Below are 114683 nucleotides of genomic sequence, written 5' to 3' on the forward strand. Positions count from 1 at the left end.
AAATTTTAAAAATTGTAAAATTCATAAAAATGACTTAACCCTTTGCTTTTCAACGTTTTTTTGGAAGTTAACTGCTCAAGGGGGGGCCGTTTTTGGATAAAATTCAATCAGCTGTTACGTGTTATCCGCTGGTGCTATTTCAACAGAAGTTGCACTGGTGTGAAAAAAAATCATTTGTCTATAAGTTTGAAAAGTCATTATTTTAAAATTTTAAATGTTAAACTTGATATTTCAATTTTTGCAAAGGTACCCAAAAACGACAATTTTGATTTATCTTGCCGCTATTTAATTACCGTGCTAATCCGATTTCATGCAAAGTTCTGAATAACAAAGAGCTCGATCGAACGCACAAAGTGTGTGTGCGGTGTGCCGAATCATTGCATTGATAAAGATTTACTTACGACTTGCGAGCAAATCTTATTGTAAGCTACTCACTGATTCTAAAATAGTTACAATCAGAGTAATATTGTTACACGAGTTTGAAAAAAAAAAAACTGCGTTTGTTGTCTTACATTTTTGTCCTAAACTAATGCATTCCCAAACTCATGGCCAGCTTCTAGTTTTATGGAACCAAACTTCTCATAAGTAACAGCTTAGCCTGCTTGAATAGCTGTTTACATCTTCGTTTGTGTATTTTAGGTCTACAATTGAGTTTGTAGTATGAATATTTTTAGTAGAGAGAAGACAATTGAACAAGTTGTTGAATTTATCTGAAATTTCTAAGTTCAAATTAGGTGCTTTTGAAATTGTGGATTTGTGTCAAGTCGCATCACAAATATCATGCAGGTTACATCATAACTCATTTCGCTTACGAGTGTTTATAAACATGACTCATAAATTACATCCACAAACAATACAGCATTTACATCAACAAAGCTAAGTTCGAAGCTAAACTTTTTATTGAAGATTGTGTCAATCAATTTGAAAATACATTTTTAGTCCGCCAGCGTCGAAACAATGCAACAGCGAATTGATCAACATGCGTAAACAAAGGAAATGTGAAATACCCACAGTCAGCAAAGCTACATAAATTTAACGTTTACAAATGTTGAATCAATGTAAAAGGACTGGATTGCTGACTGGGTCGTCATTGTTTGAAACACAAAAAATACGCGTAAAAGCGACAACATCAGCAAGGCAGCGATTATGTTTCTGGCCAAAAAAAAATTAACTTTTGACTTCAAAGATAAAAATGATTATAACGAAGCTTCAAAGTTTGTCGTAAAAAATATTGCAGAGATACAATAAACATAATCATTTTGTGCCAGATTGTGAGAAGACTTCCTAGATTCTTTCCAAACATTTGCAGGATTGCAAATTATTTTCTATAACTTTGTATTGCCAAAAAACGGCTTCTTTGTTGAAACAACGTGGCTACAATTCTATAAAAAATTCTTAGGCCTACTACATTGAAGTAATAAAAAATTTTTTTGTAATTTTGCTGATGACGTTTTACAATATCCGAGAAGTAAAAAATAATAATGATGAATTATTTTACAAAACCGTGGTTTGCAAGCGCTTCACAAAAAATTGTTGGGGGAAAATTTACCATTAGACGTAAAACGTTTGTAAAAGAAAATTGTCGGTTTACGTATTTATAATGTTTATTGCGTTGTTCGAATTATAAACTGCCTGTATTGTCTACCTTTGTGGTTGCCGGCCAGCTTAGAGCAGCATGCAAACTACGCGTTTATGGTATTTGCATCGTGTTATGATTCTCGAAAATTTCCCACAAGGTCTTTATTTTTATCGTGATATTTTTGTGCCTTTTCTGTCCGAAACTTGAAGTCATTGTGCAGCACAATCCACATCGGTTTTTAGACTCAGTCTTCATTGAAAATAATTTGTGTGGTGCATCATTTCAAGTAGTGTCTTCCCCTAAGCTGTTACACAAACGGCCCAGAACCAGGTTGATTATTATGTATCTTACAGCCGTTGAGTGCCCGTTATTGTATGTGTGGAATTATTACTGTAGATGTCTGACCACATTCATGCTAAAGTCGAGCAAATTCTGCTTTCGGGTCCTTGCCGTTATTTACTGTATTTTTGTTGATAAGTTTAGGCAGCATTTTTCCAAGATAAATGAAGACATCGGTATTGTTCGTCACCTAGATTTAGTTTTCTCAGCATTGTTTATTCATTCTTTGATCCACTAGTTTGTCCCACTTTTGGTATAATCGGATCGTTTATAAATGGCGGGTCTTCACAATAGCCGACCTCTTATACATTGGCGCAACGTATTCAGATGTTGAATCAATGATGAAAAAAGCTGATTTGTTGTTTGTCTGATGTGACGCCTAGCTTTATGCCTCTTCTACATTACAAAATATTTAGTAATGTAGATGAGGCATTATCATCTTTATTTTGCGCTCTTTGGAACAACACACAGTGCGCTGTGAAACAAAAATGCAACACATAACAACAAGTAAGCAACATAAAGCAGGGAAGGGACATGTAGCCATCGAGTTAGCTGCTACGTGTAAATGGAGCCTATCTCATAATTTTGAGTGTATCTCACAATTACTGTTTGCAAAAACGCCATTTCTTCGGCCTCTCCCAAAAGCATTTGCGGTGATACATTACTCAATTGCAAGTTTTGTCAATGAGAGCATTTCCATAGAACGTTTATTTCGAAACCAGGTTTTCGTGCATTTACCCAAGAGAAGATTTCTTATTGTAACGTTTTTTATTCGTCAATGAATATTATCTGCTTGAAACAACTGTTTTGAATAGTTTGTGGCCTACATAGCCTACTATTTTGATCGTGGATTGCTATTCTTCTTTGTAGAGCTGATAACGCAAAAAACGTTTGCTATTATTGTTTCTATTTAACAGCTTTGTGATCACTGGCTTTTCTTTTGTGGCATAAGAAATAACGCGCTTTGTATTATTGAGGTCAAACCAAACAAAGGAAAACAAGAGGATGTTTCTCTCTGCTCGCGCATATCGATGCACGAAGCAATTATGAGCTTATGGCTTGTTATCGCAATGTAATCCATTTCACGCTTTGCTGGAAGTGAGCTAGAAATAGCAAAAATTCACCAAAATCTTGAATTTACAAGAAAACTACACAACTTTTAGCATCAAATTTAATATCATCAGATCCGCCTGGCAATTTTAGGAAAAGTCAAGAAAAACCAAGTGCATGGCGTTACTGTGCTTCAAATAATCAAAGGAAATATGAGGGGGGGGCCAAATCTGGCCTCCCCTTGAGGAGCAAAGTGTTAAGCTCTGCAAGAAGCTTTCCCAGTCCGAGGATAAAGATTCAATCAATCAATCAATCAGTTTCAAGCAAAATCAGTTCTGACTGCACCATCTCAGAGGACCGTGTTTACCCGGTCACGCTTGACTGATATCAGCTCGGAAAAGGTCTATTGTAGTTAATCTACTCATCTAAGGATTTAATGCGCTTAAAACAGTAAGTTTCATGTTTTGACGAGAGAGATTTTATTTTTTTACGACAATTGCTAAAAACTAACACTTCCAACGAAAAAATAAAACACAAGAATAAAATAGTTGATTGTGAGGTGGCGCGAAAGACCATGTTTCCGATGTAAAAGCGGCCTTGTATTGCGACACTTTCACAAACCACTTGCCAATTTCTTTCGCTTCGCTTCAAAGGAATCTGTACCGCCTGTGCGCTTACATTTTAATTGTAAATTTCACTCGCGATTGCCGATTGCAGCAAAACAACAAGAGACTTGTTGCATGCATTTCATTGCATTGCAATTTGCAAATCTAAAGATTATTGCGTTGTCTGAGCCGTCGCTGCAGGAGGGCATGCGGGCGTGCCCCTTCCCCTCACAACGACCTGCGCACACACACTTCAGGCACTGAAGAAAAATTGGTTTTAATTTTAGTTTCATTAACTTAGTGGCAAGTCAAAATATTACTTTTCATGGTCTTTCCACTTGTGTGTTGATCCGAAATAAATTTATCGGCGATTAATTATCGGCGATAATCAAATATTGCCTTTGGCGATAACGATTAACGATAACTGAAAAAATAATTGAGCGATAACGATAAGCGATAAAAATTTATCGCCGATAATGCCCATCACTGTCAATAGGTAACTATGACTATGAGGGAACAATTTCGGTTTGTGACGACACAAACGTGCGTTGATATTTTGCTTTTGTTGCTAGCACAGAGTACACTTTCGAATTTGGTTGTAAATTAGCTGCAACTCATTTATTTAGTCAAGGGAAAAGTTTACTAAAAGCATGAGTGTCAAAAGAAAAGTGTCAGAGGAAAACAGAGAGTTCAATCCTACTTGGGAGGAAAGGTATTTTTTGCCAATAGCAATGGTAAACGACAGTGTCTGGTTTGCTTGCAAGTTATTTCAGTGCCTAAAGAGTTTAATTTAAAGCGACATTACAGCACCATGCATGAGAAAAAATAAAATAGAATAACGTGTTATGTATCGTATCTTTTTTACTAGCTGAAAATCACTTTTTGAGTCGCAAGCAGAGATTAAAAAGTGAGTTAGGCGAGCAGCAAAACATTAGGTCGATGAGAACAGCAAACTCAGTCCTTTCATTGCAACTGCATTTTGTCAGCGACAAGATTTGTTAATGTTCATAGCCTGCGAACAGTAAGATTGTAGCTAAAACAGATCGAAATTTACAGAAAAAAGTTCAAAATCGCAACCTATTTAAGTTTTTATTTAACAACGTTTCTACTTTCAGCAACGCGTTATTATTTCTCACCATACGGCCCGTGAAGTTCTTCTCAGACCCTAATGTGGCCCTTCATGTTCGCAGTCTTGGACCACCCTGGCCTAGGTCTATCTACATATTTGACATATCTGCATACTTCATGAGGCACCTGCAATTATCAGATTGCCTTAATTTCACATAAAAATAAACATACCGGTGTAAAGTTGTATTAATTTCATCTTAAAGGCATTCAATTTGGGGGAAAATACATAGGCTTGTCACCTAGGCTAAGTTATGTGTTTTCATGCGTGTTTCAGCCGCATCATATATTCTTATAAAAAAAAATGGAAACCTTAATTCATTTATTTTATTTAAATAAAAAAATCTGTTGTTTAACCGATGCAGTCAGTTCAATACATTTGACAATATATTTGTTCAAATAAACAACAGTAATTTACTAAGAAAGACAGCGAATAAAATCAATTCTCTAGATATTTGTGAAAGAATAAGTTTGTTTGTTAAGTGTCAGATTGGTCCATCATACCTCCGCCACGACCTGGTGTAAATCTACCACCATTTGGGTACATGGGATCGTATCTTGACCTTGGAAGTGGGTTTCTAGAGCCAGGAAATATGGGTCTGTTTTGACTGAAAGGATGAGGGGGAATTAAGCCATGCCCAATGCCTCCAAATGGACCGTAAGAAAAATGCGGTTCAAGATCATAGTTTCCCCCCAATATTTCAATAGGTTGTCCAGGAAATTGAACAGAAATACTTTGCTGGCCAGGCTGGGCTACTGTGACAGAGGGATAAGGGTTAAATGGAGAATAAGCAAATTCTAGTTCTCTTTTAGCTTTTTCTTTTTCCTCTTTTTTCTTTTGGATATACTTTCGCTTATATGTTTCCTTCCACGCCATGATGTTAGTTACTGCTGTGGGTCCGAATTCTCTGACGTAAAGCGCTTTCCACAAGAGGTCGTCATCAGCAATTTCCAGCAGTCTATGACAAGTTTGCGAAACAGCACACAAACTTGATGCATCAAGGCTTGTAAAAATGTTAATTAAAATCTCAGGAAATAATGACAATAGTCCATGTAATGGCAAAAGGTGTAATTCTTCTCGCATGATGTCCACTGCTTTGTACGCAATGTTTTCTTTGAAGAGTCGGGATAATTTCCAAAGGTTTTCGTACACAGTTTTTTCGTTTGAAGGTTTTCGTGTTGAGTCGAATTTTTTTACAAATTCTTCTGCTTTTACATGCAATGATATAACTTGTTCATTAGCGTTTTCGCAATGATGCACCAGTCCGTTAACAAGCACATACGAGCCAAGAACAGTACAATTAAGACAAAAAACCAACGCCTCCGCTGCAGGATGATTGTATTCCAAAATGACTGCAAATGAAGACAGAGCCTTGCTTATATCAAATGGATGTTGCATGCTTGAAGTCAATTGAAGGTTAAATCCACTTTCCAGCATCAGGTTATGAATTACTGCACAAAGGGCATGAAAATAATCTTTCACTGCTGTGAGGTTGTATAATGTGTGAAGTGTTGATGGAAGAGGTTGACCGTCCAAGTAGTCTTGAAGAAGCTGTGGGCGTCGATGCACGTTATGATAAGAGCTTGCGCTAGCTTGTTCAGCATCATCTGTTGTATTTATTCTTGAGCTTTTCTCTGCTTTAATGTCGGTGATAAAATCATCAACAACAGATAATTCCTTTACATGTTGTTGGGTTTGTGCAACGGATAAAACGCTGTCGAAAAACTGATCTTCTTCATTACATAAAACCACATTATTTATCTTGATTAAATCTCCATGCACTACGCCGACATTACTCAATGTCAGGAAATCACTTCCGAGATTTGAGCAACCGTCTAATGTTACATCAAAGTTATCTTCTGGCTGGAGGTTAAAATCTGTTGAAAATTCTTCCCTTATTCGAGCTTTGACATAGCCAAGCAAATGGTCTGGATTATCCTGTAAAGTTATTATCTTTGTCACTAAGCCAAAACGTACTCTTAACTTCATAACTTACCAGTTTTAAAATCTTTGTGACTGAATTGAAACAACTAAACTTCATGAATTAGGCTATTACTAAAATACTGTAGAAGCCATTGAAATAAGACTTCTTACTTAAAAATATTATTCTCCTTATGAAAAAAATTACAGTAGGCTACCGAAGATTACTCAATAACTCAAACTTTTAGAAAACAACAATAACAACTTTTTATTTTGATAAAAGGCTGTATCAAACTGAATTTCGATGGTTGGTTGTTTCAAGCCCATTTTTCAGTTGCTATTGTTTTATCATAATTAAAAAAGCATTGTGATTAAAGAATGAAGCAATCATCAAATTGAATTTAGTTTATGATTTTTAATGTATGGCTTTGTAAAATAAATTACGTAAGCTACAGTGCTGTATCACCCATGAAATATCCCTGATGGATTTCAATTGCCTCATTTCAAAGAAGAGCACATTACAGCATGTAGTCAATTTATAATAAAACATAAAATGGCTCCATAATTTAGGCTACATTCACATTCATCATTTATCCAACATCAAGTTTCACATTAAATTGCATTCTTCTGTTGCGGCCCTTTACAAAATTTAGGTTTTGACTTTGGCCCCGGTGTTGAAAAAGGTTGAGGATCACTAGTCTAGGCTATTGGTGAATCTGCAGTCTAATCATCTGATAGCCTACTTGTTAGCTTATGGATAAAAAAAAATAGAGAGTAGGCTACAACACTAAATTAGCAAATTCAAGTTCTTTAAATTCAAATTTGATAAATTTGAATTTATCAATTTAGTGTGGTACTTTACTTTTTTTTTATCACACTGCTCATACTTTTGGATCATTGATGAAGTCAAAAGAAGATTTTAATGAAAAGTTTAGTGACTAAGTTTCATTTTGGTAGCTTATTAATGTCTTGATTGTTTCAATGTTATATACGGCGTTAGAAAGTTCATAACGGAATTGGGTTGGAATGAAGGAAGACTGTCTTCCATCCCATCTGTAGCGCACCCAGCATGGGGCTAAGGGGGCTCAACCGCCCCCCCCCAAACCCGCCACTAAAAATGAAGTTTTTGTATGCTCCTCATTTATACATTTTGCTTACAGGTTAGGCATGAATAAGACACAACAATACAACAGGGCTGAGCATTATAACAATATATTTTACATATTTAACTAACAAATAGTTTTAACAGTTGAACGTTTTCAGTTTAACTTAAGCAATCATCAGGAATCTGAAAATATTTATAGAAATGCAATAAATTTTAACTTCTTGAAGGTAAAATTACATTAGAAAAAGGCAACTACATAAATAACTACGAACAGGGAAGGTGATACATCAAGTAAATGTTGAAGAGAATGGACTTGCCTCCAGCAAATAATTGTTTGTTCAAATTTGGGTTGTAGCGTTTGATTAACAGTGCCTCCTATCATAACAATGAATTTTGGTGTCAAATTGGGATTTGCTTTTGCGTAAAATTTTAAATGAGTCAGCAGAGAATTTTTGATCAGAGCAAAAAGAACACTCCATGATATGGTCTTTAATGGCACTTTTCTTTAACTCAATAAAGTTCAGATGCTCCTGTACACTCGTGGTCAAATGTCTGTTGGACATACCGATGTACCGTACGTCAATGCCGAATCACACGGACATGTAAAACTGTATAGCCTACGACGTTTGAGCAGAGAGACGAAGGCGTCTGGGACTTTAGTTGAAAATACAAACTAATTTTGAGTGTTTTGTAAGTAGAAAAAACGTCCACATCAAATTTATTGTTTACAAAATTAGTGTTTTGTTTCAAACTGTTTTCGTTCTAGTTCTTGTTTTCGCACTTATTTGTGTTGGCAAACGGAAAGCTAATTCTATCTAGTCATAGGCCTACATGACGAATACGTCGAGATCTATAGAAGATTGCAAGAGTGGACGTAGGGATGAGGATCGAAGCTGATGATGCTATATAGTAGCATTGGGTTCACTAGGCCAACTTCTAGTCTGATTGAAAGAACGAATCCTGATGTATCGGCAACCGGTGGGTTGTGGGCTGTGAGCAGTGGCGTAGCGAGGGGGGGGGGTTGACGGTTTCAACACCACCCCCCCCCCCCCCCCGCCTTGGCACGCGTGTTACGTCACGATATTGAGAATGATGCTTTCACTTTCTTAAAAAGAAAACATAGAGACTTTAACTTTATTTCGGAAAAATGCCGAAGAAAACATGATCATATCCTTTTGCTATGCCACCAGACAGCACCATTTTACAGGAATATTCATACTCACATTTTTTGTTGAAAATGCTCTCAGAATGCACCAATTCGAAGTAATTTTTCAAAATTTTCTGGGGGAGGCCCCCCCAGACCCACCGCCGCTTTGTGTCGTCTTAGGCGAACACGCCGTCGGGCCCCCTCCCTTTCAAAATTCCTGGCTACGCCACTGGCTGTGAGTGCCTTTAAATATTAATCAAAAAGAGATGGGCATTGGCCTATTGTCACTGTCACTATTGTCTCAAATCACTCGGCCGACATTTCTGAATTAGCCCCCCCCCAAACTTTTTTTCTGGGTGCGCTACTGCATCCCATCATCCAAATTTCCAACCTCTTTCCATCCTTAACATTTTCCATTTTCTATCCAAACATCTGCCTTCTATTCCATCACATGTTATTCCCTGTGGTTCGAAACACATGTGCAAACAGTGTTGTTTGGCATGTGAAGTCAAGAAACACGATTACATTTGAATGTTGAGCACATAGGCTACAGTACAAAATCGAAATCACCGTAGGCGAAAATCTACTGTATATTCAGCATACTTCCTCTAGGGCTAGAGTATCTGTCTGCTTCAACATTAGTCAGTTCCTTATGACCAACCAAGAGTGTTCGATACAAAACATTTAAAAAGCCTTTAAATTGCAAAATATTTTGTTTCGACAGAGAATACCCTTTCTCCTTTCATTTTATATATGTTTTTCACACTATTGCTTTTAATCGTTGCGTCTTTCTTGGTGCTTATAGTTATAGTTATTTAGTTAGTTAGTTACAGTAGTTGCTTCCAAGAAGTTGAAACTTATTGTATTTTATAAATATTTGCAGATTCCTGATGAGGGCTTAAGTTAAGCTGAAAACGTTTGAATGTTAAACTATTTGTAACTATGTAAAAAATATACTGTGTAATGCTCAACCCTGTGGTATTGTTGTGTCTTGCCTGTCTTTGGTATAAAAAAAGCAAACTCTCTCTCGAAACTACATTTTATACCTTTTTGAGATCGAAGCAATTTTTTAAACAGACCAGGTTCCGGAAACAGACCTAAAAGTTCGAAATAAAGGTAAAGCACGTCTAACTATAAGTCTCTGAAGTTAAAAAGCGGCGAAGAATAAAATGTGCACGGCTTTACGTTAATGTTCTTATTTCGGTTTTAGACTTTACAATTGTTCAATTCTATAAACTTTAACTGTAACTATTTTAAAAATTTTCAAGTCGGTCTCAAGAAATCAGCCTGTGTCTAATTAAATAATATAATTAATTTAAAACAAGACATATTATTTTTATTGACTCTAGAATTGCTTAAGTTATATGTATCAGCAACTGCATATTTGTATTTTTTTATGATATTTATGATGTAAACACAAATCTAATCCATCCCTTTTCATAACTTAGCAACAGCAAGAGCGTAATCGCTCCAAACCATTTCATCTCCTGTTGCAACCTTACTTGGAATTGAAGTAAGGCCCAGGCCCAGCAGAGGCATTAGCAGGAATTAGAGATAGTTGACCATTGAGCTAGTAATCAGTTTGAAATATAGACTGTAGCCTAAGTTTCATGCAAAGCTGTTCTAAACGAAATCATATTGGTTGAAACAAATCCAAACAAAATGCTACGTTATCAGAAGTGGCTGGAAATGAAATGAAGTTGCACACAAACATAGGAACAAAAGTTACTTTCTTTTTAAAATTTGTTTCAACTTTTTGTTTATATATAGACTACGGCCTTCAAAACAACGAAACAAAATATGCAGAATATCACAGAAAAGAGAGATTGGCTTGCGTAGATGTCTCTGAGTCCTTTTGTTGGTCATCGCATCCAAAGTAACTGATATGAACAGTATTATGATATGCCAATGAATCAAAATAGTTTTAAAATAACAAAAATAAATGTGCAACATAAAGTGATTTTTGAATTGCTTTCAACTAAGCAAAAATAAACATGACTTTCTATGTCAGCTACGTTATCATAAAATCGCTTTTTACTGATTTAAAATTTAATTTACAATTTTACAGTAGCATCGGAATAGCTATTCGTTAAACTAATTTTATGATGGGAGTGGCATTGAGCCTTTTGCCTCTTATTGTTCTTTTAAGGGCCATCCTGCTAGTAGCCAATTTGACTTTGAAAGTTACATGGAATGTTAAATTACCAAGATCAAGCGATTTCATAAGTTATGTATACTACAACTAAGAAAAAAATGTTTTTGCTTGTGTTTAATTGTTTTGAAAATAAAATTGAGAAAATTATAAAAAAAAAAACAGGAGAAGAGCTTTCCAAATTGTCAGAAATTTTGAAGCTTTGGTTCACCATATCTTATAAAGGACATTTCGCATTGGCAAAAAATATATTCAGCAGACACAGCACGTAATTTTCAGTCAAACTATGTAACAAAACAAAAAAAGTCCGGCTGACATTGGGTCCCTCTGTTTTTTTTTTCACAAATGGCCAAATACCTGCAAAGCGAATCATTTTTTTTATGTTTATCTCGGTCTAAGAATGCAAATCAAACAAAAATCCTAAAAAACACGAAAGTAAACTGCATCACCTAACGCCTTCTGTTACATCAGACTTGTAATTCAGTCTTAACGTTGAATTTTGAAACAAAATTAAACAGTTTTTTTTGGGAAGAAACTTATTTTCAAATGATACAAATTGTAATAGAAAAAAAAATTCTTTTAAAGTTTTAAACAGTTTTGTACCAAACAGCCCTAATGGTAAGTCGTTTTATTTTAAATTTTGCTTTCTTCACAGGACTGAAATTTCCACAGAGATTTGTTGAATTTTTGGAAATATAGGTTTGCTTTACTGGAGAGACCAAGTTGTAAGCTTTTGGGGCTACCGCAATGCACTTTTGCCACTGTAATGGCTCTGTTGTTTTCCACTTGCGGTAGGAGCAACCACATGACTGAACATCTACGTACGTTACTCATTTGAAAAAAAAGAAACTCAAATTATGGTCTCACTTATAAGTTAGTGCGCACACGAGATGTTATTCACATGACAACTAACGAAATGGACTGCAGGAGTCACGCGCTGTAGCCTACATACAGATGAGAATACAGTATCACCAGCAGGCCACGGTGTAAGATCTCACACAGAGCTTAGTCAGAACTAAGTGAAATTAGCAGTGCTGGTTGAAAGACATTCAGTAACTGCTTATTATTACCTTTCACCAGTAATCTGTGGTTTACGCATAGGCCTACAATTATTTCAAAACACAAAAGAGCAGAATTACAGTAAACTATATCCCAGTGGATGTCTTAATAATAATAATATCAATAATAATCATGCTTTAATAATCATGCTTTGCAATAATAGTCTTGCAATCACAACAGCTTAGGCTACATGCTGTGATAAGAAATGGTCACCAGCTGAACCAGGTAGGCTACAGTTTTAACAAAGGAAGAAGAATCTTTGTGCTTAGCATAGTGATTTTTGAAGGTGTTGCGACAGTATCAATTTTCTTTTAACATAATAACTTATTTCAGTCTCAAGCACGATGAACGTTTGCATTTTGTCGCTTCTACCTTTTTCTACACCTTTGCCATTGTTGGCGTGTATTGTTTTCGCTGTGATGGTCAGAAATAAAACCAATTGAACTGAACAGATCGCAGATAGCAAAATTCGTCATCTTTACATTGATTCGATGTCTGCAGACGAAAACTAACTGGTTTTGCTATCTGAGAAGTTGCTCAGTGGCAGTAGCCTAGCCTTAGGTGATGCAACTTCAACAACACGAGCTACAAACAACCAAAAAGATTATTTAGTAAACGGTAGACTTTTCAATTAATCATTGTTTCGTTTATTCTAACTTCAGATACAATATTATAGTATTATTGAAACGAGCCATCAACTTTAACAACTATTCAAATTTTATTTACTTTTTTGCTGACTGTAATTTTTTAGATGTCAAAACAATTTTAAAGCTGGAGAAGTTTTGTATATTTTTACTGAAACAAAATGAAACCATGACAATAAAATCTTGCGAAAATAGGCTAATTTTGCTTTAAATAACCCTAATTACCTGCATTGTTTGTCCGAGTGGAGATACCATCTCACAGAGTTGAGCATCATTGTGAATCAGTAAACGGAAATGTATTATTTTACGTCATAGAGTTGTGGTCATGCAAGGCAACACATAGCCTACTCAAGATCGTGACGCCAGCGTTTTTTCATGTTAATTTGCACGATTTATTTCGTAATATTTCTGGAATATTTTATACAGCAACGTTAGTGGGCCAAATAATAGAAAGGGGGCATTCTTCCTGACAGTCAGCGCAAGGTAAAGTAAGCTCTTTAACACGATAGGTTTGCTGATTAAAATAACTTTAAAAAAAACGAAATAAGCTTTCAGCAGGCTAACAGCTACTACAGCTAATGGGGGTTGTAACAGAAGTAGGCCTGTATAGATAATTAATTAATAGATCATCATTTTGTTTGCACGCTGAAAAACAGAGCTTTTTGATACAAATCAAACTTTTTTGATAAGTAATGTAAGCTCAATAATTTGAGTTGTGATGAAGTTAAGTGAGTGAATTTGACAAAATAAAAAGTACTTTATATTTCCACAGACTAGTGCATTAAATACACATAATGAACAAACAGATATTGTGGATATTACCGTATATTTTATTTGACCATGTTCTTTGTCAAAACATTCAGCCAAGGCTGTTTTCAACAAGAGTGGATGAATTAGTAGAATATTCACTGAAGCGTCGTGAAATGCAGGTAGGCTACAGAAGCAAATCGTCTGTTTTTTGCTTTCGGTTATTCGCCCTATAGTTCTGTTACTTCTGTAGTTAGGTAATTTAAAAAAAATTTGAATTTTCTCTGCGCAATAAAACTTGTCAACATTTTCACCTGGATTGTTTGAATTTGAAACTAAGTTTGGCAGAATGCTTTGTAACCCTTGGTAACCCAAGCGTGTTAAAACGTTTGAAAACAACCACTAACTGTTCGTGTAGTTGTCATCGAACTGGATACGTCACGTGATCAAAGGGGATTTATCACAAAGTAGGAATTGAAAAATTAACATAATTTTCCACGAAAGTTACAGGGAACTGTCAAGCTCAATAAATCAAGGGTTTGCGTCACAACTCAGTTCTTCAACATACTGCACATGAAAATTTTTCATGATAGCAGTATAGGTTTAGGTTTAGGTTTAAAAAAAGTATAGGTTTAAAAAAGGCTCAAAATCTAGAGAGTAGGGCTACTACTCGAAATTGACTAACTAAATAAATAGAAGAGATGTTTTCTTATTTGTTTTTCCAGCACAACAAATAAGTTGCATAATCACACAAATACAGCACATACACTGTATAATCCAGAAAGGACCGGCAGCACCGAATAACCTTGCGGATTTTTAGTCTAAGGACTGCCTGTCACCCAGTGACGGACGACCGTCAATGAAGTACCATCGAGTAACGTCATTAAAGTAATTGATTACTTTAATCTTAGAAAATTCAACAGTTAGCGACATCGTGTGGTTTGGAGTAAACCGCATCTTCCTGGCCATACACACTACACGGCCTATTCCTTTCTCTGATGAAGGGGCGAAACAATGTTACACACACATTTTATTCTGTTTGGAAACAATAGGAAACGATATTCATAAGAGTTCAGTCAAAAAAAATTTGTAGTGTTGTTTAAAAGAGTTCATATGCAAGTTCTTTATTGTTTGGTTAATTTCAGTCCAAACTTTGGTCTCTCGTAAAGACAGCTGGTTTTGTGAAAAGGCTTTATTTACTTGTGGAAGAAAAAACAGAGCTTTATCTAACTGTTTGGTGTTATGAGTGTGTACACTCTGAATTTTGAGAAAGTGCTCTTGAAAAACGCTTGGAAGATTGATGTTGATGAGATGATGTATGAATTTGGCAAGTTCCAGTTTGTACATATCTTCCCGTTTTAAGAATTGTAATGACTTGTATAGATTACTGAGACGGCAAAATTTAGAATGTCTTGTTATCATGTCACATGTGAGCCCCGGTTGCCCAATTGGTTTGCGTGTGATTTCGTGAACGAAGAAGCTTCAAGATCAAGCGGCGCAGGGTCAAATTCTTACGTGATGATTCATTGATTTTCTCAATTCTACTAATTCCGACATTATCGATTACTATTCTTCGTGGCGTTTATTTAAGAAACTTTGGACCATTTACAAACACGTTTATATTGCCGATGTGACGCTGCTGTGTTACAAGTTAGAAATTTTTGATTTTGAAGCTTTTCCACATTTAAGTAGCCTACCGCACCACATATTTTACTACATTTATTACAAAGAATTTATTACTTGGTTTTCCTTCTTTTTAAGTTGTAACTTTTTTGTACTTTTCCCAACAAAGGGCTCTACTGCTGGTTACGCTTTTAAAAAATATCCTCGTGCGTAAAATTTGAAGATTAAAAAGATGCAAAACAGCCTTCGGCGAAAATAAATCTTTTCTTACTTCCTCTAAATGCCTGGTTCAGCAGTAGTGAATTCATGATGACACACCAGATCTTTTCGAAACAAATATAATTGGAAAGACCTTAGAGTTTTGAACTTATCGAAATATTTTGTATCGACAAATTTTTTCGGTTTTTTATTCGTTTTGACTTCAAGTCAAGATTTTTTTAATAAGTTACATGTTAAATTTTATCCTACAATAAACATAGGGGCAGATATTTCATGCTTAGAAAAACTCAATTATGCGCTTTCGCTCGAAAAAAATACATCACAAAACCGTCTTTGGTGAAAACCTCTACAAAGTAAATGCATAGGCCTACTTGGCAAAATGAGTTGTGACAAGTTGGGGGGTGCACCTCGACCGCGATACCAAGTCGACCGCGAGGGTGCAAAAAAGCACAATATTTTTTCTGCAGTGACCTCTATTACTTTACCTACAATTTTGCAACATTTCAAAGTGTATCGTAACCAGGGCCGTTCAGAGGATAATTTGGGTCTGGTAGCAATGACATCCTTGGACTTCAAATTAAAACATTTTTAAGAAATGAAAAATGTAGCCTATATTATATCCAAAGAATAAGCGATAATTTCATCGAATTTCCGGGCCTCTTGAAAAGGTTACGGGCCCCTAAAATCATCACGGGCCCGAGCGCAAAATTACCCACTGGACTTCTCTGTCAACGCTACTGATCGTAACAACAACCTTGTATTGTTTTTGTTCCCACAGGAGCACTTGGACAGTTTGTCTTTTCGTCATCAGCCACTTAACGGGCAAACTCTCGCGAGCACGGTGAGTAATATTATTAATTGGATGAGTTATAAGTAGGGCAAGTTTTTATTGACCTAAAACTCTAAAAAAAGTGAGTTTAAAACTCAAAAAATTGACTTTATTGATTTAACAAAAATAAAAACATTTAAATCAGCAACAATATAGGCTACAGGGTGGGCGAAAAGTAGGCTTACAGTTATAAAAAGTAGGGTTTGGATCTAAAAGTAAATTTATTGTTTTCATGTGGGTAATTTTAAATTTCTAGAATGCTCGTTATATCTTACACAGAAACTGTTTAATCTCATGAAGTGTACCGCATGTCAATTTACAGCATACAAAAAAAAAAATTAATACCTGTAAGCTTACTTTTGGCCCAGCACGCTGTATATTAGGCACAACTGAATGCTGTATAAGCAGGCAACTGATTCAGTAAAGTGAAGTATGCTAAAATAGTCTTGTAAGCGGATGTACATTTATAGAAAGTAAATAATGTTTTTATACATTTTTATATTTATTGATACGAAGAATGTTTTGCTATAAATTTAGTTGGCATCGACATTTGCAACAAAGTTTGACGAAAGAGTTTCCGTTGTGAAGAATCTACAAACAGTCGTTGAAACTGCTTATGGAGGATCTTCGTCATCGTTTGAATGCTGCAGGTTTCCAACGAGCCAGACAGAATTTGATTCTCGATTTAAGAACAAGGTGAGTAGCTGGATTTGATGATTCTTAACTTTTATCATATCAAATTAGCGGGCTAGATTCTTGTGATTTTTATGTTAAACAAAAACAAAAATGGAAAGTTAGTTCTTGTAAAATGTTCCATCCTATTCTGTACCAAAGCATGATATAAACTAGTATAGGCTACATAGTGGAGTATAAAAAATGCTTTCAAAGATTAGTGTATTTGCATGACGAGACCATATGAATTAGGAAAGTGCTGTAGGTTCCTTCCATTCAACGCATAAAGCCACTTATTAAATCCTTTAGTTCATTGTAAATTTTCTTTCTACTTTAAAAAATATGTTATGGTCGTTAATGAAGTAGCCTACTTGCATATTATTACACGTTATTTATCAATAATATGAGTAGTTTTTAATGCCTGATAATGAGTAGTTTTAATGCTTGACGAAAAGGCATGTTTTGCAATTTTTGAAAAGTGTATTCTAAGGCAGTGCTCTTCAACATATTTTCTCGTGATATATTTTCTATAGTTTTTTAAAAACTTTGTAGACCCAATGCTTCACAAATGGAAATGTGCAATTCTCAGTTGTATAACCTATTTGTGATCTGGAATAGCCTACTGTACAATTAAGGATACAGTAGGCTATATCCGTTTGAAGAGCACTGGTCAAAAGCTTCTACAAGTATGCGAAACTATCAGGAATAATCTATCAAGGCTTTGTCAGTCTGAAGATAAAGATTCCAAACCAAAACAAACCAATCGCCAATGCAAAAACGTGCATGATTAACCAAAATTGATAGTAAATTAAACCAAGTTGAAAGAATACAGTATAACTGGTTGAAATTACGCCCGTGTTGTTTTCCGCTAACTTTACTACGTTTTCCAGGTTGCAGCAAACAGAGTTTGTGAACAAATTTCATCGAGCGCTTCCCAATCACCACTGAAATTATCTTCTGCGTTTCAAGATACTTGCATACAAAATCTGCAAACTTTGCCGTCAATGAAATGGCAATACTTCGGCAGTGAACACGGGGTAACGACCCAGTTTCCAGCTTTGCCTTCGACGTCTAATAGTTGTGGTTCTTTTGACAACAGATTTCGGTTAGTACAAAAGTTGATACAAACAAAAATTAAAAAAAACACATCAGATTTCAAGAAATTAATAATGGTCATATCGCAGTGGAGACAAATCAAGTTTTGAAATCAGGGCTTACACTATATTTTTACAAAATGATTACCACTTAGTGTTCTTCTTCTTTCGTATGAGAGGTAGGTTTTTGGTCTAGTACGCTTCATTGGGGTCCAATGTCCGGGCATTCTTCGAGCAGCCACTTGATTGTAGAGTCCTCCAGCGTTGACAGGCCAACTGCCCTTATAGGAGTAAACGTCGGGCAGATGTAAAAGATGTGGTCTGCTGTCTGTTCCTCTGCTCTGTTAACCGGTTATGCAAATCAAAACATCTTGATACATCAACTTTAGTTTGGATAGCAAAACCTATTAAAATCTAAACAAATTCAAGATGACTCAATCTGTTGCAGACCTTGGTATGTTCAAGCAAATGTACCAAGACCTAAGCACGTTGTAGTGGTGATTGACAAAAGTGGATCTATGTCCGACAGACACAACGGTGTTTCTTTGATGGAACTGGCCAGGGAGGCTGCCAAAACTGTTGTATCTACATTAAATCCTTTTGACGATGTAAGCATTTTGATGGATTTTAGGTTGAGTATTTTATAAAATAATGTCATATCTCCTATAAAAAAAAAATACTAAACATAGCTACAATAATCAAGAAAAATGGAAAAATTCAATACAGCTCTCATAGAAATGTTGAGAAGCTATAACATCATGAAACTGATGAAAACAGAAGATGTTCTCAAAACACAACATGAAGAAAATATCAGTTTATTGGTGTAGCTAACCTATTAAGCAAGTACAGTAGGCTACTAAGATTAGGCTACTTTTTGTCAATGTGCACTGTCTGCTAATAACCTACCATGACCGTACTTAAATTTTGTCATTTTTATTTAAATAGATCACATCACATGATAGTATCTTTATCGAACATTTTATTTTATTTCAGTTTGCCGTTGTCGCTTTTTCAAGCTCCGTTGAGACTTTTGCGGGTGACACGACGAACGACGCGTGCTTTTCCTACCAGCTTGCTCAAGCCACACCTCAGAACAAAAAGAAAATTTCAGATTTTATTGACACAATACAGGCTGGGGGTAACGAATCTTGTTTTACAAATTGGTAAAACAGTTTTTCTAACTGTATGGACTTAAAAACACTTTTTTCAGACTAAATACCACACATTATTAAAGATTTTCAAGAAAATGCCAACCGGTAAAGTTTTCAAAGTCTTTGGTTGGTATCGTATGCCTTTACTTGCAATGAATCTAAGACCTACCAAAATCAGATAAAAACATTGTTTTTAAACTATCCTTGCATAGGAATCTTTCCTTGATTGATTGTTCATACTCAAATGCTGTTTAAATACAAGGGAGCACACAATGGAGTGTATTGTTATATCGGCTACGGAATTATACACGATTAATCTGAATAACCTTTTTTTTTCAGGTGGTACAAATTACGGAAACGCTCTTGATGTCTCCTTCGATTATTTGTTGAGAAATCATAAATCTGATATAGGTGGGAACTAAGAATATACATATTTAGATTTGTGGAATAAATCTACAGTACGTTTGAAATCGTTTCTAAACTTAGCATTAGTTGGCTAGTAATTTTTAACCATGTTCATCAAATGAAGTCCCAGCTTTTTTAGAAAAGCAAGGTGATTAGGCTTGCCTCATACAAATCACGGAAAAAAAACGAAAGCCTATATCGGCCTGCTTACTTTCGGCAGTTGTGCTACCTTTTTATGTTTCCTGCTTTCCTTGTTTCATTAAGCATGCGTAGGCTATTCAATTTTAATATTTTTGTAATACAAGGTCGTGTCGCAGATCGAGTGATACTTTTTTTGTCTGATGGGAGTCCTTCCGATTCGGAAAGTACCATTTTGAGGACTCTGCAGACAAGAAATCAAGAGCTTAACAACACAGCAGTTATCATGACCTTTGGTCTCGGCACTCTTAGTGAGTCATGTTTATATCTGTCTTTTATTTGCATTTTATTTTTTATATAAAATACTATTAACTTAGTTTGGTTGAGCTTTGACGGAGAGCTCACTTTTTGTGCCACAGACATATAAAAGTTACTATTACTAACGTTATTGGGTTTATTTAACACATGTTTTGTTTTATTTTTTATTTACAGTATGCAAAAAAAATATGTAAGGACATTATCATCTAAATATACATGTAAAAAACTTTCAAACGGTTTTGACTTGTTGCAATTGAAAAAGGTGTTTAGATTAAAATGGAGGCATTTTGCTTGATCTCTGTACCTAGGTTAAATTGCAAAACGAAATTAATGTTCTTATTGTAGTCCTACTTTACTTTTGTGCAGATTTTCGGGTTTTACGAAATATGGCAGATCAGAGCGGAGGAATAACGAATGGAGAAGATGTTACAGTAAGATTTATTTGCACAAATTACTTTTAACTACCATCCCTACTTTTGATCTACTTTTATTTACATTTTTCTTCACCTTTGGAAACTTTTTATTTGTGATGGTAGGCTGTACCTATACGGTGTTTCGTTGCTATGTCACCTTGCGTGGTTTCAGAGCTTAAATTTAGGAACGTTAAGCGTTTGTAGTTTGTACTTTATGACAGCCATGTAAAGTACAAATGTAAGGTCGTAAAGTAGTTACTGATGAAATTTATGCAGCTTGTTTGTGTTGCTATTACTTTATGTAACTCCCCTTTGAATTCAAATATGTCTACGCCTTCTTAAAGAAAGAGAAAGACATGTCAGTTTTCTAAATTTCAAAATACTAGCTCATTGTGTTTAGCATATCTTTACGTTTACGAGATCCCCCTTTTTCTACTGACAAATATAATTCATCAAGGACCAAATCTTAGCGAAAACTACCAACAAGGTTTTCAGTTATTTGAATAACTGTAGTATTCAAGCGCTCTTTTTTGTTGTATCATTACATTGTGAATTGCGTGAATCATTTTGTGTACCCAGTAGCGTATTTCCTTTGTACATAAAAACTGTGTTTCATCTTCATTAGCTAAGCATACGTGCATGCTGTCAGGCAGAATGTCATAATGACCACATTAATATCACTACTCTGTAAGACAGTGTAAGTTATTTGAAATTAAGAGCAAGATTACTCGAATTACACGCCCTGAAATCCTTATTGTATCAAATAACATAACAACACGACTAGACCAATATATTGAAATTCAGTTGTTGAAGCAAGTTGCATAAAAACTGAATGTGCTACAACTAGTGTACAACGGGTTAGGCTACCATGTTTCATAGTCGAGAGTCCAAACATTTATATACAGTACTATCATCTGCAGTGTTGTACGTTGACGACGTCAACTTTTTGTTGACGCTGAGGCTAGCGCCGTCAGTTTACTTTTTAGTTGACGGAAGTGATAGCGCCGTCAACTATATTGCCGATTTTAAGCGTCAAGCGCTATGCGTCATTTTTTGTTTTCATGGAAAATCTCGTTTCACAATGAGAGTTTCACAATGTATTCTGGCCAGCTCTACTCATGCGAATTAGCCGCTTTCGCGTTGGTTGGAATGGCTCCCTAGATTACAAGCTGAAGAAGTTCGCCAAATGGTGATCACTCATATTGTGAGCAGTATCGAGAACAAGGGATCAGAGAGAGAAAGCGAAAAATCAATGAATGTCATCGCGGAGGTTAAAAAACCTTTCATTAAGAGCTCTATGCCCCTGAAAAGAGCAATGTTGGTGCAGTGGACCTCGTTAAAATAAGATTTATATATGCTAATCCATCACAACGCGCTTGAAACAGTGATAGGCTACGTTTCGAGTAAACGTTTTCAAGACTTGTTTTTGAAATACAACACACCAACTTACCATTCAGCGCTGCTGTGGCACGCATGTTTTCGCTTGGAAAGGACATTATGCGTCCCAAATGCAGCAGATTGTCAGACAAACGTTTTGAAATGCTTGTGTTTCTACAAAAAAATAACTAATAAGCTAAAGCAGCTCTTTTTTTATACCTATTGTTAGCCTACACTTGGTTGAAATACTTCCGTTTTGTGAGACCCTGGCTAAAATAGCGCTGACGCCGTCAATTTCTTTGAGAGCTGACGCAGTACTTTACGCCGTAAAGTTTTTAGGCAATTTGCGCTGACGCCTTCAATTTATTTCATTGACGCGTACAACACTGATCATCTGAAAAGGCAAACCTTGTCATCATATATCCTATCGTTATAATACGTATTATATAGTAATAAGTTCCACTAATGGAAAAACGTCACACGGAGGTATATATCTCCGTGGCCATACCCAGTTACCTAGGGGAAGGCGGGGCAAGTTGAGCAGGTTTTTTTTTAAATCTATTTTTTTATTTCACTAATTTTTTCGAAGACTCAAGTATTGCATTTCAAAAACATGCTAATAAGCCAAGTTTTTAGACAAAAACTGGTTGGTTTTATTCATTATTTTGCACTGTATTCAAGTTTAAGTAACGATTGCACAAGTTGCCCCATTTATTTTTCCGGGGCAAGTTGTGCAGCACCATGGGGCAAGCTGTGTAGCACCATGGGGTAAGTTGAGTAATAACAATCGTTCGTTTTGACTAGGGGCAAGTTGAGCAATTTATTACTCCCAACAAAACTACAGACAATATAACAAATCATCTATTTTTACATTTATTCACAAGTCATTTTTTACATTCATTCACGTGGAAGACTTTGAAACTATGTAAAAATGGTTAATAGGCTAGAACATTTGTAAATTAACAAAGGCGGTTAACAGGAACAGTTGCACAACGTGCCCCGTCATCAATTGCACAACTTTCCCCATTTACACATATTTTAAAGAACAAAAAATTTCAAGAAAACTAGCAAATGTACGAAAAAATTTTACCTGCGAAAATACAACTACATCATATGTCTACTGACCCCTACTGCTAAAGTTTGACTAGTTCTACTGTGCATCCATAAAGCAAAATTTCGTTTGCATCCGAATTTAGATCCTAAGACCTAAACACCTTATATCGTTGATCAAGCCTAACCTACCCAAAAAACTGATAACTGCGATTCACGTGCTTCAAAGGCATTATAGGTAAAATATAATAATGACGTTAAAGATTCATTACGCTATTTATTTCCTTTCAAACGGGGACTTGCACAACTTGCCCGGTTGCACAACTTGCCCCGCCTTCCCCTACTATGTGCACTGTCTGCAGTTATGGACGCTCTTGGCTTATGCCGATGGAGCACTTTACTGGAGGCACCTTGCTGTGCATTGAGCAAAGCTCACTGCTTGCAGTTTCATCACTTTGGCAAGGTTGAAAGTATAGTACCATATTTGGAGCCTAGGTTCCCCAATTGGGAAAACGTCCTACGGAGGTATGTATCTCCATGGCCATACCAGTGTACCTACTGCACTGTGGAGGCTGGAAGGACGAAACGGTGTGCACTGTCTGCAGTAATAATACTAACATTTATTTTTGTTCGGCTTTTAAATCCATATGCAACGATAAACTTTATTTATTACAGAGAGGAATATTTGTTGCAATTTCGGACCCAAGCATGTTACGTAATCAAATGGCGTCATACTACCAATTCTACTCCACTAAAAATCGTCGAGTTTCGGAGCCAATTTGGACAGTGCCATATTTGGACAGTTGGGGCCTAGGTGATGCAACTTTTACATTGGATTCATACACATTGTAATTTTTTAAGTCAAAAGACCATACTGTATTGTAGATATATTAAAAATGTTGACTTAACATAAATTGTTATTTGGTTACCTTTTAAACTTTTGCCATTTTCCGTTTTCAAAAGAAAGCCATCTAACATGTTTGGTGATTGCGTGGTCACAGTGATGCAAAAACAGATTTTTAAAGAATCTCTACATTAAGTGTTAGAATACAATTACAGTAGGATTAACAAACTCACTATCAGAGTGGCTTTCAAAATGTTCCACATAGCGGACCCATTATGCTTACTTGAAATAATGGCGGACCCGATTATTTTAAAAGCGACCAAGATCAAAAGAATGATGATGCAAACTAATCTCCTACTGCATAAAGTTACCGAAGTAGCTGTGGGCTTGACATTTAAAACAATGTGGGTTAGACATCATATCAAAAGAAAGATTTTGGTTTTAAATTAATACAAGAATTAAAATAATTTTAAATATTAATAATATAATAGGCCTATATAAATTAAAATTTATTCCTGTATTTGATGTAATTCGCTCTGCTTGGCTTTTTTGCTTAGCATTGATCACTTTTTTGTAATATTTACAATATTTACTGCTGTTTTATTAACATCTTGTATATTAATTATGTAGAAAAATTAATATAAAACTCCAATTTCTTTTACTATATAGTTATAACCAGCGAATGATGATTTATGTCTTTGCTGCATCATTGCAACAGATAAACAATTATGATTGTACTGCATACATTGTAGGCCTACAGCAGTTATACGTTTAATCTAAAAAAAACATTGGATCAGGCTGCAGGGTAAAACTCTCGGAAATGTTTAAGTTTTTATTGTTAGTTTAGCCCAAACTTTTTGCCCTATAGTTCGAAAGCCTGTGCAAGTTAATTTTTTGAAGATTTGTTCTATATAGTAGCCCGTTTGTTCTTAGTGTAGTTTAGAATTTAATATAGTTGTATAAAATATAAGCTACTGTAGGTCTATTGTAGAAATTTCTGACAAGCGTCTTACATCATTTACATTGAAGGAGACTATAATTTTAATCTGAAAAGTTAAGCAGCTCTTTAGTATGATTGATAGTTTACACTTTACATTCTATATTTACCTTCAACTTTTCTGCTTCCAGTTAAGCTTTCTTACTGTAATCGATGCATTGAATTCGTGAATTCGTCATCACTAAAACATTTGGCTCTATTTTATTTTATATCTCTTTCTTCTATTTTCAGGTCAAATGATAACAGCAAGTCTACCAGTATATGTAAACTCCAATTTGGTGGGTGTCGCAGCCGTGGATGTGACTTTGGAAGAATTGTTGGCTGAATCTACATACTTTCGACCAAACGAATTATCTTACTCGTTTGTTATAAATGAAGCAGGTAACAGCTTTTTTCTCGTGTAGCGAAATTGATTGCGCATCTAGTTTTTCATTTGCGGTGTCTGTTTACGTTGAAGCCACTAAAGGTTACTGCTGAAACAAAATTACTACATACTGCACTTGACCAACGTTATTTTAACGAGTCAAAAACATTTTTTTGCAGTAACCCTACGATAGCAGTCTATGTTTTAGACGTCATTTATCCTTTTACGTGTTTTGCCTTCAAAATGAAACACTTTGATGTCACTCTAAACGTCTAGAACACCAACAGAAAAACGAATATAATATGCACATTAATTTGAAGTCTACTGCACCAGCTACAACGGTCTGAAATTTGTTTCTCTGTAGCGTAAAGTCTAAACTTTTTCTCTAAAATAGAGTTCAGACCAGTGATTCTCAACCTTTTTCGTCTTACGACACCCTGCAAACAACCAAATAATTTGGCCGCACCTACATACAAATCAAAAAGTTTCTGCATTAAATAAAAATAATTTTGAAAAAAGTTTTTGCAAAAATAAAACTAACTACAGCTCTGTATCATATCATGTAGGCTACAATTTAATGAAGGTCGTTTCAAACAAAGTCAGTGCGAAATTTGTGCTGAGTTTTAACACAAATCCTTTCAATGTCTGGGCGCATAGTTCATACCTCATAAACATTGGCTCGTTAAAACACGAGAAATATACGTGTATTACACAAGTTTCCTCAGAATTTCACGTGTTTTTCACGACCAATGTTTATGGGGTAACGCTACTCTAATAACTTGCGGCACCCTTGCAAAACGTAGATGGCACCCTTGGGTGCCGCAGCACCCCAGTTGAGAACCACTGGTCTAGACTTTAGACAAATGGTTGGTTTAGGCTCGAGACAATGGCGGAAGGATAGAGCGGTTGTCTGGCAGCCATTGTGTTGTCTCATCAACCAAATTGCGCAATCTGCAATGCCTTGTTTGAGGCCAGGCAGATTGTGTCGTTTTAATAAGGTTCACGGTTTGGTTCTCCATAACACACCGATCGTACAAGTTGTGATATTCCTTATCTGTGCAGTTGAACGGAACAACTCGACGCCGGGGCGTAGTGATTTCACACCGATCGTACAAGTTGTGATATTCCTTATCTGTGCAGTTGAACGGAACAACTCGACGCCGGGGCGTAGTGATTTCATTGTGCAAGAAGTTTTTCTTTGCTAATGTACTAAACGCAAATTGGCACTTAACTGTTTTGAAAAGTTCGGGTAAAAACAATCACTTTTTCGCGATCCCTCCAGCAAGTATCACAGAAATCTGAAACGATTTCTGTTAAAAGACTCGAAACATCAAGGCTGAAATGTTTTTTACTGTAGGTCTAATCGAGAAAAGTGAAATTTTGGTTTAATACTTATAGAGATAGATTTTTAAAACATAACAGATGCTTTTTTTGTTTGCTGATTAGGTCTCGTAATAAATCATCCGTTATTTCCATATCAAGACAACAGTGATTCTCTCTTTGTTTCTGTGACTGCACTCGAACAAGAACCAGAATTTGAAAGCGTGTTTCAATCCATGATAAGGTGAGACCATTTGGTGATACAACTGCATAGCTTAAACAGTTTGTTTAAATTGAAGTAGGTCTACATTACAAAGAACAATCACAACAGAAAAATAATAGATTTCCCTAAATTAGGCTTTTTTAATATGACTTTTTGCGTTACGTTAGCGGTGGAACTGGAAGCAAAACTTTCTTGGCTTCTCGAGTACTTGCTCAAGGTGATAGCAGAAGATATGGAGTTAAGAAAATAGAGGTTATGTCAACATATTATTGGACTCAGGTAAAAATCAACATGATTGATGATTTTATTATCTTTCTATATATTTTTTTAAAAATTGCATGTGTTGTAAAAATATAAGTTAGGCTAAGTTTAGCGCATAAACCTTTTTATGTTTACTTTTATTAGTAATAATAATTTAATAAATGGCTTAGACCTACATACTAGCCTACATTTCCTGTCGGAAAAGTAACCATGAAATCTGCGACGAAAACGCTGCCAAGAAAAAAACTTTTTTAAAAAAATTTTATTGCTTAGAAGTAATGTAGTATACCTAATTTGAAGTCTGATCGCTTTTTTATCTGTGTTAGAACAGAAAAGTATATTGTTATACATATGTGAGACAAGGAGGGGTATTAAGCCCTCACTTTTTTACATTGTACATGAATGATTTATCCTCCAAATTAAACGATCTTTCTGTTGGCTTCTGCATAGGCAATTCCTGTCTTAATCATTTAATGTATGCTGATGACTTGTGTTGTTTTGCACCAAGTGTCAAGGGTCTCCAGAAACTCATTAATGTATGTCAAAAATATGCCATTTCTCACGACATTATATTTAATTGCAACAAAACTGTTGGTGTTTTATTTAAATCCAAGATGTTGAAACTTGACTTTAACCCGATCGTATATTTAAATGAAAAACGTATCTGCTTTGAGACCTCTGTGAAATATTTAGGAGTAATAATTAACGACTTACTATCCGATGATGAAGATATGAAACGACAATTACGGTCGTTGTATTGTGCTGGAAACATGTTAAAAGCAAGGTTTTCCAAATGTTCGATTGCTGTTAAAAATGTGTTGTTTCGTTCCTATTGTATGCCTTTATATGCCTGTCAACTATGGTGCAACTATCTTTCATCCAGTAGTAATCGCTTACGTGTTGGATACAATAACTGTTACAGAATGTTGTTTAATCTGCAGAGACTATGCAGCATCACCTCTGCATTCGTTGATAACAATACCACAACCTTTCAAGCTCTCATTCGCAAAAGATTATATCAGTTTATAACCCGATGTAACTTGTCTTCCAATCAATAGATTTATGAACTAATGCGAACAGACTGTTATTATGAATCTTTGTATTTGGTTCATTACGACTCAGCTCTTCGGAGTTGAGTATCTGCTTTGTTTCTACTTTCTAGGCTATGTATGATTGTGTAATATGGACCATCTTGAGTCTGATGCAAATAAATAAATAAAAAAAAAAAAAAAAAATATCTAAATAGGCAAAGAAATTTATTTTAACACAAGTGATATAGCTAATTCTTTTCGTCATTATACCTTTTGTCATTTTAACCAATATTTTTCGTATTGTTGATGTGTTTCTGGTTAGGCTTATGGTGGTACAATTCTATATCATACTCTTCCGTGCCATTTTCCTTTTATTTCGCCTTTGATTGTTAGTTTTTCCGTCAATTTTTTGTCGTAGCTAATGTAAAACGTTTTTCATTCCTTCGCACTTTCATCATTTGATTTTTTTGCTGTTTGCTTTCGGCTTAACAGAAGATGATTTAGCTTCTAGTTGATCGAAATCGATTTTTAGCTATATATGATTGAACTGACTCGTGTGAAAATAAATTTCTTTGCATTACAAGACATGTAACCGAGTCGTTCATATCAAGCCTTGTTGTGGGTTTGACACCTGTCAGAAGATACTTTATTTTCTTGATTATCTAAATTATAGGCTATTAAAGAAAGCTTTATCGATAAATTATACAAGTTCCTAAACCTGCCTGATTTTATTTACTGTACTTGTTGTGTTTAATCGTTTGGTTGCATTCTACATGAAGGATCCTTGTATAATTTTCCGTCCTTAATAGCTTCAAGGAACCGGAATATAAGTAGAGAAACATCATCGCCTACTTCATTACTTACTCTTTAATTGTTGTTAGATTTTTGTTCAATGTTATCAAGGATGTACCTGCGGTGTTCACAAAAACAAGGAACATGACTCCGATTACCATGTACTGTACTGTAACTTATATAATATATATAGTGCAATTTAAGCAAAAAATCAAGTACACTTTTAAAATTCAGATTCCTCGAACAAAGTTTTCAGTCTGTCTGGTCCTTCCAGTGCAAGACACCCAATCCATTCTTGCTTCACAAGGTTCCTTACCACAACAAGAATCATTTTTGTATCACCGTCTTGATTTAGTTCCCCCAACTAACCCGTGTGCTCATTTGGGAAACTACGCTTCCAAGGGTATGACCTGATCAATTTTGTACTATTTTTAATAAACTTATAAAAGAAAATTTATTCCATTACTCTTCTACAAACTCACACTGTTTAGTAAACTCATACAAGGTTTTTGTTTAATAGTCTAATGGTTATTTACAAATTGGTATAGAAATTAATTTTTTCCTAGATCAATCCTCGGTGCATTTGGCTTCTCGCTCGTTTTCGGATCCCGAATACTATTTGTCCAAAACGTTTACTAGTAATGACGTCACCCGAATTGGAAATTTCATGGAAGGTTTAGGACCCAATACAGAGCGAATAAAGGTATTTCTTTTTTTTGAGGTGCCATTTTTAGGATTTAAAAAAAGCCATTTATAGAAAAAGGCTTTTATATGAAAAAAGTTTGATGAAGACAAAACAAAGTAAAACATTCTTCTGGAAAAGGGCAATACAAAATATATACATCCAAAACAAGCATAACTATAGTACTCTGCTTGTCCTATAAGTTACAATATACATATGGTTATTTTCTGTTCTATTGTTTGTTTAAACAGATGCAAGTGAAAGACGAAGTAGTGGCAACTCAGCTAGCTGAAAATCTGTGGACAGACCAAAATGAAAATACTGATCTGCAAAGTCAAGTTATCTGGCGATATATTGGAACAAAGAATGGACTTTATCGAATATTTCCCGGAACTCAATTACCTGATGACTATGACCCTGTGCTAAGACCATGGTAAGTAAAATATACTTCCAAATTTGTAGCTATGTCAAATCAATCTAACTTACTTATGTGTTGTTTTTCGCATGGTTTCTTGTAAACTTTTTACATCGAAGTTGAAGTTGACGAGATTGGAGAATCATAAGATCATTAATTTTTTCATTTATCACTCTAGTCCAGCCTGAAAGATGTTTAACCAGCGACGACCGGATACCAAAGACCTTTTAAAAATGGTACTACACTTCATTCTGATTGGCACTCAGCAGGGAAGTGGTTCTCATACATCGCTCGCAACCGCTGTGCAGTGTGCACTCTGCTCTCGGTGTCGTGGGATAAGCTAGTTACTCTACGGGCTGAGCAAACTGCGTTCTGACAACAAAGAGGACTCCTTCCGAAACCAGGCAGTTGATTGCAAATTCAAGAGCTCTTAACGTTAGAGCCTGGGGAGAAGCCCAAATTGCTAAACAAACAAACCAGCGACGACAGCAGAAGAAAATTTAGTTTAGGCAATATTTTATCACAACCATATCAAAACGGTTTTATACGGCAAAAATGTGAAAAATATTGTGTTTACTAATGAAATAAAAACAGGTATTTTTTGCACAGTGTCAGATAGTAATGAGGGGCTGTAATATTGGCCGGTGTCTTCGTATAGGCTAAGGTAGCCGGCTATTGGATAATAAAGCCTTACACATATCAGGCTTATGGCAATATAAAGTTAAATATTTTAATTAAAACGATTATAATCTACAATGCCATCATGCAAGTGTAGTAACAGCACAGATTTTAAATATCTTTTTAGAGTGTTATATGATATGCAAGAAATATCGCTAAACAGTTTATTTAATAACAACTGAAAAATTCTCGTTAACCAAACAGTTTTGTTAGGTTTTGTTACCAAATGATTTGTGCTAGGGTCAACTACTAAGCTATATTTATACTAAAACTTTCAAAACAATTAGATTTAAGCTGATTACTTTAACTTATTAATGAGTACCATAGTCATGATTGATAACAACTTAATAGGACTGAATTGCATAATTCAAAAAAAACAATGCATAAAACTAACAAAATATTAAATCTGAATGTTTTCTGCAGACTTCAAGAAATAACTTAATTTATCTAAAGAAAACAAAAAATCAAATATTTGTAAAATGATAATAATGGAATAATTCCCCGACAACAACACTTCAACAATCGGAAAAACTTCACTGTGCCAATCGCGGTAACCGGCCCTGCGTCAAGTGCCTCTACAAGTATGCGAAACTACTAGGAATAACCTATCAAGGCTTTGTCAGTCCGAGGATAAAGATTCTAAAACCAAACCAAACCAACCAAACTGAAGAACAGACACAAAAGGTGAAACTGATAACATTCTGTTATCACAATGGCAGCAATGGCCGAGTGGTTAGCGCGTTGGGCTCGCAGTCGAGAGCCTGCATGTTCGACTCCAGCCACCCGTATACTTGCTGTTGTTTCTCTGGGCAAGAAACTTTACGATAATTGCCTCTACCTAGTGATCGATTTCGAGTAATGGGTAGTACCAAATTTAAGTCATAAATAGAGTAGACAACCGGAAACAGACATTGCCGTCGCCCCGTCGGCTGCAGCGTGGGTCAGGTGTACGTCGGAAGGCGTACACCGATGCATAGCACTCAAGTCCGCTTTCCCGCAATGCAGGATAAAGATAAACAAACAGCAAACAAACACAAGACAAGACAACGAGCAGTAAAAACATTAAGAAAATCAAGGAAAGCCACTATACAATATGAAATAAACGTAGTTTTGTAGATATAAAATAATATCTTTTTAGTTTTATGCATTGTTTTTAGGATTATGCAATTCAATCATATCAAGTTGTTATCAATCATATGCCTAACTCTATGATACTCAAGAATTATCTTTCTACCACAGTTTAACTTGTGTAATTTAACCAATTATCTAGTCTTGTAGTAAATGCGTTATACTGTCCAATACCCAGGCTGGCAAAAATTTAAAATATTTATTCTTTGAAAAAATGTTTACTGTCCATGATTTTACAGTAATACAAAAAAATACATTTTTGAGTAGTAAAAGAATCAATTTTTTGTTAAAGTAAGGTAATTAACTGATTTAGCAAGAGTAGCCTAATGCTGTATTTACTGCTTCCGTCTATTAATTCAAGTGATGCAGCCTCAGCAGTAGCTTACTTTCTGCTATAGAAGCTATTTAAGAAGATTCAGCAGTAAACATATAACCACGGTGCAACACAGTATCACGTTCAGCTTTCAGCTCTATGAATACAACCTGAGCCTCCACCAGCTTCAATATAGGTAGTTTATGTCATTTTTTTTAATGTCTGTGAAATAACATATTTAGTAACTTGTTTAATATTTTTGATTTGGTTAGGTATGAACACGCTGTTGCAAATCGACAGCATAGGGCTATCACTCCTCCTTACAGAGACGCCGCAAGTGGAGCCGTTATTGTCACACTGAGTGGAGTTTTGTTTGAAGGAAGGTTTGTATTTTGCTAATAAAAAATCCATTAATTTTTATATACAATAGATATACATCAGCATTTTTTTTTCAGAAATTTTGAGGAATTCAAACACTTTCAACTTTTTAAATGCAAATCATTTTATTATAACGTTAAAAACAAATAATTAATGATTTAAGTGTGAATAGATGACGAAATACAACACTACGCTCCTTCAATTAATAACAATCACAAAAAATTGAATTTCAGAGCAACCTCCGTTCATGATCCTATCGCAGATGAAGTAGTGGCTGTCATGGGAGTTGATATATTGCTTCCTTACTTCTATAACATTTTATTACAATTGTATCCAGTGTGTGACAGTACATCTAAGTAAGTAGTATTGGAGTAAGCATAAACGAGAGATGAATAATTTTTTTATCCCTTATAAGTTATACGGTTATGTGAATAGTGCTTGCATACCAGATTTACAACCCAATGTTCTGACATGAATTAAAACCACAGCGTCAGTTTCACCATTCACCCTCTCCGACTTATACTTTGCTACATTGGAATAACTATTTTGTTTGCTCAACTGTTTGTGGACAGTGTATTTTTAGAATTAACAATACATTCATAAAATACCGTATTAAAAATAGTAAACATTTTACATTTTTGCTTTATCTTCTGACAAACACAGTACCAGTACTATCGGTAAAATTTAACTAAAAATATAAAATATGTGATTGCACATTCGAGAAAGTCTTGAAAAAAATTTAAATTGAGTTTATTTTGATAAATGTGAAACCATAAAACTGCGCCAAGCCTGTGACTGAGTATAGGCTAAACCACCTATCTTAAAATAATACACATTCTATGTCACAATTTTGTCACATCGTCGTTTTTTGTGGTTAGGTATATGTTGGAAAGTATACTTAAAAGTATAAACTGTGATTACTATTATGTGTTCAGGTGTCTTTTGATTGACAAGGCAGGGTATGTGATAGTCGCTGAAGAGTACGTGACATCAAGTCAAGTTCGCACAGACCAACATGTCACAGAGTTGGAGCCTGAAATAGCTTTTCATTTAGTGTACGATGAAGTTTTGATTGGTTCTAGTTGTGCAAATGTTGAAAATGGATTGCTTCAAAGAACATATACGGTGTGTAGTCCTACAAAATGTCATTATACAACAGCGTTAAACAGTAGCCTACTATAACGTTTGAAGTCATCATCCGTTCCATCAATTTGGAATCTGTGTTCGGTCAGTTAGACTCATATTAGTACACACAGCAGTGTTCAGCAAGACACGTCATGCCATGTCTGACGATTGACACGAATCTTAGCCTCTTAACTTTTTGTTAATTATTGATTCTATTTTTTGTTAAGGCTCTCACTCCTAAAGAGGTTTTCAATCGAATGCTCAAAGTTTATTCTGATTCAGCATATTTTCATATATATTTTTATTATCTAGGGTGAGACTATTTACATCCAAAAAGTCAATTCCAGATAGGTAAAAACTACAGATGGAAATATGCTGAATCAGACTGGACTTTAAGCATTCGATTGAAAACCTCCTTAGGAGTGAGAGCCTTAACAAAAAATAGAATCAATAATTAACAATATGTTTTTATATTGGTAATTATTGATTCTATTTGAATAAGGTCTCATAAGGTAGAAATGTTGTTATCGAACTAGTCTGTAGTTTTTAGTTTACCTATCTGGAATTGACTTATTTGGATGTAAATAGTCTCACCCTGGATAATAAAAATATATATGAAAATATGCTGAATCAGAATGAACTTTGAGCATTCGGTTGAAAACCCCCTTCGGAGTGAGAGCCTTAACAAAAAATAAAATCAATAATTAACACTTTTAATTCCATTAAGTTTAAATCTTCATATGCATACATAAGCTCCTACGTTACAAAATAGCGTTTCGTTAGTTAGATTGTACATTCAGAAATTAAGTTGGCTGCAGGGTTGTAATGTAACGAAGTCTTGGTTGGCCTGTAGCCAGATCTGTTGTTGCAAAACTGGATGTAATTATTTTGGTTTAAGTGAAAGGTGCTCGACACAGCTATTAGCTCATGAATAATAATTGAACCCCGTGAGAAAACTTTTGCTGCGTATTCATAAAAAGGTTTGCCACTTCTTGGTGAAGCTATAATTTTCTTTCAGTTGATGGTTATTTTCTATTTATAATTTAACACTGCGTAAACACTCTGTGTTGATCTTGTTTGTTTTTTTCAAAACTAATTAAAAAGCACTTCTATTTCAGATTCCTGATAGCCAGGATCGATTGTCAGGCACAACATACAGTTCAAGTGGTTGTTACAACTATCAGCTCATTCCGGTGGAAAATACCAATACTTACTTGGTCATCAGAGATAGAGAAAAATCGTATTCTGGCTGTGGTGCATTCCGAGGAAGATGCACTTGTAACAGAATCGTGAGTACAATAATTATCAACAACTTTTGTCTTTTAAAAGTTCTGATGTCCAAACTCTTAAAAGTTTCTCTTGCTCGCCCAATATTCACTCGACAAAGATTTCAGTTTTGTAGAAATTGTAAATATTTACGTAAGATGTAATATTGATTAAATGATTACACATATTGTGGAAACAGTAGCCTACTTTGACTGCGTTGCGTATCAGTACTGTAGTCTTAACCGTTTATGGTATTGAAAATAGTATCATTGTCCAACACAAAGGTGTGTACGCAGGATTTCTTCAGGGGTACCATTTTAATTTATTTTTTTTAAGAAAAATGTTTATGTATTAACATTAGACAGCACAAGATTGCCATACCCATCCTACATTGACGATACCAATTTTCAAATTTGAAACTGCAGAATTTTGTACAATGTAGAGCTAAGACGTTGCCATTTTCATTGCACATGGATGTTGGCTGACGTTTTCATGTAGATACATTGCAGGATATATCATTTGAGATCTTAAGTTGACTTGTTACAAACTCTTCCTCGTCGTACGTCATTTAAATGGTTGTTCAAATGAATTCTAAAGTGTCTTGTAAAAATCCAAAATAAAATGTAAAATTATGTTATCTGGGTTGAGATAAAAACATTCCATAGTTTATTGAAACGCGTTCTGATTGACATCACTCATCAGCACAAACTTGCTCGGAAAAAATATGCTTGCTATGAATTGCAGCCCCGTTAGCTTAGTGGTTACGCGCCTGGCTCAAGATTACGCGGCGCTGGTTCGGCTCTCGGGATGTGCGCTTGAGCAACGCATTTCAGGACTGCTCTCCATTCAGCGGCATCTAGTGAATGGAATAATTTCCCTGCACAACACTTCAACAATCGGCAAACTTCACTCTGTCAATCTCGGTAACCGGCCCTACGTCAAGAGCCTCTACAAGTATGCGAAACTACCAGGAATAACCTAACCTATCAAGGCTTTGTCAGTCCGAGGATAAAGATTCAAAACCAAACCAAACCAACTATTAAAAGCGAAATAAAAGGTGTTAGCCTACTAGATTTGTTTATAATTTCAGCAAAAAAATGACTACCGTATGCTTATTGCTTATTTTAAAAGTCATGTTCATTTTAAAATGTCAATGTCATGTTCATTTTAAAAGCACAGCTTGGTGGGTTGTAGCTAAAAACTGTGAAATAGCGGCCGGTCGAAAAGCTTTGAAAATAAAAAGTAATGCTATATTTCAGACAAATGAATGTACATATGGTTGGACTCGGAACTCAGACTGTGAATGTCCTTGCACCAGCATCAACGATAACTACCAACCTTGTTCAAACGAATACCTCACAAACATCAGGTTCAATTAAATATCATATAAAATATTCGAATAAATTCGTGTCGATTGTTCTATAGGCCTACTAGGCTATAGTGTACATGAACATGCGTCTAATACATTTATGTTTGTGAAAACATTATAGTAAGTGTAAGTTGACTGGAATGGATACTTGCTGTAAATATCATCTCTACGATTCTTTTAGTTATCTTAGACTTAGAGATATAAAAAACTATCCTAAGTTCTTTAAGCAGTAGCTTATATAAACAATTGTACCAATGCAGTTAAAAGTTTTGCCTAACTATCTTGCTTATTATTGAAACATTTCATGTACGGTACAAAGCAATTTTAATTTTACAGATCAAACGTACCGTCTTGTACCCCTGAAAACGCTGAGCTGTTGTCGATTACCCAAAATAACGTAGACGTCACATCCTTGCCTCAGTGTTACAAAGTCGACTTTGACTACGAAAGGACATCTGGTGGTGGTAATGGTAGTAATACTGATAGTGGTGTTCATTTTATATCTCATTAGCCATTTTATATATCTCATTATCTCATTAGCTCATTTTATATCTCATCTCACAGTTTTAAGTTGATATACTAATGCATGCTTGGCGCATATTAAACATACATTAGTATATTTAACATACAGTTTAATGCAGTCAAATTGAACTTCCACTTGTTGCTTTCTTTGTTATAGACTACATATATTACAGATGTAAGTTAGGCTATATTCCTGATGAAGACACAATGATGTGTTGAAAACGTTTAAAAGTTTATTTATGTTATGCTAAGTGCTGAAACTGATGTTACTTTTGTAGTACAATATTGAAAACACGCGAGTTAAAAAAAATTCTGTTCCCTAAACTATCTTTTAACATGCAGGTGGATCTAATACTGGTGCGATAGTTGGTGGAATTGTTGGTGCAATCGTTGGTGTATGTGTGATGATCTTTATCGTAATACGTCATCTCAAGAAAAAAAGATGTCAGCAATCAGCTTCCCAGGTACGGTGACATGTTTCTTCTTACTATCAACTACCGCACTAAAGATAATAACTTAGCAAGACTTTTATCATTTTATTTGAGGAAAATTTCGGTTTATATCTGAAGGTCACGAAAATCATTTTTGTTCACAAAACGACCGGCAACTCTTGTATTTAACGCACCATACTCTGAAGCCATGAGAAGGTATTTTCGCACTCTGTACTTCTAGAAATTCCTGGTAGCAACAAAGTTGATTTTGTTGAGGAATGTTGTACACAATGTAAACACTGTTTTGTGTAAAACTGTTATAAGAAAAAACAGCATGGCTATCAACTAAACCATTTTAATCAAGCAAACATTTTAACATCAAGCCTACCCAAAAATGAGCACTTTGCACTTTTGCAGTTTGAGTTAAAGTCCATGCAGTGCCAGTCTTAGGGTATTTCGGGCCCTGTGCGGAATATGCTTTGCGAACCCCAATGACAATGATCCAATTCAGTAGCGTAGCTAGGTAGTTTGAAAGGGGAGGGAGGTTTTGACGGCGGCGGGCGAAGCCTGACGGAGTGTTCGCCGAAGGTAACATCCAGAGGCGGAGATCTGGGGGGCTTCTCCCAGAAATTTTGAAAAAATTACTTTGAATTTGAGGCATTCTGAGAGCATGTTCAACAAAAATTTGGGTATGAATATTACTGTAAAATGGTGCTGTCCGGTGGCATAGCAAAAGAATAAGATCATGTTGTCTTTGGCATTTTTCGGAAATAAAGCTGAGTCTTTTGTATTGAAAGTAACATGTATTCTATTTAAATGCAATTGCCACAAAGCGAAATTCTGTTGTCACAGTGCAATGTTAACTATTTGGTACATGCTGAAATGTCGTGGGTGGCTTAAAAGCATGTAAGCTTGTAAAGGTGGCCCGACGCGACAATCTCAGCACTTGCCTCACCCTAAAGCCGCAACTGACTTTGAGGATACCGGTACTTGCTTGTGAATCGAATTGAATTTTTTCCATTGAAAATGACAAAAATTACTGCATTTTCTGAGTAAATTGCGGGCCCTAGCTGTGCGATCGCATGGTTTGCACACCACAAAGACAGGCACTGATCCATGCTACATATTTTTGAATCAAGTAGAGTCATCAATAATTAGTTTGTTTTTAAATGTCTGAGTAAAAAATAAAATAAAAAAAACTGAGTAAATGGCTTTCAAAAGCTTGACTGCAGCATTGCTACAGTGCTCTTTGTAGCTTTGCTTACAGAACTTGTTTGAGCAGCAAGTTTATTATCAGTGTCACAGTCAAAAATTAAAAAAAGTGCAAAATACAAATTTGGTTTTACGTTTTGCCGCGTTGCATACGGCCAGGGCTGTAGAAGTACTATCTTTGACCCTCCTCCCAAATCCACTAGTGGGCCTCTATATTTAATGACAGCGCGTAAAAATAGGACAAAAAACCATTAGGTTAGGGCCGCAAACTCTTTCAATGTAGGGAAAACATTCGCATTCATCATTATAGCAAAGAGTAAACTACTCTCAGATTTTTTACAAAAAAAAAAAAACATTTTATAAGCTAAGCCGACATTCCAGCCGCTGATTTATGAAAGGATCAGAGTTTTAAAGCTTATAAAATAAATAGACAATGTGAAACTTATTGTATGAAAAGGTAACATCATAAGGAGGTACGGGGGTTGCCCTCGGAAATTTTTTACACTTTTTGGGCATTTTTAAGAGCAAAAATGTTTTTGTTATCAAGATGCACATTTTTTTATGGTCATAGCTGCAACCATAGGTCCCTATGTAGGTCCCTATGTAGAGTCCCTATGTAGTCTATGTAACCAAATTCATAAAATAAAATAGCATTTGGATAGATGGATGGGTTTAAATTTAAGTTAGCCTACCATTTTAAAAGATGTTCATTTACGATCACAGAAAGATTTCAGCAATTTATTTCTTAAAAATTTGTATAGCCTCTTGTCGTGTAGCCTTTCAGCAGGTCAGAACTTCGAAAAATCATCTTAGGTATAGAGTACCCCCACCGTTACCTATAGCTTAGTAGGCCTATATTCACGAAAATTTTGCAAAAAAACAAACAAAAAAAACAACATATTAAACGTAAAATTGCAAGCCCAAAAACGCACGAACCAAATATGCATGAGTCCTTAGACGTAAGTGGGCCCCAAGCCGGGGTTTGAAAAGCAGTAAATACGGCGTGGCATGTATTAAGCCAGGGGTGTGCAACGTGCGGCCCGCGGGCCAAATGCGGCCGCGAAGAAAAATTGTGCGGCCCGCAAGGATGTGCCAATTTTGAATTGTGTGCGGCCCGCGAAACGTGTTTATAATTTAGTTTAGTCTGGTACGTGTGAACAATTCATTGTGGAGTGGATTATTATAGATTTCGCACCTTCTGTTAATCATTTTAGAAATCTCCCAGCGGCCACCGCTAATCCATTGTGTTTAATTATCTGAAACATAAAAATGTATGGTCACATAAAAGGCTTTATGAACTAATTACGACTTTGGAAAGCTCACATACAGATAGGAAATCTTTTCCACTTTCCAACTTGAGAGACTACGGAATGCATTCTGAGAAGAAAGCTAAATTTAAAAAAATGTTGTTTGAATTTTTGGTTCTTCAAGGACTTCAAATCTCATGAATATTTGTTTGGTATGTTCTCTTCGCCATTCGCCACAGACATTGACAAAGTACCAGCAGATATCTAGCTTGAACTGATTGACCTTCAAGAGAAAACGGATTTGAAAGCAAAGTATTTAGAAATGAATCTTGGCGATTTTTACTGAAAACATCTCAACCAAGATGACTTTCCACATTTGAAAAAATCATGGACTTCTAAATGGAAAAAATCCATTACTTCAAAAATGGCCCTTTTTGGCTCAACGTATTTGTGTGAACAATTTTTTTTCTAAAATGGGCGTCATGAAATCTCCCTATCGATCGGTTCTGACAGACGAACACTTGGAAAATGGACTTCGAATTACCAGCACTTCCATTAAAGTAAATTTGGAAAAAGCCGTCGGGAAAAGAAGCCAGCTGCAAACTTCTCACTGAACTCGTTTAAGATGGTGTGATAATAAATTGGAATAACAGTTTTCTTCAGAAATTTATGCGTATTAACTTATTATTTCTGCAAGGAGATAACCACTAATAATGCCGAAAGAATAACATGAATAACAAAAAAACTACTTTTTTGTGCCTGCAGCTACTAGAAATCATATGTTAAATAAACGTGCGGCCCGCGGTTTCACCCAGCTAGGCTATTTATATCTGGCCCTACTGTAATAAAGGTTGCACACCCCTGTATTAAGCTATTGATCATCGAGATTTTGTAGCAGTTTTTCTTTTTCATATATAGCTAAAAAACGTTAAACAGACTAAAATGAGTGGCTTCCTAAACAGACGTGCCCCTCGGCCGGGGGGTACGGGGAATGGCGAGCACGGTCCTGGTTACAGATGGCAGACAAAAGAACTTGAACAAAATAACACAATAATTTTCAAGCATTCACATAGTTTCAAAATATTCATGGCTACCTGGAGATGTGGCCTGAGTGGTCACATTTGCAGATTTTGATTACCGATTACTGTAGTGTACAGTACTAGTACGTCTGACTACAATTTTCTAAGATTTTTTTACGTTTTGGTGACTCGTAATGAGATACTGTAAAAGCTTTATGTTGCCATGGGAAAGCAGTAGAGAAAGAGAAAAGTAAGTTTAAAAACGTCTAATCTATCTGTCAACGAGTAATTAACAGTCTGACCGAAATTTTACAAATCAAATTGTCTTTGTTTTTCAAGGCCTGATGATGTTAAAACCCAATTTGTCACCTGGAGTAGACTGTAAAGAAAACGTTAGAATTTTTAGAAAATTTCTTTTACAAAATTTCATTCAGGCAGTTACAAAAACTTAGCAATATCTGGAAAAATTTGCAGAATGTGATAAATCAGGCCGTATATCTAGGTAACCATGGTATATTTAATATCGTTCACTTCATGTGTTTTCAAAGTATCTAAAATAATGCATCGAACTTTGTTTCACAATATTTCCATGTTGCAGCTTTACTTAGGCTATTAATGATTCTTTAGTAAAATTAGTAGCCTATCTGGTTTGGTTTCGAATCGTTATTCTCGAGCGGAAAAAGTCTTTGATATAATATTCCTGGCTATTTCACATAGCCTACTTGTAGCCTAGAAGCTTTTGACACATGCACCGCGCAGTTTCCCATTGTTGTTGAATCAATGTTCTGTTGTTGTTGTCTGTAAATTAATCCATCCACTACGTCCCGCTAAATGGAGAGCAATTCTGAAATGTATTGCTCAAGTGCTACCCGGGCCCGAGAGCCCCGCATACCCACTTGATCTTGAGTCCGGAGCTTAATCACTGAACTAACAAGCCGGACTAATTAAGCGATTTAAAGATTGTGTGTTTAAAAATCGTATCATTGAACTGGGTCTTTTTAAATAACTAACAAAGCAATTATATTTCAGGCATCAAGAGCAACCAATATAACTTCGAGTCAGCCACAAGCTGGAGTGGAAACCCATTCAAGAAATGTACCTCTTCCAGATAATTCCCGTCCATCGTTTGCTGCTTCAGCTCCACCGTATAACCCCGCCTACAAAAACCAAGCTTTTGCTCATCAGTCTCAGAGTGCCGACTGGGCAGATCCAATCGGCACTCAATTGCCGCCTTCTTACAACACTGTTGTGAACGAAACCAAACAACTTCCCTAACACAATTAAATTGTTTGGCTTGCTCTGGTTGTTTTTATCAACAATACATGATTAACCTATAAGAAATATAATTGTAAGTAGCCTAACCATTCTCAAAGTATTTACTATGAACAGTTGAGAGAATATTTTGGGCCCGGTACCAATGGGATCTTCGGGCCCCTAATTAAGACACTTTTAAGAAAAAAAGCGTTACACCCAAAGAATACGCGGGGGTTTCTCAAGTTTCCGGACCCCTAAAATCATCCCGGGACCGGGTCCAAAAGTACCCTCTGGACCCCTCCTGTCAACGCTACTTAGCCTACTATGAATGTAAATAACAAATGTTTCAAATTTCTTATGCAAGTATTCATTTTTTACGCATAATTTTACTCATGTGCTTATTGTTTATTGTACAATGTATATAAGGCGTTGGCTTTCCAATCATGCGATCCTGATTCGACTCCCGACTTAAGCTGGCTGTTGGAAAACGCCGCTCACCTCTTCCCAGGGTTTGATAAATGGAGTTGGCGTGATTGCTGAAGGAAAGGCGGCCGAGAGAAAGGAACTGGCCACCCTACTCTCGTTAGTTTCGAAGGCTTAGTACAATGAGAACGTATATCTTCTCATCCCCCGATGCTTGGATCAAGTATGAGATTTACCTTTACAGTAGGCTATATGTCTTGAAATGGACGCTTGGCTTCGGTACATAAACGGCGATGGTATCTTCTCGTTGCAATTTATTATTAATTTCTCAATTATTTTGTACTATGAGTACATGATTGATTTCTTGATTTTTCTCAAAAGTAGCAATCTCAGCTTCCAAAACCTCAGTCAAGTCTATCGTAGCTATGCTCATTTAAGCCGCTGATATCACCAGCCGAAAGAAATCACACCAGACCAAACATGTTTTTGCACTGCCTAGGCCCAAAACGACCAGACGTGTTGACTTGCGGCAGAAAAATTCGAAATAGAAGAATATGTTTTAGCTACAGTAAAATAGTATTAACTTTTTGACTTAAGTAAAGATCAATGGATCATCAAGGGAAGCACACATAACCTTAAATTTAGTAAATACTACTCGTCCATAACTCATCTTACCATACGCAGTTGGGGCCATTAAAGATGTGATGCAATTTGAAAGTAGCACATTCTCAAAAATAAGTGGATGACCAATGGTTTTATTATTCACTATTATAAAATCGGATTGGCAAATAAAATTGTTTTTCTCTCTCTCTTGTTCTTAATCTGTGGCTGTGAATATCATGTAATTTATTATATTCAGACTAAAAGTCAAACATTTGAAACGCAAGCTATCCGATTAGAATTGTAATTTGTGAACATTGAGTGAACAACATTAGAAATCGAAAACAAGTACAAAAACATAGCCTAAATTGTATTGTTACAGTTTTAGCTCGTAGGAACAGTCGAAGATTGATGAAATAAATTGCGCACCCCCTCATATATATTTTTTTTTCTTGCTTGGCTGTGGATAGTTTGTTATTTGGTATAATTTTGTAAATGTGAACAGGCATGTTTTTGCAGATAAACAATTTTACACAATATCAGAGACTGTTTTTGTACTTGGCCAATCTGAAGCCGTTGTTTCAGTAGTTAGGCTACCAATTGGATATGTGGTGTGCAACCAGGTAATCGCAAGAGAAGCTAAAAAGGTATTCCTTTGTGTAACCGTACGTCAAGAGCAGGGGTGGCCAACACGTCGATTGCCAAGTTTTAACTGGTCAATCGCGTCGAATTTTGTGTTAACAAGATTACTAAAAAGCGCGTTTTAATCAATATTCCTAAAGGAAAATTTGTCAATCAACTCAGATAATTTACTTGGTTGGATAAATTCATTTTGGGCTTTTATAGTAGGCTTACGTAAAAAGCGAAATATTTGTCATACACGCAGGGCTGTTGAAAGGACAGTCTGGACCCGGTACCAATAAGATCCCTAGGCTTCAAATCAAGATTATTCTAAGAAAAACGCCCTACATCCAAAGAGTTGGCTGTGGAGTCTTTAAGTTTCCGGACCTCTTGGAAAGTTTCGGACTACTAAAATTCTCCCGGATCCAAAAGTATCCTCTAAACCTCCTTGTCAACATTACTGCATACACTCCTATTGAAGCAGATTGTGATGTAAAAGGTACGAACATCCTAGTGTAACAATTGCTGAGTGACTTGACTTTGCTGACTGATTCCACTGGGAGATTAAGTGCCATTTGCAGTTATAAGGAAAGAGCAAACCGGTCAAAGAGTCGATCAAGTCTGTCGGTGATTTTAAGATGCAAAAAACGCACTTATTTCTGATCTTAAGGAATAATGAAGTATTTTTTTTTACATATTAAAAACCATTCGTAAAATCATCGAGATAGTAAGTTATTTGGACCCTGAAAAATATGTTATATTTAATCGCGATTTCCGCTTGAAGCAGATTGCGCATCAACATGGGTTACGGTATCTGTATCCATGAGTCACGGTTTTTAGCTAGCTCGCCAATAGTGTCTTCAAATTGAGTTCGTTCCATGTCTGGAGGTTGTCATATCATCGCCTTGGTGATTTTCCTCTTTTTTTCTTTCCATTAACTTTACTTTCCATGTAGATTTTGCTGACTCCGTATTTTGATCTTTTTGTATGGGCGAACAATTTTAGAATTTGTAATATTATTGTTGCTGCAATTAGGTGTAGCTCGTTATAGTCATTTAGTCAATAAGGGTTCTGTTTTCATGTAGCCAAGTAACATTTTGTTGGTCATGCTTCTCATGATGTGATTTTGGAAAGTGGTGATATTTTTCATGGTTATGATTAATTTACGCATTCTAGACTGCATGGCACGACTGGTAAAACGTAGGTGTTGAAAACTTTTGATTGTAGTTTGATTGGAGTGTATTGGAGGTTAAATCTTTTTATTCTTTCTCAGCCTAGACAGATTCGATATTGTGCTGCAGTTTCTCAATCGTTGGTCGAGGAGAGTTGTTGTACGATAGTTAGTTGTTGTACAAAAAACATGTTGCTGAAATAAAAATGGTTTCTGGTGATTTTAAAGTTCGATTTATTGATTTTCAAAACCTGGAAGAAATAGTTGAATACGTCTCCTACTCGTTTAAGTCTAATGTAAATGTGTCCACTATTTCTCACAAAATTAGTGAAGTATTTTTTGTTAGAAAGAGATGTTTTATATAAAAATACGAAAGTAGATGATCCACGTAACGCTTTCTGCCATATCACATTCACACCACTGATGCAGTCACGCCAGTAATAGCAATCGAAGCGGGCCATTGTCGAGTAGGCATAAGATACAATTTGTTCTTACTATTGAATTTTAAAACAAAATCAAACAAATTTCTTCGCAAATTAAATGACAAAAAAAAAATCGAAAATAAGCAAATTATTTCTTCAGATTTTAAAACAAATTTGTACCAAACAGCCCTATAGCCGTAAGTCACTTCATCTATACCCTCTTCACATGACTAAAAAGTCCATGGGGATATGGTGAATTTTAAAGAATATGCTTTTGGACCAGTTCTTCTTTTCTTTAGAGAGTTATTTATAAGGTTTTGGTGCCGCCACAATACACTTCAGCAGCTGCGCTAGCGCACACTAGATAGGCTACAACTGTTCTCATCACAACTAGCGAAAAGCAAAAAAACTGCAAAAATCACACGCTTCAGCAATTAGCCCACATATAGATAAAAAGGTTACCTGCCGGTCACGGATTATTATTTCACACTGAGCCTTAGAAGTAAATGGAATTGGCAGTGCTGTTAGAAGCACGTTCAGTAATTGCTTATTATCTTTCACTAGTAATCTGTGATTTACCCTAACGTTTATTGGAAAATGTAGAAGTGCAGAAATAAACTACTATCGCTGTGGGTGTCTTGCAATCACAATAGCTTACATGCTCTGATACGAAATAGTCACCGGCTGAACCAGTTGCAGTTTTAGGAAAAAAACAAGAATTGAAGAAAGACTAAATAATCTTGTTGATTGTTTGTCGCTTGTGTTGTTGAAGTTCATTACCTACATCGCCATTTTGCAACATGCCATGAATAAATTTAGTAAACGGTAGAATGGTCAATCAGAAGATTTTTTTAATCATTGTTTTGTTTATTCTAACTTCAGATAGGCTAACTGTACAGTATTTTTGAAACGAGCTATTAATTTTAACAACTATTCAAAATTTATTTCTTTTTTCCGACTGCAATTCATTTGATCTCAAAAAAAGTTTAAAGCTGGAAAAGTTTTGTATAATATTTTTACTGAAACAAAATAAAACCAAGACAAAGAAATGTTGCGAAAAAACACAAGTACATTTTGTTGAGATTACAAATACTTTTGTTTTGAATAATCCTAATAGCTAACGTAATTACCTGTATTGTTTTTCTTTGTAGAGTAGCCTCGGTATCTGACAGACTTCAGTATCATTTTGAATCATTAAACGGAAATACGTACAACATTACGTCATAGAGTTGATTGATTGATTGCTTTGAATCTTTATCCTTGTAGTACTGAGAACGCCTCTGATAAGTTATTCTTGTCAGTTTCGCATAATTGGAGAGGCATTGAACCACTAACGCGGGAGCGGTTTTAGATATGCTGTATTGCCATCATAGTCAGATTGTGACAAAGCTAGAGTATTTAACGTTTAATTTGCGCGATCTATTTGCAAGATTTCTTGGATGTTTTTTAACAGCAACATTAGCATATAGAAGAAAGAGATATGACCGCATTGGCTGACCGCATTGGCTTTGTGCTACTCCACAGCAGAATACGCATGCCCTGTTTGGAACAGGTCCTGTAATTCATCGAAGCTTAACTTGGTACTCAATCATTCTTGTCGTCTTATTAGTGGGTGTCTGAAGCCCACAAATACCAACAAACTTTATTTGCTTGCTGGTATTACACCACCACACATAAGAAGAGACGTTAATAGTCAAGCTGAAAGGTTAAAACAAACATGTGATGAAAAACATCCTCTATATGGAAAAGCTGCTGCACAAACCCGGTTGAAATCAAGAAAAAGCTTCCTAACACACGTTCAGCCACTAACCTCAACAAAAGAAGAAACAAGACTTAAGCAATGGAAACAACAATTTGAAAATGACCCATCACACACTGAAATGAAGGTCCCACCATCAGAGTCCCTCCCCCCAGGAGCAAACGCTCCTTGGGCAAAGTGAAAAACATTAAATCGACTCCGAACCGGTGTTGGACGCACTAAGTCTGCAATGGTGGAGTGGGGCTACGACACGAGCCCAGTTGCATGTATCTGTGGCACCGAGCCCCAAACAGCGGACCGCCTTCTTGTTTGCCCTCGGCTTGCCACCCGGTGCAGTAGGTGGGACCTCTGTCAGTGTATAACTCCGTTGCGGAAGAATGTGTCAATCTGTGGTGTATCAACGAACTTTAGAAGACTCGATAGAAGAAGAGGAAATAGAAAGAGAGTGTTCTTCCAGGCTGTCAGCGCAAAGCTGAGCAGGCCTACGAAAACAACAAATCTAGCCTACTTGCTAAAACAACTTTAGTAAAAACAAAGTAAGCTTTCAGCAGGCTAACAGCTAGGCCTACTGCAGTTAATGAGGCTGTAACAAAAATGGGCTATGCACAGATGGTAGAAAAGCATTTATGTTTACATGTTGAAGAATGAAGATTAAAGTTTTTTTTAATACAAACCAGTGGCGACCCTGGGGTTCGAGCTACTCAGGCTTAGCTCGAGTAGTAAAAAAATTGACAAGTAAAAACTACATTAAATTATAAGTTACTAGACTAGCACATTACAAGGAGCCTGATTGTAATTTATATTATTTTAAATATAAAATAACTTACCGGTATGTAACCGTCTTAATAGGAGAAAGAGGGAGTTAATTGTAATTTCAACTTTCCCCCTGTTTTTACGATGCAACAGTATATTCCAAGACTTCTGATATAATATCACGCTTTTGCGCATGCGCGTAGTCATGCGCACAAATAGAAATGACCAATTTCCAGTGATTTGCGATGAAACCTCAGACCAGAAAAACTGTTTGCAGCTGTCTTGCAACATTGTAAACGTGTTTTAGTACAGTAGCAAATAACATTTGAACTTTAAATGCCATAAACAAAAAGTGAGCTGAATACTATATGAGGCAATTTTACGCAAAAAGTACAGTAATTTTCAGAGCAACGTGGGTTGAGGGGGAAGGTTGGACGAAAATTCCAAAATACTTTAACCAAAGCTCTTAGAATGCATAGGCGTAGAATCCAGGGGTGCAGGGGGTGCAACCGCACTCCTAAACGCTTCAATTAGTGGAAAATTTAGGCAAATTTGATAACAATTTGGGCAAAAACTTTCAGCATGTTTCAAAAATTTCATTAACATTGAACTTATTTTTGATTTTTTGCTCAAATAATGGTTTTGCAAATGTCAAATAACGTGCAACCGCAACCCTATACTATTCAATTAGGCTAGTTGAAAATTTAGCAAATTTGATGAAGATTTGGGCAAGAACTTTCAGCATGTTTCAAAAATTTCATTAAGATAGAACATATTATATATTGATGTCAATGACTGATAAAAGCAGCGGTTGAGAACCATGTGGCACGAATTAGTGGTGCAATGCTGATGAGCCCCGCCTCATGGGCGAAACAAGTGTCTATCGTTATCAAAATTCTTGCTACAATCGACGGCCGAGAAACACATTGAACATATTTTTGAATTTTTGCTTAATAGCTATGCAAAGTCAAATAATTATTAAAGTGCAACCACAACTCTAAACTATTCAATTAGTTAAAAATTTGGCAAAATTTGATAAAAATTTGGGCAAAAACTTTCACTATATTTCAAAAATTTCATTAAGATTAAACTTAGTTTTGATATTTTGCTGAAATAATTAAAATTATGTTTTTATGTTGAATTTAATGCATATAAAATTAAAAAAAATCTACAGCCATTGAGCATGATTTAAGTTGTGAGAGTTAAAAAATGAATGTGTAATTTGTTGAGAGTTCGAAAAATTTGATCAGAAAATATCCAAATATTTACAAATTTTATGAAAAGTATATTCCAATTCAATGTGCTCCAATATAATTCAAACCCATAACTTACAATATCAACATGCTCAGCTGAAATTGCAGCCTGCAAGTTTAGTTGATAAGATTTGAAGTAACTTTTTAACTTATTTTCAACATCTGAAAATATCCACATGCTTGCAAATTTTATGAAAAATATATCCTATAGGCCTATCGAGAAGCGATTTGAGATGTGCGGTGTGCCTATAATAGAGATGTGTCTTGTGGCAATATTAACTTTGAAAGTGATGCTTTAAACACGGAACTTACAATATCAAAATGCTCGGCTGAAAATGTAGTCTACAAGTTTAGTTTATAAAATTTTAGAAATAACTTTTAACTTGTTAAGATTTTAGATCATTATGGTATTTTGTATTTTGAAGCAAATTTAGGGCTATTATTATCTTATTGATTTGAAATGTTTGTCTGTATTGAGTTATTTGTATTGTTATGGAGCTTTCGCATTATTTGGGCGATACTGGTAGTAGACAAATTACATTTACAGTACAGTATATTCCAGACCATAAGAAGCAGTGCAGAATTTTTAATCAAGTGGACTATGCTTTGTCGCAAAACATATTTGGGCGCATTTAATTACATTTGGACAAGATTTTTTTCACACTCCCAAAAACTAGCTTTTTCTTACGCCTTTAGAATGCATTGTTATATACTAAAACCAGGGCTAAAGTTGGATTAAGCCGATTAACCACCCCCCCTCCAATTAATTGACAAATCCTTTTAGTCAGAGAGATTTTCAGCAGTCGTTTTCTAAACCTAACGCAAGTTTTCAAGAATCAGACTTTTCTCTGCTTCTCTTTTACTATGAACCCGCAAAAAACATTCTCACATTTGCTCTCAACCATGGCTTAGGCTACGTAATATTATAATTTACTAGTACTTAAATGCCAATATACGTATTATACGTACGTAATATATAATTTACGTATTAAGTAAGCCATGCTCTCAACCCAACGCAAGTTTTCAATTTTTTTTGTTTCTCTTATTACTTGAGCTCGGAAAAAACGAATTAAGCCCGCCAGGCATTGAAGAATTGTCCAAGAAATTAGCCAGACTGCATTAGCCTATCGGTCATGCCTAATGTCTGATGTGATCGCAGCAATAGCTAACTGACTTTTCTCAAAAATTGAATGAGGCTGTTCCCCATGCGTTTAGTTAAATAACAAGATACTTTCTTCTGTGTAAACCAAGGGAAGCTATCACAAGATGTGTAAGGTGATAATCTGCTGTTATTCGAACGTTTCTTCAATTAAACGCGACTGACTTCTTCAAAGGTAGCCTATAGGTCAGATAATCACCTCTTGTCTATCATGGCAACACACAGAACTATGTTGCTGTAAATCAACTAAACGTACAGAATATTTCTGTTGAATGATTGATTTTATTGTTCTTCATAATTTTGTAGTTATAGTACATATAGGAATACAGTAGGCTAACCATTAAAACACCGATAGTTGGAAACGATAGAAAGTCCGTTAAACCTACTAAATGGCATCTTCTGCAAGGATAGGCTAACTAGCAATCTTGTTTGAGGAGCAATTCTAATTGTAGCACAGTAGCAACCCCTGTCTAACAACATAGAAAAGACAATTGAGAATGACAAGTCATAGTGATATATTCGAAAACATTATTTTTAAGTACGGTACCTAAAGTATGTGGGTACCAGCAGGGGTGCATTCCTATCATTTTATTTGGGGGAGGGGCTCTATTAACACCTAGCTGTGTTGTTATAGACTAAGTATGTACAAGTAATCGGTGTAGGTGAGTCAACAATCTTTACCTTTTTTGAAAAGAAACACTGTTCAGTTTGTTTTTATTTCTGAACATCATGTCGAAAAACAACCCTTGCTAAAACATAGCTTGAAGTAACAAAACGTGAAAACGTGGTCAAATCCGAAATAAAATTATAAGTTTGAAATTTGGCTTGGTTGCTACACTGCAATCTCCTTTGCTTTTTCTTTACTGCGTAGGCTTGCACTTGAAAATCGCATGGCATGAGCTAATTCCAATCTCAACTCAATTGTAGGCTACTTATTTGCTACAATTCTAAGCACACTTGCAAAAAATTGACTGTAGGAAAGTGAGGAAATGCATCTCCTGAAACGAGAGCTTGTGTTTGCAGCTTTGCGAGTAAGAACCAATAAGTTGCCAATGTGACAGTTATACTAAAATCTCATTTAGTTATTAACGAACAGTTTAACAAATCCAAATACAGCAAAAGCATATTCCAAGTTAGTGCAAACGAGATTATACAAAACAAATAGCCTGTCTGACAGGTCTTTGGTTTTATGGGCTAAGTTATAAGCACCACGGCAGTCTTTGATTTTAGCCAGCAAACAGTTTTTGCACAGATCTGAGTTCATTCCATGTGGGCAGCTTAGAATGCTTAACCTGAGTATTCACAGCCGATCGATGAGTCTGCAACCACTTCTGAGTTGCCGCAGTGCCATTAAATATATGAGGAAGTGGTCCATTGATGCTGATGAACAACATTACTGAAACAAGTGATTTCGTCAGCCCTGATCGTAGCGGTGTGATGACCAAGTTCATTTGCAAAAATCCACGTTCGGCTTCAGCAGAACTTAAAGTAATCCTGTTTAGTAGCCTACTACATTCTTGAGCAACTTTATCGTATGTGGTATAAGGCAAGGATTGTCAACGTACAATCGAAAATCGGAAATAAGAGTGGTGACATGAAATCTCTCCTCTTTTTGCCGTAATATCTGCTCCACTTTTTGCCATGGAACTTCGGTTGCAGCAGGCCATAACTCTGGTACAATAATTTCCAAGCTCTTCACAGAATTTTCATTGTTGGTGTCCACTATCCTGCTTCCAATGTTGTCAACTGAAGCTTGAATAAACCGATAACGACCAAAAGAAGGATAGTCTCTACGTCGAGCTTTGAACTGGTCCAACGTTATGCCTTTAACCCTTTGAGTGCCCTTGACGTTTCTCATACGTCATAAGAATGCATTATTTGTATGCCAAGGACGTATGTGATATGTCAAAATATGTAGTTAGTTGTATGCCAGGCTTTTTGTTTTTTTAAGATGGTTGGACGTTTCTGGTACGTCCAAAGCAAATGCGAAATACATTCTGAAGACAAATATGCACTGACAAGATACTTGATCAGGTTGAATTTTGCCTCCCAAGTGTATAACCATTAGTCATAGCAGTGCCTCTCTTAGGGGGGTACCTCTAAATACCCATTGTCAGGCATTGTCGGGCATTGTCGGGCATTGTCAGGCATTGTCAGGCATTGTCGGGCATTGTCAGGCATTGTCGGGCATTGTCGGCTATTGAGGGGTTGTGGAGCATTTCTAGGGGTTGTCGAGCATTTTCAGGGGTTGTCAGGCATTGTAGAGTAGCTACTTTCAGGCATTGTTGGGGATTTCCAGGCATTGTCGATCATTATCAGTAGTTGACAGGTTTTTTAGGCATTATAGAACATTTTCAGGCATTGTCGAACATTTTCAGGGGTTGTTGAGCATTTTTAGGAGTTTTCAGGCATTGTAGAGTAGGTACTTTCAGGCATTGTTGGAAATTTCCAGGCATTGTCTAGGATTTTCAGGCATTGTCGATCAATATCAGTGGTTGACAGGTTTGGTAGTCATTATGGAACATTTTTAGGCTTTGTCGAACATTTTCAGGGATTGTCGAGCATTTTCAGGGGTTGTCAGGCATTGTAGAGTAGGTACTTTCAGGCATTGTCGATAATTTCCAGGCATTGTCTAGGATTTCCAGGCATTGTCGATCAATATCAGTGGTTGACAGGTTTGGTAGTCATTATGGAACATTTTTAGGCATTGTCGAACATTTTCAGGGGTTGTCGAGCATTTTCAGGGGTTGTCAGTTGTCAGGCCTAATCCTAGACAACGCCTGAAGATGTCCGACAATGCCTGCCAGAAAGAATCTAAAGTACTTTACAATGCCTGAGAACCCCTGACACCTGAAGATGCTCGACAACCCCTGAATATGTTCGACAATGCTTGAAAATTTCTGACAATGCCTAACAAGCCTGTCAACCATTGATAATGATTGACAATGCCTGGAAATCCTAGACAATGCCTGGAAATTCTAGACAATGCCTGAAAGTAGCTACTCTACAATGCCTGACAACCCCTGAAAATGTTCGACAATGCCTGAAAATGTTCTATAATGCGTAACAAACCCGTCAACCACTGATAATGATCGACAATGCCTGGAAATCATAGACAATGCCTGAAAGTAGCTACTCTACAATGCCTGACAACCCCTGAAAATGCTCAACAACCCCTGAAAATGTTCGACAACGCCTGAATATGTTCTATAATGACTAACAAACCTGTCAACCACTGATAATGATCGACAATGCCTGGAAATCATAGACAATGCCTGAAAGTAGCTACTCTACAATGCCCGAAAACCCCTGAAAATGCTCGACAACCCCTGAAAATGTTCGACAATGCCTAAAAATGTTCCATAATGACTACCAAACCTGTCAACCACTGATATTGATCGACAATGCCTGGAAATCCTAGACAATGCCTGGAAATTATCGACAATGCCTGAAAGTACCTACTCTACAATACCTGACAACCCCTGAAAATGCTCGACAACCCCTGAAAATGCTCGAAAACCCCTAAAAATGCTCCACAACCCCCCAAAAATCCGACAACGCTTGACAATGCCCGACAATGCCTGACAATGCCCGACAATGGGTATTTAGAGGTACCGCTCTTGGGGCATTTTGGCCCCTGTGAAGAATATGCTTTGTGGGCCCCAATGACAATGATCCAATTCAGTAGCGTAGATAGGTATTTTGAAAGGGGAGGGGGGTTTGACGGCCTGCAGGCGAAGCTTGACGGCTTGTTCGCTAAAGGCGCCACCCAGGGGTGGGGGGTCTGGGGCCCCCCATCAATGATCATTTTTATGACGTCATAGAAACCATCGATGACGCAAAACGTAACCTTGACAGTTCCAAATCTATTTTGACAAAACAACCTAAATCAGTCTTTAAAAAACGCGCCGAAATTCGTTTTTCATAAAAGTGTCAATTTTGGTAAAATACCCTTGGCACAGAGGTAAACCCAATTGAAAAAAGCTGTGGCAGTCAAAGGGTTAAAGGAGTAGTTTTTGTAATTCCAGGACTCAAGTTAACAACTTCATCAACGAATACTTTCCTTCTTGAACAGCTTTTTTGATTTGAAATAGAAAATTAAACGTCGATTTTAAGTGACGGTTAGCTACTATACGAAGTTGATATTCTCAGTCTGGAGAGTTTCTGACAAAAGCGATAATTGTCGAAGATAATCTTTTAAAAGCGCCAGATCTTCTACGAATTTCTTGGTGGCCATTTTGATGCAGAGACCTCTGAACATGGCCGATCTGTTTCTCTAATATTTTTCTTTTCTGAGAGGGCTGTGAAGTGTTTATACAATGCTGGGGAAACTATTCCACAGAGCCTTGATAGCACGATGTGAGGACGCAGCACAACGCACACTGAAAATTTTATCTACTTTCCTTAATTTTAAGGCACATGGATGGGAAAGGCTATTCAATGCAAGAGTCACATCACACGCAGACATCTAGAATGTCAAAAGAGCCACAAAATTGTTATGTCATTCTTTATTGCCCTATTCGCAAAAAGCTTAATTTACCTACATGTAGATTGCATGATAGACTTAAGCTAATCTACGGGACCTAATCACGGAAAACGGCGATTGCTACCAACTTATGTTTGTGTATTTTTGCAGTTCTGTTGTGAGAAAGCTGTTAAAGTGTTACTTGTTCAGTCGATAAGTTGTTGTTCAGCTAGAAGAGCGGAAAAGTGGAACCTTGAACGAGCCCCCCCTGAGCCCCCCTACATCAAGCTTTTTCATATTTCGGGTGGCTGAGCTCCCCCGAGCTCCCCAGGAATGCAACCCTGGGTACCAGTACCAACTAGGCTTAAGCTACTTTAGTTGAAAATTATAACTATTATAACTATGCGTGTATGTTTCATGTTTGTAAATAAGGTACGTAAGGGACTAGTTGCTAGCCTATACATTTTGTTTCATTGCATGTTGTTTGTTGTAGGCCTATTCATTGCTATACACTACAGTCTACTCAAAATTTTCATGGTACATATGAATTTGTATCAGGTATTGTCTTATTCTTCGTTTTTCTCATAGCCTAATACTCATAATTTATCATGAGCCCAAGTAACAATTAAGAGCAAGAGTCGCGTCTGATATAGGGTAAACCAAACTTTTTGATGAGAGCGTATAAGTTGAATAAATTAAGTTGTGATAAATTTAAGAGAATAAATTGGACAGAATGAAAAATTCCTTTAAATTCTTACAGACTAGTGCATCAAATCCACACAATGAATAAACATATATTCTGGATATTACCGTATATTTTATTTGACCATGTTCTTTGTCAAAACATCCAGCCAAAGTTGTTTTCATCAAGAGTGGATGAGTTAGTAGAATATTCCCTGAAGCGTACTGAAATGCAGGTAGGCGTACAATCATAAACCGGTATGTTTTTTTTTTTGCTTTCGGATATTTAACCCATAGTTGACAAGTTCGTATGATATTTTAAAAGATATTTGAATTTCCTCTACTCTACGCCATAAAACTTATGAATATTTTTACCTGGATTGTTTGAATTTGAAACTAAATTTGGCAGAAATGCTTAGTCGCCCAAGGGTATATTAGTTTGAAAACAACCACAAAATGTTCGTGTTGTTGTGATTAAATCGAATATATCAGCAGGACCGGATTTATCACTAGTCAGAGTAGGCAGTTGCCTAGGGTGGCAAATCATTGGGGGTGACAAAATATACGAATATATTGCATTGATAATATTAATAACCTACTGTACGTGAATATCATAATTCACAACAGATATATTCAGATATATAGCAATTAATAAATATGTTATCACATCACACACATTTATAAACAGTGCGGCAAGTCATGTATGGCAAGGCATCGCCCCTAGAGTACTTCACGCTTGATTGGTTTTCAACAATATGTGCTGCTTAGCGCTTCTTTTAGTTATCTGTCTCGCTTAGTATGGAGGACTAGGAGAACCTTGAGAATCTTGAAAGTGAATGCATACATCTCCGTTCATTCTTGCAATCACTTTCCTCGGATGAACTTACTGCTGGAAATATTACTTTTGCTGTGCTGTCGAATTTTATTGTGAAAAGGCGACTGCAGGAAGTATACTCAAATGTTTTAGTGGCAATTAGAATGGTACTTTGCACAATGGTCACCAATTGCAGTGCAGAGCGATCATTCTCTATTTTGAAGCTGATCATGACCGGGAAGTAATTGAATATTTTATAGATTTGATTTACATTCTACAACAAAAAAAGTCTAGTGTAATGTTTTGCAAGGAGAAATATAAAACTTCAACAATATCATTCAAACGTCTTTTCGACGCATTTTGTTTTCTGCACATTTACAATAATTATGTTAGGAAACGTGGTAATGTTGTTTTTCTTAATCAATGTGAAATAGTTGAGTTCTGGAGAGAAGCAATCAATAGCAATGTGCTTTACGAAGTCTGAAAAGTGAGGTGGTTCATCTTTCAATCTGTCTTCCAAGTCCTGGGAATATGCTTCTGAAAGTCTGTCAGCGCTTTCTTGGATCTGCGCAGGTGTTGGGTCATGTGTTGGGGCACTGCCTACATCCTCATCGCGTCTTCGATTTCGGACAATTGTTCTTCTTGTGCTTGTCGGTCAGTAATACGGCACTTGAGTCAGCTTCTGCGCCTCTGACACAAACTTAGCGAATTGTTCTCTGAAGGTCTGTATAGGGACCCTGCCAAAGAGGCACACAACGCTGAATCAATGCTGAGATTTTGCTGCTTTGCTTGAAGAGAAGCTTGAGTTGCCTGGAGGCGATCGAGTAAGCTATTCCAAAAAACCACTAAGATTCCAGTTTCGAGCAACTCTATTTTCTTTGCCTGCTGTCGACATTCTGCATTTTACACTTGGTCATTCGAAAGTTTCTCCAGTAGGCTACGTGCCTCCTTTATGAAAGGAAAACGTTCTTTAATAACCTTAATGGCACCAGCTCTTGTGGATCATCGTGTTGTAGAGAGCCTATTTAGCACTCCACCACTTGAACACTCCAGAACGGACCACCGGTGTGTTGAAGCAGCAAAGAATACATAGATATAAAGTTTACAATAATTTAATTAGAAAGTGGCAAGATGATGGGACTAGTAATTTAATCATATAACTATAATATTCTCCTATAATTCCATTCCAGTTTAGGCTACAAGCCAAAAATTACTTACCAACTATGTTCGACATTTTTTTGGCAAAAGAAAATGTTTTGCTCACCAAGCGCGGGGCCTTGTTTTATTTTATTTATTTATTTGCATCAGGCTCAAGATGGTCCATATTACACAATCACACATAGCCTAGAAAGTAGAAACAAAGCAGATACTCAACTCCGAAGAGCTGAGTCATAATGTACCAAATACAAAGATTGATAATAACAGTCCGTTCGCATTAGTTCATAAATCTATTGATTGGAAGACAAGTTGCATCGGGTTATAAACTGATATAATCTTTTGCGAATGAGAGCTTGAAAGGTTGTGGTATTGTTATCAACGAATGCAGAGGTGATGCTGCATCGTCTCTGCAGATTAAACAACATTCTGTAACAGTTATTGTATCCAACACGTAAGCGATTACTACTAGATGAAAGATAGTTGCACCATAGTTGACAGGCATATAAAGGCATACAATAGGAACGAAACAACACATTTTTAACAGCAATCGATTAACATTTGGAAAACCTTGCTTGAAGCGCGGGGCCTTGTGAAGCGCGGGGCCCGTATAGCAGCTGCTGCATTTGCTACTGTGTTAATCCGGCGTTGGCATAAAGTAGCAAAGATTGTGGCCAGTGTGCATGATACAATTTTAAGTGCAAAAACTAATTTAAATTGGTTATTTTGGTCACTATATAAACCATATTACACATGAATGTGAAAATTGAAGTGAAAATTCTACATCAGGCCTACATGTGCTGTGTAACTTGTAATTTTCTAATTAAAGTACCGTAATTTTAGGGCTATTTGTTGAGTAACCTTTGCCAAAACAATTGTAGAATTTTGTTCAAATTGGCATTATTTTTGACAACAGGGAAAGAGGCAGTTACCTCCATACACCTGGCTGGTACGTCTATGATCGTAACAACAACCTTGTATTGTTTTTGTTTCCACAGGAGCACTTGGACAGTTTGTCTTTTCGTCATCAGCCTCTTAACGGGAAAACTCTCGTGAGCACGGTGAGGGATATTATTAATCGGATAAGTTATAAGCTACGTCTGTTGTAAGCCTACTGTTTCAATTGAAGCGGATTGCAAAAGACTTATGCATTGCCGATAAATAAGAGCATGACCTAGCTCACAAATCTGATAAGTATGTTATGATGAAATCCTGAGAAAATTCAACTTTCCCTTCAGCATGGATGTGACAACAATGTATACCTCCATCCTTCCTAAGGAAGCGATCAACAACGTGATCAAAAAACTGTTGATAGGAAGAACACAATTCAAAAGCGAAGACAAAATTACTCCCACACTTCGACTCGGCCCTGCCCACAATTACCAAGAAGACCATACTCCTAAACGAAATACGTAGAAGAAACGATAGATATTCCTCATCCAACAGAGCAACATCACACATGACGGAATTCGAGAAGACGATCGAGGACAACAGATATCCCAAGGACTTTCTCAAGCAACCACCCAGACGATGACGACACCAGCAAAGCAGACAAACCCCCCAGAGAAAAAGGATCTCGCCGAATAGGAAACTCGCCGAATCGGACTAGCCGAATCGGACTCGCCGAATCGGACTCGCCGAATTGGACTCGCCGAAACGGGCAATTCCCAATTCCGCCCCCAGACACCATAGAACCCAAAAATTTTGAATTTCCTTTTATGAGCGACGACGCGGACCGTAAAGTAAAAAAAGTCTTCGAAGACCTGGATTTGCCGGTCCGCCTCTTTACACTGTGAAGTAAGCAACAATCATGCTGCTAAAAGCGAAACTCAATCTATTGCATGGTTTTAGGTTGTGTAAAGCATCGATAATCAAGTAGCCTGATCCGCTTTTTACAAGATAACTTATAACATTTGCTGTCTAGCACTTGCAAACAATGTTGATGTTGAAGCGTGTGGCAAGATGACTAACCAGGATGGAACTTTTTTGTATGGACAACAAATGATATTTATGCTAGAGTTTTAGTCACTAGTAGCCTAGCAAACATAAATTATATTGATACATCCAGGGTTGGAAGTGTTACGGACAATTGTTCCCCAGATAAAACATAAAACCTTTAACGTCATAATTTACCTGGCGTCTACGTCATGGAATATTTCTGTAAACAAGGAACTCTTACATCATCTTGAATTAAGAAATATTGCATCATCCAGATTTAACTCCTGTGAATTAGGAAATATTGCATCAGACAGATTCACCTCGTGTGAAATTACTCAGCAAACTATTTGACTGTTACGTTACAGAAGCGAGTTGTGTGCGTTTAAAATGTAGCAATGAGTTTCGTCATTCTGTAGATTGTCGATAAGAAAGCTGGTCAGATATTTAACAGATCTGCTTTGCATAGGCTACTAGCCAGACGAAATTTCCGTTGTTTAACCAGAAATTTGTCTTGTGATGACAAGTTGTTTTGTGCGTTAGTGCGTACTGTGTTCAGGGCCGAATTAAGGGTATTGTAGGCCTAAGGCTATTTACTAGAGAAGGGCCTAATTTTGCAAACCAAGCCACAAAAAGTAATAAGAATACATACATGAAAAATTCAAATGATTTACTGCAAAATAACATAAACATAACAGAAATATGGCTAATGATGGCGCGTAATTGGTTTTGGAAACAAACGCAATTTTTTGTGTTAAATCTGAAGCAGATGGAAAAGATTTTGAAAAGAAAGAAATGGATAGTAGGTAGTCTACCTATGGTATAATACTCTACCTAATGACACTTTAAACCAGGGGTTTTCAACCTTTTTCCCACCCGACCTCCTCAGAGCAATCAATGTAGTCTCGTGACCCCCCATAAAAGTATTCAACAAAAGCATAGTTAATGCAAAAATTAACCAAATTTGATTCATGCCGACATCCAGTTATGTTTAGTTTTGCTGTTACAATGTAAACTTCCGAAACGATTTTTGAGATGTTATTACGGCTTTTATTACATTTCCTCCGATTGTTATTTCCATTTTCTATCAAGCTTAGCTGCTTAGCTAGATAGGCCTAATAGAAGAAAAAATAATGAAAAGAAATAATTAATCAACGTTTTCGCACTTTCACCGGTTGAATTTATTGCAATCTTTTATGAATTTATTTAAATCAATTTCAGTGAGATGGTTGGTGCTGTATATTTTTAACTATTAAGTTTGTCAATGCGTGCACCTGTTGCTAAAAGAACTTTCAAACAAAATAGCCGACACTAATTTTTTCAATGCTATTGAAAACAATACTGATAAATCTATATTTTGCATAGAATTCTACATAATTTTGCTTTTTTACCATAACGGTGTTACTAGTTAACTTTAGTCTGCACAAAGCAACGTACAAGAACTTGGTGAAAAATATCGAATGCTTTCCTATAGTTGAAACCTTGCAACGTCTGAAAGCTTAAACGATATAATAACCTCAAGTAGAGGAATGGGCGATTGTGAAAAAAACACAGTTTTTAACCTTTTCTGGCAAAAAGGATAGAAAAGAATACACTGGAATTTCAAGCGCCTCGCGACTCTCCGAAAAACGGCTCGTGACCCCCAGGTTGAAAACCCCTGCTCTAAACTCAATTTCGGTAAAAGTGGCGCCTACGTGGTTTTGGAAATTTGCTCTTCATATGTATTGACTCAACTCGGTCATTTGTTTTCAAGCAAAAACTGTACTGTACTGGATCCGTATCGCATGTCGTCCATGTCTGTCCAATCCATCAACCACCACATGGAACGCTTGGACTGAAGGCCCTGGATGACGAGACTGTCGAGTGGCTGATGACCTCATGCCCAAACATATAATCCGGAAGAAAGCTCCTACGACGAAGAAGAAGCCTTACAAAAATTTAATCTTTAAACAAAATTGAGGGCCGAATATTTCCAGGGCCTATAGCCTTATTAGCCTAATGGTTAATCCGGCCCTGACTGTGTTGCGTGCTATTTTTAACAGCCCGTGTTGCTGTGCTCTCTTGAAATACACTTTGTGAAAAGACTTTTTCAGAAGAGTGTTTTCTTTCGGTCATCGCATACAGACGAAGGATTAGGGAATTTTATCCTACAACTTTCCCACGGAGATATATGGTTTACCGTTGTGACCAGGAAGTAACGACTAGTTGTCACTATTCGATAGCGTTATTCGTTGCTTTCTGAATATCGAATGCTTATTCCCATTCCTTTTAAAAATAAATAGCGAATGCGCAGTATTCACTGCTTTTTTATGCAAGCAACGAAATCATTATTCGTTTATCACTAATCGATATTTAAAAAAACTGCTGAATCTTTTTTTGTTTACTTCGTCGTCAAAACAAATTTATGAAATTTAGTTTTCGGATTACTATCCGACTTAGTCCCCTTCCGGTTTTCGAACTTTAAAGGATTAAGGAAAATTTTGCGGCAACACAGTTCAGAAAAACCATGCCAGTGAGAGCCGTTAACAGTGTTGCAAACCTTGCGGTTTTCCCGCAAGTTTGGGCTTGTTTTTTTTCGAGTTTGCGTATTTTTTTTTTGAGTTTGCGAGTTGCTTGTTTTTTGGTCAGACAAACTTTTTTAACTTGTTTTTGACACTGAAATTGCGAGGTTATTATTGCAGTCAACATTGTATCCCTTCTTTTTAAGATAATCACTGCTTGGAATGGCGTAAACAAATGTCATTTTTGAAATAAACGTGATGTATGGACTGCAAAGGTTGTATTGCAAATTGGAACTGCTAAACTGCGTGCTTTATGCTAATTGGTATTGGTTGCAAATTATTGGGCTTGTTTTTGTGTTGTTTTGCCTGTCTTGGGCTTGTTTTTTAGTTTCACTTGCTTGTTTTCAAAAAACAACCTGGCATCACAGGTCGTTAAATATGCAAATACAATGTTTTTAGTAATTGCTGTTCATTGGTTTTTTATTGCTTTTTGATAACGACTTTCAACCCCGGATACATCTGCATGGATCAGAATTAATTTTGACGTTTTATGAACAACTTTTTTTGTTTTCACTACCTTAAGGTTGAAATTAACTTCCCAGCTTAATTATCTTTAGAGTCGCATTTACTTCAGGGATCGCAAGCCTTTCTTTAAGAAGTGCTAATTTTTTGAACAGGCTATGGCTATGTGCATTTTGAGCTATTTTCGCTAGTTTGCTTTTGCAATTTTTCCTACATATTTGCATTAGGCCTAAGCTGGAAATATTTGTAAGTCTGTTAAGGGTAATAGAAACAAGTTTTCATTTGTTTAAAAATTTATAATTTTTCTAAAATGTTTATTCACATCGGGACAATTGTACGCTTTGAAATTCACGTTTTTTAATACATTCAAATTCTTATACTTTTGTGTTCAACTTTTGCGTGCGATAAGTTTCAAATTCAAAATTGATTTTGTATGTGTATAATGCCCTCAACAACTTATTTGAGATGCAGAAACGTACTTCAGTGCATTCATTAAAACAGCTTACATTGTAAATTATGTTTTCTAAACCTACAAGACTTTACATTTACTATTCAACTTTATATAGTGTGCCCACTGCACACTTTTCAGAGCTATAATGTCCAAAATTTTACATAACTAATGTTATACTATCGATAGCCTACCATGCACCATCTCAACTTTTTTTGTCGCCACACTGATTTTACTCGTAACAAATTTTTATATGCTTTTTTCTGGTGGAGTGGATTAATTCAAATTATCTCCAGTGCAATTTTATGGCATTGAAAAGAATATTTATTTTTTAAACGTATTTGTGTTATCACGGTATAAAAATGTCCAGTGTAACAAATAAAGACAACGATATAAACGGATCGAACTTTTCGTTATGTAAGGTAGACTTACAAGCTGATGTAACCTACATTTATACGAAGTACGTCAGATATTTATTTTTTTATTCTGTAAATTTAGATGGCGTCAATATTTGCAACAAAGTTTGACGAAAGAGTTTCCGTTGTGAAGAATTTACAAAGAGTCGTTGAAACTGCTTATGGAGGATCTTCGTCATCGTTTGAATGCTGTAGGTTTCCAACGAGCCAGACAGAATTTGATTCTCGATTTAAAAACAAGGTGAGCTGCTGGATTCGATGATTCCTAACTTTTATCATATCAAATTGGTGGGAGTAAAGTTTTGTGATTTTTATGTTAAACATAAAAACAAAAGAGACGGAACGATTCCATGTTCTAATGAGACTATTGTAAAGTCTTCCATCCTTCTCCGTACCAAAATTTCTTTCACTTCATTTCATATTAAAAATAGTCGATCTCGTATTTTATGCATTCATCATATTTTTATTATCTTGTGTCCAATTTAATCATTTCAGGAGTTGTAAGTTGTTTAAATTTTAAAACGTAATGAAAGTAAATCAATGATATTGGATTAATTTATTCAACAAATTGACGATTCCTGTATGATATAAACTAGTTTACATCGTCAAAAATGCTCTCAAACTTTAGTTTATTTAGATGACACGACGATATGAATTAAACAAGTACCGTAGATTCCTTTCATTCATAACAGAAAGCTACTTATTAAATTCTTTATTTTATTGTAAATATTTTTTCACTTCAAAAAATTTGTGGTTATTAATGATGTACCTTTTTATTATACGTTAATGCGAGAGAGGGTACCTGGTTCTTTCGAGTACTCAAAGGCGCACGAATCCACAATGCTCTAGAACGGAATAAGACTGCAGTTAACAACAGCTTCGTTGTCTTGAACGTGGCAGAGTGGTCAAGAATGGCATGCTGGACGCCGCAGTACAATCTCGATGGAGGTTCGATTTCCACTCAAGTCGGAGACAATTCCAACAAAAGTTAGAAATTCAACTCCCGCTTAAAACACATGGATATGCACCACTAATGATCCAAAACCAGGGTGAAACTCAAATATGGCGTCTTCCAGTTTCATTCAATCGGGGTCTTCAAGTTATATTTAATATTTGCCAGTAAACCAAGTTACAATATAAGCTTACTGTATACAGCTGGTTGAAATAGAAGCCTATATTGCTTTCCGCTAACTTTACAACATTTTTCAGGTTGCAGCAAACAGAGTTTGTGAACAAATTTCATCGAGCGCTTCCCAATCACCACAGAAATTATCTTCTGCGTTTCAAAATACTTGCATACAAAATCTGCAAACTTTGCCGTCAATGAAATGGCAATACTTCGGCAGTGAACACGGGGTAACAACCCAGTTTCCAGCTTTGCCTTCGACGTCTAATAGTTGTGGTTCTTTTGACAACAGATTTCGGTTAGTACAAAAGTTGACACAAACAAATCAAAATTATATTTTCTCAAGAAACATAGAATTTGAAGAAATCGAACATAAGCATAATGCAATCGAGACAAATTAAGTTTTGAAATTATGGTTCATACTGTGCTTTCACAGAATAATTACCCCTTAGTGTTCGTTTAACCGGTTTCATGAAATAAAAACATCTTGATACATCAATTGTGGATTGGGTAGCAAAAGTTATTGAAATCTAAACAAATTCAAGATGACTTAATTTAACTGTTGCAGACCTTGGTATGTTCAAGCAAATGTACCAAGACCTAAGCACGTTGTAGTGGTGATTGACAAAAGTGGATCTATGTCCAACAGACACAACGGTGTTTCTTTGATGGAACTGGCCAGGGAGGCTGCCAAGACTGTTGTATCCACATTAAATCCTTTTGACGATGTAAGCATTTTGATCGATTTTAGGTTGAGTATTTTATGAAAAAGAGAAGTCGTATCGTTTCTTAAATGATGTTATTAAATGTTGCACCAATAGTCATGAACAATGGTAAATTCACTATAATTCCCAGAAATAATGTTGAGTAACTGCAACATCATGAAACTGATGAAAACAGATGATTTTCTCAAAACACAACCTTAAAAAATATATAAGTTATCAATTAAACAATAAATACTGTTAATACTACAAAAAGTGCTCAATACCAAGCGAAAAGCCAAGCAGAGCGAATTACATCAAATATAGTTAGGCTACTCTTCACTAAAAACCTCTACAGCCTGTTTCACCTTAAAAGGGGGATCATCAGAAGGTCCTGACAAAATATGCAAAAACAATAAATCGGTAATACCTGAAAAGATATTAAATATTATAACCTTAATTTAATCTGCAAAAAAAACACATCAGAATTACAAAGGGCTACCTCCATCCGTTAGAGGGCTTTTGTAGTAACGGATAGAGGTAGCCCTTTGTAATTCTGATGTGTTTTCTCTGCAGATTAAATTAAGGTTGTGATATTATTATCTTTTCAGGAATTACCGATTTATTGTTTTTGCATATTTTTCAGGATCTTCTGATGATCTCCTTTTAAGGTGAAACAGGCTGTAGAGGTTTTTAGTGAAGAGTAACTATATTTGATGTATATTATAAGTTATCAGTTGTTTGTGTGCAACATAGGGATGTCCAACTAAAACACGCTTGAGTGCCAATTTTTATCCAATGACTTTTTTCGTGCCATAGGCTACCGCCAATGTTTACTTCCATCTTGAAACATTCGTACCGGTTTATTTATTTATTTTTTTTTCTTTCACATCGCTGCTATACACCTTAATCTGCAGTATACTGTGACATGGTGCAAATGCAAACCTCCACTACAGAACAATAAATAATAGTTCAGCTCTTCACAGTTACTATTGTTTTGTCTGCATGTCCGCAGACAATTGAAAAAAACAAAACAATTTAGCGACTTTTCAACAACGTCAAAGCCCCCTGCTGGCCTGTGCGCATGCGCACGCTTTGACAATTATAGGCTACTGTAAAAAGGTCAAAAGCGATATTCTTTTAGTATGAGGCAGCCATTCAGAGACTATTTTCCAACTGCTGCAGCCAGTGCACTGTTTCTGTGTTAGGGTCTATGAGGTCCACATGCCCTATAGGTCGAAAAACTGGTGAGTCACACAAACTCCACTGGAACATGTTGTGCTTAAAGCGGCCAACACTGGTACAGAGACGATTTAAGTTACCCACTCTTTTCTTGACTGGTTTAAGCCAGGTGGTACTTTAGTGTCTGGTGTGACTCTATGCTTGTCGGGCCGTGAAGTATTTGTCCAACAGTCTCTCCGTGACTGCATAAGGTCGAAGTGATCTTTATGAAACTCCACAATGTGTCAAAAAAGGACGCATGGATAGCAGGCGTTGATGCGATGTTGTGCGTCAAGGACTGCATTGTGGAAAAGAAGGCAGTCATTGACTTCTGCCTTTTATTGCGAGTCGTTTTGTGGAGTTCTCTCTGCGTAGCTTCGGTGGAGCAATGCCCGAAAGCACTATGGTAATAGGTCTGTGGGAGTTGGACGCAGGCATCCAGTGACTATATCATTTGTAAATTGGTTTGCATTGCAAATGAACAAATCTTAGCTTTTGCAATACAAATTTTTGCAAGAGCTTCAGTGCCATTTTCAAAAAACGCCTCGTGAAACATTTGGCACGCGTGCCAAGTGTTGAACATTACTGCACTGTAAAGAATAGCATAGCCTACATAACCTCATTAAAAACAAAATAGAGTAGAATGACAATACTTCTGTCAATGTGCAATATCAGTTTGCGAAATATGCTTAAAGTTTTTCATTTTTATTTGAATCAAGCAGGGTAGCTACCGTACCCGTATTTGTAATCTGCAGATGGTTGCAGCAGATGGAGTGTTTTTACTGGTAAACACTTTAACATAGGACGATTTTCTCTATAAACCAACTGACTGTAGACATTGTGACCTTTCTAGCACTCAACCAGAAAGTTGATTCTTGCTTTGAACTTTGGCAATTAGAGAAGAAAAAGAGCAGTGGCAGAAAAAAGGGTGGAAATCAAACCCACGTCATCAAAATGACTATTTTCCAAACCTTCAAACCGCGAGGCCACGCTGACTACAGCGAAACGTTTACTTAATTCACTTGATGACTGCAATCAGCTGATTTAAATTTTATCTTCTGATTGGTTAATAAACTTCATCTGCTGTAGCGACCTATAAATTACAAATAAGTCGAGCATTTTATTTCAGTTTGCCGTTGTCGCTTTTTCAAGCTCCATTGAGACTTTCGTGAGTGACACGACGAACGACGCGTGCTTTTCCTACCAGCTTGCTCAAGCCACACCACAGAACAAAAAGAAAATTTCAGATTTTATTGACACAATACAGGCTGGGGGTAACGAATCTTATTTTACAAATTGGTAAAACAGTTCTACAAACTTCCTGTTTTCAAAAGGACTTGAAAATACTTTTTCCAAATTTAAATATCACACGTTATTAAAAATTATCAAGAAACCAACAAGCGAAAAAGTTTTCAAAGTCTTTGGTTGGTATCCTAAGACCATGCCTAAGACTATACTTGCTTGGAATGAATCCAAGACCTACCAAAATCAGAGGAAAAACTTTTTTTTCAAACTACGCTTGCATAGAAACTTTACCTTGATTTATTGTTAATACTGTACTCAAATATGAAATACAGGCTTTCTAAAGGCAGCGTTTTAGTTCTTGAAAATAAGCTATGAAAACAAGAAAAGCTTGTTAAATCTTTGCAGCTAAGGGCAAGTCTCAAATCCTTCCACACAAGAATATTTTCCTCTTCTAAGCTTATAGTGCAGCCTTAAGAAAACTTGTTTTTATGTCAGCTACGGAATTGTAGGCTACTTGTATGATTTAAATAACTTTTTTCTTCAGGTGGTACAAATTACGGAAACGCTCTTGATGTCTCCTTTGATTACTTGCTGAGAAATCGTAAACCTGGAATAGGTGAGAACATAAATATTTGAATTTGTGGAATAGAGCTATACCTACAGTAACCTATGTTTGAAAACATTTTTAAACTTAGCTTTGGCTTGCTAATAACCATGTTTATAAAATGAACTTCCAGCCCCTTAATAAAAGCAACTGATTAGGTTACCCTTTAACAAGAAGTGGGATGCACCAGAAGTGGGCCTAAGTCAGATTTGCTCAATGCAAATCACGAAAAAACCTATACCATCTATCTTATCATTGTGCCTGCTTTTGACAATTGTGTTACTTTTTTTGTTTTCTGCTTTCCTTGTTTTATTAAGTAGGCTATGCATTATAGGTTATACAGTAAAATGTTATATCTTTTGTAATACAAGGTGGTTTCACAGATCGAGTGATACTTTTTTTGTCTGACGGGAGTCCTTCCGATTCGGAAAGTACCATTTTGAGGACTCTGCAGACAAGAAATCAAGAGCTTAACAACACAGCAGTTATCATGACTTTTGGTCTCGGCAATCTTAGTGAGTCATGTTTATATCTGTCTTTTATTTGTATTTTATTTTTTATGTAGCTTTCTACTATTAACTTTAGTTTGATAGAGCTTTGGTGGAGAGTTTACTTTTTTTGTATTACAGGCATATAAAAGTTAGTTTCGTCAATTATGGCTTGAACATATTTTTTATCATAATTTTTATTTGCGCAAAAATATATAGACTACGGACATGTCATAAGGGCATATCGTACACAAACAAGTAAAAAAACTCTCAAATGTATGTAACATATCGTTGTGTCCTAATCAGGAATAGCTTGATAAGCATTACATTTACATCTGCAACATTCAAAAAAAGGAAATGACAATTAGAATTAGGTATTTTTTGCTAACTATGTACTGACTACAAACGATAGATCTAATCTAAACTGAAGAGCGAAAACTCAACAATTCGCATAAGAATGATAACATTGAAAGACGGATTATTGCGTTTGATACGAATTTAACAAACAAAAGCGCAGTTAAAGAGCAGGCTACATTGCCTCATGTGTAGCGTTTTCTGGCAATGTTTCTATCAACCAATTTAAAATTATCTCTTAGTTTTCAAATCACCTCTAGCCAGATTTAATCAGTTTTCTAATAATTTACTTTACGTGCTTGTATCTTATTCTTCATGTGATCTATTTGTCGCTATGTTGTTTGCTTGTTAGCATTCTTTTGCCAGTTGTCGAGTTTCTGTTATTCAGATCAAGCCTATCGTTTCTAGTAAGTTGGTGCACACTGCACAGTCAATTGAACTTTTAATTGTCACTTCCTTTTTTGTATACAATATAATGTATAAATGTACCGTACTGTAAATGTAATCATTATTAGGGTATTCCCGGTGAAGACACAACCATATGTTGAAAACGTTTAAAAGTTTTCTTTTTATTTGTTTGTGGTGGAGCCGTATATTTGTTGCCTAAACGAAAAATAAAATAAAAAATGTAAGTGTAAGTGACAGGTTACAAACTTTTGTATGTCTGCAGTAGGCTACTACTAATAATTTAAAGGAAATACGTGTATAAAATTAATCTTTTAATTCAATGTAGTGACAAAAACCTTACTGAACTCGCAGTATCTTAATAGCTACTCAAAAATGTGGCTTCGTCATTGTTATTTATTTGTTCACATTAAAAAAAATTGTTTAAAATATTTCAGAGAGGAGACAGAGATGTAGGGGTGTCTGTTTTATTTTGCTCTTCTAATAAGAGTCGAAAAAGAACAAGTGTAGACAAAAATAAGGATACATCAGTAGAAAGGTCTGGCAGCACCGAACGACCTTGCGGTTTACCAGTCAAGGTGCTGCCTGACATCAGGCTTCTGACATTGCAGCGTCAGATATTTTTGATTTTGTGTCATAGCTAAAGCAATAAACAGCATGACTGAAAAGTACAGTTAACAATCGAAATGAATCGTATAAGCCAAAAGTATCGTAAGAATATGATTAAGAACAGCATATGCAAACATGAGCATTATGATGAAGTATATAAGATAAGAGCGCGATTTAGACCGGTTTGCAAATACGAAATTACATGTAGTTTGAACTGAACAAGTTTATTTAATAAAAATCTAACAAGGTACTTTTATAAAAAATTTTAAACAAAGTAAAGTGTTTGCTTTTTATTGATTCAACTAATCTTTCCTCAATTTAATACCTCGATGCGCCAAAAGATTGTTTGCCACGGATTTTTTGATTTGTTGGGGAAGGAAATATTCCATTATATTTAGTTGTCGAGTGCTGTGCGAGTAAATATTGTCAAAATTTATAACACGATCTTGCAATGTAGCTGGTAGATTTTGTTGGAAACTTTAAGCATAAATTTGGCAATTACAAATTTGTAAATATCTTATACAGTAGGCCTATATTTATTTAAAGATTTGTATAAGTTCATGACGTGACTGAATTTTGGACTTCTTGTAATTGCGCGAATAACATTATTGAGTCTGAAGTCTACTTCCTTGGGTAGAGTTTTATTTACAGTAGTCAGTAGCCCATATAATAATAGAGCATTGAACACGACTACCTACTAGAGTACTAGACTATAATATAACATACCGTACACAATGTTTCCGGCAATAATAGTCACGCAGACAATAAAACATTTGAACATATTGAGCCATTTGCAGCGACAAATGTTGTATGTGTGACAACCAGCAGGTTAGGTTTCCATTGACATGAATTTCCAGATACTTAACTGTTTTCGCTTTTTCTTGCATAGTTTGGTTTAACCACAACCTGAAACGACTTTCAACATTACGATTTGGCACTTTATTGATTAAAATGTAGTTTGTTTTTGAGTAATTTAAGGAAAGTTCATTTCTTCGTTGCCAGGCATCAATTTTATGTAGGCTAATGGAGAATTGGTTTCTGTTTGTAAGGAATCCAAGTCTTTACCACGTAAAGCTAAGTAGGCTATATGTCATTCGCAAACAGCACAATAGAAAATTAGACATTAAAGGAACCAATAGAGTATTTTGTTTTACCGCTGTACATAGCCTACATTGCAAAGCAAAAGCAAGGGACATACAGTATAGTCCCGAGATGGCGAACGACTGAACCGCCGGTTACGATGTAATCCATCACGAATTTTCAGTCACTCATTCGTCTTTTTAAAAATAACGAAATTCTATCAAAACTTTTACCAAAGAATAAAGGTTTTACTAAATATTTATAGTAAGGCCCCAACCTACGATAATGTAGTAGCCTACCGTACGTGATTGTCGTATATCAGTCTAACGCAACTAAAGCCGAAGTAGTGCATTATCACGGCAAGAAATTAGAGTGCTTATAACATAGTATAGCTATTGCGCTCTTGATGATTATCAAGCCATTTTTTTGCTTGTACCGTTTGGGACAAACAGTGGCTCTATATCTCTTGTGTCCTGGAAATAAAATTGAACTAAAAACGGACATGGATAGTTGTCACTTTCCTACTGTTGAAACACCAGTGCTGTATTCGAGGGTATACGACGGTATACTCAGTATACTCTCTGCTTTTTCGAGCAACTATAGTCTACCCTCTGGTTTTCCAAATAGAGTGCTTATGCTATCCTTACTGATTCTTGGCAACTATTAACTAACTATTGTATTACATTTGAGGACCAATGTTGTTTGTTTGTCGTATCCAGGCTTTCACCCGGTGGTTGAAGATTTAGATTAAGTGGACGGGAAGGCAAGGAAGCCAATCTTCGTGTCCACCTTCAGGCATGCCTTTAAGTGTCCTGCCACAGACACAGCCGCATGCTCTTGAGCGGTGTCGAACCGGCGCCCTTTCGATTGCCGTTCCAGTGTTCTCACCACTCGGCTATGCAGCTGACAATGCAGGACCAATAGTACACGGGTGTACCATGAACTTAATTCCGTACCGAGGTACAAAAACAATTTTGTACCTCTCGTCCAATTTTGATGTTGAATTCATGTTATGGGTAGAATAAAGATAAGTATTTTGCAAGTTGTGTATTATTTATCAGTTTGGCAAATCTAAATGTAATTCAAAGGAAAAGAAGGGGTGTAGGCTATCAGCAAGCCTCTGTTGGATTGGCCCATGATACAATTTTATTCACTTGGTAAAACTATAACTCTTGTAAAGTAGAATTTCCTGCTAAACTCGTTTGAAGCCGCGAAAAGATTTGCTGTAGTTTTGATAACGTTGTTCAGCTCTCACACTCCTGCAAATCTTTACTTTCCCATATAAATTTTATATAATCAAGCACACGGAATCGTTTCAGCTTGATACATGAGTGCATTTTTCTATCTATCATGTTTTAGACAAAAGTTCTACATGTGTGTAGATAAAAGCGACACATTACCAGCCAAAAGTAATAAGAGTTTACATGTGTTAGTTATACATATATTTACATGAAACTAAGTGTATGACCCACTTTCTTTTTTTTAAGGATTAAAATCTCTTTTGTAACCCATGCAATAACAGAGGTTCGCCATCCCGGTTATAATCCTATTTTAACTTTGTGCAGATTTTCGGGTTTTACGAAATATGGCAGATCAGAGCGGAGGAATAACTGATGGCGAAGATGTTACAGTAGGTTTTATTCACATAAGTTACTTTTGGCCTACTCTTATTGCCATTTGTCCTGACTTTTGAAAACTATTTGTTTGTGATAGCATACGATGTTGCGTATATGTCACCTTGCATGATTTCCGAGTTTAGATTTAGGAACGTTAAGCGTTTGTAGTTTGTAGGCTACTTTATAACAGTCATGTAAAATAGAGGCCTAAAGCTGCGCAATAGCTACTGATGAAGTTACGCAGTTTGTTTGTGTTGTTATTAGTTTATGTTACTCGCGTTGGAATTCAAAGTAAAGTTGTTCATGTATCAAAGAAAGAGAAAGATATTTAGTTTTATAAATTCCAAAATACTAGCTGATTATTCTTGGCACATCTTGAAGAGGCCCCTATTATGGCACATCTACAAGAACCAAATCATGCTATACGAAAACTACTGACAGGATTTTTATCTCTACCGGACATTGATTCAATGCTCTTAGTTTAATGCCATTGACTATGTGCCAATGTTTGATTTTATGTGACATCAGTAAAATGTTAGACTATAAATAAAACATTTTTTAACATTTGTCTTAAAATATCTAAATTTCCAACTACTAATGTCTGAAATCTTTCCAGATTTTGTGGCAAAACTGATCAAAATTGAATTTAAATTGGGGTCAGACAAAAGAGCACGTTCTTGTTCAAAATAAACCAGCTGTAGGTTATTTATTAAATTACTGTAGATTGAGCACTAATTTGGTATAGTTCCATAGCTTTGCTTAAGAAAAATTAGTCGTATTTGCTAAATATTTTAAATTTGCACTTTTCATTAAAAATTGAGTGTAACTGGAACTAACATTTAAGCTGATATAAAATTGAAGGAAAATTTAGTAAACATTTACATACCGGTACCATTTTTCCTTCAACTGTTTTCACCCGTATTAATTTACATCATATAGGCTACTAACATTCTTTTTGTTTGGTTTTTAAATCGATATGTAATGATAAACTTTATTTATTACAGAGAGGAATATTTGTTGCAATCTCGGACCCAAGCATGTTACGTAATCAGATGGCGTCATACTACCAATTCTACTCCACTAAAAATCGACGAGTTTCAGAACCAATTTGGACAGTGCCATATTTGGACAGTTGGGGCCTAGGTGATGCAACTTTTACATTAGTTTCGTACACATTGCTAATTTTTTTAAATTTTGAAGCCAAAATGCTGTACTGTATTGTAGATAATTTTAAAAAGTTGGCTTAACTTAAATTGTCATTACACTGACTGCCTTTTGAGTTTTTTTTAGATTTTTTGTTTTTTAAAAATAAATCTTTAAACATGCTTATTTTTCATGTAAATGATAATGTGATAAAAAGCCTACAAGTTAATAAAAAATTTCCAGCCAATCAATGAGAAAAGAAAGTAGTCTTCCTACATGTCTGAAAAATCTTATTGACGAAGGTTTTGTTAGATTGTTTGCTGCCTGCGATGCGTTGTTGCAGTGACGTAACAATAGATTTCAGCAGTGCTTGCATTTAGTGTTAAAATACAATTAGGATTAAAAACTCATTATCAGAGTAGCTCTCAAACTATCTTTTTCTGAAGCACTTTTTTGCTTACTTGAAATAATGGAAGACTTCATTAATTTTTGAAACAACTAAAATTAAAAAAATGACGGTAGACTTCAATAAAATAAATGCAAGTGCGTATAACGTTTAAACCAATTTAGTACTTTTTTAAACTTTTTCAATTTTTTTTTGCTTCCTGATAAGCTTTCATAATGTAATCGATGCATTGAATTCGTGAATTCGTCATCACTAAAACATTTAAACTTTATTTTATTTTATACAGTCCCTCTTTCTTCTATTTTCAGGTCAAATGATAACAGCAAGTCTACCAGTATACGTAAACTCCAATTTGGTGGGTGTCGCAGCCGTGGATGTGACTTTGGAAGAACTGTTGGCTGAATCTACCTACTTTCGACCAAACGAATTGTCTTACTCGTTTGTTATAGATGAAGCAGGTAAAAACTTTTCTCTCGCATAGCCAAATTGATTACAAATCTTTTCTCTCCCGCTGTTTGTTAAATTGCCGAACTTGAAGCCACTAGGACTAAGAGACTGCTGCTAAAGTAAAACACGCAAACAATAAAATTATTGTCTTGCTTGGATCATTGTTATTTTAATGAGTTTAGAGAAGCTTTTGCAGCAGCCCGACCCGCTTATGTTTTGGCGTGTTTTATCCTTTTCTGTTGATCGCTTCCAAAATCAGTTGAGAAGAAAGCAGAGAAATCCAATAAAAACAGTCTAAAATCTTTTTATCTATATCAGTGATTTTCAACCTGAGGATCGCGACCCCGTGGGAGTCGCCAGCCGTTTTTCAGGGGGTGACGAGACGCCTAAAAATCTATTGTATTTTTTAAAATCATGTTTGTCAGAAAAGAGTAGTGTTTTTTCGCAATTGACTTTTCCTTGACCTGGGTTTGCTCTATTGCTTAAGGTTTAGCCATAGGAAAGCATTCTATATTTTCACTTATGTAGGCTAGGTGGCTTAGTGCAGACTAAAGTTAAGCAGCGACCAGGCTAAGGCAAAAAAGCAAGGTTATTTGGAAGCCTATGTCAAATATGGATTTGTCAGTATATCGTTTCCAATGGTATTGAAAAATCTGAGTGTGTACTTTGTTTGAAAGATTTGTCAGGAACAGTTCCACTTATTGACAAGCTTGTTAAAAAGATGCAGCACCAACCACCTCACCGAAACTGATTTAAATAAATCCACAACTGCATAAAATATTGCGATAAACTCAACCGGTGAAAATGCGGAAATGTAGCTTTAATTTATTATGTTCTCTGCTATAATTTAGCCAAGCTTGATAGGAAATGGAAATAATCGGAGGAAATGTAATAATAACACCGCAATAACACCGCAAAAAGATGTTTTTGATTTCAGAAGTTTAAGTTAGAACAGCGAAACGAGACATGCACTGGACGTCGGCATGAATCAAGTTTGGTTAAATTTTGCATTAAATTTGCCTTTTATTGAATGTTTTTATGGAAGGCAGCGAGGCTACAATTTTTGCTCTGAGAGGTCGCAGTGCAAAAAGTTTGTAAACCACTGCTCTATATAAACTTTCTTTGCTATGCAAATGATTCACAGGCTCGAGGCAAAGGCGGAATGATAGAGCAGTTATCCAGCAGACATTGTATTGTCTCGTCAACCAAATTGCGCAGATTACAAGCCTCATTTAAGGCAGGAGGCTTGTAGTTGAATAGCTCAATGAGGTTCACGGTTTGGTCCTCCATGCCACACCGACCGATCGCACAAGTTGCGATGTTCTTTTTCTGTGTACTTGAATTTGTACTTGAACTTTTTCTGTGCACTCCAACAACTCGACGCCGGTGCGTAATGACTTAATCGTGCGAGAAGTCTTTCTTTGCTAATGTTGGGACCAACGCAAGTTGGGACCTAACAGTTTTGAAAAGTTTGGAGAGAAACAGCAATCCCTTTTTTGTGATCCCTCCTGCAAATAGCACAAAGCCGAACCTAAACCCGGAACGCCAAGGCTGAATTGTTTCTTACTGTAGGCGTGATCGAGAAAAGTGAAATTTTTGGTTTTGTTTTCATGGACAAAGATTTTCGAAAACGTAACAAGTGCTCTTTTTGTTTGCTAAATAGGTCTCGTAATAAATCATCCGTTATTTCCATATCAAGACAACAGTGATTCTCTCTTTGTTTCTGTGACTGCACTCGAACAAGAACCAGAATTTGAAAGCGTGTATCAGTCCATGATAAGGTGACACCATTTATTGATACAACTGCATAACTTAAAAAGTTTATTTGAATTAAAATTGAAATATTTTAGGAAAATGCATGTCAACAGAAAGGAGAAGGTTGTAGTAATTAAATAGTCCATTTTTAACAATTTATTTTAATCTGGAAATTATAATTGGGTGCGAAAGACCTTAAAATCTGTTTTGGTTGATAAGTAGGCTACATTGGTTGCCAGATGTCAGTGAAATCTTTGATATTAAGCTTAGTGCATTTATGAAATTTTTCTGAAAATGTGTACTTTATGTTGTTGCTAAAATGTCAAAAAGCTTCTACAAAATGCAGCATGATTGCAAATTAGTTAAATGGACACCAATGCAATTGGTGCCATTTTTTAGCTATCTACAATTCATTATATATTTTTATGTTCATATATAATTTTACATTTTGATGCAAAGTTAGTATATAAAAAGTCTGTTGATTTCTTTTATAACACAGGTAAAACTAAATAAACATATTGACAAGACAAACTGGGGTAAAAATCCGGTAACGAATTTTTTTTTTCCAATGTGATCGACGTAACTGTCCCCGATGCTTTTATCATGTGGCAAGAACTAAACAGAAGTGCAAACAACAAACAAGCAATCTTTTGTAATATTGCTTGCTCAGGAGTTGCCAGGTTTGTTGAGCAAAATCAATAATGGAATAAGTTTTTTCAAATATTTCTTAACGAAAATCAATGAGATAATAATAATAGCTGCAGCATCATAGCATATATATAATAATAGCATCATATTCAGCCTGTGGTAGCCCACTGCTGAGAGAAGGTTTTCCCTTTTTCTTACCAATCCAGTCGATCGTGTGTGATTATAATTAGTTTACTTTAAACTCAGCTTGTTCCAGCTAAAAAAATCCATTTTCATATTTGATGCAGGATTGGTCCTACATGTCATGATTATGACGTCTCCTTGCTAAACCAATTTGTTTTTCTATTCCACTCACCCTATCAAAAGTTTTATAACGATCAGGCATGAGAAAGCATCCGAAAAACTTCTTGATTGGGATGAGCAAATAAGTTGTTTTTTCCCAATTCAGCAATAATTTATTTATACGACTTTTTTACGTTGCGTTAGCGGAGGAAGTGGAAACAAAACTTTCTTGGCTTCTCGAGTACTTGCTCAAGGTGATAGCAGAAGATATGGAGTTAAGAAAATAGAGGTTATGTCAACATATTATTGGACTCAGGTAAAAATCAACATGTTTGATAATTTTGTTATCTTTTACGCTACCGTACGTTAAAATTTTGTTGCTTAAAAGTGAAGTAATTGTATTAATTTGAAATCTCACTTTTTTTTACATGTAGCACTGTAGCAGGACAAAAGTGCATACTTTATTCCAATCTTTAATTGTAAGTTATTATAGTTGGATTTTTATCCAAGGCATGCCATTAACGTTGAACCTGTTGTTTTCAAAAAAAGAAAAAAACATGGAACATGACGTGGGTTAACTTTCTAAGATGACGAAATCATATATAAGTCAAAGCTTAACAGCACATTTACCATACAGTATACTGTAGCCCATACATAGTGCAGTGTGAGCAAAACACAAAGTTTCCGTTTAATATTTAGATTCCTCGAACAAAGTTTTCAGTCTGTCTGGTCCTTCCGGTGCAAGACACCCAATCCATTCTTGCTTCACAAGGTTCCTTACCACAACAAGAATCATTTTTGTATCACCGCCTTGATTTAGTTCCTCCAACTAACCCGTGTGCTCATTTGGGAAACTACGCTTCCAAGGGTATGATGAACTGATCAAGTTTATATCGTTTTATTTTTTTAATAAATTTTTAATAGAAACCTTGTTCGATTAACCATCGACAAACAAACACTGTTCCGTGAACGTTTACGCATTTAAGGTTATATTTATAACCTCTGTTCTGTTTAATAATGGTCATTAACAGACCGGTTATATAGGCCTACGTAGGGAGGATCACACTATGTGGATGAAACAAGTTTTTGATGTAGTTTCGCCACACGATAGAGTTTTTATTCTACAGTAGAGTTTTATTTTGATTGTAACAAACAAATTCAATTTTTTCCTAGATCAATCCTCAGTGCATTTGGCTTCTCGTTCGTTCTCAGATCCCGAATACTATTTGTCTAAAATTTTCACTAGTAATGACGTCACCCGAATTGGAAATTTCATGGAAGGTTCAGGACCCAATACAGAGAGAATAAAGGTATTTTTTTATTGAGACGCTATATTAAAAAAAAATTCATAAAAAGACAATTTTCAGTAAGATCGAATAAAGTACGAACCTCCCGTGGAAAAATAGTGTTGTTTGTAGCTTCTTACTTTTACATCTAATTAATGTTTATCGTCGTCAATATCGTCAAAAGATAATATTAAAACGATATCACTAGTAGACTCAGCTTTTGATTTGTATACCATAGAGATAATTCTTATTATTTGTTTAAACAGGTGCTAGTGAAAGATGAAGTAATAGCAACTCAGCTAGCTGAAACGCTGTGGACAGACCAAAATGAAAACACTGATCTGCAAAGTCAAGTTATCTGGCGATACGTTGGAACAAAGAATGGACTTTATCGAATATTTCCCGGAACTCAATTACCTGATGACTATGACCCTGTGCTAAGACCATGGTAAGTAAAATATACTTCCAAATTTGTAGCTATGTCAAATCAATCTAAGTTACTTATGTGTTGTTTTTCGCATGGTTTCTTGTAAACTTTTTACATCGAAGTTGAAGTTGACGAGATTGTTGAATTACTGTATTTACAAAGCACAAATTGCTACATTGATTCAATAGACGTTAAACCAACATAAAAAAAGACCAAGTTTACAAGCTGCTGGGAGCTGACTGGGATTGTATCAACTGCTTCCAAAAAATGTAATGAACCGAGTTTTTTAGGGATCATTAAATTTTTCATTCAACTTTTAATCCTTAAAACGATGTTAACAGCGACGACATACCGCGGATAAGAATTGATTAAGACGATATATCACAATCATTCTAAAACAGTTTTATGTAGCAGTAATAGCACAAAGGTAAAAATACTATATCTAGTGTGCCACAAGAAACAACATATTTTTGAGGTATCCTTTGCATAACAACTATGTATTGTTTTGCATTGCTGGAGAACAATGGCTGCTCGCGATCATTATAATGGGGAGGTTGCAATATTAGTAGCTACTAAAACTTTTCAAAATAAGTAATTAGATTAAGGCTAGTTATCTTACCTTATTGTTTATGTAATTAACAACCAGTCTCATAGAAACTTATCTTCATTGTTCACTGTTCAGTCCGATAGCCAGGCTACTTAAATTTAAGAACTTTTAATAATTCTTTCAATAACAGTAGCCTAATTATTAAAAAATTACAATTGTCAGTTTGACCATCAAACCAAAAATTGATTGGATCCTTGACATGCGAGTAGCACTCAGGTCCAACACCCCTCGACTTGTCGCCGTCACCAGCAGAAAACAGCAAAAACGTCGCTGAGCTTGTTGCTTAATCGCCGCTACGGAGAAACTATTTTGCATTTTTCACATAACTAACGAAATAAAAGTAATTTAAGACAGGTTTGCCAACTGCTGACAATTGTGATGCAGAATTCGATGTCGCTATATCTTGGTGATATGATTGGGCAATTGGGAGTCTGTATGGATGCCATCGCAGTGAGGGTGCAATTGTCTGGAAAATGTTCCGTGAGCTCATCCTTATCCTTATAGACAATGATATTCCCTTCGGTAGTCGAGGTCACATTCATAATATGTGTGTAAGGAGTGTTCTACTTACTCACATGTAAGTGAGACCTGGCCATCATCGTCGAAGAGTGAAATCGGTTCTGTTGCAATGATAATGTCATGGAAGGCTACGATTTATCTGTTCCAAGTGCCTTTCTGACCGACTGACAATGGAAGAGCTGAGATCCCGCCTTGGCATCGACCTGCTTGAAGATGTCATGAGATGCAGAAAGTTACGTTGGTGCAGACACGTGCAACACCTGGAAGAAGTTGCTTGGCCAAAACAAATATCCTTTAACGTCCATGGGATTAACTCTTGAAGACGTCCTAAGAAGAGTTGGCTAGACGACGTCGAAGAGGATCTGCGGTTGGCAGAACCGAAAATCTTGGTCGACCCTCAGGATCAGTGGCATGGAGATTGGAGAAATGCCATCAAACAATATAAAAGATTGTTGGCCGCTAACCCCGCAAAATACGGAAAGCAGGAGACGTTAAGATGGATAGAGACACAAAACATCAAGAAAAAAACTCACTTTTTGGATCTCCGTATGAAGAAAGTATCGCGTATTGTGTTATTTCACTGTCAGGTATATGAATAAAGATTAAAGAAGAAACACAGTCGTTTTGTTATTTGCACATGCAAACGATGCAAACTACATTACTTTTGAGTCATTCTAGAAGGGAATGCGAAAACTGGTTGGTGATTTCAAAGCGATGCCAACTAGGAAAAAGGTTTAGAACCACTGACTCAGTGCATTGTATGCAAGCTGCAGGCTATTTCTTATTTCAAGTTGCTTTCCAATATACCAAGCGTCCTTTACGTTTACAGGAGCGGCATAATATCACAGTAGGCCTAATACAAAACAGTACACTGTTGAAAAATAAAATAATCAAAATTTTGTTAAAGTAAGTAGATTAATAAATTCAGCAAGAGTTCGCCCTGACAGCTCAGTTAGTTAGCGGGTGACTTCGCGAACGAATAATTTTCAAGATCAAGCGGCGCTTGTTCGACTCTCGGGGTGTGCGCTTGAGCAACGCACGTTAAGGACTGCTTTCCATTCAGCGGCATCTAATGAATGGAAAAATTTTCCGGCAACAACACTTTAACAACAGGATACATCACTCTGTCAATCTCGGTGACCTGACCTGCGTCAGTGATTCAAAGCCTATACAAGTATGCGAAACTGCTAGGTTTAAGCTCTCAAAGAAGCTTTCCCAGTCCGAGGATAAAGATTCAATCAATCAATCTGTCAATCAATCTTCCGTCTACAAAACTCAGTGATGCAGCCCCTACAGTCCTTATGGATGAGCCACCACTGCTAGACAACGTAGATTCAGCAGTAAATACACAACCGCGGTGTAATGCAGTAGGCTAGCTGTTAGTTCCATGAATACAGTCTGAGCTTTTGTCAGCTTTGAACGCATCTACATTTTAAGTGACTGCAAAGTAATGCATTGAGTAATTTGCTTGATATTTTTTCATTTGGTTAGGTATGAACACGCTGTTGCAAATCGACAGCATAGGGCTATCACTCCTCCTTACAAAGACGCCGCAAGTGGAGCCGTTGTTGTCACACTGAGTGGAGTTTTGTTTGAAGGAAGGTTTGTAATTTGCTAATAAAAAATTCATTAACTTTTATATACAAAAGATATAGCCCACGTAGGCTAAGCCTTTTTCAGAAATTTCGAGGATTTCAAACATTTTCAAACTTTTTAAATGCAAATGATTTTATTATAAATGCTTACAATGCAAGCTGCGTCGATAGATGAAGATATACAACACTGCGTTTCTCTAATTAAAATAATCATAAAAAATTGAATTTCAGAGCAACCACCGTTCATGATCCTACCACAGATGAAGTAGTGGCTGTCATGGGAGTTGATATACTGCTTCCTTACTTCTATAACATTTTATTACAATTGTATCCAGTGTGTGACAGTACATTTAAGTAAGTAGTACTGGAGTAGGCATAAACGAGAGATGAATAGTTTTTTTGTATACCTTATAAGTACCGGTAAATCGGTAATACGGTTATATATATGGTGCTTGCAACATCACCAGATTTACGACATAATATCCACTTGAATTGACCAATCCAATTCGCTGATATGAATTGAGGCCACAACAACAACTTAAACTAGTCACCCACTCCTAACTATATTTTGCTACTATGGAGCACCTTATAATTTTTGGAATTAACAATGCATTTATAAAAAATTAAAAAATAGTGGCTAAACGTTTTACTGCACAAGTTTTATCTCCTAACAAAAACAGTAGGCTACTGTTTGAAAAATTTAACTAAAAATATAAAACATGTGATTGCAAATTCGAAAAAGTTCTTAAAAATGATTAAATTCATTTTAGATAGTGTAAAATGAACTGAACAAATCATTTATTTTAAAATAACACACATTTTATTTCACAATTTTGTCACATCGTCACTTTTTGTGACAAGGTATATATTGGAAAGTATACTTAAAAGTATAAACTGTGATTCCTATTATGTGTTCAGGTGTCTTTTGATTGACAAGGCAGGGTATGTGATAGTCGCTGAAGAGTACGTGACATCAAGTCAAGTTCGCACAGACCAACATGTCACAGAGTTGGAGCCTGAAATAGCCTTTCATTTAGTATACAATGAAGTTTTGATTGGTTCTAGCTGTGCAAATGTTGAAAATGGATTGCTTCAAAGAACATATACGGTGTGTAGTCCTACAAAAAATGTGATCATACGGCAACTTGGAACAGTATGTTTGAAGTACCTATGTTTGAAGTACAAAATAGCTTGACGTAATTTTCCTGAGCTGATGAGACTGCCCACAGTCGATAGCAGGGGCTCCGAGAAGGGGTTGAGAGTCGGGCAAATTTTCCCCTAGCATAATATAGTAAAGGAAAAACGATAAGTTTTTCTTCTTTCACTTTTAAAGGGGCTCGTTTTTACTATTGAAATAAAAATGTACCGACTTATTAAACTTCACATGATAAAAAATATTCTGTGATATGACTTAGTGGTGCGATGCTGATGAGCTCAGCCTCACGGGCGAAACACATGTCTATCGCAGTCAATTCTTGCTACATCCAGCTATCTAAAAGCAAAAAGAATCAAATGTTGGACAAAACTTAATTGTTTAGAAAACTAAACTAATTGAAAACGGATTTGTTTTTTAAAAGCAAGGAAGGTAAACACAAAAAAGTTCTTATAAAGTGTAGTTAAGTGCGAAAATTTTTTTATTTATGGATGCCCAAGAATACAGACGACACTAACATTCACTGATAGTGCAATGTTGTGAAAATTTCAAGCCAATGGCAATTATTTAACTTGAGCGTTTTCATGTGGAAAAATTGTGAGTTCGACATTACAAGTTGGCCCAATTTAGGTTCAGTCAGTCGAGCGAGAGAGCGGCACGATACTCGTGCTTGACTGATATGGTTAGCGAAACGCAATGCTTGCTGTTCTATAGTGATTAGTCAGGTAGTGCCGACGCCAGGAAGATCGCTCCTTTTCAAGAGTTCGATTTCTATTGACAAGACACGTCATGTCGTGTGTGACGATGGACACGAATATTGCTTCTTTGCTTTCAATTCCACTGAGTCTAAATCTTCACTTTCATGCTTGAGCTTGGACATTACAAAATAGTGCTGCAAGTTAGATTATACATTCAGAAATTAAGTAGCCTACAGGGTTGTAATGAAACAAAGTCTTGGTTGGCCTATGGGCAGATCTGTTGTTGCAAAACTAGATGTAATTATATTGGTTTCAGTGAAAGGTAGGCTACTTGACACAGTTATCATCCCATGAATAGTCGTGCACTGCGAGTAAAAATTTGCTGGTTTTTTTTAAAAGGTTTGCCGAGAAGCTTCCGTTTTCTTTCAATTGGTGATGGGTAGGCTATATTCTATTTATAACTTGTAATTATAAATACCTTCTATTTCAGATTTCTGATAGCCAGAGTCGATTTTCGGGAACAACATACAGTTCAAGTGATTGTTACAACTACCAGTTCATTCCAGTCAAAGATACCAACACTTACTTGGTCATCAGAGATAGAAAAAAAACATATTCTGGCTGTGGTACTTTTCGTGGAAGGTGCTCTTGTAACAGACTCGTAAGAACAATTTTATTAACAGCTTTCGCACAACTTTGTCTTTTAAAAGTTCTGAAGTTCGCACCTCCCTTGAACTAAAGTTTCTCTTGCTCGGCCAATATTCACACGGAGAAGATTTCGGGTAACATCTTAGAAATTATAAATGCTGACGGATAGGATGTCGAGTATAGATCTTGATTACAGACATTGTGTAACCAGTAGCTTACTTTGACCTGTAGTCCTAGCGTTAACTAATTTTGTTTGTTAGGTGCCAAACATTCACACGGTAGCCTATAAACCACTCGAAACAAACAAGTTTTATTTTGAATTTCCACGAAGATACACAGCATCTGAAAGTGTTCATCTGACATTTTGCTGTGTTGTGGTTCCAATATGTCTTTGCCCATTGAAAACATTCTTTCAACTGCAGCGCTGGAAGGTATTCGTGTGTTGTAGCGAAAAAAATACACCCTTTGCGGTCCAATTTTTTTTACCAAAAATTTCCCCACAAGTCCATATTTTTTTTTTATACTAAATCATTTCCTTTCCATGTTCTAAGGCGTATTCTGTGTGAGTTTTTTCATATTTGAGGAGAAAAAACGAAAAATAGCGATTTTTAGTTTGTGCTATTTTTGTTTGGCAAGGCACCTCCAGCGGTGAAACACTCGCATTTTGTGTTTGTACTTCACAATCCTTAGCTTAGCCTATATCCCATACTACTGTTTAGGCGACACTGTTGCTAATTATTATTTACCACTATCAATCAATCTAATTATTATTTACAACAAATATTGCTGAGGCTGCAGTTTTAGGGCATTGTATAACTCCATATCAGTTGCATTTTTTGTTTTGTATTTGAATTCTAAGAACAACACACACTACAAACATAGAGACGGCAAAACACAGGTAAGAAAACACGGAAAGTGAAACCACAGGTAAGAGGCAGTAAACAATTTTATTGTTTGTAGTTTCTTTGGGTGTGGTATGCTTTGAAGCATGCACCTGGGTGCAATCCAGGTTTTCTGACACACGTCTCGCAATAAAAGAGGGTTGTTTTCCTGGAATGCGGTTTGCTGCATACCATACAGTCTTTGTTGTGTCCACGAGCAGCCTTTGCAATAAAATGCTGTTGTTTGTTCAACCTTTCTTCCAAATCGAGGGAACTTGGCCTGCCCCTTTTTGCCTGGCCTGCCCCTTTTGCCCCTTTGCACACGGCACCAAATCAGCTGGAATTTCACCAAACGTACCAAGCAAGAAACTAGCGCGCCTCGCTTTTGCACACGGCACCAAATCAGCTAGAATTTCACCAAACGTACCAAGCAAGAAACTAGTCACGCGTATCTGCGCTATTAACATCCCTAGGATGACGTTGGACTTGCTGTAACGATTGAAATAAATACCTCATCCCAGGGATGAGGTTGGACTAAATTACATAATTTTATTTCTCATCCTAGGGATGAGGCTGGACCGCAAAGGGTTAAAAAGTATGCGTTGACGCTATGCGCTAAAAAACGCGAAAACTTTGCGGCGTAGCTTCAAGAGCAAACTATACAAAAAAAATTTGGCCGCAAGCGTTAGCATAAACAAAAAGTCTGCGCCGCAAGTCTGCGGCGTATACGTACATCTCTGACCGTTTACGATATTAGTAGAAAAAGTGATTGCCCCACCCAATGACGTAAGCCTATGCAGGATTTTCTTGAAGGTTGCCATTTCAATTTTTTTTAAGAAAAATATTTATTTACCAGCATTAGACACTTAGACAGTACGGGATTGCTATATCCAATACCTACCCTTCCTATATCAACAATACCAAGTATCGAATTTGAAACAGCTAAGCTACTTCAGAATAAATTTGCAGTAAAAACAAATAATTGAGTAGAAAAACTAGGCAACTTCTAGACCTAACAACCCTTATCTAATTTTGCACCGCAAAGTCACACTGCTGAAAGCCATGCCAATCCTCACGTGTGCAGGGTGAAAGTTGAAGTAAGCACTAAGCAACCACTTGTACTTGTACAGATGGTATGACGGGTTATTTGCTATGAAGACACAAAATGTGATACCGGTACAGCAGCCTACACTGGCACAGTGGCACACCGGTGCGCGGTTTCCGAATAGCTATTGTTCGTTTAGGTTGTACATCACTATAACGAAGCCTAGTGAGAGGTTAGCAGTTTTATCTCAGCTGGCACAAACGTCTTGATGTCAATTGCCGGAAGGCCCAATTAAATGGTAAATTGAGGTGGCTGCGAAATCAGGCCAATAGCCTACAATGGCAGTAAAATGGACAAGTGGATGGCGATGATGTGTGACTGTACTGTCCTTTGTCAAATCAAGACTAGTGGGCACTTGATAGCACAACAAATGCTTGCCGGTTGTAATCACATTTGTCGTATCTTCTTGCTTTTCTGATGGCTATCTCGTTGGTAAATGGCTTAATCTTGCAACAAACCTGGCAACTTTGGTACCAATCAATAAAGTGCCGCAAGCTCCGCATTGATGAGTTAAGGCCATTAAGCCATGATTTTAGCTTGTGATATGTTTCTGGTATGATTATAGAGTTTGTGTTACTACTGCTATACAAAAACCAGCCCAAATGTTTTTTAAAAATCAATATTTAAAAAACTAAAGAGTTAGAGGCATTGTCCAATGGTCGCCCTGCGTACGCCGCTGGCCCCACATTTTCGCTTATGACATACTGGCTTATCAACCCTACCTCTGACAATAAAACAACGAATTTGTATAAAATATTAAGTCGCTCAAATATGTTAGGAATATGTTATGTTTTCAGAATTTCCTGTCACAAAACAATGCAATTTCTCAACAAAATTTGCAGTTGTTAGTCTTCTAGCTTCTTCGTTCTTTACAGCCGAGGATTTATCTTTTTACCACCATAGAGATACCTGATATTTTCAGTTTGTTGTTTGAGTTGAGATATCTGTTTGTTGTCATTCGCCTGATATTTTCAGTTACCTGGACTCACCACGAGGGGTTGACAACATGAGTTAGTTGATGACGTTAGTTTGTTAGTTGATTTGCTTTGCTGATCATGTTGCCTCCGCGCTACATGTGACGAGTGGCGTAACAGCCACTTGGCGGTTCTGGCTCTGCGCCAGGGGCGGCAAGCTGCAAGGGGGCGGTAAAATGAGGCTGCACAGTGCACACTGCACACAGCACGAGAAATGAAGTAGGCCTAATGCAAAAATAAATAAAAAGTAAAACAAGAAAATGATTTACAAAGAGACAGCTAGCAAGTAAGGCGATGCATGTTTTAAGCTTTGGACAGATACTTGAAGCTGAAACTAGGTTTACCGGCATACATCACTTGAATGATATGTTCGGATTTTTGAATCCTCACGCGCTGCTGCAAAGCGAAAGTCACAATGGATTCACCAACGCTTTTAAAAGCACTTATGACGACGAGGTGAACTTTTTGGAGTTAGCTGTGGAAATTGACAGATTTAAGAGGCTAGTGCGAAGCAGTGAAACCACGTTTGATCGTAATGCAACAGCGTTTGATGTTTTACAGTGGTTAGCTAAATCACACCTACTTGATTCGACACCATATTTATGCTTGTGTCTGAAACTTTATCTTACCATTGGTGTTTCAATTGCGAGCTGTGAGAGGAGTTTCTCAAAGCTCAAAATGATAAAGTCGTATTTACGTTCTACCATGAACGAAGATTGGCTATCAGCTCTATCAATTCTTTCTATAGAAAGAGACTACGTTCAAAAACTTGATTTTGAAGATATTATCGCTGATTTTGCTTCCGCGAAAGCTCGAAAAGTTCAATTTTGAGGCGGCTATTGATCTTTTTTTGCCTAATTCTCTAATACATTAATTTTGTTGTCCATTTTTTGTCTTTTATTTTTGGCCTTAACGCTGAGACAATGAGGCTTCTTTCTCAAGCAATATAGAACTTCTGAGACGCGGCACATTATTTGTAATTATTTTTATTGAAAAGATTGCTTGAACATGAAACTATTTCAAAATTTGCTGCAGTCTACTTAAGGCGGCCTTTTCAACGAAAGCCAGGGGCGGCAGCATATGCTCCTACGCCACTGGTTCTACCATGATTTTTAGAGATGTAAAAAACGTTTTTTTTGTTTTAAAAAAAACGAGCTCGTTTTTTTGTTTTTCATCGTTTTTTTTTTTATTCGTTTTTTTTGTTTTTTTACCTATTTTGACATAATTGTCACAATACGCAGCAATTAGGGTAAACTCATTGCAATAGCGTCTCTTTTAACAAAGAAACAGTCTCATAACTCGTATAACTTATTTCAAATCAGACTATATGTCTGGTATATTGTTTCATTGCAATTTTGTAGATCTCAAGTCTCAACACACTAGCCATAAAGATTTCTCATCGTCTCAAAGAGTCTCAAATAGTAGTCAGTGTCCTATGGTTGGCACATCTCAAGTATTGTCTGTAACTTGGTCCAGCTAGTTGTTAAATGCAGTACCACACTCGTGTACAGTTTCGAAGCCACCTGGGATTTAGTTAATGGGCATGTTAGAACCAGCTTTTGACCAGCACACCACACCTTTTCCAGTACAACGTTAAGAGTTGTTCCAGTTGATGTGCATGTGCTGCAAACTTGATGAAAACCACACAAGCGGTTCTTGAGTTATGAGTGAAATAACCTTAGCCAATAGGTGGCTTCATAGATAAGGAGCAATAGAAAAACGGCAATATCTCAAGAACCGCTCAACATATTTGGACAATTTTTAGCTCTACCCCCATGTTTTCTGGGTGGGCTATCTGTTTACAGAGATGTACGTATACGCCGCAAATTCTGCGCCGTAGACTACGCCGCTTGCGGCCACATTTTTTTGGATAGTTGTCGCTTGAGGCTGCGCCGTAAAGTTTTCGCGATTTTTTAGCGCATAGCGTCAACGCATACTTTTTAATGTCTTTTATTCGCTACAACACGCCAATACCTTCCAGCGCTGCAGTTGAAAGAATGTTTTCAATGGGCAAAGACATATTGAAACCATAACGCAGCAAAATGTCAGATGAACACTTTGAGATGCTTGTGTTTCTTCGTGGAAATTCAAAATAAAACTTGTTTGTTTCGAGTGGTTTATAGGCTACCGTGTGAATGTTTGGCACCTAGCAAACAAAATTAGTTTACGCTAGTGTATGCGCTGACGCTGACAACTTTTTTTACAAATTACGTTGACGCATACGGCGTATGGTATTTCGAACGTTTGCGTTTATGCTGACGGCGTCAATATTTTTTGTATGCGCGTACATCACTGTCTGTTTATGAACATTAAAACAAGTTTTGGCTACTACTTTTTGAGATAAAAAGAAATTAACCTCTTGTCGTCACGCACCGATAAAACCATGATGCGTAACATAAAAAAAAAATTTTTATTGGGGAGAGGAAAGATTGATGAAGTTTGGCAAAAGCAGTGTAGTGCTAAAGTCCCAACCTTAGCCCAAATCACATTTAAATGTAGTGAAAGATGGAAACATTTTGATGTTTTTTACTTTCCCTGAAGTGGTTCAATACTCCTTTGTGATGTCATAGTCATGTTTGTTTTCCCTTAATCACATCATTGTGCTGTCATAGACATGTTTAAAAGAAGTGTGTTTGCACTTAATCCATCCAATTTGAACTAATAATGAAAAAGGCAATATAACGCAAGAGAACAACTGCACGCCCAGCAAGCTGATGCAAGAGAGAGGCCCAATTACGGATCCATAGGATGCACTGCCAAATAATTATAAATTCAAGACAAATGTACGACTAGTCCAATTGATGTCAAGTTATCTTGTTGTGTATCGCGATTTCGAATAATAAATTCTCTTCAGCACAACTTTATAACAGGCATAGTAAAATCTTCAGTAGGTCAGTTTAAGAATGCCGCAGTTAAGTTTAGAAAGAAATCAACAATAGTGTTTTTCGGTTGCTAAGAAACAAATAAATTTAGTCTGCGAGCAGTAGTGACAATATTATGTAAATTATGAAGGGAATTAAGTCATACATTATTAGTAAAACGGAGTGACAACGCCAGGGAGGGATTCTGGGGAGGCAAGCCATCCTCGCACAAAAGTGACACAAAATTGCCCTATAACGGATCAAATTGATACAGTCACTATCAATTAAATGCAAAAATAATGAAAAAGGCAATATAACGCAAGAGAACAACTGCACGCCCAGCAAGCTGATGCAAGAGAGAGGCCCAATTACGGATCCATAGGATGCACTGCCAAATAATTATAAATTCAAGACAAATGTACGACTAGTCCAATTGATGTCAAGTTATCTTGTTGTGTATCGCGATTTCGAATAATAAATTCTCTTCAGCACAACTTTATAACAGGCATAGTAAAATCTTCAGTAGGTCAGTTTAAGAATGCCGCAGTTAAGTTTAGAAAGAAATCAACAATAGTGTTTTTCGGTTGCTAAGAAACAAATAAATTTAGTCTGCGAGCAGTAGTGACAATATTATGTAAATTATGAAGGGAATTAAGTCATACATTATTAGTAAAACGGAGTGACAACGCCAGGGAGGGATTCTGGGGAGGCAAGCCATCCTCGCACAAAAGTGACACAAAATTGCCCTATAACGGATCAAATTGATACAGTGATAAGATCTCAGTGATAAGATCTCTTGCATTATGTCACAAATAATCTGCAAGAAGCATCAATGACAAAGTGTCTAAGACCTTACAAGTTACAAGAAACACACGAAAAGAATACTTCTGTTTCAACATTTATAAAGCATATACATCGTTGTTAAGCTATCAGTTAAAAAACATGTTGAAACAAGCTATTGGCAATAGCTTACATTAGTAAATTACCACAAACAAGGTAATGTGTGTTCTGAATACTGCCATCTTGTTTTTGCCAAAATTTCGTCAACCCATTGAATGTGTAGAAGAATAATCAGTCCCGGTATACTAACATCGTAGGCTAACTTCCATAAAAGGAAAAAGAAATTAACTCATCTACATTATGTCATGTATCAAATTGCATTAATTCAATGTTTGTCAGGTCTACTGCCACAAACATGTCTGAGAATGAAGAAGAAAGCGAAACAATGTAGGACTATGCAAAAAACATATGCTGCTGCCAAGCACAAACACTCAGGAATTTTAGCAAAACCATAAAACCATTTTTACTAGTTTAACGTTTTTTAAGAGCACTGTAATGAAACTAAACTGCAAATTGTAAAAAAATTGCACTTTTCCAGAAAAATATATAAAAAAAACAAAAAACAAGTGTTTTTTTTGGCCCAATTTTTTTGAAAAAAAAAACACGTTTTTTTTAAAAAAAACGGTTCGTTTTTTTTTTGCATTTACATTTTTATATGAATGATGATCGGCTATCCGCTCTATCGATTCTTTCTATAGAAAGAGACTACGTTCAAAAACTTGATTTTGAAGATATTATTGCTGATTTTGCTTCGGCGAAAGCTCGAAAAGTTCAATTTTGAGGCGGCTATTGATCTTTTATTTGCCTAATACATTTGTTGTCCATTTTTATCTTTTAGTTTTGGCCTTAACGCTGAGACAGTGAGGCTTCTTTCTCAAGCAATATAGAACTTCTGAGACGAGGCACATTAGTGTATATGTAATTATTTTTATTGAAAAGATTGCTTGAACATGAAACTATTTCAAAATTTGCTGCAGTCTACTTAAGGCGGCATTTTCAACGAAAGCCAGGTCAGCAGCACAATGCTCCTACGCCACTGCATGTGACCTCTGCGCAACAACGTAGTTTTTAAAAGCTTTGAAAATAAAAAGTAATGCTATATTTCAGACAAATGAATGTACATATGGTTGGACTCGGAACTCAGACTGTGAATGTCCTTGCACCAGCATCAACGATAACTACCAACCTTGTTCAAACGAATACCTCACAGACAGGTGCAACTTAACATCATATAAAAAATTCGAATAAATTGTTGTTTAAACTGTAGAGCTACAGTATAAATAGACATATGTGTATTAGAGCTAATCAATGGTGTTACTTTAGCATGAATAACAATTATGCAGTGGCTTGTAAATATTCGTTAGCAGTAAAAAAAATTTTCATTATCTTGCTCATCCGTGATGCATTTCATGTAAAAGCAATTTTAATTCTACAGATCAAACGTACCGTCTTGTACCCCTGAAAACGCTGAGCTATCGTCGATTACCCAAAATAACGTAGACGTCACATCCTTGCCTCAGTGTTACAAAGTCGACTTTGTCTACGAAAGGACATCTGGTGGTGGTGAGATTAGCTCATCTTTTGTGTTATCGTAAAGTCGCCAATCAAGCATGTAGAATTTTTTTAAAACATTATTTTTTTTGTGTTTGAACTAAATCAAGCTGTTACAGTAAATTTAGTAGCCTATCATTGTGTGGTTATCTTCTTTTTTATAGCCGTTTTGCTAAACCAAATATCGGGAGGTGCGGAGGTGGTGGTAGAGGGATCCGTTGAGTCCCATATTTTTTTAGTTGAATCTTACCTGGAATGCATACCATTTTTTAATGGCACAAGTTGAATTTCCAGTGAGGGAGAAATGATGCACCCTAATATACAGCTTATAAGACTAGGCTAACTACTCTGGTCACTGTTTTTTTTTTTTTTTTTTTAGCAAAGGCATTCGCACATCTTACTCTTGTATCTGAAAACGATCAGGCAATGTCGTTTATGCAACCGGCAACCTGATTATTACACAGGCCAACAAAAAAATTTTTTTTTTAAAGGCACGACATGTTAGAGTCATTTTAGGGTATTTCGAGGCCCCTGATTCCGAAAATGCACTTGTTTTTTTCGAATTGGCTCTAGTTTTTGAGATACAGCAAAAAAATTGTTTTTGCAATTTTGAGCCCTTATAGATTTAACGTCGTGTCGTTTATTACTTAGACAAAACTGAAAGTAATCCCAGGCACTTTTCTGAGTTGTATAAACGCTATTTGGAACCAATCACGTTAATTATAACCCAAACAAACAGCCATTTAACGTTTACTGGCCCAGCAACAATCAAAATACGACGTGAAGCAAGCCTGAGGATACAAGATGTAGAATAATATATAACTTGCGTTTTGCGTTAATATATTTGTTGACTTCAACAGTATCAGACTTACTAAATAAGCTATACTAAGTACAAACAAAATGCATACATTGTTTCGCCAAACTAGACAAATGAGCAAAACGAAGCTATCGATGAACAAACGCAACTCTTTATTGTGGTAAGCCTACTGAGCAACACCCCATCAAGGTATGAATGGCGTTTATGTAATTACAGAATACAAAGTTATGTTCTTCAGTAAAGTAGCTGCTTAGAATTTTGTCCTTGTTACGGAAGAACGTAATGTTGGCCTCGGAGTCAAGAATGCCACATTGATCGAGATGAGGAGCCAAGATTCCAGCTGCCACTTTTGATAACTAAATCTCTTACTACAATAGGTGGTAGAAATGGTTTTGAGAAAAAACTTTGACCTTGCTCCAAAACATTGCTGAAGGTATGAAAGTTACTCTCGGTCATTCCCACTTTACTATTGTTTCAAGAAAATCCCCACTTGAAACAAGAGAGGGTAAAGAAAAAACATAAATGGCAACGTCAATGCAATGGCCGCCTTGCACACTCCATGTAAACATGATGTTCCAACTTCCTTTATGACGATTTCATTCGAACATGTTCACCGTGCAGAAGTATCAATAAGGCGACTCCACGGCTCTCTACGCCATGGCACTCTGGACTTCTTCTTGGCCTTGAGCCCAGAAACGGGTTTGAGTGCAATGTTTGCACACTTTAGGAGGAACCCAGTACTTATCTTGATCAGCCAGTTTCATGTCAAAGTAATAATAATAATGCTTGTTCTTATGTAGCGCTGTATCTGTATCCATCGCAGAATGCGTTGCTCCTCAGCGCTTTACAAAGCAGGCAATGTCAATGCAGCCGTATAGCAGGCCCGTAATTGCCGGGGGGGCTTGGGGAGGCAATGCCCCCCCAAGCTCAAAGTAAGAGATACATATTGTAGACTATATTTTGAGGCCTATATAGGCTATATTTTGAGGCTTTTTAAAAGACTATATTTTGAGGCCTATGACAAGATGGTAAATGGACTAAAGGGCAAGTACATGCAAAAAGACTTGGCCAATTTAGCTGCCAAGAACTTTTATTGAGTGCTGTCAAAAACATGGAAATTGGTGGAATAAAAGATGTGACGATTATTATGATGAGTTAAACAAACATGATTTAGACTTAGAGGCTCAACTGAAGGTGCTCCACACTTTGTTTAAAGAGCAGAATGGAAGAGATATTGAGCATACTAAACTGTCGGGCATATTGGCATTTCTAAAAACTAGCCAAACTTCAAGCTCTTCAAATCTGTTGGAGGAAGTCAAAAAACTGGTGAAAATGATTCTGTTAGCACCATCAACTAATGCTTGCAGCGAGCGTTCATTTTCAGCAATGAAGCGTTTAAAAACTTGTTTAAGAACATCTATGTCTCATGACAGATTGTACAATTTATTGCTGTTGCATGTACACAAAGAGGAAGTCTCTAGCTTGAATGTAAACGATATATCAAGGGACTTCATCAATGCAAACTCTGCCAGGCAAGCTACATTTGGTTTTCCAAATAAGTAGGCTAATCCCAGACCCAAGACTTTCTATAGTTAATTTGTTTGGTGGAGACCTGTACCAGACAAAGTCACGAGGGTCATTCCTGACAAAGTTGTGTGTTAAAAATATTGCATCTATTCTATTCTGCAATCATTTTGGCTGGAATTATCCATGTTTTGGCTGGAATTATCCCAATCATTCGAAATTACTGCTATCTAGCACCTTGTGACTTTATAACATATGCTGTGCCAGTGGCGTAGCCAAAGGGGGGGGTTGGGGGTTAAAACCCCCCCTTTGGCACACGTGTGACGTCATGATATTGAGAATGATGCTTTCAGTCAAAAAAAAATTGCCTAATTTTATACAAAACTGCATTAAAAGAGCGAGTTTTGCCAATACCAAACATTCAAACATCTCAGCCAGGAATTAACAACAAGAAAACATAGAGACTTAGCTTTATTTCCGAAAAATGCCGAAGAAAACATGATCTTATCCTTTTGCTATGCCACCGGACAGGACCATTTTACAGGAATATTCGTACCCACATTTTTGTTGAAAATGCTCTCAGAATGCACCAAATTCAAAGTGATTTTTCAAAATTTTTTGGGGGAGGCCCCCCAGACTCCCCGCCGCTGGGTTGTCAAAACCCCCCTTTCAAAATTCCTGGCTACGCTACTGTGCCGTGCCTTTGCCCGAAAAACCGCAAATTAGACTCATTGCAACTACAAATGTTATGTGCATAGCCTTTTACTTCGCAACAGCTTGTGAGCCCCCCCAAGCTAAAATGTATAATTACGGGCCTGCCGTATAGAGGACAACATCCTACTCGTCAAAGATGTATTTTATTAGCCTATGCCGTTTATTAATTCCCAATTGCCACATATGGATGTGAAATTTGGACATGCAAAAAACGTGACATTAAAAAGTTAAAAAGTTTGAAACGTGGTGTCACAGAAGACTATTACGCATCAGCTGGATGGAAAGAAAAACAAATGAATTTGTTTCCCAACAAATAAACGATAAATGGAGTCTGATTAATAACATTAACCTCAGAAAATTGAGATATTTCGGATACATAGCAAGAAGCAACTCGTTGGAAAATTCAATGTTGACTGGGATGGTGCAAGGCAAACGAACAAAAGGACCACAAAAAATGAAATATTTTGACAATATCAAGCAAATTACAGGAATAAAAAGCATACCGGAAACACTAATAAAAACAAAGGACAGAACAAAATGGAGGCAGTTCATAAGGGAGATCACAGCTGATCAAACATGATCAATCTGTTGAAGAAGAATGCCATTTATTAGCCTATAGATAAAAAAAAATTGTCCTGATGAACACCCAAACTTTTCAGTATTCAAAAAAAAACTTCTTGCGGCAAAGACTTGGCCCAAAGGCTTAGAATAAAATTTCATTTGTACGAGTATCCATTTCAGTAGGCCTACCTTTTCAATATAAAGCTGCATTCATAAACACATGACTTTTGGCCTTTTCGGGCTATTTTTCTTGTGAGGTACTGATTCACAACTGTTTTCATTGAATATTCATGTCTCCCTTACATTAATCATGGTTCATTTCGACCCTTGCTTGCGTTTTGAAGTTTCGTACAATATCAATCAATTGAACTAGACAAGTGCAATTATGATATCACAATGGTAAGCAGGGCTGAAAATGAGTAATATGTCAATTGAAAGCTTTTGAATAACGATTACGTTACTTTACGTTACTTATTACTTTTGAGTAACGATTAAGGCCTCACCAAGTCTAAAATCGACATTTTAGAACAAATAGTGAAGGCCAACCAAGTAACGGCTATTCTTCTACAAGAGACACATGCCACCAACAGTGCTGTTCTGAAAATTCACCGATACACATTGGCTGCACAAACTTGTAGTAACATCCACGGTATTGCCACTTTTGTAAAAGATTCTATAAAATGGAAACCAGTGTCCTCCTCCCACCCTAGTTCTGCATTGGAATGGTCAGCAACGGAAATCAATGGTACAACTGTAATTAATCTGTACAAACCACCTCTCGCTAAACTTCAGCAAATCTCTCTTCCCATCTTTCTGGCGCCATGCATATATGCTGGAGATTTTAATTGTCACAGTACCACCTGGGGCTATCAACACTCAAACCAAGACGGATTAGCTTTAGAATCCTGGGCATCAACCTGCGGTGTCCAGCTACTGTTTGACCCCAAACAGCCTAACAGCTTCCGCTCCGGAAGGTGGTGCTCTACAACTAACTCTGATCTGGCCTTTGTCAATATAGCTGGCCCAATACCACAGAGAATGATCCTCGACCCATTTCCAAATCACAACACCGGCCATCACTGATTACCCCAGCAAACCCCATCGCACCCGTCCCTACAAATCCAACAGTTAAAAGGTGGAACTTTCAAAAGGCAAATTGGGAAAAGTTTACACAACAGGTTGATAAAGAGATAAAGAAACTTCCTCAACCCGCCTCTGCCGACATCAACGCATCCTACCGATCCCTTTGCAATATCTTCTCTCGGGTAGCTAAGAAGACAGTCCCTCGTGGCGTTCGTCACAAATTCATTCCCACTTGGGACAAGGAATGTGACTTACACTACAATGCCTTTTTGAGCGCTGACTCAAATGAAGATGCTGCAGTCAGTGCCTCAGACCTGATGAACTGTCTTGACAAAAAGCGATTAAAGCGTTGGCAGGATACAGTTCAATCAATCGATTTTACTCACTCCAGCAGGAAGGCATGGAAGACGTTAAACCGTCTCACTGGCCGCAGTTCAAAACCATTTAAACCCTGCCCTGTATCAGCCAACAGCATTGCCCACCAACTTCTAGCTAATGGAAACTTCCCTGGTGCTGACAAGCAACACGAACTTAAAGTAAAACAGGAGTGTAGCAGACTTTGGAGTGCCCCGAGTGTTGATGGCGTTTTGTCAGCTCCTTTTTCTATCCAAGAGCTGCAAACGGCGATCCAACAACTGAAATGTGGCAAAGCTCAAGGACCCGATCACATACCACCAGAGTTTTTAAAACACTGTGGCCCTACATGTCTTTCTGGCTTAAAGACTTTTATTCAATCTGTCTCAACCGCAACACAATTCCTAAGATATGGCGGAAGGCCAGCGTGATTGCCCTACCCAAACCGAAAAAAACGTTGGACGACCCCAAGAGCTATCGTCCTATTTCTCTCCTCTGTGTCCCCTACAAGATTCTTAAGCGGCTCATTATGACACGCCTTGAACCAGTCATTGATCCGCAACTTCCGCAGAACAAGCTAGCTTCCGCCATGGGCGTTGTACAACCGATCAAACAACTAAATTGACCAATGACATAAAGGATAGTTTCGAGAGGGGAAATAAAGCCGGTGTCATATTAGTAGACTTAACGGCTGCTTACGACACAATGTGGCACCAAGGCCTAGTGCTTGAACTCCTACAAAAAATTCCTGACAAGCAACTTGTTCGCTTTCTCGCTAACATTATAGCAAACCGCTCATTTGTGTTGAAAACTAGCGACGGACAATCCAGCCACCCCCATCGTCTAAGGAATGGAGTTCCTCAAGGATCTTGCTTAGCACCCATGTTATTCAATATTTATATTAGCGACATTCCCCAGACAAAGTCCACACAGTACAGCTATGCAGACGATTTGGCCCTACTATATACAAACAAAAATTGGAGTAAGGTAGAGGATGTCCTCACCGAGGATATGAAGCTGATCTCACAATACCTAAAGGACTGGAGACTAAACCTCAGCACAGCTAAAACCACCATCACACCTTTCCACCTCAACAACAAGGAAGCTGGCCGCCAGTTACGAGTCCCCCTAGATGGAACCCTTATCCGACATGACCCGTGCCCTACATATCTGGGAGTGACCTTGGATCGGCAACTCACGTATAAAAAACACTGTGACTCAATTCGTGCCAAAGCATCAGCAAGAAACAACCTTCTCAGATGTCTAGTTGGGTCGACTTGGGGATCCAAAACCCCAACACTACGCACTAGTGCCCTAGCGCTTGTGTACAGTGCTGACGAATATGCTTCTCTAGTCTGGTGCCGCAGCACACACGCAGGAAAAGTAGATATCGCCCTTAACGACACCATGCACATAATCACTGGATGCCTGCGTCCAACTCCTACAGACTTACTACCAGTGCTTTCAGGCATCGCCCCACCAAAACTACGCAGAGAGAATTCTACCTTACGGTTCGCATTAAAGGCAGAGGTCAATGATCGCCATCTCCTCCACAGTGTAGTCCTTGACGCACAACAGCTCACACGTCAACGCCTGCCTTCCAGGCGCCCTTTTTCTCGACACATTGTGGCGCTTCATGAAGGTCACTTCGACCTGATGAAGTCATGGAGAGACCGCTGGGAAACCATCTCACGGCCCAACCAGTTCGAAGTCACACCAGACACTACGGTACCACCTGGCTCAGACCTGCCAAGAAAAGAATGGTAACTCTGAATCGCCTCCGTACTGGTGTTGGTCGCTTCAAGCACAATATGTTTACCTGGGGATTGTGTGACTCACCAGCCTGTATTTGTGGTGACTGTCAAACAGCACAGCACATCATAAATCACTGTCCAGTGTTTCGACCTGAAGAACATGTGAATCTCATAGACCCTGATATGAAGACACTGCTCTGGTTGCAACAATTGGAAGAAGTAACGATTTCAAAAATATTTTCATTGTCAAATATCTCGAAAACTAGAGCCAATTCGAAAAAACTAAGTGCATTTTCGGAATCAGGGGCCCTGAAATACTTTAAAATGACTCTCACCTTTTTTGCCAAAATTTTTTTGTTGGCCTGTGTTATTAATCTGCAAATTGCTGCTCAATAATGAAAAACTGGTAACATTGCAATTGCTTAATTATTATTCTTGTGTTTCGAATTTGCTTTCCAAACGCAAATGTCAACTGCTGAAGTTGATACTGCTTTTGTACTGCTGTTGACAACACACCGGTTAAAAAGTTTCGGTTTGCGAAAATACCTTATAACACTCCTGCAGGTCGATTTAGAACTGGTCCAATAGTTGGTGGAATTGTTGGTGCAATTGTTGCTGTATGTGTGATGATCTGCATCATAACACGCTATCGCAAGAAAAGAGGATGTCAGCAATCATCTTCCCAGGTAATATGTTGCTTTTTTAATATCAACTACCGCACTAAAGCTAATTCACGTTAGTTAGACTTTTATCAATGTTAACTGTCATTTTTCAGAAAATTTTCATTAACATGCAGATTAACCTTTTTAAAAACTTGGGAAATTTCTTGGAAAATTACTTCTGTTTGCAATGAACTGAATAGCAATCGTAACACTGAACACTTAGATTTTAGTTGAACCCCAAAGATACACCTTACGGTTAAAGTGTTATAAATGAAATACTTTTTTTTCAATGCTACAGATAGTAACCTGGCTAAGTTAATTTTGTTAAGGAATGCAAAAGATTAAGTTTCACTGTTAGCAGCATGATCTTTGTATACTTCACAAATGTAGATATTTAACGGACTTTGCACTTGTGCGGTTTGAGTTAAAATCTATGCTACATGTTTTTGAATCAAGAAGAATCATGAATATAATTATTTTGTTTTTAAATGTCTGAATAAATGGCAGGGTTGTAGGCCTATCAATACGTCGGCTTTCAAAACCATAACTGCAGCATTGCTACAGTGCTCTTTGTAGCTTTGTTTACAGAACTTGTTTGGGTAGAAAATTTATCATCTCTACTATCAAAAAAACTTGTCTTAGGTTAGGGCAATGCAATTGAAGTTTCTATTGCATCATTGAAAATTTGACAAACGTGAAATATCAATTTGCATTTAAATTGAGTGACTCTGCAATTGCATAGATTACGGATTACCATCAAAAGAACTTGAACGAAAATAATAGAATAATTTTCAGACGTTTACATACTGTAGTACCAAACTAAGTAAGCCTACGTTTATGATTTTTCACATCATGTGTTTCCAAAAGTTTCTAAAATAATGCTCCATAGGCTATGTCACAGTAGGCCTAATCTTTTTACAAGTTGCAGCATTATTTAGGCTATTAACGATTCTTTCAGTGATTTAAGAATTAGGCAACCTTTTCATATGTTTTTACAGCACAGAAGAGTAACCTATCTACTAATTTGATGATTTAAAGAATTTATCTAAAAATCGTATTGTTTACTGGTAGCTAACTATAACAAAATATTTCTATTTTAGGGATCAAGAACGATCAATTCAACTTCGAGTCAACCACCAACTAGAGTGGAAACCCATTCAAGAAATGTACCTCTTCCAGACAATTCCCGTCCATCGTTTGCTGCTTCAGCTTCACGGTACAACTCCGCCTACAATAACCAAGTCTTTGTTCTTCAGCCTCAGGATGCCGGCTTGGCAGATCCAATCGGCAGTCAATTGCCGCCTTCTTACAACACTGCGGTTAACGAAGCCAAACAATTTTCTGTGCATCATTAAATTTTCTTACTTACTTTGGCTATTTTTAGCAACAAATCATCATTAACCTGTAAGCCTCGTATGCATAAAATGCAGTGGTTTAAAAATATGGAATAACAAACCATACAAAATTCAAAAATTAATTTTGAGAATTTTTACAACGGTTAGAGAAATAAAATTGCAAGTAACCGTTTCCACAATGTTTAGTATGAATGTAGATAACAATTTTTATGAAATTTGTTCATTTTTTACACATAGTTTTACTCATGTGCTTATTGTTTATTGTATATACCGGTATGTCTTAAAATTGAAGCTTGGCTTTGACGCATGAACGGCCAGTTGGTATCTTTTCGTTGCAAGTTATTGTTCATTTTTCAGTTATTTTTTGATATTTTGCAACAACACATAGCTTACTTACTTTTTCCTTAAATCTAAAATGGCCAGACGTGTTGATTTGCAGCAGAAAAATCTCGAATGCAAAAAAATCTTGAAATCTTCTTCTATCGAGTCTTCTAAATTTGGTTGCTACTATACACCACAGATCGACACATTTTGTTGCGACGGAGTTGTATATGATAACAGGTCCCACTTACTGCACTGGGTGGTAAGATGAGGGCACACAAGAAGATGGTCCGCTGTTTGGGGCTTGGTGCCACAGATACATGTAACTGGGCCCGTGTTGTAGCCCCACTTTACCATTGCAGATTTAATATGGCTAACACCGGTTCGGAAATGATTTAAGTTTTCCACTTTGCCCAGGGGGCGTTTATTCCTTGAAGAAAAAGACTCTGACGGTGGAGCCATCATTTCCACGTATGATGGGTCAATTTCGAATTATTGTTTCTATTCCTTAAGCCTCGTTTCTTTTTTGTCGAGATTGGTGGCTGAACGTGTGTTGGGAAGGTTTTTCTTAATTTCAACCGGGTCTGTGCAGTGGTTTGTCTATAGTGAGGGTGTCTTTCATCACATGCTTACTTTAGCAAACTTTGTTTGTTTGCTTATCTCGAAATAGAACAATATGTTTGAACTACAGTAGCCTAAATGGAATTAAACGTCTCTTTTGGACTTAAGTAAACATCAATGGATCAGCAAGGGAAGCACATGCAACCTTAAATTCAGTTGATATTTTTCGTCCATAACTCATCCTACCATATGCAGTTGGAGTCATTAAAAAAATAAGAAAGAAAAAAGAATTGGATGACCGACTAATTAGTGTTTCGTTGCTCCTGGCTAATCAGATTGAATTGTAGAACACAAAGCGTAGCCTACTTAAGCGTTTCACCATGTTTGTGAATTGTAGGCCTATGTCATTGTGATGTAAGCTTTTTGTGTATAGAATCGAAAAGTTACTTTTCTCTATCTTCATCCTGACCTGTGAATATCATGCAATTGATAATTATGCATAATAATTGTACAATTCAGCACTAATATACAATCTAATCGGCAAATGGTTGATGGTTGGTTGGTTTTGAATCTTTATCCTCGGACTGACAAAGCCTTGATTGGTTATTCCTGGTAGTTTTGCATACTTGCAGAGTAGGGTGGGTCAAAAAAAACTTTTTTTCCAAAACATAGCGGCAACCCCCTCAGATTATGAGGTTGGTCGTAGAAACTTCTAAAAAAAAATTTGAGCAGGTTTGTTCAAATATTTGCCAAGCAATAGCTCTTTGAAATTTTCAGTAGCCTGTTATAACATGATAGGCTATATGAGAAAACGCATAATAAAAAAAAAATTTTTTTGGGGGGCTTTTAAGTGTTTTTTTATCTCTATGCCCTTGATAATATCTAAAATAATCATTTTTGGCTGAAATCACCACATATCTGGTATCAATCGATGTGTAAAAAATACAAGAAAAGTTTAATTTGATCAAAAAGTAGTAGCAATATTACGTCTGTTTTTGTAAACGCAATCTTAGTTGAAAGCCTGAACACAGCGTCAAGGTGTCGCCCGTCATCCAGGTTTCTCTTATTTGCTGTTACGTCAGGCAAGGAAATCCTTTTCACCGTTAACATATAATTGTGGTGATGAGGCAAACGAAACTGAACTAAACTCCCAATACGTCAATAATTACATCTTGGATAATGACAATGTGGCTTTTTTAAAATCTGGATAATCCGCCTTGCCCTTTCTAGCTTCTACACAATGAAGAATTGCATTTTTGTCTTCTGCATCATGGGTTAAAATCCTTCTGTACTCTTTCATATTTCTCACTCCTCGGTTTGCCACATCGTTTACAACTTTGATACTCATTATCACTTTTTCCAATCTTTTATAATTCTGAAACTCCGGCCATCTTTCTACTGCATACTTCAAAAAACCAATGTCTCCCATACTGAATTGTAGCATATGAAACAATAAAGCAGATCTTCCACCAACAAATTCATGCAATTTTGTGTCAGCAGAGACCGAAGGAAACACTGACTTTTGTGGAGCCAAATGAATACCAAGATTTTTTTGGTAGTTGTGATGCGGCTTGTAATCATTAAGCAAGTATTTCTTTATCCTCCGTGGAAAGCTGATGTGAGCGTAAAGCGAATGGTACCAGCTCTTCTGTCAAATACCACATGTGGCCCGTGAAGGCTTGTACGGCGACATTTGCAACTCCTGAAAATTCAGTTACAAAGGTATACTCAAGCACTTTCTTATAAAAAGGTAAATTATTGACAGCCGCTTCAGAAGCAATGGGACACTGGAATCAATAAGGAGCATAAAAAATAGCAACAAAATTTTAGAATTGTTGAAGACTTTGCAAAATGTGTAGCTCCAAGTCTAGTTGGTTTCGCAACAACAGAATCTTCAATGCGTAAATAGGTGTTGACATCCACACAACTACCAAAAAAATCATGATGTTCATTTGGCTCCACAAAAGTCAGTGTTTCCTTCGGTCTCTGCTGACACAAAATTGCATGAATTTGTTGGAGCAAGATCTGCTTTGTTGTTGCATAAGCTATAATTCAGTATGGGAGACATTGGTTTCTTGAAGTGTGCAGTAGAAAGATGGCCGGAGTTTCAGAATTATAAAAGATTGGAAAAAGTGATAATGAGTATCAAAGTTGTAAACGATGTGGCAAACCGAGGAGTGAGAAATATGGAAGGGTACAAAGGGATTTTAACCCATGATGCAGAAGAAATGCAATTCTTCATTGTGTAGAATTAAGGGCAAGGCGGAATTATCCAGATTTTAAAAAAGCCACATTGTTATCATCCAAGATGTAATTATTAATGCATTGGGAGTTTAGTTCAGTTTCGTTGGCCTCATCACCACAATTGTATGTTAACGGTGAAAAGGATTTCCTTGCCTGATCTAACAGCAGATAAGTGAAACCTGGATGACGGGCGACACCTTGACGCTGTGTTCAGGCTTTCAACTAAGATTGCGGTTACAAAAATAAGCATAATATTGCTACTACTTTTTGATCAAATTAAACTTTTCTTGTAAGTTTTTAACATCGATTGATACCAGATATGTGGTGATTTCAGTCAGAAATGATTTCTTTAGATGTTAGCAAGGGCATAGAGATAAAAAATCACTTAAAAGCCCCCCGAAAAAAAAATTTTTATTTACAATACGTTTTCCCATTTAGCCTATCATGTTCCTATACTGAAAGTTTCAAAGGGCTATTGCTTGGCGAATACTTGAACAAACCTGCTCAAATTGTTTTTGGGAAGTTTCTTGGATCAACTTCATATTCTGAGGGGTTTGCCGCCATGTTTTGGAAGAAAAAGTTTTTTTTTACCCACCCTATTGTAGAGGCTCGTGACGCAGACCGAGATTGGCAGAGTTATCGGTTAGTTACCGGTTACCGAGATTGGCAGAGTGAAGTTTTTCGATTGTTGAAGTGTTGTTGCCGGGAAATTATTCCATTCACTAGGTGCCGCTGGATGGAGAGCAATCCTGAAATGTGTTGCTTACACATCCCGAGAGTCTAACTTGCGCCGCGTGATCTTGAGCCGGGCGCATAACCACTGAGCTAAAATTATTTGAATAAATTTATTTTTCTCTCTCTCTCTTGTTCTTAACCTGTCAATATCATGCAATTGATTATGTTCACACATAAAAGTCAAACATTTAAAAATCAAGCTATCCAATAAGTATTGCAATTGGTGAACAGAGGTGGGCAGTAACTAGTTAAAAAAGTAACTAGTTACATAACTAGTTACTTTTTAAGTAACTGTAACCAGTGTTGGGCGCGATAACTCATTTTTCAGTTAAGCGATAACGATAATCGATAAACGAAAAATGCCTAAAGCGATAACGATAAACGATAAATCAAAAAAAAGTTAAGCGATAACGATAAACGATAAATTATCGCCGATAATGTCCGACAACAATAATTTTTTTTTCTTGATTAGCGCTGCCCCATCCCATGCAGCACGAATTGTTTTCATCAACATGATGAAAAATCGAACATAATATACTGTAAACGGACAAAACTTTTTGTAAGTTATGCATGAATAGAATCGCAACAGCGGCAGTTGGTATCGAATCTTCAACCTCTTGATCCAGAATCAAACCACTAAGGTAACCGCCGTGCTTATAATTATACCTTCAGATACCAGTTGAACATAACCTTGGCAGTTCAATGGTGATATTGGATAGATCCTCCCTTGAATTCATAAAAAAATTTCCTCCAAACCAAACGAAATTTATATCGGAACAACAATATCGGATTTTTCAATGTTAAAATTAGCTATTTAATGCCAAAAACTCTCTGATCAGTTCTCTGAGCTTCCGATCCTCGGATTCCACTGAGTAGCCTGTTTGCAGCGCTTCCCCAGTTCTCTGGTTGAATTTTAAATGATTTTTCATTCAAATTCACTAGGCTATTATTTGCTACGTTTTTGTCTCTGTGGCCTCTCCTTATAAACCGATTTCTTATTATGTTGATTAGTTATTTGTTAACTCTGATTTGAAAAATTACCATTCAGCATTCATAGGCTAATATTGTTGCCCCACGAAAACTTATGGCGTTTATTATGTGACCGGCTTTTTTATGACTTGTTTATTAGGTTAACATTTTGGTGCTCTCTCACTTTCGGCAGGTGCCCCCAGGGGCGCCGAAACGATTTTTGACTGGGGGGGCAAGATTACAAAAAAGGGCACTTTTGTTTACAAAAGGGTTAATTTTTTTTTCAAGTTTTAAGATAAGATATAGCGATAATACTAATCTATCAGCTCAGTATGTATTAAGTAGTGATAGCCTACAAGTGTCCGGTATACAAAGAAGGGCATCATGCTATGTTATAATAATGTAACTTACTGTCAAGCCTTAAAGCAGCCTGCGGCCATGGCCGCTAAGTAGTGCTTGAATGACCACCGGTGCTACCTCCTCAATCGGCCAAGTTTGGCCGCCGGTCTCTTCTAGCCAATTATTTAATTTCGCAATAGAATGATCGTGGATTAACTGTCGAAAAGCATCAAAGAGTAACGCAAAATTAGGTCAGCGCGTTATAATCGCCACTGTTGCATTGTATATTTGTTATTGATGGAATATATTCATCTGCGATCACCAGCGCTGTCAGTCTTGTTTGTAATTCCCGACGTTTATTTTAACAAAGTCTTAATCCGAAGTGCTAATTTACATCGGCTGGCAATATTGTCGTTTTTATGTCGATTCGATGTTGTCGGACATTGAATCGTAGTTAAAAAGGAGAACTAGGTTAGTTGATATCCGAAGGGAAAACATTTTTTGATCATATTTTGCAAAATCATGCTTCGTTTAGTAATGTCCTTCACATCATTGAAATACTTATTTTATTACCTTGGCGTCATCGTCAACACATGTCGAACGTTGTTTTTCGTTGCTAAACAGAATTCTAGGGGAGTGGCGAACTTCTTTAAAATCTTGCCACATTGAAATCAAGCCACATTGGAGACACTTGTGCGAGTGTCGTTAGATGGTCCCGCAGGTACTGGATTACAATCTCGATAAAGCAGTTATTGCCTAGTGCAACGATTCTATTGTAGGACGTCGCCCAGGCCCAGACTTCAACAACGCTAAATGATACAGTTGACCACAACATACTGACAAATAAACTTCAACATTGCTACGGAATACGTGGCACTGCTCTTGAGCTGATGAAAAGTTATCTTACTAATCGATACCAATATACCAAAGTGTCTAATTCTGCTTCAAGCTTGCAAAAAATCCTTTGTGGAGTCCCTCAGGGTTCAACATTGGGACCCCTTCTCTTCCTAATGTATATTAACGATCTTCCTTTAATGTCTAAATTTTCTACCGTGCTTTTTGCGGATGACACATATCTAGCTTTACGTGGTGAACACTTGGAATCTTTACAAACAGAAACCAATACTGAACTACAAAAAATTGATGCTTGGCTACGAAGAAACAAACTCCCTTTAAACTACTCTAAAACAAGCTACATTTTAATAAACAAAGTACCTAAGCGTACTGTTGAAACTAATTTCAGGTTGTGTATAAACCAAACAGTGATTGAAAGAATGAAAACAGTTAAGTACCTGGGAATCCATGTCGATGAAAATCTAACCTGGTCCTCACACATTAAACATTTGTCGCTGCAGTTGGCTCGATATTCCGGAATTTTTTATCGCCTTCGTAACTATGTGTTAGAGGAAACATTGCTTATGTTATATTATAGTCTAGTATATAGTCGTGTTCAATACGGTATTACTATATGGGGTACTGCAGGTAAAACATTAATCAAGGAAGTTGACGTAAGACACAATAATATTATTCGCGCAATCACTAGAAGTACAAAATTCAGTCACGTCACTAGCTTATACAAATCTTTGAATATTTTACAACGTGAAGATATTTACAAACTCGAAATTGCAAAATTTATGCATAAAGTTTCCAATAATAATCTACCGCCTGTATTGCAAGATCGTTTTATAAAACTTGATAATATTCACTCGCACAACACTCGACAACTAAATAAAATGAAGTATTTTCTTCCACAAATAAACAAATCCGTGGCACACAATCTTCTGACACATCGGGGTACTAAATTGTGGAGTGAATTGGATGAATGTATTAAAAGCAAACACCTAGCTTTGTTTAAAAAACTTTATAAAATTACCTTGTTAAGTTCTTATTAAATCGTTAAAATCGTTCAGTTAAATTATTTTATCTCATGTAACCTCGTATTTGTGTTCTTAAACGATATGATTCATTATATGCTCATGTTTTCCCAGCTGGTCATGATTCAATATTCTACAAAACCTTATATATACAATTCGATTTCGAAGCTACTGTTCCATCCATCATTATATTTTATTGATACAGTTATAATGTCTGATGCTGCAATGTAAGATGACTGATGACAGGCAGCACCTTGACTGGTTAACCGCAAGGTTGTTCGGTGCTGCCAGACCTTTCTATTGCCATATTTTGATTTGTATGTAATTGTGTTTCTTTATATCGAGTCGTATTAGAAAGGCAAATAAACAATATCTCTCTCTCTCTCTCTCTCTCTCTCTCTCTCTCTCTCTCTCTCTCTCTCTCTCTCTCTCTCTCTCTCTCTCTCTCTCTCTCTCTCTCTCTCTCTCTCTCCCTCTAAGTGATCATTTTAGCATTGTTGCAAGTTTAATTCTATTTACTTGTGATATCGTTATTTTTATTTTGGCCTCAAAGCACGCAGGTTTAGCTGCCGAGAAGGAGCTCCCGGTAGGGCACGACGGCTGCCGAAAAAAAAACAAGTTTTAAGGCCTGTACTGTGTTGCAAAATTTTTTGCCGTAAATATTATTTTGAGGCAAAAATGAAAGATTATAATTAATTAGGCTAAAAGCGAATAGCAGAAATTGTTATATTGCAAAATGTGCAGTAGCTTACATGACTTTAAAAGGGCACTATTGCCCCCCCTGCCCCTCCATCTGCAGAAAAATTGAGGGCAGAGGGGCATCCGCCCCCCTGCCCCCCCCCCCGCTTCCGGCGCCCCTGGGTGCCCCCCTCCCTACTTTTTTCGCTCTGGCGAGAGCACTGAACTGTAGGCCTACTGTATTGTTCTTACATCTTTTCTCGACGGTCATACATAGCCTTACCTACTTCACACTTACTGCATGGCTAATTTTCTTTAACTTTAAACAGGAACAACTTTTAACTTGCCACGACCCCTAATCTAAGCCTATGCAATAAAATCCCACTCTCCAGTGTCTTGATCTTGAAAAGTGTGGTAAAATGCACGATGCTGCAATCAGAGTTCTCTTTCTGCTGCAATGCTTACTTGAAAGCGGCCTCGTATTGCGCCACTTTCACAAACCACTTGCCAATTTCTTTCGCTTCGCTTCAAAGGAAGCTTTTCCGCCTGTGCGATTAGCCTACATTTTAATTGTAAAATTCACTCGCGATTGCCGATTGCAGCAAAACAACAAGAAAATTGTTGCATGCATTTGATTGCATTGCAATTTGCAACTCTAAAAATTATTGTGTTGTCAGGGCCGTCGCTGCAGGGGGGGCTTGCCCTTTCCCCTGACAACGACATGTGCTCACACACTTCAGGCAGTGGCGTAGCTAGGGAATGTGCCTCCCGGGGCGGATTCAGATTTTTCCCCCCTTCAAGAAAAAGCATGTGAAATTGAAATGCGTATTTTTATCAGATTATAATCAAAATCAAAAATCGTAGTCTGAAAGTGCCGCCCCCAGACGTGCCGCCCGGGGCAGTCCAACACCCCCGCCCCCCTAGCTACGCCACCGACTTCAGGCACTGAAGAAGAACTGGTTTGAATTTTAGTTTCATTAACTAGGTGGCTAGTAAAAATATTACTTTTCATGGTCTTTCCATTTGTGTGTTGATCCGAAATAAAATTTATCGGTGATTATCGGCGATAATCAAATATTGCCTTTGGCGATAACGATAAACGATAACTGAAAAAATAATTGAGTGATAACGATAGGCGATAAAAATTTATCGCCGATAATAATCGCCGGTAAATTATCGCCGATAATGCCCATCACTGACTGTAACTGTAACTTCGTTACTTTTTTGAAAAAGTAACGATAAGCAGTAACTAGCTACTATTTTAGCGTTTTTCAACAGTTAGGCTATTAGTTACAGTTACTTGATTTCCCGAACAAAAATTAGTCGTTTGTTTTTCAGTTTTTAGCAGTTTATTTGTAGAGGTCAAATTATTTGTTTGGATGAGATTATAGGCATTCGAGACAAGAAGCGAGGTTGTGTACAGAAAGGAGCTGTGTAAACTGCAACATAGGATTTTGCGGTGTAGCCTACCATCGACAAAAAGGAGGCCGCGTAAACTGCGAGGTAGGATTTCGCAGTGTTCTATAAGGATTGATGTCTGTGACGCCACAATCCTTTGTTTGTTCCCCCACTAAGCTGTCTGTTTTTAGAAATTTCAGGTTATCTTTTTTTGTAAAGCGAGTTTTTTTCGGAGATTGTGGTTATATAGCTTTGAGCACAGGTAGACGAGGTAGTCGGTACTCAGTAGTCGAAAGTCGAAATGGATAAGTTTCTGTCTAACTCTAAAGTATCCGAGACTGAAACAAACCCCACTGGTTAAGCGACCAATATGCCAATCTCTGGACATTCTGCAATCAGAAGAGAATGCATATATGGGCATGACGAGGAAAAGACTATAAGAACTTCGAAACAGCATCAAGATCGCTGTCTGCCTGCCATTACTTACCAGATTGTTGGAAACTTTGGAAAACAGATTTGGCCATGTCTTTGATGATTGGCCGCTGCGTTTCACCCACAATTCCGACTTTCTTGGTTTTACAAGGGTGAAGAAATTAAGACGGCTCTACATCTCAAAAAAGGCCCTGGATGACGAGACTGTCGAGTGGCTGATGACATCATGCCCAAACATATAGTCCGGAAGAACAGCTCATACGACGAAGAAGATCTCAAAATTGTTAACCTATTACAGAACCATAGCAATTTCAACATCGACGATGCAGCAAACAACCGTGGCACTGATGTTGACAGGCATGAAGCAGATGACTTTTTTGCTCCGTTATTTGAAAACACAAAAAAGAAAGCAAGTGCGCAAAATTTTTAAATGAATTTCTCGAACGTAACCCAACAAAGGCGGTTACGTCTGATGCATTCCCCAATGACGCCATGAGGCGTTTGTTCTTGCGATACAATACCCCTATCCCCTCCAGTGCTGCTGTTGAAAGACTGCTCTCCCTTGGAAATGATATTTTGAAGTCAAACCAAGCTGGACTTAGCAGTCAACATTTTGAAATACTGATGTTTGTGAAAAGAAATTGATGTTGTGCCTCTTCGTTCATTTTAGATACGTAGCCTACCCGTATAAAAATATTGACACCCCCTACTGCTTATCAAGGAATTTCATGTGCAGTGCCGGTCTTTGAAGTTTGCAAACCGTGCGATCGTACAGGGTCAGCAAATTAGGGGGCCCGCAATTCAGAAAATGCAGAAAACATAGAGACTCAGCTTTATTTCCAAAAAATGCCAAAGAAAACATGATTTTATCCTTTTGCTATGCCACCGGACAGCACCATTTTACAGTAATATTCATACCCAAATTTTTGTTGAACATGCTCTCTCTCCAAATGCACCAAATTCAAAGTAATTTTTCAAAATTTTCTGCGGGAGGTCACCCAGACCCTCTGCCGCTGGGGGTCGCCTTCGGTGCACACGCCGTCAGCCTTCGCACGCCAGCCGTCAAACCCCCCTGTCCTTTCAAAATACCTAGCTACGCTACTAAATTGGATGATTTGGATAATTGTCATTGGGGCCCGCAAAGCATATTCCGCACAGGGCCCGAAATACCCTAAGACCGGCACTGGTCCTGTTCATGTCATTTTTTCGATTATTGTTTCATATTTGGTAGGCGGACGTTTTGGGGTTAGATTATGGAATCTTAGAAGCATTATAGTATTGGTCACAGCGGTAAACCATAATCTCTTCGTGGGAAAATTGTAACATAAAGTTCCCGGACCCGTTCGTTTGTATGTAATGACCGAAAAAGAAACACTCCTTCGAAACGTCTTTTCAAATTTGTATTTCTGTAAAATTAGCCACCTGGCTGTCGAAATTGGATGCAACGCCGTACACCACTAAAACTTGTCACTACAGAACAGATTACTTAGATAAAAGACGGAAATTTTATCCAGCTGGCAAGCACTAAGCAAACAGTTAAATGTGCGACTAACTTTCAAGCAACCATTTCACGAATGACTAGAATAATTTGCGATATCTCAAATGCACGTAGACAGTAACTGTGACGCAATAATGAAAGACATTGTCACGCAATTCAAACCGGTGTTCAAAGGTAGTGATGCAATATTTCATCAGGTCTTACGACCGATGGTGCAATATTTGGACATTTTCTAGCAATTTCCATGACGTAAGATGCCAGCTAGGTTAAGTAGACCATAACGGTTTTATATGACGTTTGATTTGGTGAATAATTGTCGGGAACATAGCGGCCCCTAGTTATGACAGTCTGACATGGCATAACTAAAAAAGAATTGACGACAATTGTGAGCCAATGAATAAAAACACACGATACACAAATTGTTTGAATCACTCACGTTTAAGTTAATACGTAAATACAAAGGGCATGCAAAGAATGAACAGCAATACGAATAATACACTACGATACATGAAATTGGTACCATAGGTACACGCTAAAATGACGCTATATACAATGGTTGCGATAATAACCGACTGTTCTGGGCTCAGACAAGGGTCGGCCACCGCAGACAAAACCAGGCTCAAACCGTAACACTTAGGTGTTCTTTACGGGGGCGAGGCATGAAATATCCCTCAACACGTAGTCTACTTTCACTTTCCCCGTACTCTCATCATAGTTGCAGACGGCAACTTTAGCTCTACGAACCACAGGCTTCCCTTTCCTAATTTGTGGAACTACCTCATGCACCCTCCCAAGTTGATACTTCCCACGTTTACCAATGTCTTGGAGAGAACCTACCACTACAAGTTGACCAGGCTCCAAATTCTCGGCCATTTTTAGCCATTTTTTCCGGCCCTGAAGCCCTGGCAAGTAAAAATCGATCCATTTACTCCAAAACTGCTGAGAAAGTGACAAATTGAACCGATAATCCCTTCTTAGTTGGTCACGATCATGTGGTTGCCCAACAGCACAGTATGGGTCTAAGTATGGGGTCAAAAGTGAGGCAGGGGTGATGACAGTAAAATCCCTAGGGTCGTCACTCAAAGGTACCAAAGGGCGTTCGTTCACGATCCGAACGGCACTGCTGGTGTACGTAAGCAGTTCAATGAAATTGGGCTTACGTATTGAAGAGTCCAAAATGTGAAAAAAGTACTTGGTCATATCGGCCACGAAACCAAATCTGCCAAGCCGCAATCTAGCCAAGAGATCTGCCAGAGAGTTTAACAAATCAGGACGCGAAAACATTACCTCATTAACACAAGTTCCTCGAAATTCAGACTTGCCATCGTAAACAATACGCTTTTTTAATTGTGACGTCACAAAGTATGGTAAATACCACTGAAATCCTTTTACATTTTCTGCTTCACCAGCACGCTCAATATAGCCAGTAGATTTAAGATCTTTCATGGTGTCGGTAAGGAAATCACGAAGTTCAGGTTGTTTTAAAGCCTTCTTCCTTAAAGCAGCAGCTCTGTCTGACGCCAACACAAAATTGTTAGGTAAATCAATATCTTCCTTCAACGGTACAGGTATCTCAAATCGACCATCTTTCAACTCAATATTCGGTTCGACAAGTTCTCTAGCCAAAATATCATTGCGAGACAATTCACAGGTTTCATTTTGCAAAGTCAAATCCTGAATGACTTTATTCAGGTCTGCTATTTCCATATCACGAGACTCAATTTTACGCTGAAAGCCAGAGATTACATCCGACTCTGAAGACGTCTGCACTCTGCACACTTTACCAACGCTTTCAACTAAGGGTGACTTACCACCACAAGCCAACCAACCGAGAGGAGTGAGTAAAGCATGCGGTTCACTACGATTTTCACCAACACGTTCTTCTTTTGCCCACATCAAATAAGCGTTGTCGTTGCCAATCAGTACATCTACAGTACTACAATCATTCAAATGAAACATATTCACGTCATGAAAATGACGGAAACCACTTAAATCTTGTTTATGCGGTAAAGTTTTAACATCGTCAGCCCAAGCTGGGTTAACCACCGAGGTTATATCACAAAACAGTTCATCTGTCTCTAACGACTGGATGTTGAGTTTGACAAGGTCAGCACAAGTAGCTTTCTGACCAGCCAGGGTATCCATTAAACGACGCTTTATCGTACTGTTTAAGACCAAGTTCGCACACCAAATCACTCGAAACAAACGTCAACTGCGAACCAGGATCATGCTGACAATACACCAACTTCGATTTGCCAGTTATTGGATTCAAAACACGAGCAGCAGTAATGCGGTTAAAGGCTGCTTTAACATTTCCAATCTTAACATTACGCACAGGAACTCTGGCACCAGCATCATCTTCACCGACCGAATCCAGAGAATCACGTGACGTCACATAAAAATCATGCAGAAGAAAATAGTGTTTCCTATCGTTGTTAGGCCCACACTTACGACAGTTGTTTGCATGAACGCAATCCCTAACCATATGCTGGCGCAAACAATTCAAGCATTTGCCAGCTTTCACAATGACATCTCTCCGATCTTTAGGTGTCAAGCACAAAAATTCTTTACAATTAGACAAAAAATGATATTCAACTTGACCACGTGACGAACAATAAAAACATGCCGGTATGTCTCTACGTCTGGCCACACCACCGCGCGGTGCGCCAACAGCAGTCGAGTACTGCGAACTCCCTGAAATCACATTATGATGGGGTTTTACCGACGTCTGCCTAACCGGACATGAAGGCAATTTTCCTTTGCCAAACTTTTTAAAATGCTGCGACTCACCAGAATCGCCCATT

The 114683-nt window shown here is 36.9% G+C and overlaps 3 protein-coding genes across 5 annotated transcripts; 2 read left to right on the plus strand and 1 right to left on the minus strand.

The window, feature by feature from the left end:
* Positions 1 to 5082: 5082 nt before the first annotated feature.
* LOC145778199 (F-box only protein 7-like) lies at positions 5083 to 6779 on the minus strand. The gene has a single exon (XM_082589653.1). It carries the CDS (start codon positions 6686 to 6688, stop codon positions 5177 to 5179), a length of 1512 nt encoding a protein of 503 aa, XP_082445779.1. The 5' UTR covers positions 6689 to 6779; the 3' UTR covers positions 5083 to 5176.
* A 6732-nt stretch (positions 6780 to 13511) lies between these two features.
* On the plus strand, positions 13512 to 42864 carry LOC145769578 (VWFA and cache domain-containing protein 1-like). Its single transcript, XM_082581236.1, has 24 exons — positions 13512 to 13655; positions 16094 to 16156; positions 16682 to 16840; positions 17707 to 17921; positions 18359 to 18518; positions 18904 to 19048; positions 19401 to 19472; positions 19772 to 19915; positions 20289 to 20353; positions 23438 to 23576; positions 24835 to 24984; positions 26414 to 26531; positions 26678 to 26789; positions 28829 to 28997; positions 29161 to 29297; positions 29528 to 29709; positions 32083 to 32193; positions 32422 to 32544; positions 33124 to 33313; positions 34432 to 34602; positions 35839 to 35948; positions 36285 to 36418; positions 36813 to 36934; positions 41409 to 42864. Exons 1-24 carry the CDS (start codon positions 13521 to 13523, stop codon positions 41652 to 41654), a joined length of 3372 nt encoding a protein of 1123 aa, XP_082437362.1. The 5' UTR covers positions 13512 to 13520; the 3' UTR covers positions 41655 to 42864.
* Positions 42865 to 54454: 11590 nt separating this feature from the next.
* On the plus strand, positions 54455 to 102259 carry LOC145769587 (VWFA and cache domain-containing protein 1-like). Of its 3 annotated transcripts, XM_082581248.1 has the most exons (25): positions 54455 to 54604; positions 55020 to 55176; positions 57908 to 57970; positions 62814 to 62972; positions 63941 to 64155; positions 64426 to 64585; positions 66909 to 67053; positions 67569 to 67640; positions 68012 to 68143; positions 72130 to 72194; positions 73185 to 73323; positions 74038 to 74187; positions 75840 to 75957; positions 77066 to 77177; positions 77561 to 77729; positions 78035 to 78171; positions 78414 to 78595; positions 81192 to 81302; positions 81527 to 81649; positions 82214 to 82403; positions 83637 to 83807; positions 91563 to 91669; positions 91891 to 92018; positions 99378 to 99499; positions 100576 to 102259. In XM_082581248.1, exons 2-25 carry the CDS (start codon positions 55042 to 55044, stop codon positions 100828 to 100830), a joined length of 3360 nt encoding a protein of 1119 aa, XP_082437374.1. In that variant the 5' UTR covers positions 54455 to 54604; positions 55020 to 55041; the 3' UTR covers positions 100831 to 102259. The 3 variants fall into 3 exon arrangements, 2 of the variants coding, with proteins under 2 accessions (XP_082437374.1, XP_082437385.1); XR_014289022.1 differs by lacking the exon at positions 100576 to 102259 and having other exon boundaries at positions 83637 to 83788; positions 99378 to 99496; XM_082581259.1 differs by lacking the exons at positions 54455 to 54604; positions 55020 to 55176; positions 57908 to 57970; positions 62814 to 62972 and adding an exon at positions 63714 to 63780.
* The last annotated feature ends 12424 nt before the right edge of the window (positions 102260 to 114683 follow it).

Source organism: Aplidium turbinatum, chromosome 1, assembly GCF_918807975.1.
Source record: "Aplidium turbinatum chromosome 1, kaAplTurb1.1, whole genome shotgun sequence".
Taxonomy (NCBI): domain Eukaryota; kingdom Metazoa; phylum Chordata; class Ascidiacea; order Aplousobranchia; family Polyclinidae; genus Aplidium; species Aplidium turbinatum.

Bases quoted from the DNA above. Each gene is read 5' to 3' on its own strand.
- LOC145778199 (XM_082589653.1), bottom strand. From the start codon at position 6,688: ATGAAGTTAAGAGTACGTTTTGGCTTAGTGACAAAGATAATAACTTTA.
- LOC145769578 (XM_082581236.1), top strand. From the start codon at position 13,521: ATGAACAAACAGATATTGTGGATATTACCGTATATTTTATTTGACCAT. The intron at 13,656-16,093 runs GTAGGCTACAGA...TTGTTCCCACAG, and splicing joins TGAAGCGTCGTGAAATGCAG to GAGCACTTGGACAGTTTGTC. The intron at 33,314-34,431 runs GTGTGTAGTCCT...CTTCTATTTCAG, and splicing joins TGCTTCAAAGAACATATACG to ATTCCTGATAGCCAGGATCG.
- LOC145769587 (XM_082581248.1), top strand. From the start codon at position 55,042: ATGAATAAACATATATTCTGGATATTACCGTATATTTTATTTGACCAT. The intron at 67,641-68,011 runs GTGAGAACATAA...GTGGTTTCACAG, and splicing joins AAATCGTAAACCTGGAATAG to ATCGAGTGATACTTTTTTTG. The intron at 77,178-77,560 runs GTAAAAATCAAC...TTTAATATTTAG, and splicing joins CAACATATTATTGGACTCAG to ATTCCTCGAACAAAGTTTTC.